Source organism: Panicum virgatum, chromosome 5K (genome assembly GCF_016808335.1).
Source record: "Panicum virgatum strain AP13 chromosome 5K, P.virgatum_v5, whole genome shotgun sequence".
NCBI classification, from domain to species: Eukaryota; Viridiplantae; Streptophyta; class Magnoliopsida; order Poales; family Poaceae; genus Panicum; species Panicum virgatum.
This window is the reverse complement of record NC_053140.1, coordinates 57,095,315-57,213,169: the sequence shown is the minus strand read 5'-3', so window position 1 is coordinate 57,213,169 and position 117,855 is coordinate 57,095,315. Positions and strand designations below refer to the sequence as shown.

At 48.4% G+C, this 117,855-nt stretch overlaps 12 protein-coding genes, 1 long non-coding RNA gene, 2 other non-coding genes and 1 pseudogene across 19 annotated transcripts; 11 read left to right on the top strand and 5 right to left on the bottom strand.

Annotated features, from left to right (window-relative positions):
* Positions 1–10,947: 10,947 nt before the first annotated feature.
* Positions 10,948–11,021, top strand: TRNAI-UAU. Its single transcript has one exon. It is a non-coding gene; the product is annotated as a tRNA-Ile (tRNA).
* A 1,669-nt stretch (positions 11,022–12,690) lies between these two features.
* Positions 12,691–15,797, top strand: LOC120708909 (UPF0301 protein Cpar_0662-like). Its single transcript, XM_039994343.1, has 3 exons — positions 12,691–13,024; positions 13,734–13,882; positions 14,852–15,797. Exons 1-3 carry the CDS (start codon positions 12,787–12,789, stop codon positions 15,527–15,529), a joined length of 1,065 nt encoding a protein of 354 aa, XP_039850277.1. The 5' UTR covers positions 12,691–12,786; the 3' UTR covers positions 15,530–15,797.
* A 1,132-nt stretch (positions 15,798–16,929) lies between these two features.
* LOC120710800 (ethylene-responsive transcription factor ERF020-like) lies at positions 16,930–17,942 on the bottom strand. Its single transcript, XM_039996376.1, has one exon. The coding sequence runs from the start codon at positions 17,652–17,654 to the stop codon at positions 17,061–17,063; it is 594 nt and encodes a 197-aa protein (XP_039852310.1). The 5' UTR covers positions 17,655–17,942; the 3' UTR covers positions 16,930–17,060.
* Positions 17,943–25,850: 7,908 nt separating this feature from the next.
* Positions 25,851–33,260, top strand: LOC120708908. Of its 2 annotated transcripts, none has more exons than XM_039994342.1 (2): positions 25,851–28,722; positions 32,743–33,260. In XM_039994342.1, exons 1-2 carry the CDS (start codon positions 27,972–27,974, stop codon positions 32,892–32,894), a joined length of 903 nt encoding a protein of 300 aa, XP_039850276.1. In that variant the 5' UTR covers positions 25,851–27,971; the 3' UTR covers positions 32,895–33,260. The 2 variants fall into 2 exon arrangements, 1 of the variants encoding a protein (XP_039850276.1); XR_005689511.1 differs by having other exon boundaries at positions 25,857–28,722.
* Positions 33,261–33,903: 643 nt separating this feature from the next.
* Positions 33,904–36,237, top strand: LOC120710283 (annotated as a pseudogene).
* Positions 36,179–40,328, bottom strand: LOC120708907 (abhydrolase domain-containing protein C22H12.03-like). The gene is made up of 13 exons (XM_039994341.1): positions 40,123–40,328; positions 39,048–39,194; positions 38,944–38,970; positions 38,737–38,827; positions 38,387–38,430; positions 38,201–38,299; positions 37,705–37,762; positions 37,547–37,599; positions 37,337–37,438; positions 37,165–37,230; positions 36,920–37,044; positions 36,671–36,842; positions 36,179–36,593 (listed from the first exon to the last, which is right to left on the bottom strand). The coding sequence occupies exons 1-13, from the start codon at positions 40,246–40,248 to the stop codon at positions 36,507–36,509; spliced, it is 1,197 nt and encodes a 398-aa protein (XP_039850275.1). The 5' UTR covers positions 40,249–40,328; the 3' UTR covers positions 36,179–36,506.
* Positions 40,329–48,409: 8,081 nt separating this feature from the next.
* On the top strand, positions 48,410–54,237 carry LOC120708904 (protein WVD2-like 7). Its single transcript, XM_039994339.1, has 10 exons — positions 48,410–48,739; positions 50,531–50,654; positions 50,815–51,513; positions 51,776–52,270; positions 52,487–52,548; positions 52,648–52,743; positions 52,845–52,932; positions 53,432–53,521; positions 53,645–53,736; positions 53,859–54,237. Exons 2-10 carry the CDS (start codon positions 50,583–50,585, stop codon positions 53,881–53,883), a joined length of 1,719 nt encoding a protein of 572 aa, XP_039850273.1. The 5' UTR covers positions 48,410–48,739; positions 50,531–50,582; the 3' UTR covers positions 53,884–54,237.
* A 2,868-nt stretch (positions 54,238–57,105) lies between these two features.
* On the top strand, positions 57,106–59,486 carry LOC120708905. Its single transcript, XM_039994340.1, has 2 exons — positions 57,106–57,380; positions 57,916–59,486. The coding sequence occupies exon 2, from the start codon at positions 58,031–58,033 to the stop codon at positions 59,219–59,221; it is 1,191 nt and encodes a 396-aa protein (XP_039850274.1). The 5' UTR covers positions 57,106–57,380; positions 57,916–58,030; the 3' UTR covers positions 59,222–59,486.
* A 3,060-nt stretch (positions 59,487–62,546) lies between these two features.
* Positions 62,547–65,705, top strand: LOC120708903 (TVP38/TMEM64 family membrane protein slr0305-like). Its single transcript, XM_039994338.1, has 7 exons — positions 62,547–63,143; positions 63,627–63,679; positions 63,854–63,946; positions 64,032–64,255; positions 64,562–64,628; positions 65,232–65,339; positions 65,557–65,705. Exons 1-7 carry the CDS (start codon positions 62,717–62,719, stop codon positions 65,581–65,583), a joined length of 999 nt encoding a protein of 332 aa, XP_039850272.1. The 5' UTR covers positions 62,547–62,716; the 3' UTR covers positions 65,584–65,705.
* Positions 65,706–65,735: 30 nt separating this feature from the next.
* LOC120708902 (pentatricopeptide repeat-containing protein At2g03880, mitochondrial-like) lies at positions 65,736–67,889 on the bottom strand. Its single transcript, XM_039994337.1, has one exon. It carries the CDS (start codon positions 67,404–67,406, stop codon positions 65,853–65,855), a length of 1,554 nt encoding a protein of 517 aa, XP_039850271.1. The 5' UTR covers positions 67,407–67,889; the 3' UTR covers positions 65,736–65,852.
* Positions 67,890–69,453: 1,564 nt separating this feature from the next.
* On the top strand, positions 69,454–71,393 carry LOC120708901. Of its 2 annotated transcripts, none has more exons than XM_039994336.1 (2): positions 69,454–70,217; positions 70,891–71,393. In XM_039994336.1, the coding sequence occupies exons 1-2, from the start codon at positions 69,612–69,614 to the stop codon at positions 71,017–71,019; spliced, it is 735 nt and encodes a 244-aa protein (XP_039850270.1). In that variant the 5' UTR covers positions 69,454–69,611; the 3' UTR covers positions 71,020–71,393. The 2 variants fall into 2 exon arrangements, with proteins under 2 accessions (XP_039850270.1, XP_039850269.1); XM_039994335.1 differs by having other exon boundaries at positions 69,466–70,217; positions 70,888–71,393.
* A 1,368-nt stretch (positions 71,394–72,761) lies between these two features.
* Positions 72,762–72,843, top strand: TRNAS-AGA. The gene has a single exon. It is a non-coding gene; the product is annotated as a tRNA-Ser (tRNA).
* A 1,825-nt stretch (positions 72,844–74,668) lies between these two features.
* Positions 74,669–89,160, top strand: LOC120708900 (uncharacterized protein At5g08430-like). The gene is given in 15 exon segments (XM_039994334.1): positions 74,669–75,173; positions 75,544–75,623; positions 76,514–76,707; positions 76,961–77,546; positions 77,549–77,815; positions 78,096–78,217; positions 78,493–78,552; positions 79,632–79,682; positions 80,112–80,182; positions 80,355–80,512; positions 84,002–84,058; positions 86,794–86,850; positions 86,957–87,001; positions 87,747–87,815; positions 88,161–89,160. Coding segments are annotated over 15 exon segments (2,640 nt in total). The 5' UTR covers positions 74,669–75,066; the 3' UTR covers positions 88,877–89,160.
* Positions 89,161–89,981: 821 nt separating this feature from the next.
* On the bottom strand, positions 89,982–93,749 carry LOC120708898 (U-box domain-containing protein 4-like). 3 transcript variants are annotated; one of them, XM_039994330.1, is made up of 6 exons: positions 93,622–93,706; positions 93,149–93,209; positions 92,791–93,067; positions 92,552–92,668; positions 90,504–92,468; positions 89,982–90,335 (listed from the first exon to the last, which is right to left on the bottom strand). In XM_039994330.1, the coding sequence occupies exons 3-6, from the start codon at positions 93,061–93,063 to the stop codon at positions 90,273–90,275; spliced, it is 2,418 nt and encodes an 805-aa protein (XP_039850264.1). In that variant the 5' UTR covers positions 93,064–93,067; positions 93,149–93,209; positions 93,622–93,706; the 3' UTR covers positions 89,982–90,272. The 3 variants fall into 3 exon arrangements, with proteins under 3 accessions (XP_039850264.1, XP_039850265.1, XP_039850263.1); XM_039994331.1 differs by lacking the exon at positions 93,622–93,706 and adding an exon at positions 93,350–93,579; XM_039994329.1 differs by lacking the exon at positions 93,149–93,209 and having other exon boundaries at positions 93,622–93,749.
* Positions 93,750–99,045: 5,296 nt separating this feature from the next.
* LOC120708899 (NAC domain-containing protein 48-like) lies at positions 99,046–101,150 on the top strand. The gene is made up of 3 exons (XM_039994332.1): positions 99,046–99,335; positions 99,442–99,716; positions 100,120–101,150. Exons 1-3 carry the CDS (start codon positions 99,167–99,169, stop codon positions 100,537–100,539), a joined length of 864 nt encoding a protein of 287 aa, XP_039850266.1. The 5' UTR covers positions 99,046–99,166; the 3' UTR covers positions 100,540–101,150.
* An 842-nt stretch (positions 101,151–101,992) lies between these two features.
* On the bottom strand, positions 101,993–103,953 carry LOC120708896. Its single transcript, XR_005689510.1, has 2 exons — positions 103,573–103,953; positions 101,993–102,403 (listed from the first exon to the last, which is right to left on the bottom strand). It is a non-coding gene; the product is annotated as an uncharacterized LOC120708896 (long non-coding RNA).
* Between the last annotated feature and the right edge of the window lie 13,902 nt (positions 103,954–117,855).

Sequence of the window (117,855 nt, the reverse complement as noted above, 5' to 3'; positions counted from 1 at the left end):
CACCATATGACATGGTAATCAACATGAGTCGTCCCAAATAAAACACTTGGTTTCGACAGAAGATGCGTGCTCCAGTTTCATCATGCAGTTACAATAAACACTTTTCTTTATTGCAAGAAAACAAACCATCATGTCTATAACAGCTGACAAAGTAATTCACAACTTCTCGAGCATACAGTTGTGGTACGAAATATGAACCGTAGCTAGGATCATATTGGACGAGCCAGATCGGCGCCCTCTGCTGCCTTCCATTCAGATGGTTCCACAACAAGATACCTCAACACACACACAGGGGCGGAGACAGGGGGGCGGGCAGGGGCCTGGCCCCCCTATGGTTCCCAAATCTACATTGAACATTTGAATTTTGATTAAATTTTTTATATAAATTAGTATGGTTGGCCCCCCATAATAATGAAAAAAATAAATTCCTGGCTCTGCCCCTGCACACACACACACTACTAAAAAAGTATTAACCACGACCTTTTGAAAATCACTCCAAAGCGGGTAGAATTTTCAACCGGCTCGGTTAATGGTATTAACCGAGACGATCATTTTTTATTAATTAACCGAGGTGGTTACAGAAATCACATCGCAAAATCGATTAACTGAAGCAGGAACCTTTTAAAATGCCTGCCTAACCGAGACGGTCATCTACTTAACGCAACTGTCTTGGTAAATATATTTACAGAGGTGGACATATTACAACACCCGCCTCGTAAAATACTAGCCCAGCCTTAGAGTCCATACAACCCATAATAGGCCCGATATCGCGCTCAGTATATATGGTTTCCACTCCTCACCCCCACTTCCTCTCTCCCAACTAGCGCTACACTCCCTCCCTCTCCCTCACTTGGCCGACTCCTCCCTCCCTCTCCCTCTCCCTCTCTCCTTCCCTCCGATGGCGCCCCTCCTAACCTCCGACGGTGCATGGTCAGGCGTGCCATCCCTCCCCAGTGTGATGCGCCCTCTCTCCGCAGTAGCGGCAGGACGGCGCGACCCGCACCTTCCCGGGCAGCGGCGCATCTCCCACGAGTGGCGGCGCAGGGGGCCGGATCCGGCCGGTGGCAGCACAGGGAAGCTAGATGCTACCGCCGCGGTGGAGGCGTACCTCTCCCCTTCACCAGCATTAGCCTCACCTGTCCCGTTCATCAGTGGCACGCGCAGGGAGGCCGAATCCGGTGCAGCGGCGCACCTCTCCCCTTTTCTAGCATTGGATTCACCTCTTCCCTTCACCGGTGGCGGCGTTGGGAGGCCAGATCCAGTAGGTGGCGGCGCAAGGAGGCCGGCGACGCTTGGATGGGCTTGGCGAGCCTCATCGATGGGCTCAGCGGGCCCCATCGATGGGATCGCTGGATTTTTTTGTTTTTTATTTTATTAACCGAGGTGGGCATTCAAAACATCTAGGAAAAGATCTGATTAACCGTGATCTTGGGTCCGAGATGTTTTGGATGCCCGCCTTGTTTAAATTTAGAGTAAAATACACTGGAGGTCCTTAAACTAGTTGACATGTTCTGTTCAGGTCCATGAACTTCAAAAATACATTTTTAGGTCCACGATCTATTCAAGTGTGGCACTTGAGGTCCAAAACGCCTCTGACCAGCGTTGACTGCCTACGTGGACCGCCACGTCCGATCCAACATGGCCACTGGCCACCATGCGTGCCTCACCGCCCTGCTGAGCGCTCACCGCTACGCCGGCGTCCTGCTCAACTCCCCTCTAACAAACCCCAACTCCCCTCCCTCCTACTCTGGCGGACCTCGGCTCCCTCCTCCTCTCCTCTCTCCCCACGCGGCGCGCGGCGCGCGCAGGAGAGCAGCACACGGCGTGCGCGTGGGAAGCGCGTGGAGCAGGGCTTGGCCGCCTAGCGATGCTGAAAGGACCTTAATCGCGTAATGTCGCCTAGAGGGGGTGAATAGGCGTTTCAAACTAACCCTGCAGATTAAAACAATTAAAACAAATGTTAGCCACCAACTGGTCAGACTGGTCGGACAGACCCTTTTTCGAGCTCTAACACAAATGCAACTTGGTATGGTGCTTCTGTAGGTGCTTACAAATATATTTCTTAACCCTGCACACACAGAAACAACAAAACCAAGTAGATCGAAGCGGAAGCACAAATAAAGCTAGAGTACAAAGTGTGAGGCAAACTAAATGAAGATAATGCAAGGAGACACAGAGATTTGTTTCACCGAAGTTCGGATTCACCACGTTCACCACATGTGAATCCTACTCTCCATTGAGGAAGCTTATGGGGACCACAAGGTCAAGCTACCTCCTCCTTTCCACTATATGACCATGTACCCTCGTGACACACGATCGCTGCTGCAACAAATTTGCCGCTGCTCACCACAAGCTTGGGAGCTAGCTGGCGACGCCTAGCCGTCTAGGAGGCTTCACTTCCAAGAGTAACAAATGCTTCTAGGAGGCTTCACTTCCAAGAGTAACAAATGCTTCAATCGAGTTGGCGACGCAACCGCTAGTGCTCAAGCTAAGGCTTATGCTCTCACTGCTCAAATTGCTCTATTAGCAAAGGTTTCACTCAACCCAAAGAAGAGAAAATGGCTCTGTCTGGTGCCGACCGGTCAGACCGGTCGAACAGACCGGTCAGACCCAGACAGCCAGCCAAAAACCACAATACATCAATCAATTGCATCACACTATCACAAATTCTCCTAGATACTATAAATAAGGTTAATTACACCCAGTAGCACATATTACAAGTCCTCAAGTTCACAAACGACAGATATAGAATTATTACAGTTTCAGAGTTTACAAAAATATAGACCGATCAGACTGGTCCATCAGACTGGTCAGACCGGTCTGTCACAAACAGATCAACACTCTGAACTGAGACTCTCTTTTCTCCTCCTTTGTCTCCTGCTCCAAGCTTTAATCCTATTCTTCTCCCCCTTTATCATCTATCACCATAAAGGGTCTGGGAGAAAGGTTCTAACTCGTCTTCTACTGTCCATTGCCCCCACCACTTCCATCGCCACTCGAAGGAGTTTGTCCATTCCAAACATGAGTGTCAAAATGTGGTGCAAACAGTGCATCAGATAGACGTGCTACAGAAAGAACATGAGGCATAGCCTGAGTATCGTGCAACGGTGCCATCATCGAGGAGGAGGCTGATCCAAAGCTACTACTGCCAAATAATGGTGGAGGAGGTGGAGCATAGAATGGTGCAGCTGCTGATGATGCTCCTGGTCCATAAGAATCCGGCGGCGGAGGCGGAGGATCATATGAAGAGCCACCAGCATCCGGATAGAAGATATGACCATACTGCTCAAAGTACCTGGAATTAGCATATCCCTGCATCCTTTCTTCCACAGAAGGAATCACTGGCTCTGGTGGTGTAGGAGACATAGGGGAGCGAGGTGGCTGAAGATTCATTGTATTGTGCATCATTTTCACTGAATCCCTTTCTTTCTTTCTCGCCTTCCATTGCCTCTGCTGCTCTACCTCAATATCTCTTTGGCTCCTGCACATCCCCAAAAATAAGTTAAACAATCTCTTAATGGGAGAGGTGGAGCTGTGCTTGTGTCTGTGCTGCTCAGGCCGAGACCGGTCAGACTGGTCTTGGGCACTGGTCAGACCGGTCCCAGTCAGTCCACCAGGGGATGGCTGCTGCTGCTGCTGCTGCGAGTGTGTTGTCCTCCCTCTTCTTCTTCTACATCGATATTATCCTCAGGCTCTGAGTATCTATGAGGGATGGCTCCCTTCTATGCTTGGGCATCTTAGGACGAAAAGACTCATGTTTTACATCGGTTTGATATTTAGTATTTGTCACCTTTTCAACTAATTCCATCAAGTATGGCACATATGCACAGATTTTCAATGGGTTTTCTGAGATATACTTGATTTCCTCACATATGTAATCAGCCACACTGAAATCATCTCCATTTGGCCCAAAGCGTACCAGCAAGTTCTTTGCATGAAGTGATATATCTGATGAGTTGCCACCTCTCTGAGATATGGTGTTTCTAAGCAACCAGTTTATGATGAAATAATAGGTGTAGAGTCCGGTTGCTTTCCCTGCATTTCCTGTCTCACTCCTAGGATACATGAATTTCATTTCCTTATTTGGGAGAGCCACCTGGTTATGAATTTTGGGCCTGTTTGCATCATGGCTGTCAAGCCCAAGCACACGAACGAACTGAGCAAAAGTAACTCTATAGTAGTTTCCCTCAGTCATCCAGAACATGGCTCTATCACCTTTCAAATATCCAAAATGCACAGTGGCATAGAACTGGGCAATGAGCTCCTTGTTCCAATCCTTCTGAAATCCCATAAGATCTTTAACATGTTTCCTCTCACATGCATCTATAATTTGCTGGAACAAAGGATCATTAGTCTTTTCCACGCTCCTCCAATCAACACACTGTGCCTCAATGGCAATCTTTCTATCCCTCAGAATAACTGACTCATAGAAGTCCTGCTGGAACAGGGTGTGAAATCTAGGATCAGCTGAGTTCTTTGGCTCGGGATAGGGATCAATGCTTCTCCACCTTTTCACCTCCCTTATCATTCCCTTTCCATAATAATCAACACATTTTCTTGAGCCAAGTCTGACCGGCCTTTGTATAATAGTATAGGTGAGATTCTCCTCCCTGTCATTTCCCCTTCTTCTTCATCATCTCCAGCAGTTTCTTCTTCTTCCTCACTGTCGTTTTCTTCTGCTGGAGCCTTTCCACTTCTTTGCTCAACCCTATAAGGGGAGTCCTCCACATCATCCTCATCACTGGAGGATCCACCTTCACTTTCTTCCACTATGTCAGCTGTTGCTGCCCTCTTTCTCTCCCTGGGCCTTAGCTCCCTGCCACTGATCACATCAGGACGACTGGAGCCACTCTCATCTTGATTTGCCCCACCACTGTCAAATCTGCGCTTTGTCCTCCTCTCATGCCCACCTGCCATTTTGCTACAGATCCTGGGTCCAAAAGATAGAATAAAATAAAATAAGACCACAGGAATAGACTGGCATTGGATTGTGGAAAGTTTAGGAACCAAAATTGCAGCAATTGGGTCTGTTCTGGTCCGACCGGTCAGATCGGTCTAAGCAACCGATCAGACCGGTATCGCTCAGAACATAGCCAATGGCTCCAAAGCTAGTCCCTAAGCAAGGATTTGATCATGAATATTTTTTATGGAGATCTAGATCCATCCTAGCATAGATGTGTTGAACACATTGTCCAGAATCACGACCTAGGGTTTCACTGGTCAGACCGGTCAGACCGGTCGGATCGACCGGTCAGACCGGTCGGGCCAGTCCATCCCTAGGTTGTGAAATCTTTCAAAATATCCAACGAAAAAGAAAGATCTTCTAGGGGCAGGTTCTAGGATGTAGCAGGAGTTGTTCTACCAGAGGGATTTCAAATCTATGGCCTAGATAAGTAGATCGATGAAGAATAACATGTAGAGTACCTTTAGATCGAGGAAACTTATGGGGACCACAAGGTCAAGCTATCTCCTCCTTTCCACTATATGACCATGTACCCTCGTGACACACGATCGCCGTTGCAACAAACTTGTTGATGCTCACCACAAGCTTGGGAGGTAGCTGGCGACGCCTAGCCGTCTAGGAGGCTTCACCTCCAAGAGTAACAAATGCTTCAATCGAGTTGGCGACGCAACCGCAAGTGCTCAAGCTAGGGCTTATGCTCTCATTGCTCAAATTGCCCTCTTAGCAAAGGTTTCACTCAACCCAACTCAAGGATCTAGTCTTGATTCACTCAAATCTCACAAAGAGAGGTTGGGGAGGACTTCTCAAGTGCACTCACGGCTCAGAGATGGCTCTGGAATATAATGGCATCTGCACCCCCGAATGGGTGAGGGTGTGGGGTATAAATACCTCTCTCTCAAAAACTAGCCGTTGCTCTGTCAGAGTCAGACCGGTCGGTTCAAATAAACTAGCTGTTGGACCCGACCGGTCAGACCGATCGGCTGGACCGGTCAAACCGGTCACGCTAGGTATTTTTCTCCCAAGTGTTTCTTTCTGATTTTTCTCACATGGGATAGCTATGAGCACTTTTGGTTATGTCAAACCACTGATGTTACATCCCCCTTGATATTACGGCATCTTATACTCAAATTCACATAAAATGGCATACACAACACTTAGTTGTTATATCTTGATCAAACCGAACTTCTTCATTCAATATCTTGAGATTGTCAACATCCTTAAATTCAGTGAGCATGCCTGCTTGAGTTAATGACTTTGAATCTTCCTTCATATAAGAATGAAATCCATCTTTGATTCACAAGTCACATCCATTTACCAAATAATGACACTCTTCAACATAGAGCTCTTCATGACTCTAGGATCTCCGGTATTTTGACCCGTATCGGTTTCCTTGCTCCCCCCAAGCCAACGCTTGCGTAGCCTCTTGAAACACGCCTTTCGGTCCTCTCTACCTTCATCCTAGCCGTCCATTTTGAACTTCACATTGATTTGTGTCATGCATGAAATCTTCTTTATCAAAATGAATTCACCAATTAATTTCATGTGCAAACTTTCCAATTTGAGACAACATATGCACATCAATTCATGTCTCATTCACTTTTCTCTTGCTTGCTTCCCTTGACAACAATATTCATCTCATATGACAAGTCATCCCAACTTGAGACTATGCAACAACATATTATGTCTCATTCACATAACCTTTGCTTGTCATATGAATCTCATCACAAGTTGAACAAGCCTTTTATAGATATTGGAGCCTTCACGTCAACCATGAATACCTTGCTCTCAATTTTCTTTTACAACTTTTCTTGCCACTTTGAGTCCCACATAAACTAATAAGCTTCAACACAATATTAGAGTCTTCATATCATACATGAATACCTTGCTCTTCTATTTTTCTTTCTCATTCTAGCTTGTCACATACAATGATTACCAATTGGGACATACACAATTGCTTGCAATACATGAGCTATATCATTTCACAAATTAAATACCTGCTCATAATCTCACACAAACAAGTTAGTCCTTCAATCGTGTTGTCAATCAATACACCAAAACCACCTAGGGGCCTAGATGTTCTTTCAGGTGCGAGCCAGGAGGGGCGCGAGGGGGAGGTCCAGGAGCGGTGGCTGGGGCGCGGCGTGGAGGAGCGAGAGCGGCGCGAGGCGGCGCGGGCCTGCAGCAGGGGAGCAGCCTGCGCAAGGAGCAGAGGAGGCACGCGCGAAACCAGGCGGCGGACAGGCGGGCCGACGCGGGATCGACGGTGTGCAGGAGGCGGAATGGCCGATGCGGGCTCACGGGCTCGCGGGGGCGTGCTTCCAGGCACGAGTGGGCGTGGCGCAGTGTTGCGGCGGCGGATCCCTGAGCTCCTTCCCCGACGCCGGCCACCATTGATTCGTCCTCTCCGGTGAACCATTCATCGATTCCTCGCACCCCACAGCTCCTCATCCCTCCCCTCTACCCATTTGAGCCCTCACCCGGCCCTTGTCCTCGTCCTGCAGAGCTTCCGGCATTGAAGCTCCGCCCGCCGCCACCATCCTCCGTCGGGCCGCCTCCTCGCCACCGTTACCCATCCGGTGCCCGGCCGAGGAGGCTCGCCACACCCCCACACGGGCCATGCGCGCGCCATCCCTGCCCCCGCTCACCTCTCTTGCTGCCTTGACACTTGTTGATGGTAGGTCAAGGTGCCATGGTCATCGCGCACAGCAGCTCGCCGCCATGGCCCTGCGCATAGCAGGTCGCCGCCGCCGCTCGGCGCGACGCCACAGCCGTGCACGAGGGAGACGAAAAAGGGGGAGGAAGCTCCGCGCGGTGCCGCCAGAGCTCTAGGAGTCGCTCGGGTCCGCGCCGAGCCGCGCGCTGCCCACGCCGGGGCTGGAGCTTGCCCACAGCCCCGACGATGCGGGCGGCGCAGGCCCGCAGCGCGCGCGGCGGAGGGAGCAGGGGATGGCGACGCGGCCCCATGGCGCGCGTGGTCGGAGGAGGGTGCACCAGAGAAGGGAGGTGGACGGAGGCCGCCGCAGCTCGCCGTCACCGCCGCGGAGCTTGAGGGGCGCGGAGCCGAGGATAGCTCGGCCGGGGCCCATGCTCCTCCGATACACCGCCGTCGGGGAGGGAGAAGGTGTGGAGAGGGAGGGTCCGGCGCCGTCGGGGGTGGGGCCCTGCTGCTCTGCGACCACCTGTGCTCTCCCGGCGCCGGCTCGGGTGAGCTCAGCCATGGCGCGGGCCGCCCGAAGCTCACTCTTACTGAGGAGAGGGAGCGGCTGAGCTCGAGCCCTCCACCGTCGACGCCCCTACTCCGCCGTCTCCGCGCCGGCTGCCCCCGCCCTGGCCGCCCGCAACGCCGCGTTGGCCGCTCATCGCGCCGCCTGCCCGCCGCCGCCGCGCCGGCCGCCCACCTCGCCTCGCGCGGACCCGGCCGGCGAGTCGGAGCAGGGGGGAAGGGGGCGAGTGTAGCGAAAATGGCCTCTCATGCCATATTTCAATATAATGTTTTGGCGATTGATGACACATACAACACTTAGACTAATATGATTATTAAGATGAACATTCTCAGGCTTTTAGGTTCAAGTGATGGCAAAGAGAAGATAGGCGTAGCTAGGCCCGAAGGGCCGCCCCTATGGGGGTTCCACTACCCGGTTAGCGGACGGGGGTCGAGGGGGAGCCGCCCCTCGCGGGTCTCAGGGTAGCGCCCTGAAAGCTCTTCGGTCCAAAGGACAAGAATCGAAGAGACCGTGAAGAAAACCAAGTCAAAGAAATCAAGACAGAGACAAATTACTATCACCGGTTAAACCGACGATAGGGAAATTGTACTCACCGGTGCAACGGACTCAGAGAAGGCCAAATCAGCAGAGTACACCGGTTGAACCGACGCTAAGAAAATTACATACGTCGGTGCATTGACTTGGAGTACGTCTGGAAATTTGGTAACACCGGTTGAACCGACGCCAAGAAAGTTGAATACGTCGGTGCAATGAACTCAGCAGCTGAAGCAAAATCTATACACCGGTTAAACCGACGCTAGATATTGGTGAACGTCGGTGCAGTTGTCCAGAGAGTTAGTTTTTCAGCAACTACACTCACCGGTTAAACCGACGCTGCATCGGTTGATTACGTCGGTCGATTGAGGTAGCCGTTGAAGTTTAACGGCTAGTTGGAAAATGCACTCACCGGTTAAACCGGTGATGACAAAAATGGGAGCATCGGTTTAACCGGTGATAGTGCTTTTTGTCAGCCTTTTTCCAACGGCTAGTTTGGGGTGTGTGGGCTATATATATGCCACCCCACGGCTCATTTGAGGGTGCTGGAGACCAAGGAAATATACAAGAGCCAAAGATCATCTCCAACCACCATAGAACTTCATTGTACATCATATAGGCTTAAGCACACTTGTGAGAGTGCTTAGTGCTTGTTTAGGCTTAGTTCTTGAGAGAGCAAGCTTGAGAGAAGTCTTGCTACGGCAAGCAATCCTTATGATCCGTCGTGTGACCCTCCGACTTGGTGTGGAGTGGCAACAACACTTTGTGCGGGGGAAGAGGAGACCCCCTCCTTGGTGGAGAAGCTCCGTAGTGGATTTCGGCCGGGTGACCGAGAGAGAAGGTGGCGGTGCATGAGACTCGGTGTCTTGTGGGCACTTGCCTTTGCTTGCCGGCATCGCCTTGGTGGCGTAGTGCAAGACGGTGATCGGAAGAGCCTCGGTGTCCCGTGGACGTAGGTGTTTGTGCCGAACCACGTTACATGACCGTGTCTACTCGGGAGTTTGCATCCCTCTTGCACTTACCTCTTTACTTACCGTATTACGTTTCCGCATTTACTCTATCTTGCGTACCTTTACTTTCCTAGTTGGTTTGATTAGGTTTGGCTAGGTTGCAAGTCTTTTAGGAGTAAGTAGAGAGTAGCATAGATAAACTTTAGTCATAATTAGCATGTATAGGACATGTTAGGTTTATCTTATGCAAGTAGTTTGAGCCCTAGGTTAAAAAGCGATTAGCGACCCTATTCACCCCCTCCCCCTCTAGAGTCGGACACCCCGGTGATCCTTATAGCGAGCCAGCGTGGCGGCCAACGGCCACGTTGGATAGGACGTGGCTGTCCACATAGCCAGTCAACGCTGGTCAGAGGCGTTTTGGACCTCAAGTGACACACTTGAATAGATCGTGGACCTAAAAATGTATTTTCGAAGTTCATGGACCTAAAAATGTATTGTTGTAGTGACACACTCCATGACACACTCCATGATTTCATCTCCTGACACAGTTGCCCTGCACTTTGACACCCTTTAGCCAGGAGATGGACCACATGAATGTAATGTAGGCCAATTGCGTCCACCCACCCCAGCCTGATTCTTGCACAAGTTTCCTCTGTTGCTCAGCAAAGAGCCCATTGCTATGAATGAGAACCTGAAGTGTCAAGAAATGGACCTTTGTGCTTGGAGGGAGAAAGACCCCTCCACCTACAGCCCTACCAAATTTATGGGCGCATGTGGGCCATCTGATGCAGTATGCTCTGTCTACATTAGCAAGCCCATCATCATCATTCATCAGGCCAAGTAAAGTTTAGAAGGTAGACCTATAGTTACCTGTCCACACGCAACTATAAGGTGTTGAGGTGTGCATTAGGAATGCTAAAGATTAAGAGATGGGGAATTATCTGCATGACTGGTTTCCATGCCCTTCTATCAGGACACAGCACTTACAAGCCAAGTAAAAACAAGTCAAATTTGCTCGCAAAAAAAAATTGTTTACAGAAACCCCAGATGAAAAGTGCAATATATGCACACACTAAACTTAAAAAGAAATTAGTTAGCCATATATGCAGTCTATCTGGATGGACATTTTGCTTTCAGGTTGTCATTGTCAAGGGATGGGAACAACTCCATGAATGCTTCCTTCAACAAGTGTGAGACTGCCCAAAATCCCAAAGCACCTGTCGGTTATGGAGAAACTATTTGAGATGTAATCTCAACACAGCCGACCAAATTGTTTGGTCCCGTAGCTCAGTTGGTTAGAGCGTTGGTCTTATGAGCCCAAAGTCGCGGGTTCGAGCCCCGCCGGGACCACCAAACCATCAGGCATCAGCCCATGCCCCATGTCATTTTGTTTTTATATTTTTTGTGTGATTTTTCTGAGCACAGCATTGGGTTTTTAAGAATTCATTACTATTACTACTTTGTTTTCCTTTTGCAGAGCTTTTTTTACGCGAACTACGGCGAACCCCTTAGGGGTTAGCCTGAACACGTATATTAAGCAAAAAGGTATCGTTTACAGAGAGATTGTGAACAAAGGAACAGAGCAGGGAGAGAGAGAGAGAGAGAGAGAGAGAGAGAGAGAGATTACAACTGAAAACGCCAAAAACAGAGGAGAATTACATAAGAAGAAGGAAAGAGCTCCGGTTCATAATGCACATGTTGCTATCAGGTACAATTGATCTATTCGCCCAAAGGGCAAGGTCAGCAGAGCAACGTCGCACCAGGTGGTGGTTGGAAACTTCTTCTTGGTCGAAGACCTTGGTATTCCTGCATTTCCATAAATTCCACAGAAAACAGGTGATGATAGTCGAGTGTCTTTTGGTTAGGGGGAACAGGACCCGGGAGGGGAGTTGACCAAAGGAGCTCAATATGAGTTAGAGAGGGGGAAGAAACGTTGAGAAGCGCCCAAAAACTTTGTGCCCGAGGACAGTGAAGGAAGAGGTGAGGGATGTCTTCATTGGCACCACAGAAATGGCAGCAACCTGAGTTGTTAGCACGGCGAGAACGCAGCCTAAAATTCATGTTGAGTTTATGGTGGTGTGCTAGCCAAAGGAAAGACCGGCAACGTGAAGGAGCGAAATTCCGCCAAATGAAGGGCGCAAAAGGGTCATCAGGAAGGTGAGAAAAAGCGAAGGAGTAGCTAGCAGCAGTGGAGAAAACGGAGCTGGTGGAGTTCCGGACGTGTCGGTAATCAGGCTCCGAGGGGGCGACATGGATCAAGTTTGTGATGGCAAGAAGTTGGGAGAGTTTTGACTCAGCAACGGCGGAGAGGCGATTCCGCAGGTGCAGGTCGCCGTCCGAAAGAGCATCAGCAACCGAGATGTTCTGGCGCAGGGAGTGAGATAGCAGTGCAGGGAAGCGCTCACGGACAGTTTCCAGTCCAGAGATCGTGCCAGAAGGAGGTATGGGCCCCGTTTCCGATCGTAACAGCAGTGACTTCGCGAAAGTTTTGGAGGCCCAGGAGGATAGCAGTCCAGACTCCAGACAGGCGTGTCACTTTGGTGGGGATCACCGAGATCTCGCGAATCATTCCAACCATAATTAACTTGGAACCAGAGTTGCCAGGGGGACATGGCAGGGGTGTGGAGTTTAGCGAGGAAATTTTGAAGGACACAACGATATGAAGAGCTTTGACTCCGAGCCCCCCCCCCCCCCCCCCCCCCCCCCACTTTTGAAGAGCTGATAGTGTATTTGTCTTTTTCCTAAGCAGAGTGAGCATTTGGTATTCAATTATCTTATTATTTTGTTTTCTTTTGCAAGACCATTTTCGGCTAGCATGTAATTGGACATCTGTACTTAATACTCGTGTCGTCTAAGTATTTGGCGACTGTGTTACAAAATGATTGTAGTATATTTTATTCTTTTGCACTTTCTTTTTCAAACAGAATCAAAATTTCGATTTTAACTAACATCTCGGTACAACCGGGAGCATTTCAAATTTGCAAGGCGTGGATGAATATAAGATAAACCCCTTAGAGGAAGCAAAGCAGGGCCCAGACCCCAGCGATCTGCACTCTCTGCTCCCGATCTCCCCCTCTGTTTCCACGCCAGCCGGAGCCACAGCCCCCTCGCTGCAATGGACATGTGGGCCCTCAACCTGAAGGCCGGTGGGCCGTGCTTCACGCCGAGGCCCCAGCCGGCGACGCCGTCTCCTCCTGCCGCCGCCGGCGAGATCGGCTCGCTGGCTGTGGGGCTGACGAGGTGGAGGCGGCAGCCGGCGCGGTGGCCGAGGCTGGTGGTGAGCGCGTCGGGGAGGAGGAGCAAGAGCAGCCGAGAGGACGGCGAGGAGTCCAAGGACAAGGCTTCCTCTTCGAGTAGGTCCTATTTGCCCGTGCTCTGGTGCTGTGTCGATCGGCGCGATTGGTGAGGGATCTAGGCGATTTGCACGAGGGGAGTGGTCAAACGTCTGTAGATCGGGTGCGGATTGAAATGATTGGCGCTAGGGGATGAAATTGCCGGTTGAGTTATGTGATCTTTGCATCGAGGTTGGTATTGGTTACTGTATGATTTTGATGCAAAGGTGTACCTGGCTGTGGATTTCTAGTTGTTATGGTTCAGTATAAGGTAATTTGGTATCGCCGTCGACGGTATAGGTGGTCAATTTGGGAGTCTGAGGCACTTTTGGTGCAAGTTCTTATTGAAAATTACTTCATTGCAATAACTGCACTGATCTCAAATCTGGATGTACAAATTATGGAGTTCTGATTGCTGCATTTCAGTTTTCCAGCCAGTGTTCTATTCAGATGTGCATTGCTTAATCAGCAGAACAAAACGAGTGTGATCACTTCTAGTTGTATACAACATTTTTAGTTGAAAGTGCCTCACAAACCAACTGCAAAATTGGGAAATTTAGGGTCATGTAGTGTTGGAATTTTTCATGTTTCTTTCACTCTATGTCAGACAAATATATTATTGTGGCATTCTAGTTCTTTGTCGATGTGGTTATCTTAAAATGTTTGGTGGAAAGGTTGTTCATTGCCTGTATTGAGCTAGTGAATTCTGATATCTCATCTTTGCATGCAGGAAAAGGTGATGCATCTACTCCCAGTGGGGATGCTTCCAACTGGACAAGCCAAAATCAGGGTGAACCAAAATCAAATGACACGATGCTTATACCTAGCAACTTGTCATATTGGCGAGATGTGAGAGCGAGCTTTGTTATTCCGAAGTTGGTAAGACCAAACGTTTTGTACTATGTTTTTCCAACAGTGGCTCCATTATCTTGCTGATGAGGCCAAAATATATAGATTTAGTGGATCTGGTCTTTGCTATTTCATTCATGCTAGAATGTTGCCAAAATATTTTGACAAGCATCTTTAGTCTAGCTCATTTAGTGAATATACAAGAATGACCTTAGAATCTCAAATGACATTTCATTAACTCTGACTACCATTTTACCTCACGTCCTCACCTGCATTCATCTGTTAGCATCTAAAAGAAAGGAAACAAAGGATCAATTTCTGAATATTTTACTTGCACCGTACAATCACCTAACACTGTACCTACTACCTAAATGTTACAACTTCTGAAATGGGCACATGGGACTCTGAAAACTTAAGACCACCATTGCACAAAATGTATTTTATTCTATATTCATTTTTTTCCATATTCATTTTGTTCCATCTTAGTCAATATTATTTTTCCTCTGATTTCCCCCTTTTTTCAGAGGAAGTTTTCAGTTTTTGGACTTTAGACTGACCTCAGTTGACTAGAACATTTTTTCTCACTATCACATATGTGCGGAATTTCTTATGGTCCTCACTGCAACTTTTTATTTTTCCAGTTCCTGTTAAACTTCCTAGCTAGCATGTAGATAGACAAAAATGGGAGTTGTTTTAACCTTAAACAGCAACATACTGCTAGACAGTTCCCATTATGTTAGTGTGACAAGATTTTCAGTGCCATATTGCTAATACGTCCCAGTGTCTTATTTACCTTTTGGTTGTCCCAAATATTTTTCATTTTGTCTTGTATATTTACTTGATTACTGATGTACTTATCAGACCCATTTATTTTTCTCCTCGTTTAGCAAAGCATAGGCTGTCTCTACCTGAAGCTAACTGTTGTTTTGGTTAAGAAATCTCTTATTGACTTGGTCCTATTTCTTTTTTTAATTTGTTCTTATCCTGTATTCAAACCAGGAACAAACAGTTGATGCAAATAGTCCACCACAGACAGCTAAGGATGGACAAGTATATCATCTTCCCCGGAAGTGGGCCCATTCTATTCCTATGCCAGAGTCTGGATGCGTGTTGGTCGCCACTGAAGAACTTGATGGCAATGGTACCTTTGAGAGAACTGTCATCCTTCTCCTAAGTTTGGGCTCAAGAGATGCCTATGATGGCCCGTTTGGTATCATCCTGAATCGTCCACTGTACACGAAGATGAAACATGTGAACCCATCCTTCGGTGAGAAAGCAACCCCTTTTGGCGATTGCTCTCTGCTGTTTGGAGGCCCTGTCGACATGAGCCTGTTCCTGATGAGGACTACTGAGGGAAAACCAATCAAGGGGTTCGAAGAGGTGGTACCAGGCGTCTGCTTCGGTTTCAGGACTGACCTGGAGAAGGCTAGTACTCTGATGAATAATGGTACGGTGAAGCCTGAAGACCTCAAGTTCTATGTGGGGTATTCTGCGTGGGATCACGACCAGCTGCTGAGTGAGATTGATGCAGGATACTGGGTTGTCACTTCCTGCAGCTCAGGCCTGATAACGGACGCCTTGACGACGGACCCCTCCTGCCTGTGGACTGAGATTCTTCAGCTGATGGGAGGCCAATACTCGGAGCTGAGCCAAAAGCCGAAGCAAGATGGGGTGTAAACTTTGCTCCTTTGCAGCTAGTTTGTCACAACCTTTGTGGTTAATTTGTACATAATCTCGAGTAATCCCAGCTGGCTTCGTAGCCAGTGTGATTGCTCTGCTCTACGTAATTGCATCTGTGGACTGTTTTGCTTTGTTCTACTTAGTAAAAGAACGATTAGCAGTGGTACATGAGCATGTGCAGCTGAAATTTCTTGTTGTGTAACTGAAACCTCTGATGGAACCTCGTGCTGTAGCTTGAATATAACTGAAGAAATTTGCCAATGGATGTGCCATATCTAATTGGGCTTTCGTGTGGTCCAGACCCCAGAAACAGACATCTCAAGCATTCTTAGTGGCAAACTGCCAACTGATGCATCTCTGAGATGACGGTACGATATGATCTGACCGTCGTGTGTTCTCCAAAAGGGATTTGCCTTTTTTTTGCCAACCATGAGAGCACAACGAGCCCAAGATATGGCAAAACGCGTAAGGTCCAGAGTTTGGGACATCCGCGATAAAGACAGGAAGGCATGACAGCGTGCTCTGCTTGCCGGTGTATCCGCGTGCAAGTCCTCGTCTGCCCTTTCCTTCGGCAAGCGCGCTTCTCTTTCTGCTATCTTCTCGCGTATCTATCTCATCTCATCTGTTTGACCAAGCCTTCGTCAACCATGTGGCAAAAAAAAAAGGTACCCGGTTAATTACAGGCGTTTTATTCATGGCAAGGACGGAATGAGCATGGAGTTGCCGAGTTTTTTTTTTACTTCGATAAGAAAAAATTTCAAGTTGGAGCTCGAGTGTTCAGGCTTGTTCAACGCAAGCTAGATGGCTAGACTTGTGCTACTAGTATGTTCGTGATGACTGATGCTGCATCTGGCCCAGGTTGATGCAGGATTACTACAGCAGTCAGGATCCCAATCGTCAACTCTGACTGCGTTCTCCAGAACCTGCAGCAACCTCTCTTCTTCTAGTAGACACTCACCGACTCACGACCAAGTCGAGGAGCGAAACCACGGCAACGTAGTAGTCGACTTCACCTCAACATCCCCCCAGTAGTAGTCGAGGAGCAGTAACAATACGATCGTATCTATGCTTGTCATGCCCACATCAACAAGTAGTAGTAGGAGCATGTCAAGTCTCTACGGCCAGGTCAAAATTTAACGGTCCTCGGTAGGTTGCGTCTAAACCCGTTTTTACCTGCCAAAGATGACGCTGGCTATATCCGTTTTACCTGCCATTGGATTTGACTGGATGGGTTCGCTTCGAGTCACCGTCTTCAACTGATCGGCGGGCGCTCGGTCGGTCGGTTTGGATGCCAGGCAACGGTGGTGGCCGTTCAGACCAGCTCAGGACAGACCAAGAAGCTTTTGCGTTATGAGTTCTGACCGATGAAACAGCCTCAGCTTTCTTGACATCGAAAATTTGAAATGCGTCTTTCTCCTTTCACCATCTGGTTTATTCTTGCATTTGGATTTGGCAATGGCACTGTACGTGCCAAAAAAATTATTCATTGCGCGGTTAATTTCAGTTCTATCTTTATTTTGACTAGTTATTACACGAGAATCTCTATGTCATCCACGCTAATCTCGCCGGAGACAGGCTGCTGCTCCCTGCTCGCGCCCGCACTGTTAGCACGCGCGCGGCTCGTGTACGCGCCAGCGTCCTGATCGCGGGGCCGGGCGATCGCGCCGCCGCCTTGCGCGCTGCCAATGCCGGTGCGGTCCGCGTGCCTGTGCGCGGGCGCGCCGTCCCACGCCGCCACGAGCTGCGCGTCGGCGGCCATGCCGGCGTCCGACGCCACGCGCTGCACGGACCGCGGCGACAGCCGGCCTGCGCCGGCCCCGGACCGGGACCCGGCGCCGCCGACGCCCGCGCCGTACGCGGCCGCCGCGCGCTCGGGGAAGTTGAGCACCGCGACGTCGCCGGCGGCGGCGCCCGTGCCGGCCCCGCCGCGGAGGAAGTAGACGGCGGTGTCGTGCGCGACGGCGGCGGCCTCGGGCGTGGCGTAGGAGCCGAGCCACAGGCGCTCCCGCGTGCCGGGCACCCGGATCTCCGACACCCACTTGCCCCACCGCCGCCGCCGCACGCCCTTGTACCCGCGCCGCCGCTCCGCCTCCGGCTCGTCGCCCCGCTCCGCACGCCTCATGGCGCGCGCTGTCCCCGGCGCTCTTCTGCCGACCCTCCTGGACTGGACGTAGCCTCGACGCCTCGTCCTCCCTCCTGTCCTGAGATGGCTTCAAAGCTCGCGACCTGCGTTCTCGAGGTGGCACCGGCACGGCCTGCTGACCTTGGATCTGCACGGACTGCGTGTATTTATAGGTAAGCGTGGGAGGTCAACCCCCGAGGTGAGTTGACCTTTGCTGGTTTGAATTTTGACATGGAGAGAGAGAAATAAAAAGAAAGAAGCAGCTGGAGAGAGGCCGGCGCGGTGACATTTCTGGCGGGCAGGTCGGTAGGGGAGCAACGCTCGCAGCTGGGTCAAGATTTTCAGATGGGGACCAGGCCAGTCAAACTTTGTGCTTCACGGCCACCTGACCGTACGTCAGCTCTCGGTGCTCCAGCCTCCAGGTAGGCTCGCCGTCACTTCCCGTCGTCCTGAGGGCAATTCCGGCTAGGCGCAGGTCCACCGAAAAATTGTTGGACAAGAAACAGTATCCCAGGCCACCATACATTTTCCTCGAACCGACTTGTATTTTTCCGCGTCCATAACAATTTTCTCATCAGCGACTCCAGCTCTCTAATGGCCCAGTCAGGCAACTTGTTGGCCATCACCACAACCATCTGGTCTTTAGAGAGTAGGACAGAGCTTAACATTCAGTAACATTCTTTTTGCAGGGATTAAAATCCAGTGATCAGAGATTCAGAATCCAGGTTACTGAATTCAGAAAGGCAAATCTGAAAAAAAAAATCAGAAAGGCAGCCTAAGCATGTTCTGATTCTTGCATCCAAGTTCCAACAGTGATCTTTTGTTGCATAGTTTCGTGCATAAGTAACGTCAATGCCTTTTGGTTTTTGACGAAAAGTTTCCCTTGCAGACCGATGAGAGTGCATCTTTGGTCGTGTCCCTTTCACTTTCAGCGACGCGACAAAAGGGATGCAGCAAGCGCACTACGCCAATCCACCCCAAGGACACGTTCATTTCAATGATCTGAATATCTGAAGCATGTGCCATTAGCAACTTCAATTCTTGCACGACAAACATGAAATGAAACCTGTGCCGAACTAAAGCCGAGCCGAGTCAATTCCGAGCTAAAGTCCTCTCCGAAAAGGAAACGGACCAAAGGCGGTCAGTCCCTTCCCTCTCCGTCAGGCAACGACAGAGAGCTCCGCATATCATCGGTAAGAACACGACCCGTCTTTCCGATTCATCTTGTCCACACCTAATCTTTGAAGAGCAAATCCGTGCCGTCCAAATTAAGCCCTACAAGAAGCTCCTTTCTTTCACCAACTCGCCGACATTGATGTGCTCCATGAAACCGATGGCCGATTCTTCGCGGTTTGGTGGCTACGTTGCCACGCGAGAGACTGGAAGAGCAAAGAAGATACCAAACAGCAGCTGGCACGTGCTGAGCTGACCACACGTCCACACGCCTTGGAAGAAAGTTTCTTGCTGACTTCCTCCGCCCAGACCTTTTGGTTTGTGTGGAGTTGGACATCGTTGCTGCCTGCACTGCGTAGTTAACAACGGCTTTGCAATCGGCCTCAGGTCGGCAGCCTCTTGGCCGGATTCCGGTGGCTTTTAATTTTTAAAGAGTTTCCCATGTAAATTTTTACGAAGTATTTTACATGGTATTCTTTCCGTTCTAAATTGATGTTGAGTTTTAGCTCTGTCCAAATCAAACTTGTCTAACTTTAACAGAATTTATAAATATTTACAGAATCATGGGCAAGTGTCGGAACTTGAAGATGAACTCTCATACGAAGATGAAACATAAGACTTGCAAAGTAGCAACCGGCGCTGGCGCTTTGAGGTCTGCAAGACTGCAACCCGGACCTTGAAGATACCCACCATCTTCTCTTCGCCTACAACTGCCATCAGATTCCAGGAAGCTGCCCATGATTCGGCACGTCAGACTACTATCCACTTGGCCGAACTCCAGCTCCTCTTGGCTATCTGAAACCACTCCCACGGTGCCATCGTGTCATCTTCAGAACTCACACGTGGCCTCTAGTCGCCCTGCTATTGTGGCTTGCGCAGACAGAATCCTTGCCGTCCGCCCCCCTTTTACTCTCTCTTTTTCATGCAGCGATGAAATCTTGGTTTTGTACGTGTTCGTTGTACTCTGTACCGCATTGGCATGTCTGGCCGCACGAACGTACGTCAGTGAGGTCCTATATATAGGCAGCTAATCTCGCACTCATCCTACAAACCATCTGGGAGGGATTGCCTTTCATATATAATAATGGTGGTCAAAGCTCAAATATCCATGGAGTACTCTTTTTCAATAAAAATTATGTTATATATATATATATATATATATATATATATATATATATATATATATATATATATATATATATATATATATATATATCCATGGAGACTCACAACTCAGACCTTACGGTGATTAGGTTGCTTTTTTTTCCATCGGGAACATTCCATGCGCATCGGGTCCATGCGCATCGGCAACCTTTCATAACGTTGCCGAGTTAAAGTAGATTGGTAAGAGTTGCCGAGTTGGGCTGGGACTCAGCAGAGTCCCGATCGGGAAACAAGAAGCCCGTGCACTTCCCCGCAGATTAGGCATCCATAAATATCGGCAGCCGGGCAGCCGTTTAAAATCCGCGAAAGAAAGATCCGCGAAAGAAAGAGTCGGCGGCGTCGAGATATTCAACAATGGAGGAGAGCACCAACGCGCCCGCCGGCGCCGGAAGCTGCCCGCCGCTCGGCACCCTGCCGGTGCTCGTGTATGACCACGAGCGGGGCTCCAACAACCGGCGGCAGACGGCGTTCGCCATCGGCGACGAGAGCCTCCACATGAGCATCGTGCCGGAGCTGGCGGACAACTACTACCACGCGACCCCGCACGGCTGGGTCATCCTCGTGGCGCCCGGGCCGTCGCCGCGCCCCCGCCTGTGGGATCCCCGCTCCGGCGATAGCGTGCCCCTGCCGATCATGGAGCTCGGGCTGCCGGAGGAATGGGAGTGCTGTCTCTCCGACGCGCCCACCGCGCCATCGTGCGTGGTGCTCGTGCTGGACATGAAGAAGCCCAGTTTCCTGTACTGCCGCGTCGGCGACACCCTCTGGTCGACGCATGATTACGACATTGGCGACGTAATGCTGTCACCCCGAGTACGCGCCGCCGAGCAAGCTCGTCATCCAGCAAACAGGGTCATCGATTTCAAGCCGATGACGCCGGAGATCAGCTACATGGACCGCCCGAGCCTCGAGTTCCCGGACGGATGCAACTGCATCAACGAGCTGCTGGTGGGATCACGCGGGGAATTGTTCAGCGTCCACATCTGTCTCAAGGGATTCACACCCGAGAACCTGACGGTGCGTGTCTACAGGATTGATCTCATGTTAGGGCAGCCAACTCTTTCCAAGGTGGACGACCTGGGCGACAGGGCGTTCCTGCTGAGCTACACCAACGTGCAGCTACTGTGCTCGGCGAGCAAGTATGGAGTCAAGGGGAACCGCGTCTAATTCAACCACAATGTAATGGGGGACAAGGACGGCGGGCTGCTATGCATCTTCGACTTAGACGAACAGAGCCTGAAGACTGTGCGGCCGTGCCCGGAGATGGCGGAGCTTCTGCATGATCCTTTCTGGATGCTGCCAACGGATCAAGACATCACCCGCGGCGCGGATAAGTAGTAGCGAGAACTAGTCTCTACTTAAAAAAGAACTCCGGTCTCTAGGGAATGGCAAATTAATAAGGCCAGCATCAAGCATGTTTTATCCTTTCCGCATTTCTTTGTAGTAATCGTCTTTATCAGTTTCTTCCAGTGGTGACTACATTGTTTTTGCCTAAAACATTTTCAGTGTTATAATACTTTTCTTTTTTGCGAGAAACGGTCTTATAATACTTGAGAACAATATCTTAAGGATTTATGTTCAAATGCTACTCGAATGTACAACAATGCAGGAAACCATTATCACCCAAATTAAACATAGAATTAATCTAAATGCCACTCAAATTAAACACATATTGACTGCATCGTTGCATATGTATTGCAATTGTTGATGATATATTCGGAGTTGGTATTGTCAGTTGTGAACTCGGGTTTAGCAGACACATGGTTCACCAAGAGATGACAGACAAATTTGATTTTTGAAGTTTTTTTATAATATACAAATGTGCAGAACAGAAGCTTACATGCATGTACAACATGCATCTACGAGATGCATGAGGCATGCACATATAACTTACTCTTATGAACACCTTCAAGAGACTGAAAAATAAGATTGAACTGTCTTATACTCTTTATTTATCTACCCTACCATTACATAACTATACTACACAACTAACATTACCACCTCCTACTCGAGATATGTTATGTCATGGTATGAAAGAGTAGAGGGGAGCACCTCTATTTCTAGGTGCGCATGGGTATTGTGGTGTTGCCATATGGCAACTTTCATATTTTTCTTTACAAAATATCTAACTCTAGAATTTTTCTGATTCTTATCCATTTATACATGGCAACTCATCTCTCTTGATATTTCTAAAATCTTCTAGAACCTTCTCAATTATGCATTGTTATTCTTAACTGTCCGCCTACCGGCTGCACAGGGAGGTTTGCAGGGCGAGGTTCGCTGAGCTCTTCAGGTCGGCCGCGGAGAGCCACGGGCACGAGGTGGAGATGCTCAAGCTGCAGAACTGAGTATAAACTCTGAGAGAAGAAAATGAAGACTTTTGCTGTTTGCATTGCTCTTAAGATCTGCAGCTACCAATATTTTCTTCAAAAGAAAACGATATACTAATATTACTATGTCTGATACAAGAAATACACCTTGTGTGGATGCCTTTTCCGCTCTTATTTTTGAACATGTAGTACAAGAATATCCATGGATTATTCAAGAATTCTGATTGCATATTTTAATTCAATGAATACATTGCCTGTGTATGTGGCCATAGCGCAGCTGAAGTTGAACAGTAATCCTGAACTTCTTTTCTGCAGGATGTTTGTAGGTTCAATGAGGAGGTGAGATCACGAGGACCTCATATGCCAAAGATCATGGTAAGTGTTGAGCTCTTCTATTACGTACTCCCTCCCTCCTATGATATAAGGTGTTGTCAAACTCGGCACGGTCTTCAATAATAATATTTGACTCTTAATATCTTTTATAATTTAATGTTTGTAGCAACAAAATTATAGTTATATAAAAACTACTTGAAATATGAATAATAATTATAATCTATAGTTATATAAAATTATAGATATGGTTATTATAAGATAAAAATTTTATTATACAAGATTAATCATAGATTCAAGTTTTAAAATTTGAATCTTGAATTACGTGCGCACCTTGTATCCTAGGACCGAGGGAGTATTATTCAAGAAAAAAAAACTTACCGAGGAGGGTGGCTAGGTTGGCAGTTTTCAACTTGATTAACGATTTAACGGTGACCTGGAGGAAAAAAAAAGGTCGGGCTTTCACAGAAGTTTGGAAGTTTCCGTTGGATCGGGAGAACGGAGAACCACGACGCATGACATGCAAGGGGTTAGATATTCAGATCAGATAGTTTTTTTTTATACTACCAAGGAAAAGGGGGATCGAGCTCTTATTGCAATTGCACAGCAGTCAGCAGCGCATACGGCACGGGTCGGATTATTGAGTCTACAAATATCGAGCGCCGCGGGGCGGGGGCCAAAGAGCGCCGCGCAGATTGCTGCCCTCAGGTCTCCCGAGTAAGCACGTTCCCGGCGAATCAATCGACCGTCAATGCCTCCCATGGAGACGACGAGCACCGTCGCCGGCGCGTCGGTCCAGGGCGGTGGCGGCCGGCTGCCGCTCGTCTCCACACCGCTGCTGGTGTACGACCACGGCACGTTCCCCAACAACCGGCAGGCGGCGTTCCGCATCGCCGACCGGCGGCTCTTCACCCACGCCCTGCCGGAGCTGACGGAGAACAGCTTCCACGTCACCCCTCACGGCTGGGTGCTCCTCCACGACTCCCGGTCGCTGCGCACCCGGCTCTGGGACCCCCGATCCGGCCGGAGCCTCGCCATGTCGGCCCAAAGCAGGAGAGTTGGCCCAACCGGTCACACTCGGAGCAAGTCCTACTATACTCCAAAAGCTAGCTCAAGAGGTGACACTTCTCCTTTTTATATTGGTTCAACTCTCCATCCACAACTAATGTGGGACTAATTCCAACAATCTCCCCCTCACACATTGGTGCCCCTTAGCACTGACTGGGCCCACACCACAGTCCACCAGTGACCGGCTCCACACACGGGCACATATGGGCCTCACACCCGCAGGTCCACCACTGACCGACCCGACACACGAGCACACACATGCCTCACACCCATGGTCCACTGGGCTTTGGGCCTACACCACCCAAGTATGCACGGGCACAGGAGATTGCGGACCCAGCTCCAATACTAATTATTGGGATTAGTCCCACATTGATACCAATTGTCAGCCCAAAACCAAGAACGGGCACCGGTTCCATTTTACTTGTGAATGTAGGCCAAGATACATGAGCAGTGGATCCGCGGCGTTCGTCACCATCAAACACTGTTCATCTTCTTCCTCGGTTCGCTGACGCGTGCGAGAGCGAGAGTGAGCGAATCAGAGTGGGAGCAGGTGGAACGCGTGTTTCTGGGCGGTTCCAACATTTGGTATCAAAAGCTTGGTTGAGAAGAGGGGAGGCGGCCGGCGGCGCAGCGGCCAGGCCGCGCGGCGGCCAGCGCAGCCACGCGGGCTGCACTGCAGCACGCTGCAGGGCGCGGGCGCGACGTGCTGCGAGTCGTCGGTGGCGGCACGTGGGCGCAGGCACAGGCGCCATAGGCGCGGTGTACGGCGTGAGCGGCGGCGCAAAGCAGCTTGGAGGGCCGCGACATGGCATGCGCGCGATGCTCAGCGCGGGTGCGGCACGCGCACCGGCCAGTGGTGTGTGCGGCCGGCAAGGCAGCGGTGGCTCGGCGCGGCACGGAGCGCGCTGGCGGTGGTGAGGCGAGGTCGCCGGGCTGTGTGTCGGCCTGTGCGTGATCGCCAATGGAGGCGCTGTGGCAGTGGATCGTGTGTCGATCCTGCCCGGCCTGATGCGCTCAGCGGCGTGTGTGTCGCCGGAGCTGGAGTCGCGGCGTGTGTCGCCGGAACCATAGACGACAGCGTGTGTAGCCGGCGGAGAAGAAGCTCGGCGTGTGTCGCTGAGGAAGAAGATGGAGGTGTGTGGCGTCGATCCGCATGGAGGAGGCCGCGTTGTTCGGGCGAGCTAGTGGCTCATGGTGACGCTGAGCGGGTGCTGCGGAAGACGGCATGTGTCGCCAGAGAAGATGAGGAAGGTCGTCGGGTGCGTGCGGAGGCGATGCATGCTGCGTGGTTCGCGTCGAGCGTGAAGGCCGTAGTGGCGGCCGTGGCAACGACGACGATGGGAGCAGCGGCATCAACTACGGCGACGGTGAGCATGCGACAGCCCCGAAGACGAAGAAGGGGCGCCGGTTCCATTTTACTTGTGAATGTAGGCCAAGATACAGGAGCAATGGCTCCGCAGCGTTCGTCGCCATCAAACACTGTTCATCTTCTTCCTCGGTTCGCTGACGCGTGCGAGAGCGAGAGTGAGAGAATCAGAGTGGGAGTAGGTGGAACACGTGTTCCTGGGCAGTTCCAACACGCCCTGCCGGACACGGAGCACGCACTGCCCGCGAGCTGGAGGTGCTACCTGTCCGACGCGCCCTCCGCGGCGTCCTGCGTCGTCCTCTTGCTGTACATGGCCGAGCCCAAGCTCCTGTACTGCCGCGTCGGGGACGCCCGGTGGGCCGCGCACGAGTACGCCATTGGCGACGTGGCGCTGCCACCGGAGTACGCGCCGCTCGAGAAGAGGGTCATCCAACAGGCCGCCGCGGCGTGCGGCAAGTTCTACTTCGCCGAGGCGGGGAACCTCGGCATCCTTGAGTTCTCGCCAGCACCGGAGTTCAGCCACCACGACTACGCACACGCCGAGTTCCCGGACGAGTCCAACTACTCGAGGGCATACGTGGTGGCCTCCGGCGGCGAGCTGTTCGACGTCCAGGTCTACCTCAAGGGATTCACCCCCGAGATCCTCACAGTGCGCGTGCACAGGTTCGACCTATCGGGGGCTGACAGCGACTCTACGCGAGGTGGACGGCGACTTGGGCGACGTTCAGTGTCAATTACTGAGACAAGTTGGAAATTTTCCTGATACATTCAGTGTATCTCTTCTCTACACCTAAAAAGTTCCAATTGGCGACTCGTCCGTCGCCTTGCGTGAAATTGCAGACGTCCGATCGCAGACTTGAGGCCAATGAATGATGCTCCCTATCTAAGGATGTTTCGTCCCATGCCTCCCGGGCGTCACCTTGGTGCTTCCCTCTCGTTCTCTTTTGATTCCTCGTGTGCGTCTCGTCAATCGAAATCGGAGGTGAGTTCCTTACTTGAGCGCTTCGATTCGAACTCTGTGGATCTCAGGAACATTCCGATCCAATTTCGATGGCAATCAGCACATCAACCCGAGCGGGAGATTCCAAAGGAATCTCAAAAGTTGGTTTCTGAGTGGGAACGGATCGCTGCAGAGGGAAGCTCTCTGCAGGTGGATCCCCACCGAACTGGTTTTGGGAAGATCCCAAAACCGGGTGCGGTACGATTACCTCCCGTTTGTCGGATTTGTGAAGGAATTTTGGGCGTCGATCCTTTCCATGGGACACACGTCGTTCATCACAAGCACGAAGGGAACCCTAGGTCATCTCCTTCTGGCAGATCCAGCCGCACAAGCAGTCCTCCACCATCTTGCCTAGGGTTCATGGATCCACTTCCCTCCGAAGCTCCTTCGCATTTCGCTGCAATTGGGAGATTCGTGGGTTACTTCCAACTCCAACAAGCTGAGAAGGTGATCCCGAAATCTTACGCTCAAGTTGTTAGGGATTCGCTATCTCCAGGGTTTTGAGGTCTGAGATGAATCGGAGAGAGGGTTTTGGTTCTAGTCGCCAAGGACAGGGTGCTGGGCGAACCAATGCCCTCACCAATGTTTGGCAACGTATCGATGGGTGTGATCAAAGGGGACAGGATTATGAATCTTATGAATCTGATCATTCTTGGCTACCTCAACATGAGCCAGTCCCTAGGGGTTCAGATAGGATAGAGGAGTTTGATAGGATTGCTGCTGAACATAGTGATGAGAGAGATGATTGGCGCAGGCCTGGGGGGCGCAATTCTGATTTTAAGAAAGATTCATATGCTGGTGGCTCCTCATCTAGCAATTGGGATAGGGCTGCCTAGAACAGTGCTAGAGGAAACCCATATGCTGACTTCAAAGAGCAGGAAAACAGACAGTCAAAAGAAAATCCCAAACAAGAGGATCAGGGCACACAACCCAACCCTACTGACAACATGAAACAGCGACAATTCCCTGGAGGGTCTGATGAGTCAAAAACTGCTCAGGGGAAACATCAGAGTGATATCAACCAAGGGAAGCAACAGAACCCTGGTAGGCTTGCCTGTACTATATGTGGTCTTAAGAATCACTCTACTGGTGAGTGCAGGAGGAATATGTTCTATGAGTTATGTGGCTTTGCAAATCACACTATCCTTGATTGCAAGAGGGAACCCTTTTGGAATGTTGGACCTGAACTATGTGCTGCACAAGTAATGAACCAGAGCTTCTTCTATATTGATGAGAATATCGACCCTAAAGTAGTCAGAGAAAAAGCTAGCACTGCAATCATCACTGTGAGAAAAGGAGAGCTCTCTGCAAAGCAAATTGAAAATGAATTCAAGACAGTGGTTAGTAGTGAGCATTGGAAGTGGATTGCTAGAAAGATTGCTGATAACAAATTTGCTATGAGATTCCCCTCGGCTAAAATGGTCTTGGAATACAGCAAATTTGATCTGGGAGTGAAAGGTTTGGATGTCCAGTTCTCTGTAGAACCCTGGACCTCTGCTGTTTCTGCTAAAGGACAACTGCAACAAGCTTGGTTTAAAGTTGGTGGGATTCCTGTTGATCAAAGAGGACTCAGAACCATTGCCAAGATTGGTGGTCTGGTGGGAAAAACTATGCAAATTGATGAGTCAACCAGATTCAATAGAGATTTTGTGAGAATTAAGATTGCTTGCAGAAATGTGGAACTTGTCCCTCCATCTGCTGAGTGTAATATGGGCATGTATATCTATGATTTTCTCTTTGAAAGGGAGGTTTCTCAGGATGATGACATGTTGAACCATGAGGTTGCTAATGCTGTAGAGAACCCTGAGGTTCAAGCCAGTCCTAAAAGGCCAAGAACAGAGACCATTTTTTAGGCATCTGGGTCTAAGACTGACAAAGGAAAAGATCCTATGAAGGATTCTTTTCAGGGGAAACAACATTGTAGAACTGGATCTGTTGTGGATGTTGCTGTCAAACTACCTGGCTCTGCTCCTGGTAAACTCTTGTCAAGTAAGTTTAAAGTTCAAACATCAAAGCCAGTTGAGGGGGAGATTGGAGAGAATTTTGGTGTGGAAGAGGCTATCCCTGCTGCAACATATATTCCCAGAGATGATGATCTCATTGATGACAGTGATAGTAGCACTGATTTTGAGAAAGAAGTGAATATTGTTCTAGGAACAGAAAATGATCACAATGCAAACAAGCAGGAATCTCATTGGATTGCAAGTTGTGAGTTAAACTCTGTTCAGAAATCCCCAGATCCTTTCCTTCTTGAATCTATTCTTACAAACCATGATTCTGCTGAGGTAAGCTCTAAGGAAAACCAAACTCCTATGACAAATACCACCAATATATCTTCTATCCAGCCTGTGCAACAACCTGAACTAGAATCTGCTACATACCAAGAAGACCCTGGTCATGTCAGTTCACTTGTAAGCCCAAGCCCTGTTGTGTTGGGAGAAGAACAAGAGGTGCTGCCACATGACTCTCTGAACAAAACTGAGTGTAGGCTTGGTACAAAAACTGTCAATCTGAAGCTCCTTCATAACCCCTGTGAGGAAATCAAGAAGACTAGAGAAGAAAGAAGAACTAGTGACAGACAAATGCTGAACCTCTTGAAGACAGAAAATGATGCTCCTCTTAAAAAGAGATCCTTTGAAGGTACTTTCTCTCCTTTCTCAAATTCTTTTTCAGTTCTAGACAATGACACTATCATTCATAAAGCAAATGAAATGGGAGTACCTCTTGATTCTGATAGTTTTCATTCCATTGATTTAATTAAAGAGCTTGAAATAGCTAGATTTAACCTTAACAAGAAAGCTTCTGAGAATTTAGTTCCCTCTTGTTCTGAAGAGCCTAATCATGTGATCCCTGATGTCATTGTAGTCCCTCCTGTCTCTGATAGTTCTACTTGTCTGCTTGATTGGGAGAATAATGAGTCCCCTTTAGATGTTGATTTTACTTTGGTGTCTTCCAAACGTAACAGAAAATCTGTTAAGAGATTATCTCTCTCTAGAAGGAAACCTTCCAAACTTAGACACAAGGAAATTCCTGGTGTCACAAAGAAAGGTAAGAGTGTTGGTCATGGAAACCATGCATCACCTTTACCCAAAACAGACAACAGAAAGAAAAAATGAAAGGCCTTATATGGAACTGTAGGGGCATCAGGAAAACTGGTGTCTCCTCTTTCCTCAAAGATCTCATTCAAGAACACCAATTTCACTTTATTGGCCTACAAGAAACTATTGTAGGTAACTTGGAGGATCATGTTTTGGCAAAACTTGATCCCCAAAAAAACTACCTGTGGAAGTGGATTCCTGCCAGAGGGAGATCTGGTGGTATCCTTACTGGAATTAACATGGATAAGCTGGAAGTTGGATCTTTTAGGGAAGGAAAATACATGCTTCAGATGAATTTGTGGGACAAAGCTCTTAAATTGAAATGGAATTTTTTAAATGTGTATGGAGCAGCTCAAGAGGAAAATAAAGATGAATTTTTGGCTGAGCTTGCTAGCTTCTGTGACAAGAGTTTGGATCCTCTCTTAGTTGGAGGTGACTTCAATTTAATTAGATTTGCTAGTGAGAAAAATAGAAACAATGGAGTTCATAAACATACTGACCTGTTCAACTCCATCATAGCCTCACAAGAGTTGTTGGAGATTCATATGACTGGTGGAAAGTTCACCTGGTCCAACAATCAGGAATTTCCTACTCTTGAAAAACTGGACAGGTTCCTTGCTCACAAATCCTGGGAAGCTCTTTTTCCAACTGCTCTGGTTTATAAGCTTCCTAGGGAACTCTCAGACCACAATCCTCTCATCATGATTACTCAGGATAATGTGCCTCTTTCCAAGTTATCTTTTAGATTTGAACTAACCTGGTTAAAGGACCCAGATTTTGTTCCTAATGTCCAGAAACTCTGGGACATACCTTGTTTTGCTAAGACCCCTCTGGACAGGATCCAGGCAAAGATCAAAAGATTCAAACAATACTTTAAGGGCTGGGGTTTCAACAGGCAAGGTGCCTTGAGAAAAAGAAAGACTGAGTTACATGAGGAGATACTTATACTTGAACAGTTAGAAGAAGAAGGGTTGTTAACTCTGGACCAAATGGTCAGAAAATCTCAACTACTCCAGGAGATTATTAAAATTAATGAGGAAGATGAGTTATACTGGTTCAAGAGATCTCATGAAAAATGGTTGTTGGAAGGAGATAATAACACTGAATATTTCCACAGAGTGGCAAATGGAAGGAAGAGGAGAAACACTATTATTACTCTGATGGATGGGGAGAACATTATTGAAGGTGATGAGGATCTCTTGAGTCATGCTACTAAGTATTATAGAAATCTCTTTGGTCCTGTTCCAGAAAGTTCTCTTCCTATTGACCCTAATCTGTGGGAACCAGATGAAAAAGTTACTGATGCTGATAGCAGCCTTCTAACCTGTCCTTTTTCTGAAGAGGAAATTAAGCATACTCTTTTCCAAATGGATAAGAATAAAGCTGCTGGCCCTGACAAAATTTCCGTTGAGTTCTATCAAGCCTGCTGGGATATTGTGAAAAGTGATGTCCTTGAGCTCTTTGAGGACTTCCACAGATGTGGTTTTGACATGAGAAGGCTAAACTATGGAATAATTACTATTTTGCCAAAAATACAAGATGTGGCCTGCTTAATTGCCTTTATAAGTAGATCACTTAGGTCTTAACCATTAGACTGGAGAACCTTGTGAACAAACTAATTCTCAAATCTCAGTCTGCCTTTATGAAGGGTAGAAATATCATGAATGGAGTTCAGGGTAGAAATATCATGAATGGAGTTCTAGCTCTTCATGAAATTCTGCATGAAACTAAAAGAAAGAATGAGATTGGAGTTGTCCTGAAGCTTGACTTCGAGAAGGCCTATGACAAAGTGAGCTGGGACTTTCTTTTCTCATTCCTAAAACTTTGGTGCTTCTGTGATACTTGGTGTCATTGGATAAAAATGGTGGTGACTGGTGGTACCATGTGTGTAAAACTGAACAATAAGGAGGGCCCTTATTTTGTAAGTCACAAAAGGGTCAGACAGGGGGATCCCCTCTCCCCAGTTTTGTTCAATTTTGTTGCTGACTGCCTCTCCAGAATGGTCAGACAAGTCAAAAGAAATAATTTGCTATGTGGTCTGGCTGACAACATTATCCCTGGTGGAGTGAGCATCTTGCATTATGCAGATGACACTATTATGTGTCTTAAAGACAATATGGATATGGCCAGAAATCTGAAACTCCTCCTTTATCTTTATGAAATGATGTCTGGGCTAAAGATTAATTTTAACAAAAGTGAGGTTCTCTTGATTCATGGGGACATGAAAAAAATGCCTTTCCTATGCAAATATCTTCAACTGTCAAGTTGGGTCTTTTACTTTACAATATCTTGGTGTTCCTGTCAGTCCTGGGAGATTACATGTCAAAGATTGGGATAAACTTATTGAGAAAAATGCAAAGAAACTGATGAATTAGAAGGGCAACTGTATGTCCATTGCTGGCAGGACCATTCTGATGAACTCTAGCTTATCCACTACTTTCATATATCATATGTCAATGTATCTCCTACCTAAAACTGTCACTGACAGTCTTGACAAGCAGAGAAGAACCTTCTTTTGGGAAGGCAATAGCCTCAAAAGAAAATACCATCTGGTTAAGTGGAGTACAATATGCCATAGTAAAGAAAAAGGAGATTTGGGCATTAAAAGTATTAGGAAGATGAATATTAGTCTTCTCTGTAAATGGTGGTGGAAACTGGACCATGAAAATAGCCTCTGGCAGGACATTGTGAAAAACAAATATTTCAGAGGGGGGTTACTTAGTTCTATAAAACACAGAATTGATGACTCCCCTGTGTGGTCTGACCTTCTCAGTGTGAGATGTTTTTACTTGAGAGGTAGGAAGTTAAAAGTGAATAATGGTAAATTGACTCTCTTTTGGGAAGACCCTTGGCTTTATAATAAACCACTTTGCGTTATTGCTCCTATTCTATATGACCTTTGTCATGATAAATTGGTCTCTGTCTATCATGTCTTGACTGTGGATGGCCGTCTAAACTTCAGAAGATGGCTCCCACCTATTCTCTTTGAAAACTGGATTAAAATTCTAGGGGATGTTTACAAGTTTAGCTTTGATAATATTGATGATGTTGTGACCTGGAAATGGAGCAAATATGGCTTTTTCTCTACTAAATCAATGTACAACCATCTAACTTCAGATGAGTCTGGACCAAAATTTTCTCATATTTGGAAAGCAAAGATTCCATACAAAATCAAGATCTTCTGTTGGCTTGCAGAAAAGAATGCCATCTTAACTAAGAAAAACCTGGTGAAACGAAACTGGGTGGGCAATCCTACTTGCTGTTTCTGTGAGGATTTGGAATCAACTGCGCACCTTTTTTTTCCTCTGCCCAGTGGCTAGAGTCATTTGGGGGATTGTCGGTCGCTGTCTTGGCACCACAAACATTCCTGGAGATTTTGTTCAATATCATAGTTGGATCCAAAAATGGTTACCAGGAGGCTCTTCAACTTACATGTTGTGTCTAGCTGCTATATGCTGGGCAATCTGGAAGCGCAGGAACAAAGCCTGCTTCGACAATAAACATCTGAAACACCCAGCTGAAATTATTATTCATACTTGCTCTTTTATATCTTATTGATCAGGTTTGTATGGTGCTGATCTACAGAGCAAGATTCTGGAAGGTGGCAAAGTACTTCTGGCGTGTGCTTACAAGGTCCTGGCCCAAGAACCCCGACCACTGATCTACCTTCCGGCACATCAGGATGATGATTCTGACGATGAGACTGATGCCTGATTAAGTCTTCTCTTTGCTGAAGTCGTGCAGCTGGTGTTTTGCCCTTTTGTTCTATGTCTTTTCGCACTTGGCTGTGGTCTGTACGCTAGGCTGTCTTTATGCGTCTTTTGCTTAAGGTTGTAATAAAGTACTTGTTAGGAGGCTTGCTTTAGGAATCCTAGAGCTTTGGAGGAATTTGGGGTAGAGCGTCTGAGTTTTGAATGTCAAAGCTCAGTCGTTTCTCAGTTTCCCTTCCCTCTTCTCGTTCCCTTTTCTTGTATCAGACTTTCAGTATTTCTGTTTGCAATGGAAATGGGGTACAGCCAGGGGCGGATCCAACGTGGGGGCATGGGGCTTCAGCCCCCCTCCCCCATGTTGTCCATTGGAGCTCCCACCAGCCACCCCCCCCCCCAAGAAAATTTTGGCATAGTGAAGAGGAGAAAGAAGTAGAAGAGAGGAAGAAGAGAAAAAGAGAAGAGAGAAGGAAGAAGAACAAAATAAACCCCCCTAGTTTAGGCCATGTTTGGGGGCGCGGGTGACAAACGCGCGACTGAGATAAGCTAACGCGGCCCGCTTCTCTCGATTCTCACCAGCGCAGTACAAATCCCGCTTAAACGGTGGGCGGGCGGCTTGGAAACACGCATCCAACGCGCGGCGTTTGGCGGGCTTATTCTGCGTTTTTTGCGGATAAGCCACCCGTACGCGGCCCCAAACACGCCCTTAAGCTCTGGCTCCGCCACTGGGTACAGCCTCCATTCGAAAAACTTCCCACGCCCCCCACGCTTCGTCGTTCTGCCCGTAAACAACGAGAGCCCTCGGATTCCGTCGTCAAACGAATGAACGATACGCAATAACTCAGTCGTCTCCCTTCGTTTCGTTTCGTTCCGTCCGCCCCGTCGACGCCCTGGCCGTGGCCGCCTGGCCCTCGCGATGCCTTCGCTTCCCATTCACGCCGCCACAGCCCTCCGCCCCAACATAGCGGCCCTCGAGATGCCGCCCCGCGCGACGCGCGGCGCCGCTACTCCCCGACATGCGGTTCTCGGGACGCCGCCCTGCCGCGACGCCGACGCACCGCCCTTGGGGCGCCGGTCGGGGACCCGCCGCTCCTCCCGACGCCGCCACCGCGCTTCACCTCAGAGTTGATAACTGCTTCTGCGAGGAGGAAGCTGAGTTCCAGCCGCGGTAGGAGCAGCGTCGGCAGGCGAGGGGTCGTAGGCGACCGCCCACCACGGTCCCGACGTTGTGCCGACTCCGGACGCCCTAGCCCCTCGCGCGCGGCTCCTTCCACCCCGCAGCCGTCGACTCCCTCGCGCCGTCCTCAACTGAATTCCTGGTACGTCATCTTCTAATCCATGGTTGTAGTCATCCAAATTGTTGTTAAATCCGCAAATGGGTGATTGAATTTCTGGATTCAATTGTTGCTCAGGAAAGGCACAGCATGTGTTGCGTCCATGACCATTCCTTATTGGCCTGTTTTGGATCCTGAAATAAGACCACATCGTGCACTCCCAGTTTTCTATATTTTAGATTGGCTATTGTTCCATGTTTTCTACATTTAGAATGGGTACTGGGTGGTATGAAAAAGATGGTTCAGGCATGACCTTACCATTATTCTGGGCAGAGATACTCCATGACCTAGCCTTGGAAAGGATAACCAGCCATGACAGTTAATGTCTCTGTTTTACATCATCTGAACTGAAAACAAAGCTGGTTAAATTCTTCTAACTTCAATGCCTCCATGAACCATATGATTTTCCTTTGATAGATTGTATTCAAACAAGTGCTTTAAAATTCTTCTAACCTGAATTACTGAAGCTACCATGTGAGTTACTGAGGTGAGCAATTTGGCACTGTTTGCATATTTGTGACAATGTGGTAGCGACAGAGATGCAAGTTAGGATCAATTTTCTTATCTCTATGAAGGCAGACCTAAGACAAACTCCAATTTCTTCATGCAGTCTCTCTTTCTGCATTGTATTGGTATGTGTTGGTTTCCTGGAAAAGCAAATTTCTGAACTGAACTCGCAATTGCTAATGAACCTTCTTTTTCCTGCCACTTCTGAACTATATTTTATTTAATTGTGCTCCAGGTCATTTGACTTCTCAAAGTTCTCTACACCGAAGATTGCCTGGGCTTTACTGCCTTTACTGTCTGTCTCAGTGTCAGCCATACAAGCCACAGTTCAAGATCTACTTGTCCCTTGGTAAGGCATATGGATATATGAATAAGATTAGTGACATATTTTTCACCTCTCTGATGTGCTTGCGCTTTCATCAAGTATTTTGCACCTATGGATATATGAATAAGATTAGTGACATATTTTTCACCTCACTGATGTGCTTGTGCTTTCATCAAGTTCCTCGACTAGCTACACCCATCTTGCATATTGATCTACAATGTAGTTTATTACTGGTGTTATCTTCTCGTGCAAACAAGACTATTAGTATTCCATGCCGATAGTGTTCCTGTACTTTTATACTGCAGGTTGTTCGTAAACACCCAAGCAGAAAGTTATATGCACATGGACCCTGGTATGTTCTAATATATTTAGTTCTACATATACACTGTTTTTATAGTTCTTTGTCCTATCGTTGCGACACTGCATTTACACTACTTCATGATTTGTAATTTGCACACTCCCTGTGAGTCTATGATCCTACCAGTTTTATGTTTGAACACAATATCATTAAGATGGACCTGTGCTTCTTCTTAATTTCCTTAAGGACCTGTGATTCCTCTTAATTTCCTTGAGGCCTGATTAGAGAATTGTTATACTGTGTTGTTGGGTTGGAAATATAACAAAATAACTTCAAGGGCAGCCTGCCAGTCGTTCATTTTGTGATGAGATAATTTATGCAAATGCACTTCTATTACTAGACATATTTCTTCTACCTCTCCAGGGTGCGGAGTTTGAGCTTGATAGCATCAATAAATTGGCAAAGGAGTATGCTGAAGCCAAAGAATTGGCCTTTGCAGGTGCTTGGCCCCTTGTTACCTGTGCCCTACATGTGTGTACGAATTTCGAACTTTACTCACTAGAGCACTGGTTTGAACCTGCTGCTATCCGATTACCATTACTTTCCACCTTGACAGAGGCAAGCCAAACGTCAACATTGAAGATGCTAAGCACATCCTTCAGAGTGATAAATTATTGGGCGACAAGATAGATGAGGCCGTCAAAGAATGGGATGCTCAGAAAGAATTCTATGAGAGAACAGGACAATGATGAATCAGGAGAGTACATCACGAGTACGACGACTTTGATGAGTTGTGGTGTATAGGTTGAGAATTCGAGATTATATTATATCAAATAATTTGTGAAAGCTTGAAACGATTGTATTCTATATCATGGGAATATTGGTATATGAGGTTTTAATTTTTGCCACCCGTTGCAACGCACGGGCACAAACCTAGTAACAGATAAAATTAGTAAATTACAAGAAACAGCACAAGTGTAGATGACTATCATGTTACAGACGCCATACATGAAAAGAATGAACAAATGAACAGACGCGCCAATGGTAGCAGTTAGCATCATCGCTGACGGTTTTCCCCTCATTGTAATATACACTTCTTCTATTCATGCCATTGCCTCAGCTCATATCAATGCTGGATCAATTACGGTTTGGTACTTAGTCTTGCATTCCTCTTATAGTAGTCTCGATCCGGAAGGTTGATGAAAGAATCCGAAACAGACCATCTGGGTTGTCAGCGTGAACCTGAAAAGAAAAATGCAAATAATTAAATCTTTTGGTTTGCGACTTAAAGTTAAAATATTAGGCAGACGTCAAAATACCCAGTGTCCAGCATCTTCAAGCACGTGCATTTCAACTCCTCCTCCCTCGTCTGCAGCTAATTCTTCTGCAGTATGAATTCTTTGGAGGTCTTCAAGAGCCCATCTATGTAAACTCCGTTCAGCTTTTAGAAAATTAATATGAACCCCCCTTGGAACAGTCTCTACAATCCTCCTGAATGGGGCAACATTCAATTAGTCACGCAACATAAATGCTTAGGATGATCTCAACTGGCATCTATGAAAATTTACCACAAGTTAGTATCTTCATAAGACTTGTACATCTCCGAGATGCCATTTAGATCAAAAGCCCATGAAAAGCTTGTAGATGATCGCTGACCTAATGGACTGCTCCGATGTAGATTCGTGGCCACCCACTGAAACAAAGAATCAGCCAAAACAAAAGCTGAAAAGGAATCCCTGTTGTTTCATTGGAGAGAACAAAATAGAGTAGCCTAAAAGGGCGTCTTAATGAGCAATTAGTATTGAAATCACACCCGTGCAACATCCATAGAAAATTGTTCTTTAACAAGAGCATCGACAACCTCCTGCTTTGAAGAAACCTGGATTTCAACAATAAATGAAAAAAATGAATCATAAAACAGTCATGCAGCACCAAAACATAAATAAAGTAGTACTAGTTTTCTAAGAGAACTTTTAAAGGCCAACCTGCGTGGGCATTCTCCTGAGGAATTCAATTAGTTCTGCAGGGTGATCTTCACCATCTCCTCCAGCACGAACTTTGCCAGGAGTAGCATCAAGGACCCATACCTTTTGAGGAACAGAATACTGAGAAAATTACCACAAAAGAGAAGAAATAATATCTGCAATCTCATTTCCACTACACTAATAACATGCAGAACTAGAAGTAAAACTCACTCTAACAGGACGAGCAAGTGGTTTTGCAGCTTGTTCTACCATACTTAGGGCCACTGCAAAAGACATTTATGAGTATCAAAGACATATTTTAATTACTTTCAATATAAAGCAGTCCATTTCTAAAAGGTAAAGACATAATAAATAAATAAATAAATAACCTTTTCCGCCAAAGCTGTGACCAACCAAAACCCGAGGGGTTAGCCTGAGCTGCACTAACTGTTGGATTTAGATAAAGCAAAAGATAAGGGAGCTGAAAAGGTGTTAACAACTGAGAAATAACAGATAGCACATATAGCATAAAAGTTTTAAAACAGGTGTAATGCCAGGCAAAAAAAAATGACTTTGTAAGTTACTTCAAAGTGCTGATTATTAAATTACAGTAACCTCAAATCTGCATTTTGTTATATGATTCTGATGTGTGTAAGGTCACACGAAGTTAGGCCAAGTCACCAAACACTGGGAATCCAGCCTGTCCCCAAATGCATAAAGCTAGATTTGCAATAAAAATGAATTTACAGATATTGCGCAAGCCAATTGGACATATATGCAGTTTATTTTCAAACAAGGTACACATCTTGTTCTATTGGCGAAAAATGAAGGTAGAAGACATTAGAAAAAAGGTGGGCAAGGCATAAATTGCAAGAAGCTACAAACCAGCTTTAGAACATCAAGAGCAGTTGAGGCAACAGTGTGTGGCCCGCGCTTCTTAGTTGATGCTGAGTTGCCATGGCATCGCAAATCAACCAAGAGAAACTGCATGAAGAGAACAAATATCAGTCCTTGTTAGTTTCTGCATTGTTAAGCAATTCAGACCATCATCGGAACAATAGATATAATGACCTGCCACATTGGGAATTCCTGAGCCAACCTCTTCGCAAAAGATCCTTCGCAGATGAATAATAAAAAAAAATTGTTAGTACTGTGGTTCGCAAGCTAAAGAGATAGCTTTGGATAGGAGCGCTTGGAGACTAGCTATCAATGTGCCTGAACTTTGAACTTATTTCTTTCGGGTTTCATCTCTAGCCTACCCCAACTTGCTTGGGAAAAAATGCTATGTTGTTGTTGTGGTTCGCAAGCAAAACATAAAGGTGTTAAGGTTTTTGCCCAACTGCAAACACATAACAAAATGTGAAATGCGCCAATGCTCGATGAAGGCGAATTACAGGCATATGTTGAACATTTTCATTTACCCCAGTTTTTCCTGCTCCCAAGGATGCCATGAAGGAGAACAGCTGTTGGTGGATCAGGTATTGATTTGTCCATAAATGAATTCCACTGCACCTGAAGTTAAAGTGTTGAATATGAGTTATCTCGAAATCTCGATGGAACAGAAACATTTCAACATTGAGCTAGTGTTACAACTAATGGCTAATCATTGAAGTGAAAACAAAACTTACAAGGTTTCCTTGGACCAGTTCATAGGCCTGCAGGTGCACAGAAAACATTTGTTAGCACAAGGGTGGAGGACTTGTCCCATACAAATACTTGAAAACCCCCATACCAGAACTCCAGCATGCTTGTCAACATCAGGTTGATTCACAATTCTTCTGTCGGCCAAAGCCATTTGAGCACAATTGCACGGAGAGCACACCAATGACCTTGAATTCGTATTAGATGACATCAGCAAGCGATGGTTATTGAAATTCTCCTGAAAACAAGAAGCAAATGTACAAAAACAGCAGAAATTTTCAGATCCTGTTGGTGATAAATAAATGGGACAATTTGGGCAGAAAACAACAATACATGCAGGCAAGCTAATGTTCATGTAATTAAATTTTCTGTGTTGTGAACTCTTCATCACAACCCAGTTTGAGCTCCAAGATCTACCTCCTATTGCATCATATGTGTTTTATGGAATAAAAGAACAAGAAAGAATAATAGTTGAACTAGTATAAATACGAACAGATGTGCTCTTTAGCAATGATCATAGTAAATTTTTTTTTGCAGTTTAGAACACTAACTTATAATTGCCCACAGAAGACTTAGGTTTACCACAGGAAACACTTAAATAAACTGATCACGGAAGACCTAGTTTACCACAGCAAACACTTAAAATTGCCACAGAAAAAAAATTAATGACTTGTCACTACAGCTGTAAGAACCTTGTCACAATGACTGATATACACATGGTCATTACTCCCAATACCCTAAAATTTATTCCTTCTATTGTCTCCAGGTTATATATCAAGTATATTTTAGGACAATCATACGACCACAAAATGGGTCTAACACGGACCACGCTATGGCTGTGAAATCAAAACAATCAAAGCAGCAGCCTGCAAAGCAGATAGGTCAAAATGTAAGAAATGCATCAGAATAACATTTTGCACGCTTCAATAGCAGTGAGATTCTGCTGTGAAGCTGACCCAGCTAATCTACATTAGGCCGATCACCAATTCACCACCCGTCACTTCACACCCCCAAAATTGCACCAACAGCTCCTGTTCAGCTTGAACCCAACAACGCGATGCGGCAGCACCCACGAACCGACCCAGCATTATCTCCTACAGCCACGACCGCGGCGATCGAACACAGAACTATTTGGGCCACCCAGACCAAGCGAAAAGAGCCCGTACCTCCCGTGGCCGCGCCGCGCGAACCCTAGCACCCCGTCGCGGCGCGGAGAAGGACGCGGCCCCGAGCGCGGACGTCCTCGCCTCCGCGGAGAACGCGAGCGGCGCTGCGCGCGGCGGCGCCGCCATCAGATCACCGGCGAGTGGGTGGTCAGCAGCGGAGGGCGCGGCGCACCGAGACGAGCCAAATTGGCGTGTGTTTTCGTTGTAATAAAAATGCTCGATTGATTCGCTTGTTTTTTTCGTGGTGGGAGGCGGGCGGAAAAAGGTGGGGGCGGAGAACCCAAAGCTCTAGAGGCTGGCGCACGGGCCCCTGGACACGTGGCTGGTCCACGGAGTCACTGACAGGTAGGGGGTTGGGTACGGGAAAGGTATTCGCGGCGGCGGGTCTGGTCGGTGGGCGGGTGGGCTGGGACCCGCGCGAGTCGTGGGGAAGTCGGGCCTGATTGGTCGGGTGTATTTTTTTTTGTCAAAATGTGTAAGTCTATAGATTTCAAAAAGAAAAAATGTGTAAGTCTATAAACTTTGATATTCATTTGATTCGGCAATATTTAGCTCGCCCACGTTTTGACTGTTGGTGCAAATCCCATTTTATGGTACTTGTATTTTGGCATCAGTCAATTGACGGTCAAAATTTTAGCCACCATATTTTAGCACTCAACCAATTACTATTCTTGCTCATATTTTAGCAAATAAATTTGATACACCTATTATATCTTATAACCGGTCCATGATTTGGTAGGGCAAATTTTGAAATCAACCAAAATCAGGCTTCTGGTGACTTGTAAGCAGACCAAGCCGTGCAGTCGGCGCCGAACGTCCCCTCCGCATGCCCGTTTTTTAGGGCCGTGCGGGCTGTTCAAATTCGAAGGGCTAAAAAATACTAGGTATATATTAAATATAATTATGTGGAGGTTTTAATTTAGCTTATTGTTGGCTTAATTTGTGGCAAAATGTTGCCCAAATTGTCCCTGGAAGATGAATTGTCGTAGACATATCACTTGTTGCTGCTTGCTTTCGCACGGATCGCGCTTACCGCAGGGGTGAAGCCAAAACACGAAACCGTCAGGGTCGGCTCCATTAAACACCGGGGTCATATACATGCGTAAACAGTGCTGAACAGTGTTGTCTTTTTTATTTGACAGATTTCGTCTCATCCGGCGACCCCAACGGCAAAGGGCAGTTTCGCCCCTGGCTTACCGGTTGCTGTTGTTTGGTATTTGTGATCCTGCACTTGGCCACTAGAACCTCAATCTGTTATTTCGCATAGGGTCTCCCGATTTGCCGCTACGGCCCTGTGCTTGTGCCTCCCGAGTCCTCCGATGATCGTTTTAGCTCGCGCGCGCACAAAACCAGACACCGAGGGCCGCACGCCATCGTCGTGTGCGGCGGCGTGCACGGTGCACCGTGCACAGAGACAGCAGGTCCGGTGGCTGCGCGGCGCGCTGCTGCTTGTTTCGATGCTCCATGCCAAGACGACTGCACGACGGGCGCCGCGCGTGTGCCGTTTGTCTGCACGCAACAGTTCGGGAGGCCGCGCTCGGCCGCGTGAACCTGGCTGCCGAACTCTCGCGCGGGCTTTCCACTCGCGCCGCCGCCTGGCTTTGCTCCAGGTTCTAGCCTCTGGAAGGCGGGCACGCGTGCCGCAGCTCGGTCACAACTCACAAGCCACTGCGCCGCAGTCTGAGATTTTTTTTTTTGAAAACTAGCAGTCTGAGCTTTGCCCTCGCAACTGGTTATTGATCGGCGGCTTGCATTCTGACTGAGACCGGCCAGGGGCACCACCAAGATGGCCTGCGCTGTAGCATTTCGCATCAACATCGCAGCAGCGAAGAGTCGACGAGCCGCTGCCAATAGCCGCCTCCCCTTTCTTGTGTTGTTCTAGTGGCGGCGGACGGCACGGCGGGGGCGACATAGTTGAACGGCTGAAACCAAGCGCTCGAGGTCATCGATCCTGCAGTGCCAGACCTTCGTTCAGAACGCCTTGTCGATTGCAGGTCCCTCCTGACCAATGGTTGTTGTTGGGAAAACGATGAATCTAATTCTAATGGAACCAAGCAACAAAGTAAAAGAGTCCTCTCTGTCTGTTTCTCTAGTCCTTGGTCTGCATCTGAATGCCGACCCGGCATTTCGCTGTACTTGGTCTCCTGGGTACGATCGGTCGGCGTTGCTGGTAGCTTGTATGTCACCTTCAGCTCTCTCTCTTCCTACAAACAGATGCACCTAGAGGTATTAATGCTCTCTCTGTCCTCTTAAGATAAAGGTGTTGTTAACAGCGTCCTGTCAGTGTTGATCTTCAGAAACAAATTTTCAGCTGACGGGCGAGATGATGTGATGGTTCGTTGATCTGGACTCTCACGGACAGATGTCCTTCTAAACCTGATGGGCTGTTGTTTTACTTTTTCACCACATTCTCTTGAGAGAATAAAGGGGGAAAATAGGAGAGGGGCTGTTTGAGAAGAGATGGAGCTTCCTGATTTCGTCTCATGGTCTGCAAGTCATCTCCGAACCAAAGGCAAACGATACCCTGGTCCAAGGTTCAGCGACAAATTGCTTGTGTGGTGTACGTTTTCAGGGGATCCTGATCGATCCCCATGTCTGCTGCATTTTCCTCTCCCCCTTTTCAGTCATGGATATTCATTGGATAAGGAATGGACGTCGTCACGTCGACCTCCTGCTTGCAGAATGCTCGTCTCCGTGCGAACAGAGACAATCCCAGGAAGAAGCATTACCATCATTCCAACTAGTCTTGCTGTTATCATCGAACAATCCAAATGTTCATTTGGCACACATCTGCCCCTCCTAGTGTATATACTCTGCGCTGTATTGTCATTACCTGCAAAGCTCTCATGATACTTCTGTACCTGACATCGTATCTACAGTGCTACTGGTTAGTGCTGGTACTATCAACCACGCTGTGAAAGCTGTATGGACCTTCCCGTGTGTATTTTCGTGATACTTGGCATCGTATCTGTAGTTGCTGTACGACGAGACTGCTGCTACTCTTTCTTCTTCGAGCTGCTAGCTGTACGTGGCACACTAACACTGTCCTTGTTCCTGATCCGTTCCCTGTCAACTCCCGCTAACTGCAAAAAGGAGAAGCTAGCTAACTGTCCATTTCACAAACCAGAACGCCGCTGCATGTCTATATCACAGGAACAGTCCCACAGACGCAGTTTATGCTGCTTAATCCCACTTGGAAGCTGAAATTCTCTAAAAAAACACAGCCGGGGGTGAACGGATCCCACCGTTTTTCATTAAGAGGAAGCAACACGGCTTCACCGGCCGCGAAAAACCCCCCCCCCCGAATCCTGGCCCATGCCCGAGAGGGCCAAGCCTTGCGGCGAGCACAGCAAAGGAGATTTTTTTGCCCACAAGCGGAAATTCGTCCTAATTAGAATTCGAACTCGCGACCTTACGAAGGCGACCATACCTCAGCTCCTCTAGCCAACTAGACTTGAGGAGCTTTGGTGAAGCTGAAATTCTCTGGATTTTGCATCCAAAAATTTCTGGTGTTCTGCTCTTGCCACTCGGCGATTCAGACTGTTCGTAAACTCTACACCTAATGCAGAGTCAAACTCCTCACGGCAATCGAATCTGAATAGACGACTTGACCTGCGGTTTCAAATGCAGTCTTTTGAATGCTGCGAGATTCGCCGCGATCCTCTCGCATGTGTCAGGAATGATGACACTCACCTAATCCACACGGCAAAAAGATTTCTTTTTCCCTGATTTATGTTAAGATAGGCTCGAGCCGTACTGGGGATGGATTCAGATGATGATGGGGGAGGGGCGAGAGGAACCCAATTGCAAGTTCAAGTACGCTAACATATGGACCCCCATCTTGACCGGTGGAAAGGCAAGGCCCAACAACCAATCCCCATCCATGCCCTTCTTCAATCTTCACACGCCCATGTTCTTTTTTCCTTTTGCCCGGCAAATTTAGTTCCCCGCCCGAATATTCCTAGGCGCTCATAAAGAGGTTCCTGACCATTTGGATAATTGGATTTGCCCCCCTTCAAGTTTACTTGGAGAAGTTGAACGATCACAGGCTGCAACTTTTACGAGGACTGGTGTTTCTTCGTAGCTAAAGTTGAGAGCATGAGTTTCTTTCCTCTCCGGCACCCGGATTTCTAGCAAATTCGTAGTCTGGGGTAGCGAGAAAAGGGAGGAGAATCTAGCGAGGTCCACTGAGCGATCGATCCTCAGCGGCCAATAGGTACAGATTCCCAGGGATGGAGGGTGCCTCGGCCCTGTCACGGACTCCCCTCGCATTGTCCAGTAATGCGGTTGGCCTCCTGGGCATGGACCAACCGATCGGAAAAGCTCGGAAAGCTCAGAGCCGGGCAGGCGCCGGCGTTCATCAATGATCAGGTAGGCGCTCGTGCGAAGGAGAGGACGATGGCAGATTGGCAGGCCCCTCCCTTTGTCCTTGCCAAAGCCCTGCACGTCCGCTCGCCGTCCGTTCTCCTCTTGCTTGCTCGTAGCTTTGCATGATTTGGTGTGGTTGGCAATTGGCATCTACATCTAGATTCTAGCACTAGAGAGGTTGTGCAGCAGCAGTGCCCTGTGGTTGTTGAAGCCCTGAAGCCTTGCTGATTGATTGGTGAGATCATTAGATGATGGGTTGGTTAGTGAGCCAGTACTTTCACCGGGACTTTTTGGAAGAAGAGGAAAGATAGGAACAGCGGTCTCGGTGCTGGGGTTCAGAAGTGACATTAGGCAACACAGCGTCAGTCACCGTACCGTACCAGGCCGGACTAACTAGTAATTTGAGCTTGATGAACAGTTGAATGCGCGACGAAATTCTGACAGTACTGTTTGACTTGCTGTTAATGGTCTCGTGGTTGATGGATCGTTGAAGGCAAAAATACTCTTTATGCTCTCAGGTTGTCAGGCATGTGTTTTATTCCGATCCTCGTTATTCCTGGAGGATCGATCGGGTGGCCGGCGACATGACTAGGATAATGGGTCGAGCGTACACTTGATCGGCGAAGATTCCTGATCGATGCATCAGGCGCATCTCTTGCGCATGCAAGGCCATGTGGCCTTCATGTGGGGGCTCCTTGGACGTTTCCTCCTCCTCCCTTCCTGCATGCGTCCCCTGTTGTCACTTGCAGGTGGGACCGTCCCCGACATGTTGACCCTAGCTGGTCATGGCGAGGCTGCTCCGTCAGCGACCCTGCTCAGCCCCTACCATTGCTCTGCAGACAGTTTATTGAAGAAGAATTTTTTTTGGAGGGATGAAGAAGAATAAAAGGCGAGGCAGGCTGCATGTCGGCAGGACATCCCTCCCTCGGTTGTCTTAGCACGGGTTTAACTATAAGCAGCATGCATGTGTGCTGCTGCCTGCCTTTGACGAGCTTAGAATATCCATGGCACGGAGACAGGAAGAGGAAGAGCAGAGCAGGCTACCGAACCCGAGAAGCGAGCCAGTGGGCGGCACGCCACGTTACGGCCGCGGAGCATTCCGTGACAGGGGCCATGTGACCTCGGCACGAGACCACCAGCACGCCGCTACTGTGCTGTGGTGCAGGACCCCGGCCTCCATGATTGGACTCGTCCTCTGCATCCAAGGGGAAAGACAGAGAAAGGAGAACACTGTGCCTGCACGCGCGCGGTGCATGGCGCGATCGCGCGAGGCCACCGCTGCAGCCTGCACGACGCCGCGACGGCGAGTCGTCGTCGGCGGCTGGCTGCTTCGTGGATCCATCGGCGAGGCGTCGCCGCCCCAAAACGGACAAGCGCGCGAGACAAGATCATCCCGGCCGGATGCAGCAGGAAAACGGGGGTAACATGGGCGACAGGGTCGCGTTCCGGAGATCCATCCCACCATCCATCCGCCGCGGAGCTGCATGTGGCGTGCTTGGAGATTGCCAATGGCAACGTGCCCGCGGCTGCCTTGGCCTTGTTGCCTTTCCCCGTTGCTTTTTTCTTGCATTGCTTGCTCCCGAGATCCAGACCCGGCCGGCCCCTCATGCTTTGCTTTGCTTTATCTTATCTCCCCCTTGCCGTCACGGGCGATCAGCGTGCATGAAAAAGCTACTCGACCTCACGCTGCTCATGTGTGTGTGTGACATGTACTCGTGCCACAATGACATGAATCCAATGCTTTTGATGGATCCAACTACGACGACAAAAAAAAAGGCTCGAGGTTTAGTACTTGGCGAGATGCCGTTGATGACTTGGTTAGCACGAGCAAGGAAGCCGTTCGGGTGGAAAAAATGGGTGATTCACTGCTGTGTTGTGCACGACGCTACTACAAAAAACGATTTACCGAGGCGCTTTGAAAACGGCTCGGAGGCGGGCACAAAAAATAACCACATCGATTAATGGCCAGGATTAATCGAGGCGGTCACATTTTATTAACCGATGCGGTCAACCTTAGAACGTCCGCCTCCAAAAATGCACCCATTTACCCAGGCGGACCTCTTAATTCAACCCGTCTCGATTAATATTGCTGAGGCCCACCAAAAGCTCATTTCTCAGCCCACTACCGGATTTATATTTATAGCAGAGGAAGTTAGGGTTTCCTCACTTCTCCCCTCCCTCGGTCCGACGGCGCACCCTCTCTCTCCCGACGCCCAGAGCCCCGACGCCGGCGCCCTCCTCCTCCCCTCACCCCGACGGCGGCGCCCTCCTCCTCCCCTCACCCCGACGGCGGCGCGCATCAGCGGCGGCGGCGGGGCACGCATGGCGGAGGTGCGGCGACGGAGGTGGCCAGGCGGGGGGGGGGGGGGGGGCGTGGAGGAAGGCCTGGGGGTGCGACGACGCCCGTGGAGGGGCGGGGCGGCGCCCGCGGTCGGGCCGCCCTCCTCCCTCTCCTTGCCTAGATCCGACGGCCGTGGAGGGGTGGGGTGGCGCGCGGGCTCAAGGAGCCCTCCTCCACGCCCTGCTCCCTCTCCATGGCGCGGCGAACCTGGTGGCCCCCGGCGAGCCCCCATGGCACGGCAACCTGGCGCTCCCCGGCGGCGGCCCCTTCCTGGCGAGCCCTCTCCTCCCCTCCCCTCTGTCCCACGGCGGCGGCGGCCCCTTCCTGGCGTGGATCAGGCGAGGATGAGCGCAGCCACCGGGCGGATCCAGCGCCGGCGAGCACGGGCGCGGCCACCGGCGGAGCAAGGCACGGGCGAGCAGGGGCCGGATCCGCGCGAGCAGGGGCCGGATTCGGCTTCCCCCGGCTGCGGCGCGAGCAGCGGTGCAGCGGCGGTGGCCTCTCCCGTGGATGGGCTTGGCGGGCCTGTCCACAGGCTTTCTATTTTTTTATTTTTTTATTTGATTAATCGAGGCGGGCAGCCCAACCGCCTCGGTTAATGCTTGATTAACCGTGACAGTAGTTCCGAGGCGTTTGCAAAAACCGTCTCGATTAATGATTTTTGTCTGCCTCGGTTAATGTTTTTTATAGTAGTGCGAAAAGGCTTCACCTTGTGCTACCTCCTTATGAAGAGCACTCGAAACTGTAATCCATCGGGAGAGCCTTCAAGGTTAACCTAACCATGTCTGGCAGGTCTTGATGAGACGCTCAGAGTGATATGTGACCCTCATGATGGTATGATACAATCTTATCTTGGACGTTAAATCTGGCGATGGCCAACGAGAACATGCATGAGCTTTCATCTGGAGAAGTTAGGTAAAAAATGGATCATGCAAGCATTGCATTACCTCCAAGGTCTAGAAGACGATGATGTACCATTTTACCCTTAATTCTTCAACCCGGGAAAACCGGAAAAGGACAAGAGAACTGCTGGCTGGGCCAGCAATCAACTGCATGCCCCGGTCCACATTAGGAATAGACAAGAAAATTAGGGCGTAGGTAGGGCACCGCAGGGAAATGGTTTGGAAGCCTCTCAAAAGTTTTCTATTTGTCACCATCTCCTCCTCTAAGATCCAATAATTGGGATGTGCTTGCTGGTTCTGTGTATGTGCTCCTAGTCTTATCCTCGGCCAACCTACCTTGCAGAAATGAGAACTCATGACTGTTCAACACAAAGTGAGCCCGTGTAGTACAGTCACATTAACCAAATGCTAGTGGTAGCCTTTAGCAGCACGGTCTATTTCACTCGCCATCATTCTCATGCATGCAGGAGTCAAACTAGAGAGGTTTGGAAATCTAATCTCTATAATTAACTGCTATACTCAAATATTTTCTTCTTCTTTTTTTTAGCAAATCACCTCTGTAGAGAATAGATTAACATAGAAGCCACTCACACTCCCACCGCGGGCCCACCAGCAGACAGAGACACGCGAGGGCGCGCGCCCAGCGTTACTAGCCTCTCCACTCTCTCGCGCCAGTGAAGGCAGCATTCTCCTCGTCCCTCCCGTCCCGTGAGCACTCAACGAATCGCCGTGGTAATTACTCGGCCGCGGCAGCCATTAGCGGGCGCTAATCACGCCCAAAATTTAAGAGCCCCCCGCCTCGGCCTCGACCCACCTACCTGCGCTGTTGCGTTCTTCTCCTCCCCCACACCCAGCTGCGTGGCCGCACCGCACCGCACCGCGGCGGCGGCATCGGCAGAGCTGAACAGCGGCCGAGGGAGCGGGCGGACTTCCCGTGGCCTTTCGTCTGGTCCGGAGCCGGGGGCGGCGGCAGCTCGCGGAGCCTATGCGGCGGTCTCGGTGTCAGGTAACGGAGAGAATTTGGCTTGGTGATGGTCTCTCCTGTTTCGAGTTCTTGGGTGCGTGTGGGTGGTGGAGCGGCGCGGTGCTCGTGGGATTTTGGTGGCTGGTTTTGCGATGACGAATGGGTGTGTTGGGTAGCGGAGTGGCGGATCTATAGGATAGGAGGAGCTTCTTCACTTCATCTTCTACGTCTGGCTTCTCCTTTCAAGCTTCGATGCTTGTAAATTTGGAGCGAGGGGCTCCATGCTTCCAGCAACTGTACGAGGGGCTCGAGCCCCGTCCGCCCCGGTGCTAGATCCGCCCCACGGGGTGTGGAATGCAATGCTGATCAGTTTTGCGGTTTTGCCGGATTTCGGTCCTCAGCAATGAGCGATTCTCGGTCTCCTTCCGGGTAGCTTGCGTTGATTGGAGGTGCTCCATTTGGAAGTTTGAGATCCAGTTCAAATTTGAACCCCATCAGCTTCGTTAAGTTTTGCATCAGTGGCGTAATTTTCTCCTCCTTCGCCGAGGTGTTTGATCTTCTCCTCTTGTTTTGACGTTGCGTAGTGTTAACTTCTTTACTAGTTCGCCTACCTGTCGATGTCGCGGAGAAGAATTTGAATTAGCACTGTCGATTTTGGGCCTTCGATTCAGCTTTTGTCTGACAGATAATTTGTTTCCGAGCGCTGCTGCGCTTCAAAAGTGCCCCCTACACCCTTTCCTCAGTTATTTATTTATTTTTTTAGATTGTTTATTTATTTATTTTTTGTTTTGCAACTGCTCGGGGGCCTCTCTTTCCATCTTTCCCTTTCTTTTCTGTGGTGAGTTTAAATTCTCACTTTGATGGTGTTTTTTAACGGATCTGACGGCTCTCATGATTACCGACACTTTTGCCTTTCTTTCTTTTTTCGGCTTCCCTTTCCTATTATTTTCTTCCCTTCCCTTTTCTGCTTCGTTCAGTGTCACTGATGCAGCGAAGCTTGGTAGAACACGTCCTGAATTTCGTGCACAGTTGTGTAGACCATGAGCTACCAAGTTTCTTTTTTTCCCCTCGCTCCAGAGCAATCTCTACTTGCGTTTATGGTTTGTGCTGGTAGGGCTGAAAATTGCTGAATTCTGCAGAAGCACTTCTGTGCCAAATTCTGTATTTTTGGAGAACCTCAGCTTAATGGATAGGTAATAGAAATACACTTTTGTTGCTCTAGCTGATTATTGGGATTACAGGAGCATTTCTTTCTTTCTTTCTTCTTTCTTTCTTTCTTTCTTGTTTATTATCTCAGTTTAGTCAATGCTTTGTTTTAATTGGCCGTACATGTTTTGATCCTTTGAATTGCAACTGCTTTGAGTTGTTGGCATGTGAACTAATAGTGGCATGATATGGGTTGTTGAGAAGAAGACCATGTACCTGGCTGTATCTGGTTTCGTGCTTAGGGATTCAACTGCAGCTTGGAAGGTTGGAATTTTATGTCCGAAAACTTGAAACGAAAGGAAAGGATAGGTGCTGAAATAGAGGACCGGATGATTCAAGTAGAATTGACATGATGAATATATCATGTTATTAGCTTCCAGTATTCTTCAAAGTGTTCTAGAATTGTGTCCTTCACTTCTCCCTAACCCCCCTTCTCAGCCGTGGTGTTGGGCAAATATTGTAGACTTACTGATGTGTTCTTAAATCTTAAACTGCAATCTTTTACTTGCGGCGAAGGATGCACCAAACAGTGTTAGCTAACTTCTTTTTCAGCTGTTAGCATTTTAGATCAAATTTCAGCTATGCTGTTGTTTCCGGATTTTTAAGTATTCTTGCAAACAATTTCAGGGTTTGCCAGCTAACTTCGCCCAACTATGATGAATTAGCCGCACCATAAGTGATGGCGACGGAAGTCAATCAGACTTACTTTGCATGGTCACAAGGAGAGTCAACTGAACGGGATGGTCCTCAAGTAAGTTTTCTGATGTATTTTAGGTGATGGCTTTTGTTCAATTTATTTATACTATATAGCTTATTCAGAATGAAAATCTGGAAAATTTTGTTCTCGGCAGCTATTACTGGTGGTTAGTAGTCTCACCTTCGTTTTCTGCTGCAATTCTTTCTTTCTCCAGGGAGTGTCGGTATCCCAGACACTTGATCATGGCTCAATTTCCTTCGGAAGATTTGAGCTGGAGTCACTGTCGTGGGAGAAGTGGTCTGTATTTACTAATGACAGACGCAATGAAGAATTTGGAAAGTTCAACGGTTTAGTTGCTCAGAAGAAGGCTTATTTTGAAGAGTATTACAAGAAGATCAGGGAACTAAAGGCTTCACAACAACAAAACCAGCAAACTGAACTTATGCTGGAATACAGTGGTGATGGTAGTGACTCTAGCCAGACAGCAGAAGATGAGCAGGGTGCTGATCTTGAAACTCCCACTGGATCAGGAGCACCTGTGGATGACTATGCGGAAGAAGCTCCTCAGGAAACTATGTTGGAGCATGGACTGCAATACTTCGATGACCAAGGAAACAAAAGCTTCAATAAAGAGTTTTCCTCGTCTAATCTTTCTTCATCGACTGGAATTCTGCAGCAAACCGACCATGATGTTAGGGGAACTGTCCATGGTGATATTTCTGCCAGCAAAATGGATATGGGGCAACAGAACACGAGTTCTGGTCACGATGATACTAGAACAGCACATGAAGCTGCAAGGACTCCTAGAAGAATTATTGAGAAAGATTCCAGGCTGAGACACACTCCCAAGATAATACCAAAATCCATCAAAAACCTTTCAAGAAGTGCTGTGGATTACACATTTGCTAGTGAGGTAATAGCACAGATTTTGGTTCTGTATTTGTTTAACTTATAGATTACTTACTTGGTATCTATTAGCAAACTATAACCTTCCGAGGCCTGAAATTACGTACTAGCAACATAAGTGCATGGTATTTTGACTCGGCATACATCCTCTCAACTTTTCTGTTTCTCTACTCACTGAATTCAGCTAACTGAGTGCATTTTTGTTTTTGTATGCCCACAACACAAATTCTTTGGTAAATTCATAACACATTTTACACGAATCATTTCAGAGGCCTGGTTCAGTGAAGCCCAGTACAAGTATGGACCAGAAGACTAAGCCGGTACAAAGGCCAAATGCTGCAGCAACCCAGAAGATGGCTGGCACTCCAGAAAGGAGCAAGCTTGCAGGTCTCAGAAGACCTTCCTCAGCAGGTGTGCAAAGGCTCTCTACTGGAGAGCGGCGCCCCATTGCGAAAACGAATTCAAAGCCACTTGCTGATGTTTCCACCCCGCAACGACCTTCCACTGGTGAGAGACGCCCAGTCACCCGAGATATTGCACAGAAGCAAGCCAATGTCACAACACCACGCCGACCTTCTACTTCTGAAAGGCGTCCCATCAAAAGAGAGAGTGCAGCAAAGCATGCTGAGATTTCCTCTGTACGTCGGCCCTCTACAGGAGAGCGACGTGCTATTACTAGAGATATTGGTCTGAAAACAGATGTGAAGACGCCTAGCAAAGCAAGACCAACTGTGGCTCATCCAAAGAGTGAAGCAACTACAGTGGTATGTTCTTAATCCCTTTCTTATCTTGGCATTTTTTTTCAGCTAGATTATCATGATGGTAACTGAAGCACCTTTGTAGCAATTTTAGTGATGGCATTTTTTGTGTGGAAATCACTGTTCATAGCATCTTCATTTAGATTAGTGCTTACTTACATGTTCAATTAACGGGGTAAAGTTCTATTGCAGGGAATCTTAACATTTTATTTGTTCATGCAGGCCAATCCCAAAAAGGCTGTCACTCCAAATGCTGCTAGAAGTAGCAAGCTGGAAACCAAAAGGTAACACTACAATACAAACATATTGGCAGATTCTTGGAAACGTTGGTTTGGTGTGTTGGATTCTGATTGCTTTGTTTCTTTCCCTGCTTAAATGTACAGCAATAACAACAGATCGAAGGGGCCTTCAGCATTGGATAACCAGTCTACTAGGTCTAAAAGAATGGACTTGCAAGTGTCTGGCAAACAAAAATCAAGGTTCTAATTCTTAATTAATGTTGGAAAATCTAATGCTTCTAAAATATGATCATAAAAAAATTGTTTGCCATATTTCCTGACATCAACTTCTGGCTTTGTAGCTCTGTTAACCTTCCTCCAAGGAAAATTTTCAGTTCCAGTGTTGGGGAACCAGCAGTAGAAACCATTTCTAGGACAAAAAAGAAAGAGGTAACTTGCTCATAACTTTATGTACAATTCTTGCCTCTTTTTTTAAGCATGTGGGTTGTGACAAAATTGGCAGTTTCAATGAAATGTTTACCCTGAGTTAGACCAGTTGCAACTTCGTGTAATTAGTATCAGATAATACACTGAATTATGTTCAAATGCTTTCCATCTACTCAAAAAACATCTAGATGCTAATTTCTGTCATCTGCTGATAAATCCCACCAGTCCAACTGTGAACTTGCTTGCAGTAGCCAACAGTGGCTGACTGGCTGGACTACTGGGATTTTGCTTAGTGACTTGACTTAGTCTGGAGTTTCAGGTTGACTTACTGAATTCCAAGAATTCTTTATGTTTTAAACTACCACACACCACCAAGTCTTTTACAAATCGTCCATCTGGAACTGGAAACAGTTATATCTGAAATGAGGTTGTGAATGTAATGTAAATCTTGCACTCACAGTTCTATCGGATTTTCTAAAAACTGTTGCCAACCTTTTTGTAGGGCATTCAGGTGACAGTACAATCTCGAGTATCCACTTCTAAGAGAACACCCACTTTGCAGACTGGGAACTTAAAGACGAGGGCTCCAAATGTATGACTTTGCACACAGCACAGTATTCTTATTATGACTTTCACCAAGAATTCTGAGTTATTCATTTGTTGCTGAGGACGCTTTCTCATCGGATTTGACTTTTTGCCATGCCCTTTTCTGCAGCCACCAGCACCACCACCTCCTCCACTTCGGTCATCACAAATGATTAGCAAACCAACCGCCAGTACCTCATTGATTGGCGCAAGAAAACCAAAGTATGTTACCCATCATGAACATCAGAAAGCCATCTTATTACGCCTCACTGAAATCTCCTCAAATACGCTCATTTACTGTCTCAGCGCTCTTACCAAGGTCATCTCTCACCCATCCAATGCAGGGCTTCAGCGCCACAATGGCACTGATGCAGTGGAGATCAGAAAGCATCCATCCGATCTAGTGGTCCGCAGAACACGGTGGATCTGAGCAGCATCATTATCAGCCTTCCTTTTGCATGGTGTATCTGTAAATCTGAGTACCTCCGTTGGCCCTTTCTCTTTCTCTCCTTTCAGAGCAGCTCCAAGTGTAGCCTAGTGTACGTAGTCGCGCGTATCATATCCACCGGTGCCTAGCTTAATCGGCCGAGGAACTTAGAAGAGTGTAAATACCTGGAAATAAGTTTGCAGTTTTAGCTAAAAGTAAGTTCAGCCCAAATTTGTGAACATTCATGTATGTCATTAGCAATGGAAGTCGTCCTCCCTTCTCAGATTACATGGCAACTTTGGTGAATCTCTCTTTGCGTTCCCGGGGTTATTGTGCATTTGTGCTTGTCAGAGGATGGATCTCTCATCTCTCGCTCGCCCTCTGAAATGAAAGGAGGCACCAGCAGTTGAAGCTCAGCGATCAGGCAGATCTGTTTGAAATTCCTTGTGATCCGGTCCCAGTTTGGTTTTGTAGCGCGCTAGTGAATAGTGACACTTTGACCGATTATTACGGTGTCAAACAAAGTCAGTTTACAAAACCACTCCAGAATCCCCGTGCTAGTGACCCCGAAGAATCTAAGGAGGCATTTGACCGCGCGATTAGAGGATGATTACTGTAGCATCACTATAGCAAATTATCGATTAATTACTGTCATTAGATTCGTCGCGAAAAGTTACAACAATCTCTAAAAAGATTTTGCAAATAGACTTCATTCAATCCTTCATGCGGAAAAGATTCTCTTCTAGCGCTAGCGCTAGGATTAACGTGTACACGATCGACCGCGGCAGGCGACGGACTGACACCGGCCAGTGGGGATGTCAGGGGGCTCGGTGAGGACAGGCGCGGAGGTGAGTGGCGATCGCTTTCCGGTCAGGAAAGATGCGAGGCGATCTGAGCGCAGGCACGCCGCGTGCAGGCGGTACGAGGTTGGGGTCGCCGCCGCGCCCAGGACCGCACGGCCGGCAGCGGCAGCTCCGCACCGTGCCTGCGACGACGACGCCCCTCGCCGCGTCGACAGCGCGCCAAAGCGACAGGAAAGCCGGCCGTACCCATGATTAATCGTGGCTGGCAAGGCTGTGAAAGATGAGAGGGGGGAAAGAAGGGGGCCGTGCACCGCCGGCAACGGTGCCTTGGCTCGCCTGCCCGCCGGCCGATCCCCACCCCACACCGCTCCCACCTCCGTCCGTCCTCCTGCCGTCCCGCGGCAGGGCTAGCGTTCGCTCCGCCGGCGCCCGGCGGTGCGGGGGCGGGTGCAGTGCGTTTGACCTCGCGCCTGGCCGCCTGGGATGAGTGCCCCCATCAACGTGCGAACAGGGCAGGGCGCACATGAACGTACTAGCGATGCCGAATAATGCTTGGTTACTTCGAACCTGGCCCGATCCTAGGAAATGTTTGAGTTTGAATATAGGCCCCGTTGGGATTCTGCCCAGTCTCGGCCGTGATCATGGGTTTCCCGCGCACAGTCAAGTGGCAATGACACCTGTCGAGTGCATTGTATACCACGCAGCAGCCAATAACAAGATGTGTGTAGGTTGTAAGGGGGGAGCGAGTACCGTGAGTTGTGGTCTTGTAGAGGACGATGTTTGCACGTATTGTGTCATGTCTCTGTCGTTTTGCTGTTACTTCTTTCTAGATGAGGTTTCTTTGCCGTGGGACGAAAATCAATGGTGTAGAACACACCTGTATAGCTTACAAGAATATGTAACTTGATTTATCCACTTCCCACTAAAATGATAATGACGACACATCATGATTCTTAAGTAATGTGAACAATAACCTTGCATCACTTTGTTCGGATGGCTGTGGCTGGTGGCTGATGTTAATTTGCTGTGGAGAAAAGTACTGCTAGCTGCCTGGTGGCTCGTATTGATTTGGTATGAGAGAAAAATACTATTGCTGGTTGCCAGCAGAACAGAGTGCATATTTGAGTTGGATCGCACAAATGACATCTATTTTAAAAGTAGGAGACTATAAAGTACTCCCTCTGTCTTGGAATGTAGGGTATTTTGGATTTTTGCAGACAGACTATAGAGGTAAAGAAAAGACGCATACACCTCTCATTGTTACATTGTTCAATTAATCAAATGCTTAATTTTCAACAGGCCACACCAAAACCAAGGATAATATGCCTGGCCCACCACAATAGATTTCTTTACAAAACTAGCACCAAAATCAAAGAGATTAGCATACCTTTTTATTCAAAAAATCCTAAGATGCTTTACATTTAGATACAAATTTTAAATCTTCTAATGCCATACATTCTAGGACGGAGAGAGTAGTGAGCAGTGGCAGATCCAAAAATTGAGCATGGAGTGGGGTATTTCTCCTTCTTCCCTCCCCTTTTTTCTTCTTTTTCCTCCTCCTCCTTTTCTTCTTCATCTACTTCATCCATGGGTAAAGAATATTGGGGAGAGCGTTGTCGTGGTGTGTGTGTGTGTGTGGGGGGGGGGGGGGGGGGGGCACTGAGCTGGAAAGGTGTAGCTAGTCACAATTAGTAGACCACCAAGCCATCCATACTGGGCCTGTCAAATGAAATTGCAATTGGGAATGGAGATTTTAGAGATATAATAGGAGATTTAGAGGGAAGCTCATGGGCAAGGTTTGGCTGGAGGCAGAGGTGGTTTGCGAGCAGGGCTCCTGTATGTTGAGGAGCCGCCAATAAGATGTTCGAGGATGCTTGATCCGAATGGTCGAGGCAAGAATACTATATGTTGGTTGGTTATACAGTAAACAAGAGGTGAGGGCGCGGTATAGAAGTGATGGGACACTACTGAAGCGCCATGGCCGGCCGAAGGAAGAAGCTGCGGAAGGAAGAAGAGGACTAGAGGAAAAAGAAAGAAGGAGAATTGTCAGATTAAGAGTTGATAAAGATCTAACGGTCTGATATATTTTGATATGCTATATAAAAAGTTAATGTGCTTATTTCAACTACCAAAATTAATAACATCCCTACGTCTACTCCATCATCCAAATACTACAGTTTCTGGTGGTCACAGAAGAGTCGGCAAACGGGAGAACCACGAAACCTGGTGGTGGAATGGGCGGGTACACGTATCAATTCGACCTACTCCACGCAGGCTCGGGTGGGGACGACCGAGGCTGGAGGTCCGGTGCCTACCGAGCCGCAAGACAACTGGAGACAGCCTGTCTCCCACCCCCCTCCGCTCTTCTTCGCTCTGTCTCCGCTCTCTTTCCTCCCCCCTCTCTTTCTCTCTCCTCCTCAACCCTTCCCCCATTCCCCACTGCCTCGCTTCACCGCCTCCGTCGCTAGGGCTCCATTCCCCTCCACCCCCGCCGCCGCCGGATCCCACCTCGCCTCGCCACCGCCGCCGGTTCGACCAAGGAATCGCCGGATTCGGTGGTGTTTCTCGGCTGCCTCGGCTTCCGCCGCCGGAAGGCCCCTGGCGGCGCTCCCCGCCGCCTTCCGGCCTTCGCTGAGGTGATTTGCTAAGAGCTTGCGCAGTCTCTCCGAAGCTTTTTAGGCAACTCTTTTTGGTGATCCTTTGCTTACTGTGGTGGTAAATGGTCTGGGTTTGAGCCGTTTAGCTGCGGGGAACGAGCGAATATATTGCTTATTGTAGTATTTGAAGAGCTAACAAGTGCTATTCTTGCTATTTCTGAAGTGGTTAGGAGTTAAAAAAAATAGCTGTGTTCTAGTGCAGGAATGGTAAGTTTTCAGTTAGCTGATTAGAGCAATTTGCCACCTACTTAAATGCCCTAGGTTATGCGCTTACTGATTTACCTGATCAAGTTACGGCATTTCAGTACTGTATTAACTGCACGAGCTGTCACTGATGGATTTGTCCTTGTGTGAGCCCTGGAGGTCTAGTGTATAATCAAATATCAAATAAAATCAAATGAATTCGCATTAAGGCGTTGTGGTGGTGAAGGGAAAATATCTTTTTTGGGTACTAGTCTTTGCAAATTTGCTTTCTTGTTGCAATCAATCTTATACAGTCGCTTGTCGATTGCAGTTCTGTAGAAGCTGGACATCCTTGAGACTTTGAAGGCAGCTGAGTATATGGTATTTGTGGGCCATTGTGCTGTCGATGCGAGCGGAGAGCATGCGTGGCAACTGTTCTTCGGGTGATGCCCCTGACCAGAGTAGCTGCCGATGCATTCGGTGTGTTGACAATTGCACTGTTTGCCCTGTTCGCTGCTCTGGGCCTCTTCTGCATTTTCCAGTCAGTCTACTTCAGGTGTCGGATTCGGAGAGGGTCCTCCTTCCTTCTGCTTGGTTACTTTAACGGTCCATGGGTGACTCGCATTGCTCTGATTCTGATCACCATTTGGTGGGGAGTAGGGGAGATAGTGAGGTTGAGCTTCTTGAAGAAAAAGTTGTTCTCAAGCTTAGTGGGGCAGAGGAATATATGTGATGTGTACATACTTTCGAATCTAGGGTTTGCAGAGCCAGGGATCTTCTTTGCATTTGCATTCCTGCTCCATGGCTCATTACAGAAGAGGGAGCTGGGCACTTTGAACCAAAGATGGAATTGGAAGTCCATGGCCTACATGTTGGTTTTCTGCATTCCAGTGTTCCTTGTGCAGGCAGTTCTAGTGTTTGTTGGGCCAAAATTTGTTAGAGATGAGAACAGTGAACCGGGGAGGAGAAAGATTGCTAAATACTTCATACGGACATCTATGGCAGTTGGAGATACAAGCGTTTGCACTTACCCATTGTTTGGCACCATTTTTCTGGGACTTGTAGATGCTATCCTGATGAGCTATGTATCATATGTCGGAACTCGGGTGCTGTCCTTGGTCATCAACAAGGCACTGCGAAGGAGGGTTTCCCTGCTGATGCTGTCAGTGCTCTGCTTCCTTCCTATCAGGGTTCTTCTCCTTGGGTTTTCAGTCCTACCCAAGCCGGGAGATGTTGCCTTCGAGGGCATTATCTTCCTATCATTCTTGATGATGCTGTCCTGCACAACTGTTGGGATTCTCTTGCTGGTTTACTACCCTGTAGCTGATTCGTTGGCCCTCAGAGATATAGGCCACAGGGAAATAGCAGAGATGGTGCCCTATGATGATTATTACTATGAAGGTGCGTCACTTGTGGCCAACCAGAGTTTCCGAGAAATTGAGCGGAATTCTGACACTTCAACGAAGCGGGGCTCCATATCCTTCCGCACAATGATCAGGGAAGACCAGCTCCAGCAGGATGGTGCAGATGAGATTGGCTTCTCTTCTCGCAGCGGTGTCCAAATTGGATCACCCTCAGGATCTTCGCCAAGTGCGGCAATGCCCATGCTCCCTCTCAAGGAAGTACCTAGATACTAAGCAGTATTCACCTGTGCCTTTTGCCCTCTTTTATGTTCTCCCTTTTTTTCCCCTTCCTCTTCTTCTTCTTCTTCTTCTCCCTCTTACTACCTTAATGATAACAGTTTTGTGGCAATCAAAAGGTTTTTGTAAAGTTTTCCCAGTAGCTTGACTCATCATTAGTCCAGTACTCTAATTCCATTTATCAAAGTAGCAAGTAGCTAGATCTTGCACTGGCATTGGCTGGAGAAGGCTGAGTTGGAATTCACTTTTGGTTGGTTTTGCTGCTCCACAACTCATAATATCTTAGCCAATAAGTTACACCATGGACTAGGCTGGAATGGGCCTCTGCTGTGTCGTCTATTCCTTAGCTGTTTGTCTCTGTGACAGCTGTGCGATGAGTATAATATTTCCCTCTTGGCCTTGAATTGAAGGATAGGCAGGGGTCTGCCTGTTATAAATGGGCTTGGGAAAAATTTAGTACTATATACTGGGTAAGGACCAAGGACCACAACCAAGGGCTTCCATATCTGTACACCCTTTTTCTTATCTGTTCAAACAACAAGTTTAACGGTAAAGATATTGATAGTAACAAATGTTTGACCAGATTTTAAGTCAAACACTAATTGAGACTCGATGCAGATTGTGTTTTTCGTCTTCAGTTTTGTGTTTCACTGTCACCTGGATGGCCGGATGAATTCTGTGCCACTTTGTTTTTGATCGGTATGTTCTATGAATTTGATATCACTAGATGTGGTGGATGGCCGAGGGGCCCAAGACCTGCCATGGCCCCTAGCTGACAGCTTGTCTTTGCAAGGATTTTGTCATCAGCTGGGCTGGAGTCTTTGGCGGTTCACACCTCCTGTCTTCGTGCTTGCTGTTGACCTCGCCTAGGTCCGCGGATGTTTCCATCTAGTAAATGTTTATGCGCAGAGCTGCGCGTGATCTAGATGCCCGTTGCCTGGGCTGGAATCCAAGGCTTTCCTCGCTGGAATTAGTCAACTGGACAGTGGAGGCTGTGTCATTTTTGCCGTTGCCTTTTTGTCCTGCTGCAAATTTTCTACTGCGCTGGAGTTCTCTGCCAGTACATCATCGGATTCCTGAATCCGGGGCAATACGGGCAGCTCTGGTACTTAGGGCCTTGCGGCTCCCATTTTATTCGTTAATTTTATTATCGGCCGTGCGTCCTCCGTTGTTACGTAGTACTAAGATGCATGTGATCCTTGTTCTTCGATGGGTCTGGTATCATCAGTTTGTCTGGGCCTGTTTCATGTTTTTATGATTACCCACCCTAGAAACTGATTCCAATTCAGTTCAATTTCAAGGATCCAAACATGCCCTTTGGAGAATCACTCGTCTCTCAAATAGGAGCTGGTCTTATTTCGGCTGATTCAATAGTATTTCATAAGAGAGAATAAATCGAAATAAGCTGAATATAGGGAAAATGAACAGTGTTTCTAATTGTACTGAGCGATCCGGGGAAGTCCTTTCACTGACCTGACTGAACACATCCCGAAAGGAAAAACGCTGGAACCACCTGTCGCCAGTCGCCACCTCTGTTTCTTCCATCCTTCTCTCTTCTTTTCACGGCTGCTGAATCGTCGAGGAGCTCAGCATGGAAGACCGGCATCCGGGAGCCGTGTCCTCTCAAATAAACTCGGCTGCATCCCGAAGGAATTCATGTGGGCCGTGTTGGACACAGCGCAGCGCAACGTACGTGCGTTCAGTACAGACTGGTGCCGCAGGCATGTGCATCGCCATCGGGAGCGTGCGCCACTACCACTAGGCAGCCAACTAGTTCTCGCTACTCCATCATCCATCGTAAAGAAACAGAGCAGCCGATTTGGTTTCTCGGCGGCGATCTGCGATCCGCCGCGGGCGTGGTCCCGGCCAGCCGGGCTCCCAGCACCCCAGGTGGATCGCGGGGCCTGGCAGGATCGTCCTAGTTGGACGCGCATCTTCCTTGCGGAATCGGGGGAAGAGGCTAGAGACGGCGAAGCTTGTTGCGCTGGCGCAAGTGGCGAGCTCATGTGCCAACTTGTTCGACGACATTCTCCGGTGGCCTTCCGGCCCGTGTGCCGCGGCGGCGGCGGCGGCGGCGGCGCCGGTGCGCTGCGGCGCGGTGGCGAAACTGACAGTGCCACATTGCCATGCTAATGTGTGGGCGGGCTGCCGTAGCCCGCAGCTGTGGACCTGGACTCCTGGCTGGTCCCCCTGTGGAAGTGGAACGACGAGCTCGCTGCTCGGCGAACGCGCTCCGAGCTCCGTCCGGATCACGTCGAGCGAGATCGCGGCTCGCCTCGTGCATCAGTTTGGGCTCTGGTGCTGATAGGGCTTCCTCGTGGTCTCATGGAGGACTTAGGCCCACGATCCAGGTAGCCGGTAGGCCCAACATAGTAGACGACGCTCCCGGCTCGGCAGGCCCTCGGACGCTGTTGTGGGCTGTGGCTGCCGTTGCGGTCCTCGTACGCGCAGTCCGGCCGCCCGCCGCCAACCGCGATCGAGAGTCGAGACCCTAACCCGAGGTCAGGCTCCTCTTCGTGCTCTAGTGGCGATGGCGTCGTTCTCGGAGAGTCGGATGCGCTGCCGGAAGAATGTAAATTGTATGGATATTTTTTTATTGTATTTGAATTTGATTTAATTTAAAAGAGTTTTTATCTGTCTGTATCCGATTCCGAGTATTTAATATCCGTAACCGATCTGTATCCGAATGCTCAAAAGTTATATTTTTATGATGTCGATATCCATTATAATTTTATTCGACAAAAAGTAACACTATTCGTATCCGACTCCGCATTCGAATACAAATATAAAAACAAATATGATATCAGTGATATCTGTCCGTATCCGATCTATTTTCATCCCTGTCCAAGAAACCCCGCGGCGGCCCGCGAGAAGATCTTCAAGACCAAGTGCACGCAGTTCGACAAAGGTGCCGGCCACAACAAGCCAGGAGAGCGGCAGAACCAATCGCCACATGCCCACTGGATAGGCGTTATGTAAAATACTATTGAAAAATTATTTCATTTCGAAAAATACCATTTCATTAATTTTTACAGTGAACCAGTCATTTCTTTCTCCGTTGAACAAGGGGAAATATCTTCTTCCTCCCTGGTTTCGAAACCCAGGTGCCGTGCTGTTTCGAAACCAAAGAATTTTGCAGACCACGCAGTTTAGCAGTTGGAATCGCACCAGGAGCTTCTCTTGCCTGATACCCCTGGGCCCTGGATAGAAACAACCAAACCGTTCGTTCAAAAAGAAACAACCAAACCGGCATCACACTGACACAGAGGGCCCACGCCCCAGCTTGCGTTTGCTCTGCCCGCGCCCCACGTAGTGCCACGTGCTCCTCTCCTTCCTCTCCAGCGCCTTCCCGTTCCCCACTTCCTCCCTGCTCTCCCCACCACCTCTTGGTCTTATCGCTTCCGCGCTCTAATGGCCTCACACCCCGCCGCCACGCAGTAAACGAAGACGACGGGCCCCACTCCCTGGCACCCTCCCCCCGCGCCCCTTCCCATGAGGCAGCCGCACCTCTCGCCGCAGCCCTCCCCCTCCCCCTCCCCCGTCCTCTCCTCCCACTTCTCGCCGCCGGCGGCGCTCGGGGCCTCGCCGTGGCGGCGGCGGCGGCTGCACCGGGGGCGGGCCTTCCAGCCTCCTCTCTCCTCGCTGCGGGATCCCAACAAGGCCACGCTACGCAAGGCCTCGCCCAACGTCCCCTTCCGCCTCGGCGGCGGCGGGAGCGGCAACCCCAAGGACCGCCGCCCCGTCGCCGATAAGGAGGAGGAGTCGGCGGCGGAGGGCTCTGGCGGCGCTGGGGCGCTCACAGGGACGCTGCTCGCTGGAGCGCTCTTGGTTGGGGTCGTAGGGGGCTTTGGGGCGGCCGGCTACGTGTACAAGGACCAGATCAACTCCTTCCTCACGCAGTTCTCTGGGTTCATTGATGGTAATGGGCTCACCAACCTTTGCTCTTCAGCTCTTATTTCCGTGTGCTTGTTTTAGCTCAGCTGGTGACTGGATACGAGTATACGACTATACGGGTGTTTTGATTTGGTTAAAAGCTAGTGGTCTTGAACTAGTGTTTTCAATGACATGGGTACAGTACTACAGTTGCAATGTGTGGATGTCATGTTTCAAAGAAGTATACGTCTTAACTGTCATAAATTATAGTGACAATGATACCATTTAGCATCAGCATTTACCCCTGTAGGGGATCCCAGTATTACGTCGTTGTCTGCCCATTCTGATCACTCTGTGGATTGCACAATATGCTGTAATTCTGTTATACGGAGTATATGGGAAAATAAGAACCGAAGAACTGATCAGTTGCATGTCTGCACTGCTTCATGTTCGATTGTCATGGAAGTGTTGTGCATGACCCTTAGTTGGATATTTTTGGCTAAACTGTTTTATTGCCTTATATGGACAGGTTATGGTCCTGCTGGATATGCTCTTTTCGTACTTGTATATGCAGGCTTGGAGGTGTGTTCTCAAGTTAGCAACCTTGGTTCGTTCTCATTGTAGTGTTGTAGAAGCTTATGATCATATCCATGACAGTAGCAGTCACCTGCAGATTATAGTACAAAGTTGAAAAAGTTTTGCCACATGCATGTAATAGCTTCTGAATATTTACGATATTATTTTACTTCATTTCAGGTTCTTGCGATTCCAGCAATACCTCTAACCATGTCAGCCGGTCTATTATTTGGCAGTGTTACCGGTACAATTATTGTTTCAGTCAGTGGAACAGTAAGTAACCCCGCATCAATAGCACTTGTGTTGCTAATTCATCCCCTATGGTTGCAGTTCCTTTCTGAACTCTATTATTTTGTAGCTAGCTGCAGCGGTCGCCTTCCTTATTGCTAGATACTTTGCCAGAGAGCGAATTCTCAAACTGGTTGAAGGAAATAAGAAGTTTCTAGCTATTGATAAGGCAATTGGTGAAAATGGATTTAAAGTTGTTACTCTGCTTCGTTTGAGTCCCCTATTGCCTTTCTCCCTTGGGAACTACCTATATGGCTTGACTTCAGTGAAGTTCTTGCCTTATGTCTTGGGCAGGTTAGTTTCTATTTATTTTTTGCTTGCATTCAGTGTGGTTCTTATCTTCAATTCTATAAGCTGCATTTAGTGAGAAGCTATTTTCTTCTGCATGTCATGTGAATTGTGATGCAGTATTGTCAATCTGGAAGTGTGTATTTTATGAGACCAAAAGAATAGCAAATTTCATATGATATATCTGGTTATGACTTTGAGACTATCACTTTCGTGCTAGTATAGTTGGTTGTGAGAAATGATGCTAACACTATGGTTGTTCAAAAACCCTGTTAGCTCTGCTATAACCATTTTTGTGCCATTCACATGCAGTTGGTTGGGAATGCTTCCAGGATCATGGGCTTATGTCAGTGCTGGTGCATTTGGGCGAGCTATAATTGTAAGTTCTTAAATCATCAGTATTTTTTCGGTCATCTTCGGTAAAAGAACTTACGCTGCCAGAAAAGTGGATCTGTTCTTTAATATCTACATGTTTTGTGCTATCGAGTTATTTTCCAGCTTCTAATAGCTGCTAGGCTGTTCTATTCCGTACATACCATATGGCCCGGGCTCCTGTTCATATTAGACCTCAGAGTCATTAACCTAGTGTTCAGCATCCAGCATGACAATTATTAAGAGTTTATTCTAGGCAAGAATACTCAAGATGTTCACATATTCCAATGCAGACATCTTAGAACACCTCAAGACATCAATTAGTGTTTCAATCTATTTAGCAGTTGATGTTCTCATCTTTAGCACAGCAGTTCAAAAAATTCTTGAGAATATTAGAATGATAGAATCTGGTGTTAAGTGTCAACAGCAGAGTATCACATGGTTCTGTTGACTCCTAATATAGTGTTACCCTTTCTGGGTGAGGATTGATGAGAAAAATGTAACTATAGTGAGCAAAATGATCTCTATTGGTTTTCCTATTTGCATATGACCATTGAAAAAAAATCAGTGGCTTAAATCGAATAATGACATTGCTTTCTCATTTTCACAGCAAGATGAATCGGAGATTGGTTTGCAAGGAAATGGCCAGCTATGGACACTGGGTGTAGGGTTATTATTTACAGCCGTTGCTGCTGCTTATGTAACAAGGCTTGCAAAGGTAATGATTTTCTATTATTGGTATGGAGTATGGACTTCACATACCTATATAATGTGGCAATTCACAAATGAGATTCCTGGAAAAAGGCGTGAGCTAACAGGGTGTATCAGTAATGATACCTCCAGATAGCAAAACTTCATGAATGCTTGGGGATTATTCCCAATAGTGCTTAATTTGTACTGACTGCTCTCTTTCATCGGTTTTTTTTTTCTTTCAGGATGCTGTAAAGGAGATCGACGATTAGAATGGTAGGACACTCTAATAGAAAGGAGGGCCCTCTGGATAGTATACTAGCACATTGTACATCACTGGCACCTTTGGTGCAATCTAATCTAATGGAAAATCAATTTTCTGAGGGAATTTTTATCTCCTGTTTGATGTGGTCTCAGTTTCCAATGAACTGGAATTCCTATTTTGTCATACCGCTTGATTCACTCTACCATGAACAATTGAACATTCACAGGCCCCTCTGAATCTACCAAGATCCAACAGTGAAAACTCTGCCGGGTCTACCTACCAGTAATCACCACAAGAACAAGCTCCATCCTTCATATGGTGGAAGCAGTTCGCATCTCTCAGAATGATCTCCCTGCCGTACACCTTGGCGACCATCTTGATCGCGGCGTGGCAGTCGCCACACACCCGGAGGTTCTTGAACACGCGGATGGGCGCGGTCGCCGGCACGGCGAGCAGCCCGAAGGCCACCGCGAGCCTCTCGCTGTGATACGCCAGCCCCCTCTCCCTCCCCTCCGACGCCTCGTCCTGCAGCGCCCAGTCCGTGTCCGGCACGTACCCCTCGGCCCGGATCCTCACCGTCATCTCCTCCACCTTCCCGTAGATCTCGGCCGCGCGCGGGTGGCCGCGGTCCTCGACGTGGAACAGGTGCGCCACGCCGTTCACCCCGACCCAGCTGCACCCGGGCTCCTTGGTGATCCCTCTCGACTTCATCAGCGCGCGGATCCTGGCCACGTCGCCCCATCGCCTCGACCGGGAGTAGAGGTTGGAGAGCATGACGTACGGCACGGCGTCCGTCGGGTCCAGCCTCCACACCATCTCCGCCGCGCGTTCGGCGAGCTCCGCGTTCCGGTGCACCCGGCACGCGCCCAGCAGCGCCTTCCACACCGTGGCGTCCAGCTCCGTCGAGCTCCGGTTCAGCAGGTCCATGGCCTCCTCCAGCCGCCCCGCCCGGCCTAGCAGGTCGACCATGCACGCGTAGTGATCCGGCCCGGGAGCGATGCCGTAGTCGGCGACCATGGACCGGAAGTGAGCCCGGCCGGCGTCGACGAGCCCAGCGTGGCTGCACGCGAAGAGCAGGCCGATGAAGGTCACGTAGTCCGGCCTGTACCCGGACCGGACCATGTCGGCGTAGATCGCGAGCGACTGCCTTCCGCGCCCATTCTGCGCGCACCCGACGATCAGGGCCGTCCACGTGATGGTGCACCGCGCCGGCATCGCGTCGAACACCGCCCGTGCGTCGCGCAGCGCGCCGGTTTTGGCGTACATGGACACGAGCGAGTTCCCGACCGAGAGGAACGGCTCGAACCCGCGCCGGACCGCGGTGGCGTGCACCGACCGTCCCATGTCGAGCATGGTGGAGCCCGCGCACGAGCTGAGCGCGGCCGCGACGGCGAACTCGTCGGGGTCGACCCCCGCCGCCACCATGCCGCGGTACACGCGGACGGCCTCGCCGTGCGCCCCGGCGCGCGCGAGCCCCGTGAGGAGGGAGGTCCAGGTGACCACGTCCCGGTCCGGCATTCCGTCGAAAACGGCGCGCGCGGCGGCCGGGCGGGACAGCTTAGCGTAGGCGTCGACGAGCGCGTTGGCGACGTGGAGGTGGGACGCGAGGCCCGCGCGGAGGAGCAGGGCGTGCAGCGCGCGCGCCGCGGGCGGGGCGCGCAGGAGCGCGGCGGAGTTGAGGAGCGGCGGGAGGGTGTACTCGTCGGCGCGCAGGCCCCGGGCGCGCATCTCGCGGAACAGGGCGAGCGCGCGCGGGTAGAGCCCAGCGCGGGCGCAGCGGGAGATGGCCGCGTTGTAGGCCACCAGCCCCGTGCCCGGCGGTAACGCCATCGCCGTGGTGGTGATGCGGTGCCCGTGGAATCGGATGGTGCGGCGGCAGATCACGAGCCGCGCGCACAAGGTTCAGGGCCACGCCTGTGCTTGACTGCTTGTGCATGCATGCTCACATCACCAGACACTCCATCGGGTTGCATCACAGGATCAAGCGTGGTGTGTTCTCTAGCTTAGATGCTGCTCTAATAGATGGAGCTTTATTTTCCTTTTTTTTTCTTGTTTTGCTTATTTTCTTGGAGTGCATCTTCTTTTTTTTTTTGTTCCAAAAAAAATGGTGAAGGATCGATGGAACGAAGATTACAGCGATTGATTTGGCCTGCGGGTGCAGCTTAGCTTTCCTCCCCTAGAGTAGTAGAGTCCCTCCTGCACTGCTCACTTGCTCAGTCTTGGAAAATCAAGGTAGCCGCCCCCAGCAGAAGAGGACCTCCTGCCAGAGTTGTGCCGGTCGGTCGCAATTCGCAAAACAGCAACGGCGTCGGGTTACGGCCCACGGGCGATCCTTCGCAGCTGCACGCACCGGGTTTTGCTGCCGGCGGCCAAACTCGCTGACTACTAAACCGACCAAGTTCTAATGGCTTGTACTCCATGTGTGCAGACGATAGGCAGGTTGATTTTCTCCACTAACTTGAGCAGCACCAGATTTCGCTTTCACTTTCACTTTCAGGAAGCCCAACGTGCCCATTGCACGGACAAGGACAGGACGACGACCCCGCCGGCTGCTGCGCAGCTGAAGGTGTTGTTTGTTTACTGGTATTTTTTTTTTAAGACTATGTCATATCAAAAGAAATCTTGCTATTTTGGAGTATCAAATAAAATTTGTTTATAAATTTTTTTAACAGCTAAGTGCTAATTCGCGAGACGAATCTAATGAGTCTAATTAGTTCATAATTCGCTACAGTGATGCTACAGTACCATCCGTTAATTATGAATTAATATACCTCATTAGATTTGTCTCGCAGTTTAGTCCTAGAGTTCTGCAGTTAGTTTTATAATTAATCTTTATTTAATACTGCTAAATACTAAGATTCTTTTTGATGTGACATAAACTAAAATTTAGTTTCTGAAATCAAAACCCCGAAGTTGAGCTGGATTCGGAAGAGGCGTTGAACGAGATGTCGCCGGCCGGCTCGCCGCCTGTCCGTGACCACCTTTGAACGAACAGCCATGGACCTGTTTCCTTCACTCCGGCGAGGAATGCAGGAGGAAAGCGAGCTCAGCCGGCGACGTGGACAGACCGACAGACTCGCGCCTTCCATAGCGGCCGCCGCTCCTTCACCCGTTCCAGGCTGTCAGCGCCAAGGGCTCGACGAACAACAGCTCCTAAATTTGACTGAAAACGCATCGGATTTTCATTCCCTTTTTTTTTGGCCGATTATGACTGCGATCGAGAAGAAGGCTCCAAGCAGATCTCGCTCTCCTCCGGACGCCCTATTCCTTCGGTACCAGAGAAAAGCAGCAACGGACAAGTGAGATTTGGAGGGTGTGCTCTTCGCGAAATAAGATATCCCCATCGCAATTTTTTGCCGCCCCACAAGTCAAAGAGAAACGACAAGGAATGTTTTGTCAAGATCATGGAAAATCTCCAGCTTCGCAGGCGCCGGTACCGAGCACACCTTTTGCTGGCCTCTAAAAAACTGGGATCACTCCACATCTAGTCCTCATTTTCTTTTAATTTGGGTGTGCTCGCTTATCGAAATCAAAGTGATTATCACAAAGTGCTAGTGCAACTAAGATAAGTTTTAAAAAAAATCAGAACTCCTGCAACTGTCTGGTGAAAATCAGCTGTTTTTTTGTTGTTGGGTAATTTAGCATGGTCATTCATCTGAAATGCTGATAATCCGATCGCATTTTCTGGTGGAGTATCGTTGCATTTTTACAGGAAAGGCTAGAGGCAGCCATCGATCCCATAGCTTCATGTAAACTCCTGTTCAGATCTAGTGCCCGCAGTTCTGTAAATTTCACCGGTTTACTGACGACCACTGAATCGCTTCGTGATGCATCATTAGATGACTCGGGCAGCCAAAAAAGAATCAAATTCCATCCCAACCAATCCTTTCCCCTCCTCGCCCAAACGCTGAAGACTCCAAGCAACCGCAAAATAACCACCGTTAGCTTCCAACCCCGCGAATCTTCGACCCCTTCCCCACCCGACACGCCACACCACGCCTCCGCTGCCAAACCCTAGCCGGCCATCCCCGCGAGATGGACGAGGACTGGGAGCTCCTGCTCGCGTCCCCCAAGGCGGCGGCGCCGGCCGAACCGTACGCCGGTGGCGGCGGGGAGGACGACGCCGGCGCCATCAAGCACGACTACTTCGACCTCGGCTCCGATGCCAAGTACCCCAGGAGGGCGTCGCTGTCAAAGGAGGACGAGGAGGAGGGGGAGGTGGAGGGGCTTCTTGCGGGGTCGGACAACGCGAGCTGGGTGGAGCCGGACCCGGACGATCTCCTCTTCCCCGGCCGTGACCGAGCGGCGCTGTGGTCGGATTCGTCCTCGGACGGGGAGAGACCGGTGGTCGAGGTGACCGAACCTGTGGAGCGGACCAGGGCGGAGGCCGGGGTGGCGGCGGCGGAGGAGGAGGAGGGGGCCCAGGGCGTGGTGGCGAAGGGAGGAGGACCTGTCCATGTCCGGTGGTGGAAGTTGTCGCTGGACGCGCTGCGCGTGTGGGCCCTTCGCGCGGCGAGGAGCGCCTGGTCGGTGCCGTTCGCCGTCGCGCTGCTCGGCTTCGCCGTGCTCGGGCGCCGGCTGTACCGGATGCGCCGCCAGAGCAAGGCCGTCGGGCGCGTCCGCCTCGTCCTCGACGAAAAGGTGATGCCTTTCGAACCTCTTTCCCTGCAAGTGTCTTGCTGCTGATTTGTGAATTTTGCCTTCTTCACACGCTGCATGTGGATCGCTTGTAGAAACTGATACTGAGCTTAGCAATGACCAGCTTATTGGAGAGCTTAGCTGCTCGCTGCATATATTTTTCTTTCTCTGAATATATGATGTGCTGCCTAAAGACAGCGGTACATCCCTGCCTATCTTGTGCTGTTTACACCGAAGGTGAAGCAGAGAACAGAAACAAAAGGAAATCGATAAGTTTGTCTTGCTACTCCCACAATGACATCTGTGGTTACTTCAACTGGTTAGAACTCGGTGATATAAGAACACATACATGTTAATTAAAACCCTATAGTGATTTTTTCCGAGACAAGCCCCCCCCCCCCCCCCCCCCGCCCGCCCCAATTTTCATAAAACGGAAATTTTCCTAGTGAAATGTGATTGAAATGTGTATGATTCAACAAATCTTTGGTTGAAATGATGTGATTAGATGCTCCAATAGATCTTTATTCATGTTCTGCTCCCTGATCTTTATTCATGTTCTGCTCCCTGTTTTCCCCTCTGTTTAACCCGATATTGCTTAGCTCTGATGCACTTTGCAATGCTTATTCTCTCTTACTGACAAAAAGTTTTATCCTGGACTTGTCCTTCTCTGCAGAAGGCATCCCAATTCAAGGGCCCAGCATCACGTCTGAATGAATCCACAGCAATGCTGCGGCGAGCTCCAATCATAAAGCCTATGCTTCCTGCAAATGGAGTTACTCCATGGCCTGTGCTGGGACACCTGTGAGATTTGTGATCAGTGACTTAGAGCTATTAATACCATATAATCCCTAGCCAACCAGTGCCACTCGCCTTGCTACTGGCCAGTGGCGAGCATGTTATGCAAACCCATATGAACCGGCAGCTTGTAATTTGGAATTACACAGTTGTGGAATGTGGAAGACCTTGCAAGTTTCCGTCCACGCGGAATGATATTTAGGCCTGCTCTAGTTCATGTTTCTTTTGTACCCTTGTTTACATTTTTATTTTCTGTAGCATTATATCACCGATCCTTTGTGCTTATAAGCTGTATATGACTGAAGTACCCATAGTGTGGATGTATATATGACTAAAATATACATAAGTGAATACAGAGTGGTATTGATTCTGTTTGCTTTGTTCCATCGCTTTGATCTAGTTTCAAGTCACTACATCTACATTTTGCTGAAGTGTTTGCCTAGGGATTTCTTCAGCACATCCAGAGGGTTAGGCTTAGGCCGTATCCGTGGATCAATCTTCCGAGACTTTGGCACCTCCCGGTTATGGAAAGTGAGAAAATACTGGCCGTATCCGTGGACGTGCAACGGCGGCGCCTTGGCGTCGTGCCCTCGCTGGAGGTGCCGACCCGGAACCGCTTCTGGTAGTGGTGGTGGCAGTTTGGTTGGTGGTTTCGTCTGTGCTGCAGGATGTGCGCACGGTCCGTGTTGGCAGGAAGGTGCAGAGAGCCCATGGGTGTAGGATGTGCGCACAGTCCATGTTGGTAGGAAGGTGCAGAGAGCCCATGGGTGCTGGAGGACTTGAGCTAGCGAGCAAGGTGCAGTGGTGAGCTCGGTGATGGGTGGGCGGAGATGGTGCTCTTTTTGCGGCTTCAGATATCTGAGTCCTTGATAGAGGAGTATGAGGCGGTGGGAGAGACGAGACCCCCACGCAGAGTGGCCAAGATCAGTGGTGTTCATTGGTGCTGCGACGGGAGTGTTTTTGCTGATGCACCACTAGAGCAGAGAGATCGACGATCATGTTCGTGCAACTTTAGGGTGATAGTCCCATGGTGGAGGAGTTCGGGTAGCCGCTCGGGCTTGTAGTGGGCTGCGGCTATTGGCGTGGCACAGCGTTAGCGACGACGGCGCAGTTCGCGGCGGCTTCTTTCGCTTCCTCTCCCAAGATGTGGTGGTGTAGTGTTGTGTTGGGTGCGTTGTTTGTGTGCATTGTTTGTGTGGTGGTGGTGTTTGCTTTGGCGCATTATATACAAATGTTTTTTCTTGATGTGACAGTGCTCCTACTTTTTATTTTAAAAAAAGAAAATATTAACTATAATGTACTGATTTGTCGTGGACATAGATAGTTCCGGATAGGTTACTACGAAACTGCATTTCGTACAGGCAATTGATGGCTCCATCAATCTGTCGATATGCTTGCTACAGGAGGCTGGCCATCACCTTGTTCTGCATCTGATTCTCAACACAATGGTTCTAAAGTCTCTCCTCTCTCAAACACTGAAGATGAAAGCGGGGGCTGCTTATTTCCATGTAACTGTCGGTATAAATTAAACTCATACTTTGTCATGCTATCTCATCAGTATAGCACCACCTACGTGAATCGTGATCCACGAAGAATGTCACGCAACAGGGTCGCCCAGTCACACAGTAACCAAACCACCGGCGTCTACCAGGGGCAGCAACGTTTTAACACCATGGACAGACAACTCCAGTTTATTTGCAAACGCAGAGAATATGTTAAGATTACTGTATTTAATTTCAATATATCACCAAAGTGGTCGTGCCGGAGTGGTTATCGGGCATGACTAGAAATCATGTGGGCTCTGCCCGCGCAGGTTCGAATCCTGCCGACCACGCCCTTTTTTTTTTTACAATTCGCGTTCGAATCCTGCGACCTGCCTAGCGCTTCTTCTTTTTTTTTTTTTCCTCCCCTCCCCTGCCGAGGACGTCTTTCTTTATTCACCTTTTCCTATACATTGACAAAACTCATCACCGGGCAAAATTATGCTCATATTGTCCAACAAAAAACTTGTCATCATTAACTTTCTACTACTGTGCCGCCGAGTGAAGCTTGTAGTCTCGATCCATAAGTTCATGTCAGTTGGTCTTGGTCCATAGTTCCTCGTTTTCTTTTATTAACCATTTTTAACTTTCTATTATTAATATTAGATCATTATTAATAACTTTTAAATAATGGATACAACATTATTAATATTAAATTAATAGCATTAGTCCTTTTTCATATAGGTAACTTTTAAATAGCTTAAATGGTGTGTCTTATTAGTAGTGTTAAAATTAATACACTTGTCATGGAAGTTAGTCATGGAGATAAGATTTAGATGATTTTACTAGGTACTATATTCTTCATGGTCCATATGATATCGGATATTTCCTATTTTTAATGTGAATCTATACTTGATAGAGAAAATAATGAAAAAAAATGTATTCCGATACTATTTTAGTATCCATATTACGAATATGAATACATATATCTATGTTGATGGTCTAGCGAATATGAAAATCATAATTCATATTTTCTAACATCAATAGCCATCCCTGACTTTTAATCCATACAGAGGACAATACATTAATAGTCCGTGGACGATATCTTTTTATCTTAAAGATGGATATGGATGGTCTGTGGACGATATCTTCATCTTAAATATGGATATGGATGGTCCCGGACGATGTCTTTGTCTCCAAAGATGCATTCTATTCTACTCCTTCGTCATATAAAGACTGTTTGTTTACGCCCTCCATTCCACAAAAAACTGTTCATTTAACCTCTAAATTTTATCTCACAAAACTGTTCATTTAGATTGTAGAAAATATATCTAATTAAAGCAATGTCAAATACCAAAAAGTAATTGCACAGCAAAGAGTATGGAGCAAATTAAATACTTAAGTACATGTTAATTTTCTAATTCCAATGTATTTGCATTTATTGATAATTTAGGGAACCAAATAAATAGTGCGGTCTTCGATCACAACTGTTATAGTTAATTAGGGGTAACATGGACATTTTCCAATACTAGTAGTATGTTAGAGCAAGACGAATAATACAATCACTTGTTGGCTGTAAATATTCTTATAGCCTATCTCTCAGCCAACTAGTATAGTAGTTTAGTCATTCATTATTAATATGAGGCTCACGTGTTCCTCTCACAAGATTTCTTGATTCTTGTATCCAAGTTAGCTGCAAGTTTGCAGCCCACCTCTCCTCTCTCTCCTCCACCCCAGCATTTAGCCTTCTTGCAGCCTGCTATAATACTTGCTCTTAGAAATTTTCTGAACGAACAAACTTTGTGGGATGGAGTAGTAGAAAATCAGACATATTACTAATAGTGAGAGATGATTTTATTACCTCTAATTAACTATAGCAGTTGTGACGGAAAGTCACACTGTTTATTGTTCCATGAATGCTTAATAAATGCAAATTCATTTGAAATAGAAAAATAATATCTACTTAAACTTTGATTGGTTCGATATCTTTCTCTATATAATATCTTGGTTCTTGATATTGCTCGTGGTTGCACGGTCTCTTTGACGTTTCACCTGGTTGCACGGTCACACCGGCGGCCTCTCGAAGGGAACTGGGGAGATGCCGGTCCCACTCGTCGGCCCCTCCCGTCCGCAGACCGGCAGAGGTGCTGTGTGAGAGAAGGCTCCGCAAGCGGCCAAAAGGCGCCGTAGGCCGGTAGCCACGCGTCGCGTCAGTGATCTGGCGCCCGACGGCGTGATCGGCGCTCCGCCCCCCGGCGCGGCGCGACGCGAGGCTCCGGCGGGGCCGTTTCATTTGCCCCCACTGAACCTCTAGGCGCCCGCTCCCCTGGCCTCACGCATTCAGAGAGCCCGGCAAAACCCTCATCCAGACCACCCCGACCCGACGCCGCCATTTCCGCCCCCAACCAATCCTCCTTCGCCGCCGGCTGTCTTTCTCTGCGGCGCGGCGCGGCGCGGCTCCGGACAGGGATCGCGGCCGCGAGGTGTATCTCGAGGTTCTGCGGAGGGGTTTTGTGGGGGGTTTAAGTCCGGGCCGGTTCCCTTCGCGCGCCGCCGCGCGGCGAGGGGACGGGGGCATGGGCACGGGGAGGAAGAGGCAGGATAATGAGGAGGCCGCCGACGCCGAGGAGTTCTGTTTCACTTGTAAGGACAGCGGCGACAACCTCCGCGTCTGCGACTTCAAGTAAGTAAGCCTCCCTCGTCTTGTATACGCGCGATTCCGCCGCCGACCCGAGCCCCCGATGGTTGAGTAGTAGATGGTGAGCACGCGGGTTTTTTCCCTTTTTTTTTCGCGTCGATTGGTTGGTTCGTTGGGTGCGAAAGAGGCTGTGATCTCTCACGATTGGGCGTTGATGGGTTGCGGATTTCCGTGCTATTTGCTTGTTGCGGCGTGTTTGGATGGCTGAGCGCAATGCTGCTCGTCTGCTCGGTAGATGTTGATGCAGCAGTTTTGCATGTCTGTTCGATTGGGGAACATCTTCTGGGTTAGTTCTCAATCCAATTCCAATCGTTGCCAACATGTTGGCCAGCTAATTTTGCCTCATTCTTTCCAGGAACTGCCGCAAGGTTTATCATCCACGCTGTGTTGGAAAGGAAGATGTTTTTCTTACTTCTGGTGAACAATTTATTTGCGGTGAGCACATGAATGCTGTCCTTTTCAGTGTTCCTGTCATGAATGCATGACTGCTATGTTGATTTCACCCAATAGTTTTGATTGGTGTTTACTTCTTCTGGATGTGGGGGTTTGCATGGCATATGCTGCACGCTCATGGTGAACATGGCCTTGATCCTAAATCTGGTCATGGCTATGGTGAACATGGCCTTGATCCTAAATCTGGTCATAGCTTTGTGAACCTGTAATGATTCCTTTCAGAGAAAAAAATGTTTTTCTCTAATTAATTGTCGGGGTAGTTATACACTAGTCTTTATAGTGTTTTGATAATGTACCATCATGCATGACTGCTTGACATGCATGACTTGCTTCTGGTGAAGCTTGTCCGCATTATGTATGTTTCACTAAAGGGGTTACCACATTGGAATACACATATCATGCTGGTCACTCTGTTTTCACTTGCTCATTCCTTGGTTGTGGCCACCTATCCTATCCTAAAGTATAAACCGCCTTATGAAATTATCATTATTCCTTTTTGGATATCTTTTAATTCTCTTTACACAACTGAGCTGCTGGACACTTGAACTTTCAATTGTTCGCCATTTTACGTAGCTACCTGTTCCATCATCATGCAACATGAAACAGAAATAAAACAAGCATTTCAAAGCTACCAATAAAACTTGAAAATTAATCATCCTACTACTTTTGTCTGACGTAGACATCAAGCTAGACATCACTTAGATTGTTGCAAATAATCAGCAGTTCTGCACAAGTGCACATGACATATATGATCATGAAAGTTCACCTCAAGTTTGGCCTATGGACTTATGTTTATGAAGTGCCTATTTTCACCTCTGTACTCTGGTAATCCCATGGTATTGGTTCGTGGGCCAAATTTTGACTTTTTACAGGTTCGCACATATGTGTCGACTGCAGAGAAAGTTCTGATTATCAGTGCCTGTGCTGTCCACTTTACTCAGTTTGCCATGCTTGCCTTGGAAAAGTGGAATTTGTGCAACTGAGGAAGCAAAACAAAGGATTCTGCAGCACATGTCTTGACCGGGTTATCTTGATCGAGAAGAATGCTGCTGCTGATCCTGATGTGGTAACTGCATGCATATACCCAACTTTTTTTCAAATCACAATAGTCTTTATCGGTCAATTCTTGGGGGTGGGGGGCATATAGCTTACAATAAAGCTCTTCACCATATTATGTCTATTTGCAAGTTCTTCCCCTTGCATAATTTTGGATTTCTTTTTAGAAAGAATGTCAACATAGTTTATACTATTTAGAAACCTGATTTGTTCTCTCCAATATGTACTTGTCTTTTCTGACAACAGTTCATGTGCATCTCCAGGTAGAGACAGATCACGTAGATGTAGAGACCAGCGAAATTTTGTTTAAAGACTACTGGGAATTAATTAAAGACAGAGAACATTTGACATTGGTTGACCTAGAAGAACTTAGTGTTTATCTTAATAGAAGGCTTAACTGTAAAGGAGTGAATTCAGAAAAAAGTCCAGATGATGGTCACAAGTCAGATGAAAAAATATTGGCTGACAATGACACCAATGATCAAACAATTCCTTTTGACTCTAAGTGCAAACAGAATAAATTGAACACATCACAGAAGAACAAGTCAAATAAGAAAACATATGTTGGCTGGGGTTCGGCACAACTAATCGAATTCTTGTCAAGTTCTGGCAAGGACACATCAAAACCTATTGGTGAACTCGAAATCCTTGGAGTTGTGAAGAGGTACATTGAAGATAAGGATCTGTACAAGGATGATAAGAAACATTGGTTCTCGTGTGATGATAAGTTGCAACCTCTGTTTACAAGGAGAAAAGTGAAGTACAAAAAAATCCCAAGGTTCTTGGCAGTCCATCTAGCTTCAAATGCTGTCTCAGAGGATGAAATATCTTATGGTTCTGAAGAAGATGATACCCAGTTATGAAAAAGAAACCTCGGAATAGTCTGCAGCCAAAGATTGCTAAGAGGGTTCCGGAACAAAGCAAGAGATGTTTTGCCTCCCTTGTTCAGAATAACATCAATCTAATCTATCTGAGAAGAACTTTAGTTGTTAGTCTTTTGAGTCACATAGAAACATTTGAACAGAAAGTTGTTGGCTGTTTTGTTAGATTAAAGATCGCCTACCAGATGCAGTGCTATAGAAACTCAACAAAGGCATTCGTGCTTGGACGAGTAACAGGTAAAGGTCAATTTCAAGAATTCTTACTTATCCTGATGGTCTAGTTCATTTGTTCAGCATGTACAGAATGTTGTTAGCAGTACGGTGCTAAGTCAAATCACACCTTATTACATCCTTTTCCCCCTTCGTTAATTGACATAGGAAGTGCTCTTTTGCTTTTGAAGTGGGTTGAGGGTCCAAATTTATTCATATTTTGCACATGAGATTTAACACCGACACCGTAGATTCTATACTTCAGACAGGAAGCAACTTCTTATGCTCTTGGATAAATTCATGACAGGCATCAAGAAGTCTTCAGAAGTATACAAGATAAATGGCAAACCTACAAATATTCTCTTATGTGTTGCCGGTTTGTGGGATGATGTCAATATCTCAATGCTCTCAGATGAGGACTTTGAAGAGGTATGGTTTTTATATCCAGTAGCATTAATGCTAGTATGTTACCAAAGCTTCTTGGGGCACAACAGTAGAATGATGAATTCCTGGGATCACCTGTAACCAGACTGGGTTCCAAACCGAGTTGCTCTTTCTTAAGACGAAATCAGAGGGATGTCTATCCCAGCGGTTGTTTTTTTTGGTTAATGGGAGTATGTTAGTCGATGAAAAATTGAATTTAAATCTTTTTGCTTGCGTAAAAGATGTGGTGGAATAATTATGCCTTTTTCCATTTGTAACAGGATGAATGCAATGATCTTATTTCTTTAGTTAAGGAAGGACTCCTGGAAAGGCCTACCATTGTAAGATCGCATCCTGAAAGCTTCATTTTTTTAATGCAACGCCTAACCATGTGATGCTGGATGGAGTAGACTTACCATGCTATCAAATAAATGATCTCGTTCTTTTTAACTTTCACATTTATTGCTCTAGCAATGAGAACATTTTCTTGCTGAATCAGTATTCACACTTATGTGTCTCCATTTATTGTGAATCAGTATATGGCTCTCACTCATGCTATCATATTCACATTGTGATTACTAACACAAATCTGTGGCTGTATCTTCATGTCAAAAAATCACCAATTCCTCTAGCATATTCCAATCCTAAAGTAAGATGGTAATTTGTATACAAGTACATCAGGGGGATCTATGCTCTTTATGCTCTATATGTGTAGTTAAATTGATCTAGTCTTTTCTTTTATTTAATTGCTCTTCCCACTGGATGTTTAGAGCATTGGCAAATACTTAATTAGGAGGATCAACAGATCAGATTGTTTAGTTACTACTAGAAAGGAAATTTACTAGTCCGAAGACATGAAGGACCACAGTGATGCTTTCTGTAGATTTTGCTAGCTGGAATTTGCATCGACTAAATAGAAGGATGGAAGATGTTGAGCGTTGCATGAATGCTACTTTGTTTATGCAAGATCATATCATGGACAGTCCATATTCTGTATTCTGTTCTTGTTGTTAGTAGACCATTGATGTGTTTCCGCTACTCCCTTTGTCTATAGCATGATTGTTCTTTGAACACCGGCCATCTTCTGAGTGCACCGTAGACCACTATTGCACAACCTTATAACATTAATGTTTAAGAAAGTTTCCAAGACAAATCTGCAAATACTATTTCCATTGCAGCCAAAGATAATATATTGACAATATAAACTTCAAACATCTTGCCTGCAGTTCTCTTGGGGACACTATGAAGAAGGAAAAATTGTATTGCGGCCATATAAGCTAGCTTGTTTATCTAAGTATTCGCCTATTATTCCTGTTAGCTGGAAATACTTAAAAATCATTGGGTGTCCTGTTTTACTTGAGTTTCTAGTGTGAATATGCTAAGCTCCATTATATATTTCTGAGTTTGCCCTTTTTGGCAGGCTGAGTTTGAGGAAAAGATGGAAGCTGTACATACAGACATAGTAAATCATGTAAGTGCACCTGGGAGTTCAATGGATACCGCACGGGTTTGGCACTTCATGCCTGTATATGTTGGAAGGAAAATGTGTGCAGATTGATAAATTAGAAAATCTTAACAAGTAACTGGTTATCTGAATCAATTAAAAACTACTTGTAACTCTTACTGGAGGACACAGTGCACCATATAGCAAAATATTATGTGCTATTCATAGCCACGATAGAGTATCAATATCAGCCTTAGTTTCCTTTTAAACTTGTACACAAATAATTTATCATTGTTCTCTTTTGCTTAAAATTGAATTATCTGTCCACCGTATCCTAACCTTTTGAAATCTGAAAGCAAAGTTATAAAATGTTCAAATGTCGGATTCAGCACTTCATTGATCCTACTATTGTAGTAATATATTCTTTGTGCTATTGACCAAATTGCCATTTTTCAGTGGATTGAAAGAGAACTTGTGAGACTGGAAAGAAATATTGACCGAGCAAATATGAAAGGGCCACGTGTGGAATATCCTTTCCAGACTACTGATGATGTGTTAATAAATTTGTTCTGTACCTCTGTTTCTTTTCTGATGTCATTTGCTTTTCTGTTTCACTATCAGTACTTTAGTAGCTCATTCTGTTAGGGCCATTGAAGAATCTTCCCACATGATTTCTTCCTTGACTCATTCTTTTCGTACATTGGAGGAGCTACTGCACCAAAAAGAGCTGCTAAGTACACCAGCTGAAAGACAGCGTCGACTTGAAGAGGTTCCAGAAATTATTCCAGACACAGAATATGAAGAAAAGGAAACTGAACTCGGAGTTGCAGCAAGCAACTCTTCTCGAGAGAATGGAGGTGCAAATACTTTAAACACATTTTCCTTCTTTTGGATCTGTTTTGCATTCGTAAGGTCTAAAATACCTAAGTTGTTACATACTCGATCCAACATCTCACCATGGAAAACCTAGTTTAGACATGAAAGAGGATGGTCCACGGATTGTAGACGGAGGGCCAGGTCGCGCCGGACCCAGCAGGCGCCCCAGGTGCGGAGGAGGGAGCAGGGGGAGCGCTGGGGCCTGGAGCAGAGTCGCTGCCAGCCCGGCGGTCCTTCTTCTTGTTCTTCGGCTTGGGGGCGCCACCACCGGTCCGAGGAGGGCCACCGCCGGTCGCTGCAGGCTGGCGAGAGGAGCCAGTGGCGACAAGAGCAGTGGAGGGGGCAACAGGGTGCTGCACCATGTTGATCTCCTCGAGAAGGAGCTCGTTGCGGACGGCGGCGAAGGAGGGGAACGGGCGCCCGCGCCGGAGATGGACGCCGATGTCCTTGTAGCGCTCGTTGAGCCCACGAAGCACGTTGAGGACCAAGGTGCGGTCAGTGACGTGCTCGTTGAGGTCAGCGAGGTCGTCGGCCATCTTCTTGAAGCGCTTGCAATACTCTGTGATGTAGAGATCACCTTGAGCAAACGCGCGAAATTTGGCGTCGAGGTGGAGGGCGCGGGTCTCCTGGTTGCCGAGGAAGTGATCCTCGATGGCGAGCCAGGCCTCACGGGCGGAGGCGCGGTGGTCGATCACGGCGTCGGCGAGGTCAGCGGAGACCGTGCTGTAGAGCCATGACTTGACGACGGCGTCCATCCGAGTCCAGTCAGCAAGGGCCGAGACGGAGTCGCTGTGGACGTGGTCCAGCAGCGAGTATTTGGTGACGGCGAGGAGGAACTGCTCGCGCCAACGGGGGTAGTTGCCGGCGGTGTCGAGGACGGTCGGCACCAGGCTGCGTGCGTTCTGCACGGAGACCGCCTGGGCGTGGAGGTTGAGGACGGCAGCAGCCTCGTGGAGCATCATGGCGTGGGTGACGCTCATGTCGCCGCCCGCGTGCGGCTGTTCGACGGGATCAACCGCGGCGGCGGTGGCGGCCCGGGCCTTGACCGCCCGAGCGAGGGCAGCGCGGACGCGCTCCGCGGCGGCGTCGCGCTCGTTGGAGGCGTCGGCGGCTTCCTGCTCAGCTGCCTGGGCGGCGGCCAGAGCAGCCTCGTGGAGGGCGCGGCGAGCCTCGGCGTCGGTCTGCGAAGGAGCATCGCCGTCTTGGCGAGGCTGATCGGCAGGATCGTCGAGGGAGGGGGAGGAGTCCCAACCATACCGATGCACAGCTAGTGTGCGCAGGGGCAGCGGAAGGGCGAGAGGGAAGAGTCCCGGTCTCGTGATACCATGAAAGAGGATGGCTGGGAAAAATAGTAGATTGATTATGAAAGGAGCCCAAGGCTCAGTACATATAGGCAAGGATGTCCCAGGAATAGGAAAGATCTAATCTAGAAAGGAAAGAGCTAATCTAGGGAATCCTTGCCAAACATAACCAACACTACCAAAACCAGGGAGGGAGGCAGCAGCCGCACCCCCTAGGGTTGCAGCCGAACCCCCCTGGGCCCGTGGGCCTATACATCACGCTAACAAGACAAAATGGAGCTACATTATTTTGCCAGTGCATCATTTTTCTTGTGAAGTAACACCATAATTTTCCACTAAAAATGCAGTATGCACATACATTTTCCCGTGCAAAAGCTGGCTACCAATTACTAAATGGAATTCCATTCATTTATAGGTTTTGGACTTGTGGCTATCCATTTGTTCTGTATATTAAACTAGAATGAGTTTGAGCCTCAACTTTTGCAACAATATATTTAATGTTACATGAAGTATGGATGTGCCATGTTTTATTTACACTAGTGTGTTTAAACTTTAAAGAGCATTATGGAACTTTTATGTTGACCATATCTTAGATGTCGCATCGCATCCAATGACTTTCTACTTTCTTTTCATAGAAGAAAGTGGTTATATAACACCGAGAGTTCACCAGACTAGGTTTTACCATCAAAACTTAAATGCCATCCATTGTTGCATCTGTTTTAGTTTACCTTTCGTTAAACCCAAGTTTTTTTGTCACTTGTCCATTTTCTCTGATGTAAGACACTATAGTGAGATGTGAACTTTACACCTCGATAATTCTTGTGGTTGAACTGAAACCGCATCATGGTCGAGTGTGAGGGGTCATTTGACGATGATGTTGCCCGGAGGAGCGGAGCAATCATTCATCAATCTCTTGGAAGCAGCACAGGGTTCATTTTTGGATGGCAATATTCGCCATTGTATACACAGCAACATACACAATAGAAACACAAAAAGAAGATTGCGAGATACCACTACACCATACTACTTCATCAACTTCCACATTCAACAGCGCAAAGTTTCTCAGCTTATTGGCCCTGTTGGACTGAGGATAAAAGCCCCCACCCCTCCCACTATAACACCTGGGTTTTATGGTTGGGTTGGCTAGGTGGGGCGTTCTAACTTGGTACCAGAGCCGAGGTCCTGGGTTCGATCCCTCCCGGCCACGCATTTCCGCTGCGCGATTTCCCTGGCTGCGTTCGCTGAGACCGAAGTGCTGAGACTGGACAGGTGGCACAGCCCCGCGGCTCGCCCGGCTCGCACGCAGTAGGGGGAATGTTGGACTGAGGATAAAAGCCCCCACCCCTCCCACTATAACACCTAGGTTTTATGGTCGGGTTGGCTAGGTGGGGCGTTCTAACTGGCCCCAATTATTTGGTTCTGACCGTAATTTGGGTGCTGGTTTTAGTTGAAGCTGCATGGTTCGTTGTACTGGTTTGGAGCAGAGTCCCACATTGGCTGTCATCTGCTAGAAGGTCGTTTATAGAAGTGTCGGGTATAGACTTAGGTGGCATGCTTGTCAATATCAGTGGGCCAGCCAACCTCGCCGATGACGATGTTCATGTTGCGGATGCTCAACTGCCTTGAACACTGCCACTAGGATGTTGATTGTGGCTTAAAACAACTTGTTTGCAAGTAGGCAAGCGGCCATAGCTTTAGTTGGAATGGGATTGAATGTGGGGTGTAAGGTTAGAAAAATGCGATGTAAGGATTGGGCCAGGCCAGGGTGTTCAAGCCAGTTTTGCACAGACTGACCCAAACCGGATGGGGGGAAAAGTAACATGAACACTAACCATCCAGTTTGGGCTGGTCAGTGTTCATGATTAATTTACTTATCCTCCAATCCGGTTTGGGCCTGTTTGTGTCAATCCAGTTTGAACAGCCCTAGTAATGGCATTTCAGTCCACTACTGACAGCAGGAAGTATAAATTAGTGTTAAGTTACCGAACAGAGGCAACTTTTGACGCTGTATAAGTGAATTGTCATCTTTTGGTGGCTGAAATCTAAACGGGTTACGGGTGAACTTTCTGTAGTATATATCTACAATTTTCGTTTTCTGAACCGCATTGAATTGTGGATTTGCCTGCTTTGTATTTAATATTTGGACCTACTTACACCGCTTTTCTCCAGGTGCAAGAGATCAAGTAACTGATTCATCAAGCGTTCTGAATGAAGAATCATCCGAAGGTTGGTTTCAGTTGTCAGTTATGATGTTTCGGGTTGCTGATGTTTAGGAAAATGATTCTGCCCTTTCTTTTGTGTACCTTACACTTGAGCTGGCAGGTTCTCATTGAAAAACAGGAAGGAATTTAAGTTGGGTGGGCCCAAATAACAATGTTCCAACCATTTCATGTTGAATGCTTCAATTCTTGTTCTAGAAAAAATGCTTAAATTCTTGAATTATCCATGATATTTCCTTATAAAAATATATTTAAACGTGCATCTGAGAATTTTTTTCCAAAAACTTACTGATACTTTGGTTTGCATTCAACATACTTTGGTCCGGTTGTAAATTCATCGATGATCATTGTTGACTTTGAATTTAAGTTAGTATTAAAGTTTGTCATTTATGATGTTGCTTGTTCTGTTTCATTCTTCGGATATTATTGGCATGAATTGGTGTTGCTCAGTATAAGTACCATAAATCAGTTTATCAGGTACCAAGTTATACCTTGATTTCTGCCAAAGTTCAGTGTTAGCACCACAAACACTTTTTTAATTCAAAAATTGTTCTAAGATTTGTTAGAATAGGCAGATATTTTAGAAGCAGGCATAACTAAGTACGACTGGAGACTTTCTATAATTTTTTCTGGGTATGTCAAAATTTTATTGTATCTAGTCCTTATTGAATTCATTAAATACATTTTTTTAAAACCCATATATTACCTAATAAGGACAGATTACATAGATTAGGGCTGACCGCCCTTGATTACAAGAACATTTGCTGTTCAGGTATCGAAAAGGAGTCATTAGCTGAACACTGTAGAGTCAAGATTGTGGATCCTTGAAGTGCCTGCTGCAATTCAGAACTAAGAACAAAACAAGACTACTGGTATAGGCATAGAGCAAAATAAACTTAGAGATTGCTCACAGAGACTTCTTCACTGGGGACTCGCGGTCTCTCTGGCAACAAAGGAGTCCGACAGTCGGCCACAACAAGGACGTTGCACACTGCTTGTCCTGCCCCGATCCCCCTGGCTACCTCCACGGACTTGGCAGTTGAGTGATCGGAGCAAATGAGTAATGAGCCAAGTATATCGTATATGCTTCACCAGGCTCAAGCTATAGCGAACATGCGATCCATGCTATCTTGAAGATGGTAGGTGTGCAATTGGAGCAACAGGATCGACATGGCTACTTCTATGTTGGATGATGCAGTTCATAGCTAGAATTGGATGATGCAGTTCATAGAATTACCTTGGTCTGGATCATGGGTAACTTGTTGAGCCTCACAAAATTGCCAACAGTGGAGGAGGCAGTGATGGCGACGCCACTAGTCGGGCGCGCCTCTCGGCCATTGCGGTGGCCAGGGACAGCACAGAACTGTCACTGAGTGGAGATTTGCTGGCATATTCGGCTTGAGAGGCTTGGTGCATTGGAGGCACAGGAGCAGCGCGACGAAAGTGCCGACAACAAAAGGTTGAATCCTGCGGCTCATGGCGCACTCGCCAAGCCGTGTCAACAAAATTGTACAACCGCGACAAAGGGGGCACGCAATACCCTGACCCAGTGGGCCAGATCGAGGAACGGTACCATGGAATGTGTTGAGCAGCTAGATCCACGATGAGGGAGGATGCATCAAAACTGCGGAGGTTGTGGTGGTGGTGGTTAGGCTTCTGTTCCTCCATTGATTCCAGCTGGCTCGATCTTCCCCTTTCATGCAGCTATGGCTTCTCTGTCACCAGCATCGAGAAGACTGGTGACTGCAGTGGCGCTAGCCGCCAGGGAGATAAGGGAGGAAAGTCCATCGTGGGCAACTAAAACCTGCTACTATATGCTACTATGCTACTAGAGTGGGAGGGCTCTTTGCCGTGACACAAAATTAATTTAGATCAATTAATGCATCCATGAACCATTTTGTACTGTCTCCATCACAAATATAGCAGTTTAGGTTTGTCATAAGTCAAACTTGTTTAGCTTTGGCCATGAATAAACACATACTTGTGCAACATAAGGGTTATGTGACTAGATTCAGCCTGAGAAGTATTTTCATAATATATACCATGTCGATGTCCTATGGCTACACTGTGTATATTTGTCATGGGGGCTAATCCTCTAATGTGCTACGGGGTTGAGCTCTTGCCTTTTTTCCCCCTTTGTCTTTTACCTTCCTAAGTTGCTCTTCATGGGGCACTCTGATATTGGTGTGATTAAAGCATTCACTTTGAACATTCTTGCACTTAAAGCTCAATTGTATTTTTGGAATTTCCATTCTCTTCATTAAGAAAATATCATGCATGTTTGAACCGAGTATTCGACGAAAGTTTGCTAATGGCAAATTGCCTAACCACTCTGACACTAAGACCTACTTCCCTGGCTTCTTTGCTGGTGATATACATAAAATAGTTGATTCTTTTAATGTTTGTAACGGGGAACTACATATGCTGTTAAAGTAAGAATATGCTGTTAAAGCTCCACACAAGATGCTGTCAACTAAATACTGCGTCCAAAGTTAGAAGTAAATCAGTGCTTTTACAAAGACATCATAACGCCAGTAGGAGGCAAAGGCCCTGTTTACCTTGCTTTCCTACAGATGCAGGGACCAATTAAGAGGCCCTGTTAAGCTGAGTTTCATCTTATAATTTACTATCCCTTGCCTGTACTTTTTATTTCGAACTACAGTTCCACAGTTCCAGTATTAGAACTATTGGTGGAGTTGCTTGCTCTCTATCTAATACGCATGCTTATTTGCATGTCACCAGGTTCTACGGAGCAAATACCAGATTCTTTGGACATTTTTAACAAAGGATCATCAGAAGGTTTGTTTCAGTTATGATGTTTTGGGTAGTTAATGTTCAGGAAAATTACTCTTAACTGTAACTAACCGCTATCTATGGGCTACTTTGGTTGTTTGTCTGCTATCAGTTACATCTAAGCAAGGTGATGCTACTCGTGAAGCTCCTTCTGAAGGTACTGTATTGTGATTTTTTTACATTCCCGTTACTCATCTTCCAGCGGGGATCCTCTTATGGCGTGGCCTGTCAAAAATAGTCTAATGTAACATATGGAGCATATCTTGTGCTAACACTTATCAGACAAACATTTTGATTTATATATTTAATCAACTCATAATGTTCCCAAAAACAGTGGAACCAATCTGAGATTATATTTTTACTTGCATATGAAATTTTTAATCAGAACTTGATTGACACTAGAGACAAATAAATGATGTAATGTCGAACTACTCGTACATAAAAGGAAAAATGCTTCTATTTGCAGTACTGATTGAATCTGGACTTAAAGGATACTTTAGGACAGTCAATTATATTGAGCAACAGATTCTGAAACTGATTTTACACCGAAGCCATGGTAGCAGGGTTAGCACTAGATACTAGTACAGTTATGCCAAGAAACCCTGATAGAACACCTTATGTTCAATAGCAGTAATAAGTTAATACCTCCATGCATAAAATTTGTGTTTGTATGCGGGTAAAGTGTTCATAGAAAATTGAACTTAGTGTGTCTTCTTGTGACTGATAATCTTAAGTGTTATATACTGCTTCAACATGTTTAACCGTCAAGGCGTCAAACCGTTTCTACTGATATATTGATAACATCAACATGTTTAACCATCGAACCGTTTCTTCTGATATATTGATTATACGCAATTAGTACTGCTAGTTTTGGATGTTATGTATTCATTTTATCCATGTAGCTCACGAAACCTGCTTCAGTGGTGTTACTCTTGATCCTGCACTACAATCTCAAATGCACGATACTCAAGGTTTGCTACTCAACCCCTTAAAAGAGCTTCTGGAGGTTTCTTATGTTGCATATTTGTCTCCCGTTTCTTAATATTTCGAATTTGGTCATATTATTTAGAGTGCGAAGTAGAATTTAATTGACTGAGCATTGTGAAAGCAAACAATTTTTGTTTTGAGTTTTCCCCATGCAAACTCATGAATTGTTATTTTGATTGTATTGGTGTTGACCATATCCTGCTGCAGAAATAGATGTGCACTAACTGTTTGCTATGAAGATATGCACTATGACATGCTACTCTCAATTCTGTCATTAACACCAGTTTCCTCTTTTCTCCAACCACAATTAATTTTGTAAGTCAATGCAGATGATAAAGCAACTCAAGCCATGGATGTTGACCAAGAGGAAAATGGCCACTCCTGTCAAGTTGCCATGACACAAGTTATAAATCTAGAAAGTGATGAAGACGAGGATCTTCCCATGGTGCAAGATAAGCCACAAGGCAAAGCGATGCATCCTCCAAGGGCGATGAATAGTGGCAATATTCAAATAGCGCGGTTTGAGTCAGCCTCGCCTGCAACCTTACATGCTCAGGGAGGCATGAATGGGGTTGTTCCCCCCGAGCCAGCACCTGCAACCATGAATGGGGTTCCTCAGTCGGAGCTGCTCCAGCCAGCACCGGCAACGGTGAGCGGGGTTGTTCCACCAGAGCAGCACGAGCCAGCATTGGCAACAGTGAATGGGATTCTTCAGCCGGAGCTGCGCCAGCCAGCGGCTGCAACGACGAACAGGGCTGTTTCCCCTGAGCAGCAGGAGCCAGCACTTGCACCCATGAATGGGATTCTTCACCTGGAGCAGCGCAGGCCAGAGCCAGTGCATGCAGCCAAGGACAGGGTGCCACCTCAGGCGCTCTTGTGGCATTACGTTGATCCTCAGGGAGACACCCGAGGGCCATTTCCCCTGTTACTCCTGCGGCAGTGGAAACAGTATGGCTACTCCAGCGAGGATTTCCGAGTGTGGAGGACGGGGCAGGTGGCCGAGCAGGCTATCTTGCTTAATGATGCCTTCCAGATGCATTTGTAGCCTGCTCGCCCTCCCTGGAGACTTTTTATCTGGCTTCCTTTTGCAGCCTGGACTCTGGACATGAAACCTCGGGTGCCTTTTGTTACGCTCTGCTGTAATTCAGTCGGGCATATGTAGATGTAAATGTTCGCTCTGGGCTGGACGTGCAGCTTGTAGCGGTCATTTTATTTCCTTTTTTTTTTCCCGTTTCATGGACCAGTCTAGTTGGGTCAGCATATATTTGTGGTTAAATCGGTCGCATTTCCAAAATGATAAAAGGTTAAACAGCTTAACTGTTTAGTTCTGAGTTGCCTCTTGTATTCGGGTTTGCTCAACAGAAGGTGCATAAAGCCTTATCGTTGTCCCGGCTTGCAACGGACGGCGCGGGGTGGGCTCGGGCGAAGACAGCAGTACTCCTGAATTTGCTACCTCCACACTGCTCGTGAGCTCAGAACGGCAGTTGATTAGTACGCTTGGGTCCAGTCCAGGCCCCAGCCCCCAGGGTTAGGCTTTGTTTGGATAACAAATTAATGCCACAGTTTTGGAAATATACTAGTCCCTCAATTCTTATACGCATTAATCTAAAAAAAAATAATTTACCTTTCGAACTAATCAACTTGCACTAAATGCTATGTACACAGTACTTTGGCTTAGAAAAACAAGCGGTGTTTGGATGTGATAAATTTTGTAGTTTTGAAAAGCGTGGTATTGTATTGTAGTTTTGAAAAGCGTGGTATTGTAAGGCTAGTCTTAGTGGGGAATGTCATCATACCGTACGGACACTGGAAACTTAGTAACTATACCGGAGAACCATGAAACTCCCCCTCCTCTCTTCTCTCATAAATGATTCTGTCGTGTCAACAAATTGGTAGCTATACCGGAGAACCATGAAACTCCCCCTCCTCTCTTCTCTCACATAAATGACCCTGTCGTGTTAGCAAATTTGCTGATGTGACATGATATTTAATACTCATGACACTTCTAATCTTCTATGATACTTCCATTAAGATTGGCCTAATTTGTAAGAACTTCTCTATTTTCTAGGCCATGGTTTTGGATCTCGCTAGTCTCCAAACCTACAGATATCATTGCTTTTCAAAACTACTACCAAATCATGCCCATAAAATTGTATGTAATCTCAGTCATCATACCAAGCTGGCAGGCTGCTACTGCTTCTTGATTTATTCTGTTCTGACGTCACAACTGAACAAGTGAAAAATGATTAGCACGTGATATACCAGGGTGACGTCTTAAATCAATCATTCGATACCCAGGAGTATCACTACTATCCTATGCCCAGTTGGCCACTATGGGATGTACACCACTTGCCCAACCTGCATGGTTGTGCAAGAATGCAAGGAAAACCAGTCGTAATTACATCAGAAGGTACACCCGAGTACTCCAATATTGTCTGAGTTTAGCGTCTAATGACCTTGCCAACTTGGCGCTGGTTGCGGAAAAAGCTCAGAAGAACCTGTGCCTGCATATATGCATAACAAAAAGAAAATAGTAAGCTGGTGAAGCTAGTAGTACTATATAACATACAGGTTTCTCTTACAAATTTTTACTTCTCCAGAATCAACTACGGAACTGAAAGTGTCAGCTTGTGCCAAAATCAAAATGATATAGACTGCAAGTGCAACAGTACCTTCTCTCTCGCACGGGCAGTGCCAGATTGCGACAGCGCCACCAAAGGCGGCATGGCACCTTCCTGGAGCACCAGGCTGCAGAACTTGCTGTGGTTAGTGCAGAGATGCAGCAGTGCGGCGGCGGCATTCTCCTTCGCCCGTGCTGAGCCCAGCTCGACAACCTCAACCAGCACAGGGATACCACCAGCCTGAGCGATGTCATTCCTACCCTCCTGCACCGTGGCAAGGATTGACAGGACAGCAACAGCCTTGTCAACCATCCCGGCTGCTGGATCCATGAGGTCCACCAGGGGCTTTACAGCCCCGGCCTCAATGATCCGGGCCTTGTTCTCGTGAAATATCGATAGGTTGAAGAGAGCCGTTGCTGCATCCTTCTTCCCCTGTGCATTTCCATCTTCTAGCAAATCTACTAGTGGTTTGATCGCACCAGACCGTCCAATTTTTGCCTTGTTTTCTTCATTTACTGAAAGGCTGAAGAGAGTTGCAGCTGAGTTTGCTTTTGCTTCTGGGTTACCTGTCTCAAGAACGTGGATGAGAGCCTCGATGGCATTGGCGCTTGCAATAACAATCTTGTTGTTGTCATTTAATGACAGGTTCAGGAGTACTGTTACAGCACTTTCTTGAGTGGTGAGATCTGCAGAATAAAGAAGACTAACCAGGAAGGGTATAGCACCATGGTTTGCAATGGCAATTCTATTCTCCATGTTGTGCCTAGAAAGAACCAGTAGCTCTCCTGTTGCTGCTCTTTGGAGATCAGTGGACTCATTTTTCAGGTTCTCAATAAGTCTACAAACTTTATCATTGACAACAGGAGAATCAGAACTTGAATCTGTAGGAACAGCTTTATCTGATAGTTGACGCCAGACTAATTGACTTCGAGAACGGACACCACCCAACCTTGGCAGGCAATTCGGTTCTACCTTTGAAGGTGTGACCATTTGATCATTTCTTATAGTTTCTGATGCACTACTGTTACTTGATACCTGTTCCTCCTTATGCTTCACGACATCTTCAAGATGGTTGCTGCTCAAAGAAGTATCTGTGCCAATATCACTAGTGCTACAACTGCTTGGGAGATGCTGCTCAGAATCAGAAGCATGGAGAGCATCCTTTCTCAACTGCTTAAGGGCTTCACCACGATCAATCATCTCATTGCATATCGATTTGTTTGCTTCAGTAGTTGCCAACAGTAACCTGAAAGCATCAGATTCAGAATCATCTGTGTCTTCAAAAGATGACACCTTGGAGATTTGGTCATCTGAGTCAGAATCGTCATGCATCAAATTATGACGACTGTCATCTGACGAAATCTTATGTTCTTGGGAGACAGACTTGTTTGACCTTGGAGAGTTATCAGAGAAACGAGATTCAGCACTTATACCATCATTTGTCAGGTTCAAGGAAACAGGAAAGCTCAAACTCAAGAGTTCCACAGGATCTGGTAGCATTATGCCATGTATCTCAGACCAATTTTCTATCAACTGTTTGACAGTGTAATTAGGAATCAAATTGGTGTGCCCCAATGTTTGACGTGTCTTTGGGCAGACATTGTAGCCCAAATCAAGCCATTTCCTGATGAAAACCCGTTCGTATGTCTGACCAGATGCCACAATCACTGGATCTGACATTAGTTCAAGGGAAAGGGGGCAACAAAAATCAGCAGGAATGGGTATTCCATTAATGCTGTGCATCTGCTTTTCTTCCACATGTTTATCATGCATATAGTTGACTAATTTAAAGAGATCGTTGATACCATCAAGTTCTGGACTATCCTCACTGCTGACTCTCATTTTAATCTTAGACAGAGAGACAGACTCCATCAGCAACTCTTGATTTGTGGATAAGCTCAACGAGACTTGGATATTTGTCAATGTCTCTGATTTTGGCATAACTTTCCCTACAAGATCCCTGGAAGCCTCTGCAATGACAGCCGTCATTTTCTCACAGTGAAATTGCTTTGCTTTCTGAAATTGCAAGATGCCCAGTCATTAGAAGATGAGACCATATCAAAAGAGTGACATTGATATGATAAGAAACTTGTAGTTACCTCAAAATACACTGAAATACAATTGGTTTCTGATGGTAACATGAGAGAATTGACAACTTGGCACACTTCAAGCACATATTTTTGCATCTTGGTAATAAGGGACTCCACCTGTGTAACCTTCATGTAATAATTTGCAAGTATCATACAGTGAACAAAATACTGAAAGCACAGTACTTGTATCTAATGAGTTGTTGTCTCATGTCAAGGACAGTAGTAAATGGAATGGATAAGGGACTTACAAAGTAAATTTTGCTCATCATCCAATCCCAGCTTCCAACTAGCTCTAGTGCCTCGTTGATGGTACGATCGAGTTCTTCAAGCACATGTAGTAGTTTATCATCTGGAGTGATCTGGGCTAAAATTCCATCTATGACCATCTTCAGAAGATCCAGGATTTCATCAATCTTCCTTCCATATCTCTTAACTAGCTCAGTTTCAATAATGTTGCTGGAAAACAGGGCACGGAAGTTTGAAATACTGTTGATAATTGACATTGGCATTGACTCCGCCATTGACCTGCACGACGAACATAAAAGCAAATATATTTTAGCTGCACAAGCCACCGAAACAAAAAGATGGATTCGACAGTTCCCATACAGCTTAACGGAATCTCAGCGCCATTTATGGGTCTTGCTCATGAAGTGATCACTGGTGTACCCTAGCATGGGAACAGCAAATTATCATACTCAGCGAGTGCAAAATCTGGCGATCGGGAACTCCATTTACTCCAGAGAGCTCTCTACCCATCAGCTCATTAAATACCAATCCCCCCCTAACCGCGTCGAAACGCAGGATTACCTCAAAACCTCCTGCTAATCCCGCGTCCAGCAGAGCGAGAGCGCGCGCTGGTTTCCACACCTGCGCACCAAATCAAGCCCTAATCCGCTATAACCACAGCACTCCAACACCACCTAATCACAAATGCGGCAGCAACAGCACGGCCCAGTACTCCGATGCCGAAGTAAATAAGTAATCAAGCCGGCATGATTACGATGCACGGCGACTGGGAAAAGGCTGCGAGTGAAGGACGCTAGGCATTCCGGGGCGAGGAGAGGCGGGCGATTTCGTACCTCCGGGAGCTCCAATGGCGGTCGCCGCCGTGAGCTCCACGCGGCTCGCGAGGCGGACGCGGGGGCGGGGGCGGGGGCGGGGGCGGGGGCGAGGACGAAGACTGGGGAGGCGCAAGCCTAGAGGAGTGTGAACACGAGGGGGCGGCGGCAGCGACCACCAGAGCGCGAGAGCCCGGGTAGGCGGGGGTGGTTGAGGTAGAGGTGATCCAGGTGCATGGTGCTCCGGGTGTTTCGACCACTGACCTGTGGGGTCACAAGGCCAGGGATCTACGGGTCTCTCCTGGAACTGGTGCACGGACGTAACGAGGTCCGTCTGCGGGACGGCAGCAACTGCTCCCTGAGACGCGGGTCCCGCAGCTGATTACAGATTCCCAGAGCTTGCTGGGTTTGTACCGGCCTCTGCACGGACTGGAAGGTGGGACCTTAGTTTTTATTTTTCTGAAAAATAATTTTCTCACTCTGTTGTTGGCTCCAGCTAGCCAACAATATTTTTCTCTCACACCAAAACAGCACCAACCACCAACTAGCCAGTAGTAATTTTCTCTCACAATAAATCAGCACCAGCCACCGGCCGCAGCTAGCAGAACAGAGTGTTATTTTTTAGAAGAGCAGAGCCCCGGGTTTTTTTTCTTCAGGATGTGGGCCCCGCATGGGTCACTTTTATCGTCCGCTTCGCGTGTACGGACCGAGGTTTATACCGAATGGTGGGCCAGGTGGTGGCCTATGGGGGATTGAATAAACACTCGGCCCACATGCCACTGAAAACATTGGGGCTGAAACCTGAAGTCAGTGCACATAGTAATAGCAACTCCAGTGGAGTGATTAAATTTGAATGACTAAAACTCATTTTATTCACCCACTTTTCAAGTTTAGTCACTCAAAATGTAGTCTCTACTCCAGCAGCACCGACTAAATAGACTAAAAAATAGTGGGCCTTACTTTTGGTAGCCTAAGTAGAGGGTGACCAAATTGAGGGGGTGGGAGAGGAAATTTAGTCACCCTCTTATTTTAGTCACCCAAATAGAGGCCCTGCTGGAGATGGAAATTTGAGCAAAATGATTAAAATGTGGGTTTAGTCACTCAAATAGAGGCTCTGCTGGAGTTGCTCTAAGGCCCTGTTTAGTTCCCAAAATTTTTTTTAAAGTATTCGTCACATCGAATGTTCGAACACATGCATGAAGTATTAAATGCAGTTGAAAAAAACAACTAATGAATCTAAAAAAACTTCAAGGCCTCGTTTAGTTGCGGGGTGTAAAGTTTTTGAAATGGAATCTTTTTACATTTGAAGTACTAAATATAGACTAATCACAAAATTAATTACAATACTTGTCTGTAAACTACGAGATGAATTTAATGAGCCTAATTAATCTATCATTAGTATATGGTTACCATAGCAATTTAGTGTCTAATCATGACCTAATTATGCTCATTAAATTCGTCTCATAATTTACATGCAAACTATGTAATTAGTTATTTATTTCGTCTAGATTTTATACTCCATGCATGTAAGATTTCTGTTCGATGTGATAGATTTGGAATTTTGAATTTTACAACTAAACAAGCCCCAAATGTGTCTAAGAAATGAGTAAGGGTGTGTCTTTGTTCAAGTAATTAATTTGCAACTGGAGTATTTACTTATAAAATTTCTCAAACCTGAGGAAGATTACGGGTTCAACCATGACTGCAACCAGCAATAAACAGCTAGCAGCTATGCATGTATTGAGCGTGTTCCGCGCATGCAGCCTGCGCTACTACTCTTATCGATCAAATGGGCCCACATTAACTGCTCAAAGGTCACACAGCGATTCTCATCACCCACGGCCCTAAACAAATTGAGTGTGGCCCTAAACCCAGCTGAAAAGGCAGACAGACATGTGCGCGCAGAGGAGCTGTTGAAACCTGTCCCCATACTAGGAGTCACGGCCCTGCTCTGTCCCGTGGTAGCTGCACACTGATTACTCGATAATCTAATGCTAATGCGCCACTAAGCCAGCATCGATTAACCTACCTGATGGGCGAGCTCATCAAAGGACGAAAGCATAAACAAACCGCGGAATCATCCGGCGGATCCCTTAGGCCCGGTTTGGGACGGCGTCTGCAGCGCGTATCAGCGAAAGAAAAAAAAAATCCCGCCGAACGGTCTGCGTCCAACGCGCATTTGCCGGCCGTCCACCACGCGATAAGCGAGCGTTTGAACTGGAAGCGGGGAAACACGAGAAGCGAGGTCCGCGCCGCTTATCGCTTATGCGTGCCGCGCTTTTTTTGACCGCAGTCCCAAACAGGCCCTTAAACAAACGCTGCTGGCGTTATCCCGGAGCGAGATCGTACATGGAGTTAGGTTAGCGGGTGCTTTCGTTCCTAACCAGACGCCACTAGAGAATGGTTTCTGTGTGTGCCGAGCGATTGAGAGACAGCCAGGCAGGACGTGTGGATTATCAAACCAGTACTTCAGCATATATAATAACTTGATGGAAGCAGCTAGGCGACCCTTTTTTTTTAATAAAGACGAGATCTTATATGTATGTTTGAAAGGCACGGTTAAATTTCTATAGCTGCCATTTGGATTTGGTTGCAAGTAATGACGATGCCACATCTGGTGCTTCATGATGCGCCTGTAAACATGTACAGGTTTCGAGAGAGATAAGAACGTAGGTATGACTCAACATCCATGTCACTATTTTTCCTCAGGCCATGTTTAGTTCCCAAAATTTTTTAAGATTCCCCGTCACATCAAATTTTTAGACATATGTATGGAGCATTAAATGTAGTTAAAGAAAAAAAATCAATTACATAGTTTAGCTGTAAATGATAAGATGAATTTTTTGAGCCTAATTAATTCATAATTGGACACTAATTATCAAATACAAACGAAAATGCTACAGTTGCCGAATCCAAAAAATTTCACCAACTAAACACACCCTCATTCTTTTAATCTTTTCTCCTTTCCTTTCCAGCAGTTTGGGTGGTTCTCTCATCTGTGAACCTTCTTTTTCCTGAACCCTGACGCGTGCACTTTAGCGAAAGGCGCATCTCCCGTTTTGTTCCCACACGGTTCATCGCACCGTGCGTGATATATTATACGCAAATTAAATTAAATTAAATATGTATGTAGTCTAATTAATTATATTGCTGCGATGCAGAGAGGAGAGGATATATATGCGAACTCGGCAGATGATGCATCAGCTTTCTCAGCTTATTAGCCCATCTTCCTTTTTAGCTAGCTGGTGGTGGATACGATACGAATACGAGTAGTGTACGTCGGCATCCATCAATGGAGAGAGAGAGAGAGAGAGAGAGAGAGAGAGAGAGAGAGAGAGAGAGAGAGATGGGTGTCCAGAACCTGTACGCGGCATCGATCGGCATCTCTCCCAGTAAAGTCCCCAGACTTTGTGGGTGTGTGGCCACGGACGACAAAGAAGACGACGACGAGGAGGATAACGGTGAGGCGAGATAGGCATGATGCTGTCTACTACGTACGCTACCTAGAGAGGGTCTGGTGAGCCCGAGTGGCTCCTGGAGCCAGCCCCCAGGCCGGCGACCGGGGTTCGATCCCCCGCGTTGGCGCGGGGGAGGCCCTCTGTTACATGATCGATCTGATGATGATGCACACACGCGTGTGAGCCCTATCTTGAGCCGGCAAGCCACGTCATTAGTCATCACCGGATGAATCCTCTGAGTGACCGAGTCCCATCACCATCCACCACCCGTCGCCAACTGCACGGCATGGGATCCTCTTGCATTGGGGCCTAGCGCCTCGCGTGCCCGCAGGATGACACGAAACCACGTGTAACCTCGACCATGGTTAACGATCGTCCGTCCAAGCATATTCCACGGCCGGACCGGATCGATCGGGTAGACGTAACGATAGGCACGCTGGCAGAGAGACGACGCGAACACGCGCGCGGGAGACCAATTCAACAACACGAGTCGGCGGCGTCGGCACCGATCTTGTTCTCCTCCGATCCCGGCCGATCGATCGATCGCGTGTCCTGCCGGTGGGCGGCGGCGGGTCGAACGGCCGGCGACCTGGGCTGGAAGGAGCCACGTCCGGCGAGCGGACTGGGAGTCGCCGAGTTGGGCGCCGGAACTGAACCGCTTTCTAGCTGGAGATAGATGGACCTGAAAGGGAACACGAGGGGGAAAGCTAGCAAAACGGGGGCGGTGCTGACCCTTGACCGACGCCGCAGCCGAATCATGCGTGCAACCCAATCCACGGAACACGTGGCTTGATTAGTGCGTGCGTGCGTGCGGCTTTGATCGGGTCTCGTGAAGCATATCTCCGATCCCCATGCGTGCGCATGTCTTCGTCACGTGCGAGATGTGCTCGCTCGTGGTTTAATTAATGTCTTCTCTTGTGTGTGGCATAGGTACAGTGAAGCAAAATGTAGTATTTGGATGAGGGTTGTCTTCTCTTGGAGTTTTCATGGATCCACATTTCGGTGCATTTGGATGAGGGTTGGCTGGACATGTATTCGATGGGTATAAAATTTTGTTTGATCATTGTGCTAGTTGCTTAAATATATATATTTCTCTCTAAAATTAGTTTAGTAGTGTAAAGATATTGACCAAAAACCATGTCCTCTCTAGACCACATATTGCCATATTATATTGGTACAGCATGACAAATTTCTTTAATATTTCATTTTCATCATAGACTTTGACCTACGCCCATGCCATGATGCATTATTAGTGAGCAAAAAAAATATATCTCAATGATAAGCAAGCTGCTAGGGATATATATATATATATATATATATATATATATATATATATATATATATATATATATATATATATATATATATATATATGCTAGTCCTTTTAATTCCTGTATATAAATCTCAATGATAGCAGCAATGATTTATTATTAGAAAAAAGGTGGTACCGAATCTCCTTGTAGCAAATCATAACCCTAAATGCTCCAAAAATCTGCTAGCTGGCCTCCTTTACCTCCATGTTTTCCCTAAAAAACAACTGGTGGCAACTCCCAACTACGCACCAACCGCGCCCATAACTCTTGGCCGCCTCATCATCTCGTCGTCGTCGTCTCATCCTTATCCGGCGGCCCATCACGAACGTCCCCCTCACGCCCCCGCGCCGAGCCATCCGTACTTTCTCGGCCGCCCCACCGCTGGCCGCCCCGACGTGTCGCGCCGCCACCGGAGCCCGGAGCCCCCCGGTCCGTTCCCGAAACGGAACGCCCAGGCGGCGAACGCCAGCGCCGGGCCCACGCTGACGCGCGCGCGCCTCCGTCCAAGAAGCCTGACGTAAGCAGTGACAGAATTGGCGCCGCCTCCCGGCGCCCCCGTGTCGGGGTCAACCGGTCAGAGGGGGCCTTCCACGTGTGCGCCACCGGGGGGGCCGCCCGCCCGGGCCACACGTGTCGCGGTCGCCCGCGGCTATAAATGCGCGGCTCCGCACCCGGAACAAGTTTCAAGCCCTCCTCCCCTCTTCCTACCATTAGCAGAAGAGAAGAAGACAGAGGCTCTGCGCAGAGCAGCAGCAACAGCTGAGCGCGATCGATCGAGAGAGAGAGACAGACACGATGAGCGGCGGCGGTCAGGACCTGCATCTGCCGCCGGGGTTCCGGTTCCACCCGACGGACGAGGAGCTGGTGATGCACTACCTCTGCCGCCGGTGCGCTGGGCTCCCCATCGCCGTCCCCATCGTCGCCGAGATCGACCTCTACAAGTTCGACCCATGGCAGCTCCCCAGTACGTAACGTACCCGATCATCAGTGGTGTGATTCCAAGCGATCTACTCTGGTCCTGACGACGGATGAACTGATTGATCTTGGATGTGTGATTCGTGTGCATGCAGGAATGGCACAGTACGGCGAGAAGGAGTGGTACTTCTTCTCCCCGCGGGACCGCAAGTACCCGAACGGGTCGCGGCCGAACCGCGCCGCCGGGTCCGGGTACTGGAAGGCCACCGGCGCCGACAAGCCCGTGGGCACGCCCAAGCCCCTCGCCATCAAGAAGGCGCTCGTCTTCTACGCCGGCAAGGCGCCCAAGGGCGAGAAGACCAACTGGATCATGCACGAGTACCGCCTCGCCGACGTCGACCGCTCCGCCCGCAAGAAGAACAGCCTCAGGGTAAGCAAGCATCTCGCCGCCGTAACGTAAGGACAAATTCGCGTCGTCGTCCCAAAAAGAAAAAAGGAACTCGACGATATAACCTGTTGCTTTCGAAATGAATGCGGGGAGGGAGGGGATAAGCGTGGCCCATGGCTTTGGGCCGCTCAAAGTTTTTCTTCTTATTGGAGAGGATGGGCCATGCTAGGGGGGCTGCATCGGCGCAACTTGCCCAAATGATTCCGAGCGGTGCGTCGCTGTCGCCGGTGGGAAAGCATTCGATGCCCTCCCCTGCGACGGCGACGGCCACGAGAGCAAAATGGCGCTGTCAGATTTTTTTTTTTGGTTGGTTGCACAGTGTGCTTACGTGATCCTCGAGCAGTACCTGACTGACGATTTGTTTCTCTCTGTGCGATCCGTGCAGCTGGATGACTGGGTCCTGTGCCGCATCTACAAGAAGAAGGGCGGGCTGGAGAAGCCGCCGGTGGGCGCCGGCGACCGCAAGCCGGCGCTCGCCGCGGCGGCGGGCTCCCCGCCGGAGCAGAAGCCGTTCGTGGCGGCGCCGGGCGGGCTGCCCCCCGCGTTCGCGGACCTGGCGGCGTACTACGACCGGCCGTCGGACTCGATGCCGCGGCTGCACGCGGACTCGAGCTGCTCGGAGCAGGTGCTGTCCCCGGAGCAGCAGTTCGCCTGCGACCGGGAGGTGCAGAGCCAGCCCAAGATCAGCGAGTGGGAGCGCACCTTCTCCTCCGACCCCGTGAACCCCGCCGGCTCCATGCTCGACCCCGGCGCCGGCGACCCGCTGCTGCAGGACATCCTCATGTACTGGGGCAAGCCGTTCTAGAGGTCACGTACGCGCGCGAACCAAGGGAACGGCAGAGCGTTGCGCAGCCCCATCCTGGGGTGCGGTTGGTTGGCCTGCCTCTCTCTCGGCGGCGCAACCGCCGCGGCGTGGGCTTGACTCAGGCGAGCCGCCATAGCTGACTAGTACTAAGAGCTTTAAAAAATGGATGGATTGGACGGAGATGTCATCGTCATCATCTCATCATAAACTAAAACAAGATGATGGACTGGGATTCGAGGCGGCAATGAGACCCGTGTGGCCCCGCCGGGAGCTAGGGAGATCGCGATATTGCATTGGTGGTCGATCCGATCGTGCGTGGCATGTGTGTGTGTACTTGTACATATACATACATGGTTGGTTGATTCGGTGCAGGGTTTCTGTTCCTTCATTGGTTAATTAGTTATACTAGTACTAGTATACTGTATGTAAGGGCTTTGTAGCGCATTGGTCTGGTCCAGTGGTAGCTCCAGTGTAAGCCATTAGTCAATTGAAAGGGTCATAAGGAAAAGCCCTCCATATTACTATAGTACATGTTGCCATGCATTGGATCTTTCTCAAAGGACACCCTTATAAAAATGGAGAAAATCGAGTTGCATTGCACTGTTTTTTTATTCTTGTGTCTGAACAAGTGTTGCCCTGTATTTTTATGTACAGACCAGTTGTTTTGGAACTTCCAAGGGAAAGAAAAAAAAAACATAGGACCCAGTTGCATTCCAGCTAAGCTAGGCGCTGGCTTATGGACGAAGGAACTTGTTTGAACCACGTTTTCCTTTCCAGTGAGCAGGAAACGTGGGCTCGTAGAAAAAGGTGGCGCCGCTTCACCTGACGAATCTAACACATTGAAAATCGCAAGGTGGATGAGCTCGACAGGCCGGCGAGCGGCGGCAGGCACGGCAGAGGAGGTCAATGCGCACGTGTAGGCCGCCGCAGTCGTCGTGCTCCTAGAATTCACGGCGGCGACGGCGCGCACGGCCCAGCCCGGACTTCCACGGATCTCGCCGTCTTCGTGCCTATCGCTCGTCCGGCGAACTGTCAAATCTTGCCTGCTCCCACCGCTGGGACGTAAATCTCACACGTGTGGCTTGTGGTAGCGCGCTGTGCTCGTGGAGTCGTGGTTGGTCGTTGGCAACATCTTTTTTCTCGAAAGATGGTCGTGGGCAACATCTTGTGCTGCGGCCTGTGATTGCGAACCGCATTCGTTGCCTGACAAGCCTGTGTAGTAAGACTACTGCTTCGAGGGAAGGGGCCTTTGTCTGTTCTAGTTCAACGCTTGTTCAGTTAACTGATTATCTGAGGCCTCGTTCGCCAGCCCAGGTTTGCTTCCAGACCTGGTTTTGATCCTGGCCAGGATGGAGTGGTTCCAGGTGTGTCACTCAAACCAAGTCAGTAACCATTCCTGGTCAGAATTCGTTCCAGCAAGCTGTTCGGCAGGACATGTTTGATTCTGGTCAGATTTCAAGCGACATCATTTCAACTGTATTCATATTTTGATCAGTACCATGAGTTCACGCCGAATGAACATCCATTGATTACATACCACCCAATAAAAATAAAAATACAAAAAACTAACTTGAATCGACCATCATTTCAATCTTATGATGCTAACCAAACATGTGATATACTACTGCTAGTATGATGCTCTCCCCCGGTCTAAAAATCGAATGATCAGTACCATGAGTTCGGCAGAACTTAAGCAAGAAAAACATCCAAGCTAAATTGGTTGAATTTCAAAACATTAACTTGAAGCAGATAAATTAAAACAACATAGTTTAACACTAGGGGTCAGTAGAGAGCCCATCCACCAAATCCTGGTCACTCGACTTCATAATGCCTCCAGTTAGCCAACATGCTACTTCGACGAGATCTGTACAAATTCAGGGAAATTAATATTACTTGAAATAACAAGTAATTGATCAGTCATAAACTTGACATTAAAAGATACATATTAGCATGTCATTTGGTTCTAGTTACTGCACAACTTGAAACACAAAAGTATGTAAAATGCAGTATATTTCACACCTGCAAGATAAGTTGGTATCTAAAAGTCACTGAGTTAGTTCATGGTTCAGAGGCAAGTATGCAGCACGGATACGGATACGCGTATCGGTATCGGAAGGATACGGATATGTGGATACGTCAAATTTCTGCAAAAGTTAAAGGCACAAAGGTGTATTGGAGTATCGGATACGGATACGCGGATATGTATCGGATACGTGATACGGGGTCATGTTGAAGTATCGGGGTTATATAGGAGGCAACTAAAGTACTAAGCAGCTTCAAGAGATAATCCCAAAACACAGTCTACATTTTTCTAGGAAATACCTACATGGATACAAACGGAAAAATAAGTGCATTCTAGAAGGATTCATGAAGTGTTTATGAAACTTAGCCAAAAAAGCTACTACTACTGCCATCAATCATACAAAAGCACAATAAATTAGCAGACCAAGAGCTGCCTCATCACCCGCTGCCATCCTCCCTTCACTTGAGCAACTCATCACAGATTCACAGCAGCTAGCCATAGCCAAGAGCTAGCAGCGAAGCACAAGCTGCACAAGCTTCATCTCCCTTCTCACAACTAACAAGACCAAGGTCACACCACGTACTGATCGATCTCTTGCAATGTCGACCACCACCAAGAATGCCGCTCCTCCCTCTGGCCGTCCTCTCCTCCCGCGTCGGTTCATCTGCGCACAAAAGCCATGACCACGGCCACGGGCCCAAGCACGTGGACCCGTCGCCTCCTCAACTTTTTCCACGCCCGGCCGCGGCGCCACCTGCAACTCCACGGCCTACATGGACCTCTGCGTGTCCGCGCTGAGCGCCGACCCGTCCAGCGCCACGGCTGTCTCAGCCGCCGCCGCGCTGGCCAACGGAACCGCCACATAGGGCACGGCCGCGCAGGCTACCCCTTCCGCCGACACCACCGTGCAGGCGCTGCTCCGCACCTAGAGATTCCGGATCGAGCCAGACTACCAAGAACCCTAGCACTCGGGAGATAAGAGGGCAAGAAATACGAGTGTGATGCGTTACCGGCGAGAAGGCAGCGGAGAGCGTGTCGCGCCGCCGGGCCGTCGCCGTCGCCTCAACCTCGCGCCGCCGCCACGCGCGCGAGAGAAGGATCGGGGAACGGATTGGAGCCGGGGGTAGGGCTCCTGGATCCATTCCAGGCGATGGAAACAAGGGGAGGAGCCAAACCGGGCCGGCTTCATTCCCGGGCCAGGCCGAAACGAACAGGTATTCCAGGTCGCAGGTGATTTCGTTCCGGGCCGTCCCAATCCGCCCGGATTGGGCCTCGTTCCGGGCCTCCGGGTGCTGCCGAACGGGGCCTGAATAAGCGGTGACCCGGATGTCAGATCAGATATGCTGATGCTGTTAGCGGACCGGAGCAAGGTTGCAGCCAAAGCCATCCGGCTCTGGACACGGGGAATCCACAGCACAGTAGCACACAGTGCGTTGCTTCGGCACCAGGCTGAGGCCAAGGACGAGAGCTGCGCGGTTACCGCTAGCCAGGGACAAAACAGCTGATCGCATCGCACCTCCTGCTGAAGATAAGATAGCACCGCTCATCTCGATCTAATGACTCGCCGGATAGCAACAAAACGGCGGCGTCGCCGTCGCCGCCGCCGAGCTTTCCAGCGAGGCCGCGACATGGGTTTTTGTCCGGTACAAGGAATTGTCCGGTGTTCCTGCCCGCGTCGCCGTCAGCGCTACGGCGGCGGCCTCAGCTTTTTGGTAGGGGATGATGCGCGGCGCGGTTTACTGCTCACGGCGGCGCCGTGGTTCTGTTCTTTCATCTACCGGTTCCACACTGGAGTTCCGGCGCCGAAACTAAGAGAGAGGAGTGCGGCGCCGATTGGTTTTGCTGCCTTTTTCTTTGCTTTCTGCTGGTTTCTACGAGTATCTACTACCAAGTGGCATTCGATTAAAGTACGAGGTCATCAATAGGTAACTTGTGCAGTGAAGAAAGTACAGCGTTAACTGACGTTTCCAAGCATTTCCTTTATAAAAGATTATCTATGTGCCGGTTGATGTTAGTGACACTGACAAAGGGTTCGTGTACAAGTGGCATTAGAGTCACACAAAAGGTCCGAGGCAGAAGAATTGCATGGGCCTTTTTCTCATGTCTCGGCCCGAGTTGAAGTAAAGATTGAGGCCCATCTGATCGAACCCCACCATCTCGGTGAACCGGACTGGACTTCGGTCCGGGACACCCGCACGGCAAGCCCAGGCGCCGAGCCCATCGGCCCCAGGGCGAAGCCCAAGCCACCGAGACGAGTGCCCAAAAAAAAAACACGGAGACGAGAAGTCGAGAACCAGTCCTTGCCACCTTGGCTCCTCTTCCTGTTTCCAACTCGCCGGCGGCGTCGTCGATGTCGATTGGGTTCAGGTTGGACAGGCTGAGCTGCAACTCACCGTTGGAACAAACGGCGAATAGCATTGCAGTCGCAAGCTTTTTCGAACAAAGGTGAATGCCAGGCACGTTCAGCGTCGACAATCTGAAGACAAATAAACGTACGCCACACTGCGTGCCTGCTCGATTAGCAAAATACCTTCTGGTGCTGCTGTGCAGCATGCCTGCTAATCTTTTCCGATGATTCTCCAGATGGAAGACGGATCGATGGTGCGCGTGCTGTTCTGCGTGTCGCTGGAGGAAGGCGGGGGACGCGTCTAGCAGTCTGAACGACGGGGGTGCTCTGCTCCGGCGAGCCGAAACGGGCACGGAGCGAGGCGGCGTTCATGGGGGGGGCGCCTGCCGCATGGTCGTCGTCGTTCGAGACGCGAATCAGGACATCGACGCCCATGCCTGTTTCACTGTCGGTATCACGACACGCGCGCGCGGCGCGCCACGGCACGACGACGCACGCACGCAGCGCAGCAGGGTCCGAACGGGCCGCCGCTCCGGCGAGCCGCTGCGTGCGGCGGAGCCGAGTGCTCGCGGAACACAACCGCCGCACAAGGTGTTCGGTGCGGCGGAGTGAGGGAGGCAATCAACTCCTGGGGAGCAGAGGCCCTCCGGCGATCCACGGCATGGAAGCCGAGGCGGCGGCGTCACGAGCACCAGGGACGTGCGGCCCAGATAGGACGAGCAGAAGACTCGATCATCCCTGTCAGGCAGGTGCGGCCGCGCGGGAGCTGGATGCCCCAGCGCCATGGCGGTAGGCGGAGGCCGGAGCTCGGAGGTCCGCCGCACCTCTGGTCTCTGGAGCCGTCCAGTCCGCCGCACCTCTGGTCTCTGGAGCGTGGTGGAGCACGCCAGCGTGCTCGTTGGCCGAGGACGCGGGGAATGTCGTCGCCGCTTCCTTCGACGACAGGGAAAGAGACCGGGCGCGCTCTGGTGGGGCCGCCGGCTCGTACCTCGTCGCCGCAGCCATGATGGGCTTCCTAGTTCCTACTGCTCCGTGTTCCATTGCAACGCAGGATCGAAGACGGCGGGACGGAGAGGCGGAGAGCGCGACCGCAGCAACAACGACGTTGTACTTTGCAACTAGGTTCAGACTTGAGGCTGGTCTGGGAGACTGAGCTGCTACTTGAACAGATGTCAAACTTACCCACATGGACGTGAATCCGTGAGCTGCTTGCTGAGGACAAGCTCATCGGCATGATTTGGAAGCTAAACAACACTGATGCAATTGCCATTGGAACCGAGCCTAGGTAATGGCTAGAATCGGTGGTAGTCATCAGGATGGTTTCTGAAGAATCCTCTCCATATTATTCAGAGATAGTAGTTTAGTTTGTGGCTCCGCGAAAGGGTTCGAGTCCCAAGTTCGAGAACTTGTGCTTGGATGATTCAATTGGAATCTATCACTACAGATTAGTACCTACCTTGCCTTGGCAATGGCAATCCAGTGCGCGAGACATTGAGCAGCAGCCTACGCCGTGCTAAATGTTCTTGGTGCGGATTCCTGGCAGCGGCAGGGTGTGCTCGTCTATTGACCACCTCAAAACTTCTGTTTAGATCTCACTGTTGATATTTTTGTTTTGTACCGTGCTGCACACTTGTGAGGAATTTCACAATGGGGCGGCAGTTTGGTGGTTGCAAATCACAGTTACAACGTACTACAACTGAAAGCTCACTTGTAGTTGCAGTCAACCGTTCTGTCAGATAATACAGTAAGATGCATGTGGATTCCTGGTTCCAAATATGTATCGCTCACGAGTCACGATCATTGGCTTAAACATAGAATGAGACAGATAGGGGTGGAGCTAATTAGGGCACGAGCTGAGTGAAAATCTTCTCTGTACAATCGTTTTCTAGATTAATCTTGGCAACGTGACTGAATTCAGTATTTCATTTGGAGAGCCATTCACCTTTGCCCAGAACGACCCACACTGAACTATTTCAAGGGATTTCTGTCCATCCTTTTCATCTAGAAAAGGAAAACCAATCGGTATAGGGCTTAAAAAAAAGATCAGTTTTAACTGCGACACGAATCAGTGCTGGTACAAGCGAAGGATCTGACCACACTGTCACTATCATCTCTGTGCAAATGAAACTTCAGTTCTAGGGTCATCGCTACGCAAATGCATGCGTCTCATTGAACCTCTGCTTCATGTTCAGAGAACAATGTTGGAAGTTGGAACAGATGTTTACTTAGCCGAAGACCGAAGAACAGCTCCAGCGCCGCGACGCGCATGTTCCAGGACACGGCATTCCGGCCCGGCGCGCGGGCCGCAGCGGAGTACCCGGTCGGTAGTACCCCGTAGCCGTCGCGGATCATGTGGGAGCGCTCGCCGCCCAGCGCCAGCGACGCACGCGCGCCAGAGGATGCAGCCATGGCCCCCGGCATGGCGACCCGTCACCGTCATGTTCAGATCCCTCCCTGCTCACGCACCGGGGCGCTATGGAGGCTGACCTCTTGCAGGAGGAAAGAGAGCGAGGCAAGGCAACCGATGTCTGCGGTGCGGGGGCGCTCCGTCGAGCCACGGTGTGAAGCATAGGCGCGCGTCCTTGTCACGACCAGGGGCGGACGGTATTGACCGGGGTGTGGACGGTATCTCAAATACCGTCCACCCTGAGTCCCTAACAGCCGTCTGATCGAACTTGTGCGGCCCAGATTGGACGTGGGTTGCGCCCGCGGCTGATTGTCATCGTCCTCGCCAGGCAGGCACGGTGGTACGGCGCCTCGGTGGAGGCTGGAGACTTGGGTCGGATTGATTACGGGATCGTGGAGCAACAATCGGCGGCGATCCTGCCGGTTGAGAACGCGGGGAACTTTGTTGCCGCTTGCTTCCAGAGCAGCTCGTGCGCCGTCCATGAGAGCGGGCTCTCGGCCAGGGGTAGGGCCAACCGATCACGGGGCCGTCGGGACGACCTCGCCGTCCTTGCAGCCGTCGGGTACGAGGTGCAGAGCACGCGCACCGCGTACGTACGCGTCCGTCCCGAGCTACGGCAGCGGCTCGTGAACACCTGTTGCCCTTGCACACGGCGATGCTGGGCACGCGCGTGGCCTGCAAGTACGGCCGCACGCCGGCGATGAGCTAGCGCAGCGCCGGGGACGGGCTGGCGCCTGGCAGGCGTGCCACACGGACCAGGTCGTCATAGCCCGTGACCAGGACGTCGACCTCGTTTTCCCTTCCCTGCATAATCTGAAAATGCTGGGATGTGAATATGCGATGTGTTGCAGAGCTGTGCTGATCATGTAGCGCGAGCAACTGTAATTAGTCTGGCCGGTTCTGACCTGGTTATCCTGCACTGACGTGACGGCCTGAAGATTCGGGGAAACCTGAAATTGGATTGGTGGCTTTCGCTCCTGCCCTCACTTTTCTGTTTAAGTGGCGTATGGTTGGACTCTTGCCAAACGTAGTGGGGATTCTACTTCGACAGCAGTGACTGCTGGCGAAAGATCAGAGAACCATGAACTTGGATTGGACGGTAGCTGTGGTGGGTCGGTAGGTTTCCTCTGCTGGCTCCGTGGCTGGAGTCGGATAGACTCGCACTCCCGTGGCAATTGGCATGGCCCTGCAGGGAAAGCGAAGCCAAGTAAGCCCAACCGCCAACCGATGTGATTCGGCAGCATGCTCGGTTGTGGATTGCCCAACCTCACGTCCTGGTCAGGTGGCGAGGTGCGTTCCAAGCAACTGAAACCTCGCACCTCTCTCTCTCTGATCTTTCTGTACCTAACGTTCCCTATCTGGGAATAGCCGACTCGACAGTACGAGCCTATCTGTGTTAAACATGTTGCTCGCCGAGGTAGATCGTTTCTCGTGCGCGCGCCGGCAAAGTGCTCTGGCTTTTCTGGAGCGTGCGGCCGGGCGCGATGTCGCTGCTACTGCTGTCGCTGAGCCGATCTGGATCGGATCCGGGGAGCATCACGTGAGCAGCATCTAGCCATACTTCCCTTTCATCCTTTGGCCTTTGCATTCTTCTCAGATCTGCTAGGTAGCTGTGGCTCAACCGTGCTTGCAGAACGCATCCAGTGGCGACTCTCCGAGAACCTACTGTTTCAAGTGGCACACATATGAAGGAGCCGACCGACCTGGTGATGAAAAAGAAAGAAAATGTACCTACGACAACAACTGCCTGCTGCTACGTTAGTGGCGAATTGACGAGGACGGTGAGCTATAGCGCGCATGGTCGACGATGGCACGACGACCCAGTGGCGGGTACGCTGTTACGGTCCCCATAGCTAGAAGAAGGATTCGGAGGGAGAAATCGGCAAGAACAAAGAGGATTCAGAAGAACGAGAGAGAAAAGGATATCCAGGAGGGAGAATGTTATTCCAATCAATGCATAACCAAATTCTGTTACAAGCCCAAGTATTTATACCGACACCCTATACAGCTGTAGAGTCCGAGTGACACCCGACTTCCCCGGCCCAACAGATCGGCCCGTGCCAACATGCGGCCCAGTACACTTGCCGGTGTATACTAGTCACGAACCATAACATTCCCTCCTCCTTGAGTTCCAGCTTGACCCCAAGTTGGAGCCGCAGGAAAATGACGCACAATATCAATTTCTACTTCCCAAGTGGTCGTCACAGCTGGAAATCCCGACCATTGAATCAGTAGTTGAGTTGGGGTAGAATTACCTCGGCGAATGACGCGAGAATCTACCACAGCTATTGGCGAAGGCTGAAACTCCAGGTCATCTGGTAGGCTGGAGAGATCCTTTGTTACTGACATGTGTGGCGGGATGTGAGCTTTAAGCTGGGACACATGCACCACAGGATGAACTCTGCAATCTGAGGGTAAGTCCAATCTGTATGCTACTTTTCCCACACGCTGAAGAATTGCGAATGGTCCAAAGAACTTGAAGGACAACTTCTGATTTGTCCTGGAAGCTACAGATGTCTGAACGCATGGCTGCAGTTTCAGGTATACCAAATCACCAACCTGAAACTCCCTTTCTGACCTCTTCTTATCAGCTTGATGTTTCATGCGCTGTTGTGCCCGCAGTAGCTGTTGCTGAAACAGTTTGGAGAGAAGATCCCTTTCGGTGAGCCACTGTTTGAGATCAGGGACAGAACATGCACTGACATTTGTGATTCCAAAGTGTCTTGGGGGTGCCCGTAGAGAACCTCAAAAGGTGACCGTCCCAGAGCAGAATAGTAAGCTGTGTTGTACCAATACTCCGCCAAGGATAACCATTTGCACCATTATTTGGGACAAGAATGGATTGTACATCGCAGAAAAGCTTCCAAGCACTGATTAAGTCGTTCCGTTTGACCGTCAGTTTGAGGATGGTATGCTGAGCTCATCATCAATTTGGTGTCTGATAACCTGAACAATTCCTGCCAAATTGTGCTTGTGAAGACTTTATCTCTGTCAGAAATGATACCTTCTGGCAGCCCGTGTAACTTGTACATATTGTTCATGTAGGTCTGAGCAACTTATAAGGTTGTATATGGGTGGGACAAGGGGATGAAATATGCATACTTGCTGAATTTATCAATGACCACAAGAATCACATCCATTCTATGAAGCGTCACCTCATAAGAGAAGACTTAAATGTGATACAAATATCAGTCCTAAGAGGATGATAACACATTTATTATATCAGATGGTACATCACCGTACAACTCTACGCGGTAATGGGCAGTGAAGCGCCACTATCGCGAGGATAACAACTAAAACCCACACAACGACATTAACTACGAAGAGGTCATCAGAGTCTTGCGCCATACGGAGCTCCTGCAGGTGACCCTATCCACAGGCAAGGTTGGGTGCAGGACGGGACCTCCCTACTCAACGTCTTCGGGAACGAAGTCCGGATTTTCCTCTGTAAAAATTTGAAAAGGGATGAGTATAAACGTACTCAGCAAGTCCAACCACACCCACGGAGGGGGTATAAATAGACTATAATGCATAGGGTAAACTAAGGACAAAGGTAGGGTTTAATTTGCAGAAAGCTAATTTTTATGCAGGGGTTTATTTGAAAGAAGGGTTTTCAAAAGCCATTAACTTGCACTGAGTAACACGTAGGGTTGATCCACACAGGATCCCAGTTTTAAATTGATAGCGAACTCCTCATCCGCTGTAGCACACGGCACAGCTGCCAGACACTTTTCCAAAACAACTCACGCCAACCCATCCATTCCTAGAAGAAACACTAGTTGCGTGACCAAACCGTAACTCGCCCAGTACCGTGGGCACGGCTATTCGAATAGATTTTAACTCTGCAGAGGTGTGCAACTTTACCCACAAGCGGGGTACCACAGCACGATCCCAACAAAGTCATTACCCACCTTAGCTAGACCTGACTAGCCACCATGGGATCCACCAAGGGGTCGTCGACCTAACACCGAGGTTTAACCGGGGCATAAGTCACACAGAGCTTATCCCTCCTCCTTGATCACCCGTTGCTCCCAGCTCTCCTGATGGCTATCAGACTGACTAGTGGGGTTTATGCTAAGCCGTTGCCCATACAACGGTCGAGTGGTTTGCACAATAGTGGAGTTAGGCAAGATGACACACCAACTCGCTCCTTAATTGTGACAAGATGGATATCTCCCTTCCTTGCTCAACCACACAGGTACGAGCACACCATTCGGCAAATCACACAAAAATGCCATCCATCCCGTCTAAACTCATCTTTCGAAAATTTCACATTTCCCTTCCCACACACACTCACACATTTTCTTTTTGTAAAACAAGTTGTACCATATCTAAGGTCCTAAGCGTTCTAGCAGCGATTAACATCTAAATAGAATAAATCATATTCAGACATTAATCTAGGTGGTCAAGGAATGGTTATAACAAATCAAGGAGTGGCTATCCAACCATGTTTTCAGCAGTCAAAACATATGCAATTTTATAAAGCAGGCCAATAGGTTGAGTTTATAAAAACTGGGACAAAACATGCATCAAAGGGCGGGATTGAACTTGCCGTTCTCAAAGCCTTCCGGGAAGTCCTGATCGAGGTACTGTCCTTCGGGTTCGGGGTCGCGAAACTGGTCCTCGTTCACTTGCTCGCAGTACTGCTCGTCGATGAGTTCTCCTTCGTTCACACCGTGATCTACGATGCACGCAAGCAAGCACACAATCAAGAAAAAGAAATAAAAGTTTTATTGTTGAGCTCGAATCGGAAACAATTAAGATATGGGAATAGGAGTAATATTTTTGAGCGGTTTTCTAATGGCATGGTCAAAATTATGTTATGAAAGGTTTGGTAAAGTTTCGGGGCGATTGGAGGATTTTTGGCGCATGAAATGACGAATTAACTAGCGGTTCAGGGGGTCAAATAAGGATTCAGGGACCTGTTTGTAATTATTTTGAAAGAGGAAGGACTTGGTTGCAATTTATGGAAATATTTGGGGCATACTACAGAGGTGCAAGGGTCTATATGTAATTATTTCTGTATAGGGGGTGGGTTATTTCTTAATTTTGGAAAACATGGAGGGCTTATTTGAAAAAGAACATAAAAGGAGAAGGACCCTTAATTAAAAAGGAAGTAAAGGAGGGGCCTATGGGCAATTTCGCCCTTCCCCTTCCTCCTGCCGACCAAAAAATAGGGGAGGGGGCGGCGCACGGCGGCGGCCCTGGGGGCTCGGCGGCGGCCGGGGATGGGGCAAAAGAGGGAGGGAGGCCAGGGGGGTTCCATCCCCCTTCTCACCTCGGGCCGGGATGGAGCGTGGAGGGCTGGCCACGGTTATCACTAGGCGGCTCTGGCGGCGGCGCTAGGGGACCAGGGAGGAGGAGCGCGGGGGCGGCGTGGCTTGTGGTGGTGATGGGCGACGCGAGGGGCCTTTTTATGGGCGAAATAAGGCGGTGGGGAGGAGGGGCGCCGGTGGTGGTCGGTGAGCTCGTCGGGGCGGCCTTAATGGCGGCGGGGCCGGCGGTGGCGCTGTGCTACGCTGGTGTCGAGGCGAGTAGGGGGGTGCGGTGGCGCGTAGCGGGGACGGTGGTAGCAGGGGAGGTGCTCGCAGGGGGGGTCGACGCGCGGCGGCTATGCGAGCTCTGCTCGTAGCGAGTGCGAGCGCCAAGGCGATAGCGCTGTGCCGAGCGGCGCGGCCACAGGGTGACGAGACTCGGTGTGGCGCTTGACGACGGGTGGCACGGCGCGTGGTTCACGTGGGTGGGACGCGCGCGTGGCGTGGCCAGGGAGCAGTGCGCGCGCGTGCGGCCGGCAGCGATGGCAGGGCGCTGCGCGCGCTCTGCTATCGCGAGCTCGTGCGCCAAGGCGGCATTGGCGGCAGTGGCAAGCGGCGAGGCGGGCGTCGCGGCACGCGGAGCACGTGGGGGCGGCTGGGAGCAGGGGCGCGCACGAGCGAGAAAGAAAAAGAAAAAGAAAAGGAGAGGGAGAGAAAGAGAGAGCGAGCGCGCGCCGGCGATATTCGCGGCGGCGACCGCGGAGCTGGTCGGCCACGCGCGCTGCGACGTCCGGTCGGATGGCGACGCACGCGGAGCGAGGAGGAAAAGGGAGATGGAACGGTGATTGAAATCGGGTGTCGGGACAGAGATTCGATGGGAAAAGTTTCGGGGACTTGGGGAGCTCAGCGACGAACCAAAATTTTAAAATAAATTTGAAATTAAACTTTAGCAAGCAATTTATTCAGGTGAATTTTTCGGGATGTCACAAACCTACCCCACTTAAAATGAATCTCGTCCTTGAGATTCGGCTGGCTTCTAAAGAGGTGGGGAAACTCCTTCTTCAAAGCATCTTCTCGCTCCCATGTAGCTTCTTCTACTCCATGTCTGCTCCACTGAACTCTGCAAATCCGTACTTCGGAGTTCCTTGTCCTCCTAGTGACAGTGTCCAAGATCTTGACCGGTATTTCCTGGTATCGCAGGTCTGGCTGCAGATCTATCGCTTCTACTGGCACGTGTTCTGTCTTGGGTACCCTTAAACATCTTTTTAGTTGTGAGATATGAAACACTGGGTGTATATCTGACATTTCTTTTGGTAGCTCCAGACGGTATGCTACGGTGCCGACTTTCTTCATAACTTGGTACGGTCCAATGTACCGAGGGGCCAACTTTCCTTATACTTGAAACATTCGAGATCCCCGAATAGGTGAAACTTTAAGGTAGACGAACTCTCCGGGTTGAAGCTTATTTCTCGTCTCTTCTTGTCTGCATAGCTCTTTTGTCGAGACCGGGCGGCCTTCAGCTCTTCTCTAATCTCGGCCACTCTTTCTTCTGCTTCCTTTATGAGTGCGGGTCCAACTAGGGCATGTTCTCCAACTTTTGACCACATCAGGGGAGTTCTGCATTTTCTCCCATAAAGAGCTTCGAATGGTGATATGCCCAAGCTTGCTTGATAACCGTTGTTGTATGAAAATTCCGCATAGGACAAACTCTGCTCCCAATCCTTGCCATAGGTAAAGACACATGCTCTCAACATATCCTCCATAATCTGATTTACCCTTTCCGTTTGGCCATCCGTTTGTGGGTGATAAGCGGAGCTGAAATCCAATTTGGTCCCCATGGCTTTATGCAGACTTTTCCAAAACCTAGAGGAGAATTTGGTCCCTATATCTGAAACGATTCTGCTAGGCACTCCATGCAACTTTACTATGTTTTCCACATAAAGCTTGGCTAACTTTTCTCCACCGTAATTGGTCCGCACGGGTATGAAATGAGCCGCTTTGGTGAGTCGGTCCACTATTACCCATATGGAGTCATGTACTTTCTGTGTTCTGGGCAAACCCACTACAAAGTCCATTCCTAACTCATCCCATTTCCAAACCGGAATGAGTAGGGGTTGCAACAATCCTGCTGGCTTTTGATATTCGGTTTTGATCCTTTGACACGTATCACAATGGGCGACAAACCGTGCAATATCCGCCTTCATTCCCTTCCACCAATATTTTTGTTTTAAATCCATATACATCTTGGTGGATCCTGGGTGGATGGAGTAGGCCGAGTTATGGGCTTCATCCTTGATTATTTGCCGAAGTCTCTTTCCTGGGGTACACAAATTCTATTTTTATACGATAAAGTTCCCTCATTATCCAATCTAAAGTCCGGTGTCTTATTTTCTCCAGTCTGCATTCGGATTTCCATCAAGTTCTTGTCTGAACTTTGGGCCTTTCTGATCTTATCCTCCAGAGTGGGTTGAATGCTCATCTTGCGAATGGAACCTCGAGGGACAATGTGCACATTCAATCGTCCTGTAGATGGACATCCTTGGGTCCATAAGATTTCCGGCTTAAGGCGTCGGCTACCACATTAGTTTTGCCAGGGTGGTAATGAATTTTCACATTATAATCCTTAACCAGTTCTAACCAACTTCTTTGCCTTAAGTTCAAATCTGGCTGGGTGAAAATATACTTCAAACTCTTATGGTCAGTATAGATCTCGCACTTATTTCCAATTAGATAATGCCTCTAAATCTTGAGGGCATGCACTACGGCTGCAAACTCCAGATCATGTGTTGGGTAATTCTGCTCATGAGGCCTGAGCTGTCGGGAAGCATAAGCCACTACCTTCCCATCCTGCATGATGACACACCCTAATCCTTGTTGGGATGCATCACAATAGATGACAAAGTCCCGATGAATATCTGGTAGGGTCAGCACTGGGGCGGTTGTCAACTTTTTCTTCAATTCTTGAAAACTTCTTTCGCATGACTCTATCCCGGTGAATTTTTTATCCTTCTTGAACAGCTCTGTTATGGGTCGGGCTATCTTGGAAAATCCTTCAATAAATCTCCGATAATACCCAGCTAACCCAAGAAAGCTTCTGATTTCACTAACATTGGTCGGTTGCTGCCAGTTGGAGATTGCTTCGACCTTCTCAGGGTCCACTGCTACTCCTTCTGCGGTCAGAATATGGCCAAAAAAAGCTACTTTCTCAAGCCAGAATTCACACTTGCTGAATTTAGCATATAGCTTATGTACTCTCAGCTTTTCCAATACTACCCGCAGATGTTGCTCGTGTTCCTGAACACTCTTGAAGTAAATAAGTATGTCGTCGATAAAGACTACGACAAACTTATCTAACCTGTCCATAAACACCTTGTTCATGAGATTCATGAAATAAGCAGGTGCATTGATGAGTCCAAAAGACATCACTGTAAACTCAAACTGCCCGTAACGGGTGACAAAAGCTGTCTTTGGAATGTCGCTTTCTCTAATCCTGAGCTGAAAGTATCCTGACCTCAGATCAATCTTGGAGAAGTAATTTGCTCCTTTTAGTTGATCGAAAAGGTCATCAATCCTGGGGAGGGGGTACTTATTCTTGATGGTAACTTCGTTCAGTGACCGGTAATCTACACACAACCTCATACTCCCATCCTTCTTCTTGACAAATAGGACTGGGGCTCCCCAAGGCGACGAGCTTGGTCTGATGAAGCCAATTCGTTGTAGCTCTTCCAGTTGCTTCTTTAATTCCACCAATTCAGAGGCTGTCATCCTATAGGGTCTCTTGGCTATAGGAGAGGTTCCAGGGACAAGGTCGATGACAAACTCTATATCTCTATCTGATGGCATTTCGGGAAGTTCTTCAGGGAAAACATCTGAGTATTTGTTTACTACCGGGACTTCTTCCAAGATCTTGGCTTCCATGCTAAACACCATTGGGTTTGGTCCACTTCCCCGGGTATGGCAGGTCGCTCATACTTTTTCTGGGTTCGTTAGGTGTACCACCTTGTCAGTACAACCTATGATACCATTGTGTAGGCTTAACCAGTCCATTCCAAGGATCACGTCTATTCCCTTAGACTTAAGTACTACTAGGTCTGCTAGAAATTCTACCCCACTTAAATTGATCCTTACCCGTAGACAACCTAGTTGACACTTGATGTCACCTCCAGGCGTCCGGGTTAATAGGGGTGTTTTTAGTAGTACTGTAGGTATTTTATGCTTATCCACAAAGCTTGACGATATAAATGAGTGTGATGCTCCAGAATCAAATAATACTGTTTGCAAGAGCTGAGCTGACTAGGTACTCACCAAGTACTACTCCTTGTGCACCCTGAGCCTCCTGCGCGTTGATGTGGTTGACGCGGGCTCGTCCATAAGGCTGCTGGCTGTTGTTGTTGTTGCCCTTATTGTTGCTGCCGATGGGGACACGGTTGGCTCCGGATACTGGTGGCCTAGGCTCATTCACCGTGTTGGAGAAGGCTGATGTAGCAGGCTTGTTCTTAGCATATGGGCAGTTGGCAATGTAATGCCCTGTCTCTCGGCAGTTGAAACAGGCCCTAGCATTGTTGTTGTTGGCGGTGACTTGGCTGGCATTGCTCTGCGGGGCCTTCATGGTGTTCTGGCTTCTGAACTATGTGTTAGAGGGTTGGGATCCTGTCACTTATGACTGGGTCCTGTACTGCATTGGGGCTTGATATCTTGGTGTCGTATAGCTGGAGTTTCTTGGTTTCTGGAAGCGGTCCTGCTGGCGAGCCTTACTTTCCAGAAACTTGCGCTTGTTATCCTTCCTTTCTTCAGCTTTGGCCCTTTCTGTGAGAATGGCCTTGTTCATCAGAGTATTGAAGTCCGGGTAGATCTGAGGGGTAAGCAAGGTCCAGAGCTCTGGGTTCAATCCCTTCTTGAACATGTCCTGCTTCTTTTCATCATCGTCCACTTTCTCTGGTGCATATCGGGCCAGCTCCATGAACTGGTAAGTGTACTCTTCTACTGACATGCTTCCTTGCTGCAGTGCGCGGAACTCATCCGCCTTGCGCTTCATGGTGGCCGAGGGGATATGGTAGCGGCGGAACTCCTTCACAAATTCCTTCCAAGTGATGGTGGAGGCATCTTCGGCAGCTGCACAGTAATTCTCCCACCAGGTTAAGGCAGTTCCGGTGTGTTGGTGGGCTGCCAGAAGAACTTTGTTTCGATCCTGGCATTCGAACGGCTAGAGCTTCCTCTGGATTACACGCAACCAGTCGTCTGCATCCAAGGGATTGCGGGATCCGGCAAAGGTGGGTGGCTTGGT

What these genes read in the sequence shown, in the direction of transcription:
- LOC120708909 (XM_039994343.1), top strand. Translation starts at nt 12,787, where the DNA reads ATGGACATGTGGGCCCTCAACCTGAAGGCCGGTGGGCCGTGCTTCACG. An exon ending in GGACAAGGCTTCCTCTTCGA is followed by an intron (nt 13,025 to 13,733) that starts GTAGGTCCTATT and finishes CTTTGCATGCAG; the next exon opens with GAAAAGGTGATGCATCTACT. An exon ending in GCTTTGTTATTCCGAAGTTG is followed by an intron (nt 13,883 to 14,851) that starts GTAAGACCAAAC and finishes TATTCAAACCAG; the next exon opens with GAACAAACAGTTGATGCAAA.
- LOC120710800 (XM_039996376.1), bottom strand. Translation starts at nt 17,654, where the DNA reads ATGAGGCGTGCGGAGCGGGGCGACGAGCCGGAGGCGGAGCGGCGGCGC.
- LOC120708908 (XM_039994342.1), top strand. Translation starts at nt 27,972, where the DNA reads ATGAAGGATTCTTTTCAGGGGAAACAACATTGTAGAACTGGATCTGTT. An exon ending in TAAAAAGAGATCCTTTGAAG is followed by an intron (nt 28,723 to 32,742) that starts GTACTTTCTCTC and finishes CTTATTGATCAG; the next exon opens with GTTTGTATGGTGCTGATCTA.
- LOC120708907 (XM_039994341.1), bottom strand. Translation starts at nt 40,248, where the DNA reads ATGGCGGCGCCGCCGCGCGCAGCGCCGCTCGCGTTCTCCGCGGAGGCG. An exon ending in TCAGGAGAATGCCCACGCAG is followed by an intron (nt 37,231 to 37,336) that starts GTTGGCCTTTAA and finishes GTTGAAATCCAG; the next exon opens with GTTTCTTCAAAGCAGGAGGT. An exon ending in TTGAAGATGCTGGACACTGG is followed by an intron (nt 36,594 to 36,670) that starts GTATTTTGACGT and finishes TTTTCTTTTCAG; the next exon opens with GTTCACGCTGACAACCCAGA.
- LOC120708904 (XM_039994339.1), top strand. Translation starts at nt 50,583, where the DNA reads ATGGCGACGGAAGTCAATCAGACTTACTTTGCATGGTCACAAGGAGAG. An exon ending in ATTACACATTTGCTAGTGAG is followed by an intron (nt 51,514 to 51,775) that starts GTAATAGCACAG and finishes GAATCATTTCAG; the next exon opens with AGGCCTGGTTCAGTGAAGCC. An exon ending in CTAGGACAAAAAAGAAAGAG is followed by an intron (nt 52,933 to 53,431) that starts GTAACTTGCTCA and finishes ACCTTTTTGTAG; the next exon opens with GGCATTCAGGTGACAGTACA.
- LOC120708905 (XM_039994340.1), top strand. Translation starts at nt 58,031, where the DNA reads ATGCCCCTGACCAGAGTAGCTGCCGATGCATTCGGTGTGTTGACAATT.
- LOC120708903 (XM_039994338.1), top strand. Translation starts at nt 62,717, where the DNA reads ATGAGGCAGCCGCACCTCTCGCCGCAGCCCTCCCCCTCCCCCTCCCCC. An exon ending in GTTCTCTGGGTTCATTGATG is followed by an intron (nt 63,144 to 63,626) that starts GTAATGGGCTCA and finishes TTATATGGACAG; the next exon opens with GTTATGGTCCTGCTGGATAT. An exon ending in TTGTTTCAGTCAGTGGAACA is followed by an intron (nt 63,947 to 64,031) that starts GTAAGTAACCCC and finishes ATTATTTTGTAG; the next exon opens with CTAGCTGCAGCGGTCGCCTT.
- LOC120708902 (XM_039994337.1), bottom strand. Translation starts at nt 67,406, where the DNA reads ATGGCGTTACCGCCGGGCACGGGGCTGGTGGCCTACAACGCGGCCATC.
- LOC120708901 (XM_039994335.1), top strand. Translation starts at nt 69,612, where the DNA reads ATGGACGAGGACTGGGAGCTCCTGCTCGCGTCCCCCAAGGCGGCGGCG. An exon ending in GCCTCGTCCTCGACGAAAAG is followed by an intron (nt 70,218 to 70,887) that starts GTGATGCCTTTC and finishes CCTTCTCTGCAG; the next exon opens with AAGGCATCCCAATTCAAGGG.
- LOC120708898 (XM_039994329.1), bottom strand. Translation starts at nt 93,063, where the DNA reads ATGGCGGAGTCAATGCCAATGTCAATTATCAACAGTATTTCAAACTTC. An exon ending in GTATTTCAGTGTATTTTGAG is followed by an intron (nt 92,469 to 92,551) that starts GTAACTACAAGT and finishes TTGCAATTTCAG; the next exon opens with AAAGCAAAGCAATTTCACTG. An exon ending in CTGCCCGTGCGAGAGAGAAG is followed by an intron (nt 90,336 to 90,503) that starts GTACTGTTGCAC and finishes GCATATATGCAG; the next exon opens with GCACAGGTTCTTCTGAGCTT.
- LOC120708899 (XM_039994332.1), top strand. Translation starts at nt 99,167, where the DNA reads ATGAGCGGCGGCGGTCAGGACCTGCATCTGCCGCCGGGGTTCCGGTTC. An exon ending in CGACCCATGGCAGCTCCCCA is followed by an intron (nt 99,336 to 99,441) that starts GTACGTAACGTA and finishes GTGTGCATGCAG; the next exon opens with GAATGGCACAGTACGGCGAG. An exon ending in GCAAGAAGAACAGCCTCAGG is followed by an intron (nt 99,717 to 100,119) that starts GTAAGCAAGCAT and finishes CGATCCGTGCAG; the next exon opens with CTGGATGACTGGGTCCTGTG.